The 140,712-nt window shown below is 41.7% G+C and overlaps 3 protein-coding genes and 3 long non-coding RNA genes across 7 annotated transcripts; 3 read left to right on the top strand and 3 right to left on the bottom strand.

The window, feature by feature from the left end:
• Nucleotides 1-18,001: 18,001 nt before the first annotated feature.
• Nucleotides 18,002-18,936, top strand: LOC144305455 (uncharacterized). Its single transcript, XR_013372467.1, has 2 exons — nucleotides 18,002-18,486; nucleotides 18,730-18,936. It is a non-coding gene; the product is annotated as an uncharacterized LOC144305455 (long non-coding RNA).
• Nucleotides 18,937-19,778: 842 nt separating this feature from the next.
• Nucleotides 19,779-55,958, top strand: LOC144305453 (uncharacterized). 2 transcript variants are annotated; one of them, XR_013372465.1, is made up of 4 exons: nucleotides 19,780-19,944; nucleotides 41,716-41,904; nucleotides 42,834-44,408; nucleotides 51,176-55,958. It is a non-coding gene; the product is annotated as an uncharacterized LOC144305453 (long non-coding RNA). The 2 variants fall into 2 exon arrangements; XR_013372464.1 differs by lacking the exon at nucleotides 51,176-55,958 and having other exon boundaries at nucleotides 19,779-19,944; nucleotides 42,834-50,100.
• On the bottom strand, nucleotides 20,657-40,134 carry DYNLT2B (dynein light chain Tctex-type 2B). The gene is made up of 5 exons (XM_077884292.1): nucleotides 39,975-40,134; nucleotides 36,623-36,756; nucleotides 31,756-31,825; nucleotides 23,639-23,702; nucleotides 20,657-20,804 (listed from the first exon to the last, which is right to left on the bottom strand). The coding sequence occupies exons 1-5, from the start codon at nucleotides 40,091-40,093 to the stop codon at nucleotides 20,757-20,759; spliced, it is 435 nt and encodes a 144-aa protein (XP_077740418.1). The 5' UTR covers nucleotides 40,094-40,134; the 3' UTR covers nucleotides 20,657-20,756.
• Nucleotides 43,017-51,995, bottom strand: TM4SF19 (transmembrane 4 L six family member 19). Its single transcript, XM_077884291.1, has 5 exons — nucleotides 51,810-51,995; nucleotides 47,606-47,807; nucleotides 46,962-47,039; nucleotides 44,247-44,416; nucleotides 43,017-43,949 (listed from the first exon to the last, which is right to left on the bottom strand). Exons 2-5 carry the CDS (start codon nucleotides 47,804-47,806, stop codon nucleotides 43,769-43,771), a joined length of 630 nt encoding a protein of 209 aa, XP_077740417.1. The 5' UTR covers nucleotide 47,807; nucleotides 51,810-51,995; the 3' UTR covers nucleotides 43,017-43,768.
• A 2,095-nt stretch (nucleotides 55,959-58,053) lies between the features above and the next one.
• UBXN7 (UBX domain protein 7) lies at nucleotides 58,054-118,157 on the bottom strand. Its single transcript, XM_077884144.1, has 11 exons — nucleotides 117,999-118,157; nucleotides 99,955-100,102; nucleotides 96,388-96,455; nucleotides 85,473-85,538; nucleotides 82,957-83,069; nucleotides 78,185-78,331; nucleotides 76,224-76,314; nucleotides 75,433-75,560; nucleotides 66,193-66,586; nucleotides 65,991-66,070; nucleotides 58,054-64,612 (listed from the first exon to the last, which is right to left on the bottom strand). The coding sequence occupies exons 1-11, from the start codon at nucleotides 118,069-118,071 to the stop codon at nucleotides 64,451-64,453; spliced, it is 1,470 nt and encodes a 489-aa protein (XP_077740270.1). The 5' UTR covers nucleotides 118,072-118,157; the 3' UTR covers nucleotides 58,054-64,450.
• Nucleotides 117,019-119,078, top strand: LOC144305357 (uncharacterized). The gene is made up of 2 exons (XR_013372390.1): nucleotides 117,019-117,312; nucleotides 118,394-119,078. It is a non-coding gene; the product is annotated as an uncharacterized LOC144305357 (long non-coding RNA).
• The last annotated feature ends 21,634 nt before the right edge of the window (nucleotides 119,079-140,712 follow it).

Here is a 140,712-nt window from a genome sequence, read left to right as displayed (position 1 = left end):
TAACCTGTATACTAACTGCTAATTTCATAACCTGACTAAATGTAAAAGACTGGAATAACGTGACTGAGAAAATTAGTTATACAGATTTTTACCACTACCCCTTATAACATCCCTGGTGTATCTGGAGATATGACAAGTACAAGGAAATGTGAAAGGTATGTTTTTGGTGCAGATGGAAAAAGAGCTTTTTTTCAAAGAGACAGGCCATCACCAATTCCTGGCTTAACAAAGCTGGATTTTTCAACTCTAAATGCTCTGTAGATTTCAGAGACCACACCATTAGGATTAGATCTATGAAAACTGTGAAGTATACTGAATATTTTAAATATCCGTCTTCTTCCTTTTCTACTACCCATTTCCCCTTCCTCTTTCAGAGTCAGCACCTTAATCTTGTTCAGAGCCTCCAACTATCAAAACCTCACCCAAGCTGCTTCCCTCAGTGAAAAGTGACTTATTACTGTCTTACTTCGCAGAGCTTCTAGCCTTACTTTCTTTCCTCTAGTTAAAATGGCGGGAATCCCTGGGTGGCTCAGCGGTTTAGCGCCTGCCTTTGGCCCAGGGCGCGATCCTAGAATCCCGGGATCGAGTCCCACATCGGGCTCCCGGCATGGAGCCTGCTTCTCCCACCTCCTGTGTCTCTGCCTCTCTCTCTCTGTCTATGGTAAATAAATAAATCTTAAAAAAAAAAAAATGGCAATGTGACAAGATCTACAAGAAACCTGACCTAATTCTTAGAGACTGAAGGTGACATCCATGAGTCATAGCTAAGTATTAGGCTGATATGAAACATATCAAAGTCTAAAGAGATAGATGAACACCACCCAGAAACTTCCTTTTGTCACAAATGCAAATTAAAATGGAATAAAGGTACTAAACATCACCAAGTTTTCCAGGGACGATGAGAGCTTTTCTTCATTACTGTTATTCAATTTTCTTTCAAAATATCCAAAAGTTGTATTACTACTCCTATCTCACTGGTCAGGGAAGCCTACTAAAAACACCTAATCAGTCCAACTAGTTATCATTTCTGACTTGCATACAATAGGACTTTGCTTAAGTATCTATTAACTTTTCAGGGTAAGCAGACAAAATCCATTATGAGAAATGCAATCAGCAATCCTTTATCAGGCAGTTGAAGGTTAGGTAGTCAGTCACCAGTGAGAACTTAACGATGTATAAGGTACTACATTTGAAGTAAAAAATTTTGAAAGAAGACTTCAATTCAGCTGAGGAAACCACATGCTTATGATACGAAAATGCTCCTTAGGATTCTAAAACCACTGGGGGAAAGTTTGTTAAAAACAGGATTACATAGTTTCAAAGTATCTCCAAGTATTCTGAAGTAATCAGGATAGATTACTTATTAATTACCTTTGAAGTGAAAAGAGTTACCTTTGAAATGAAAAAAATCTCTTAGCTAAGTGTTTAAGGTTTTTTTTTTTTTAAGATTTATTTATTTATTTATGATAGACAGAGAGAGAGAGAGAGAGAGAGGCAGAGACACAGGAGGAGGGAGAATCAGGCTCCATGCCGGGAGCCTGACATGGGACTCGATCCCGGGACTCCAGGATTGCGCCCTGGGCCAAAGGCAGGCGCCAAACCGCTGAGCCACCCAGGGATCCCCAAGTGTTCAAGGTTAATTAACATCACCAATAATGTCTCCTGATATGAGGCACTGAAGACACATTACCAACTAAAAAGACACAACCTGTATGGATTTATGAGGAACAAACAAACAAATCTCAATTAAAGGACATTCTATAAAATAGTAACCTGTTCTTCTTCAAAAAATGTCAATCATGAAAAACAATGAAAGGCTGGGGGACTGTTCCAAAGAAAAGACAACTTCATTTCTAGATTGGGGAAAAAATTGTTATAAAGGATAGTTATTAAGATAATCAGTAAAGGGATCCCTGGGTGGCGCAGCGGTTTGGCGCCTGCCTTTGGCCCAGGGCGCGATCCTGGAGACCTGGGATCGAATCCCACGTGGGGCTCCCGGTGCATGGAGCCTGCTTCTCACTCTGCCTGTGTCTCTGCCTCTCTCTCTCTCTCTCTGTGACTATCATAAATAAATAAAGAAAAAAATATTAAAAAAAAAGATAATCAGTAAAATTTGAATATGGACGGTGTATCAAATCATAACACATATCAATGTTGAAACACATTCGATAATTATACTGTGTTATATAAAAGACTGTACTTATTTTTAGGAGATAAAAGCTGAAGCACCTGGGGCTATAATATAGGGTCATGATTTCTGCAGTTTATCCTCAGCAGAAGCAGAAGAAACAGAAGCAGGAGAAGAAGAGGAAATGGAAATAGAGGAAGCAGCAGTAGGAGCAGAAGAAGCAAAAGCAAAAGAAGAAACATAAGAAGCAGAAGCAGCAGAAACAGCAGAAGCAGGAGAAGCAGCAGAAGCAGAAGTAGAAGCAGCAGAAGCAAAGGCAGAAGAAGCAGAAACAGAAGCAGCAGAAGCAGCAAAAGCAGAAGAGGCAGAAGCAGCAGAAGGAGAAGAGGAAGCAGAAGAAGAAAAGAGGAAGCAAAAATAGAAGAAGCAGAAGCAGAAGCAGCAGCAGAAGAAACAGAAGCAGCGGAAGAAGCAGAAGAAGAAAGGAGGAGGGGAGTGGGGAAAGAGGGAGAGAAGAAGAAAATTGTCTAAATTATGTAACATAAAAAAAAGGCAAAGTAGGGGCGCCTGAGTGGCTCTCACTTAAGCATCTGACTCTCAGTTTGGGCTCAGGTCATGATCTCACAGGTCTTGGGATGAAGCCCCATGGACAGGGCTCCACACTCAGCACGGGGTCTGCTTGAAGATCTCTCCCTCTGGCTCTACCCCAACTGACACGCTCTCTCTCAAATAAATACATAAATCTTTTTTTTTTTTTTAATTTAAGAAATGAAAACCAAAAAAAAAAAGGGCAGCCCCAGTGGCACAGCAGTTTGGCACCGCCTGCAGCCCGGGGTGTGATCCTGGAGATCTGGGATCGAATCCCATGTCGGGCTCCCTGCATGGAGCCTGCTTCTCCCTCTGCCTGTGTCTCTGCCTCTCTCTCTCTCTCTGTGTGTGTCTCTATGAATAAATAAATAAAATATTTTTAAAAAATAAAAAAGTAAAGCAAATATGGCAAAATGTTACCAATGTATAAACTAGATGGACATAAAGGAGTTAATTTTAATATTATTATAACTTTTCTATAGACTTTATATTTTTCAAATGAAAAGTTTTAATTTTAAAATATCCTATAACAATTTTCCACACAGATAGGCTCTCATATGAGACTGTCTTTCAGGTTCTCTAGAAACTGATTCCTTCTTTTTCTAAACTCTTTGAATTAGTATGAATGATACAAATATTCCAAGAAGTGTATGTTCTAGTAAACATCTTGCAAGGAAGTAAGCTCATAACAACAACAGTCATAATAATGGCTATCTTTTTTGAATTTTTTCTACGTGCCAAGCACTATGCTAGGCACTTTATATACATTATTCTTATTTAACCCATATAAACTGAGATGCAGGTATTATTAGTCCTAATTTATAAATGAGAAAACTAAGGAACAGTGAAGTTAAGTAACCTATTCAAAAGATCACATCCTGGGACAGCCAGGATTTAAATCCAAATTTGTCTAATTCCAAATTCCTTACCACTATATTCTTCTGTCTCCCAGAAATTCGAGATTTTTATTTTTTTATTTTTATTTTTTAAAGATTTTATTCATTTATTCATGAGAGACACAGAGAGAGAGAGGCAGAAACACAGGCAGAGGGAGAAGCAGGCTCCACGCAGGGAGCCTGACATAGGACTTGATCCAGGGACTTCAGGATCCCACCCTGGGCTGAAGGCGGCACCAAACCGCCGAGCCATCCAGGCTGCCTGAAATTCAAGATTTTTAAAAAGAAGCTGTTTCATCATCAATTCTGCTGCTTCCTTCTGTCAAGAACATTCTATGGCATAAGTCCCTTAAAGTTCTTTCAGACTTAAGTCAGTCCTAACTGTACAGTAAAATAAAAGGTCACAGTTACTTAAAGGTAAGCAAGGTCTCAGGACCAATCGAACAGAACTGAGGTGGCCATTGCTCTGATTCAAAGGCAGCCCAATTTGTCAGCTATTCAGATATGCAAATCTTTCCTACTGGATAGTTTTGCTAGGATTTTCTTATAAACTTTCAACTTAGTCAATAAAGATTTAATATCTGTTTCTCCCTCTTCTGACATTACAAATATGCCACAAATAGGTGGCATTTTATTTTTTTACTTTTTCTAAAAAAGATTTTATTTATTCTTGAGAGACACAGAGAGGTAGAGACACAGGCAGGTTCCCTGCGAGGAGGACCCTGATGCAGAACTCGATCCCAGGACCCCAATATCATGACCTGAACCAAAGGTAGATGCTCAACCATTGAGCCACCCAGGCTCAATAAAATGCTCCAATAGGTGGCATTTTAAAGGCACTGTACTTTCCATTCATGATACAAAACAGTTTTAAGGATGCCATAATAAGTCCAGGGGATAAATGTCATTGTATTTTCAACAATTATTTTCCATAACTTCAAATTAAAATTCCTTAATGTTTAATAGAAAACTATTCAACACATCCAAAGACACATTTATAGGAACTTGTTCAGAATTCTTCACTCTGGGATGCCTGGGTGGCTCAGTGGTTGGGCAGCTGCCTTCCACTTAGATCGTGATCCTGGACTGGGATCACTCAATCCTGTGGGATCCAGGATTGAGTCCCACATCGGGTTCCTGCGAAGAGCCTGCTTCTCCCTCTGCCTATGTCTCTGCCTCTCTCTCTCTCTCTGTCTCTCATGAATAAAAAATTTAAAAAAAAAAGAAGTCTTTGTGTATGTATGTGGGGGGTGTGTGTGGGAAGGTACATGTGCTACATTTTTACAGCTATATTGAAGTATAATTGATATACAATAAACTATTTAAAGTGTATAATTTAATGAGTTTTATCATATCTATATATCTGTAAATCATCAGAATTAAGATAATCAACATAACTATCACTCTCAGGTTTCCTCATGCCACATCAGAGTCCATCCCTCCCTAAACTTCAACTTTGATTTACTTTTTTGTTTTTTGTACTGTGGCAAAATATACATAAAATTTGCTTTGCTTTCTAACTGCTTACCACTTCTTGAAGTACTGAACCATCTTGTTGTATGATTCAACTTAACTAGACAAACATGTGGATATTATAGTACTAGAAAGAAGCAAAGGCTTTCCTTCTAAGAGTTAAAATATTGCCAGTGTGGTTTTAAGATATTTGAAAGCCAAATTGTTATCTGGGGTAACTGGACCTTGTGACACTGGATCTATTCCACTAGATTAAAAAGCATACAAAAAACATAAAATATCACAATGAGAATTCAAGGCAAGAGAAAGGATTTCTATGATTAGTTAATTAAAGCTAAAGTAAAATCTACTGGGGATCCCTGGGTGGCTCAGCGGTTTGGTGCCTGCCTTTGGCCCATGGCGTGATCCTAGGGTCCTGGGATCGAGTCCCACATTGGGCTTCCTGGATGGAGCCTGCTTCTCCCTCTGCCTGTGTCTCTGCCTCTGTGTGTGTGTGTCTCATGAATAAATAAATAAAATCTTTTAAAAAAATAAAGTAAAATCCACAAACCATGAATCAAGTGGTTACTGTTATGTTACAAAGCCCTTTGGTAAATAATAGTAATACTAATATATTTTACCTGTATTTCAATTGAGTATATATAACAAAATCTCTCCATCTGCCTTATATAAGCACCTTAAATCAGATGTCCAAGGCAGTGTTTCTCAATATTTTTTACACATGCTCCATTTTAAGAAATACAGGAATTGTAACCTCACTCCATCAGCATAGTTTAATGATTAAGAGTTCAGGGCCTAAAATCAGAATATATAAATATGAATCCCATCTCTACTACTTACTAGCCATGAGAACTTGGACAAGTTCCTTTATCTCCAGGGATCCCTGTGTGGCTCAGCGGTTTGGCGTCTGCCTTTGGCACAGGGCGCGATCCTGGAGTCCCAGGATCGAGTCCCACGTCAGGCTCCCGGCATGGAGCCTGCTTCTCCCTCCTCCTGTGTCACTGCCCCTTCTCTCTCTCTCTCTCTTTCTATGTCTATCATGAATAGATGAATAAATCTTTAAAAAAAAAAAAAAAAAAGTTCCTTTATCTCCAGAGTTGCATCACCTAACAAATAAGGTTCAAATGGAGTAATGTAAGCCTTAGTTCAGTGCCTAGCACACAATAAGTACTCGTAAGTATTAGCTACTATATTATTTAGTAATAGTAGTTGTAATCAACTGCCTTAAAATTTGCCTTTTGTGTATCCCGTATATCCAAAAAGATTGTCGTTTTTCCTAATATTACTATTATGAAAAGTACACTTTTAATGTAAAAATATGGTAAAATATAAAGTATGCTATATCTCCCCAACCCTTACCCCATTTAAGAATCACTGTTGTCACAAGAACTCTTTGAGTCTGATCGTAAGCAATGATGAGGAAAGAAACATTATCACTACTACTACTAACAGTGAGCATTTACATAATACCTGTATGCCTAAATACCTTAAAAATATTAAAACTTTCTTAATGTTCGCAACCTTTTGACATAGGTCTATCGTTTTTATCACTATTTTACAGATGAGAAAACAGGCACAGATGATAAGGTCACACAGCTAGTAAGGAGAGAATCTGGGAATCAAATTCAGTCAGCCTGGCTATACACTACACACCCCTAACCACTATAGTATATAATATGATATATACCATACTATTATATACCATACTATTACAAGAAGGCACATGGTAACTATCTCTAAATATCTGAATGCTTGTCATGCTGGATAAAGCAACATCCAGACAACAAAAAATGGATCACTGGTTGGAAGAGGCAGAGTTATAAATCTTAACTAAATATAATAAAAACCTTTTTAGGAAAAAGAGTTATCTGAAACAAGAGTGGGTTACATCAGGAGGCATTTCATTTTGGCACACCAGGACATTGAAGCAGAGGTCGTGTAGAAACACATTTATTCATTTTGTCATTATCCTATTAAAATCCATCTTGGTTGATCTTTTTGCTTATTCCAATCTGTTAACATAATTTCAAATCTTGACTGCCACCTATAGTATCAGCTTTTTATCACAATTTTATGCAGTCTATAAACTTGGAAAGGTTTTTATGTCTCCATCCAAGTCACTACTGAAAATATTGATCAGGATAGATATATGTCACCATACACCAATGTGATCTACCACCAGATCCCTCCCCCTCCATTAAATCCATTCTTTTTTTTTTTTAATATTTATTTATTTTATAGAGAGAGCAGGAGAGACAGAGGCAGATGCAGAGATGCAGAGAAAAACTCAAGCAGATTCCACGCTGAGCGCGGAGCCCAACATAGGACTCAATCTCACAACCCTGAAAACACAACCTAAGCCAAAACCCAAGAGTTGGATGCCCAACTGACTGCACCACCCGGCTGCCCCCAAGATCCACTCTTATAGTATGATGTAAAACACAGTAGAGTTTATCTTTAGAAAACAGAATAGAGGGACGCCTGGGTGGCTCAGCGGTTGAGCGTCTGCCTTTGGCCCAGGGCATCAATCCAGGATTGAGTCCCATGTCAGGCTCCCTGGATGAAGCCTGCTTCTCTCTCTGCCTATGTCTCTGCCTCTCTCTCTATGTCTCTCACGAATAAATAAATAAGATCTAAAAAAAAAGAAAAAAAAAACAGAATGGAGAATATATTTAGATTTCTTAATGATTAGGATATTCAATCAGATATAAATCTATTTTATTGCATTATCACCCTATCCACAGTTCTCTATCAAAATACCAAAGATTATAATGATCATGATTATAGCTAACACTTAGCTATAATTTCTGACCTATATACGTCAGGAAATATTAACCTTTGCATATATTAAATAATTTAATCCTTACAAAAATATTATAAGGTAATACTATTATCCCCATTTGGAAGATGAGGAAATTGAGGCACAGCTAAATTAAATGACTGAGGTCACACACCAAGGACAGGGAAAAAAGGATTTGAACCTAGGCATTCTGACTCTAGGGTCTTTGCACTTAATACCACCACAATGTTGTCTAGTATATAAAATGATCATACATGAATTTAATGAAAAACATATATTACAGGCAGCCCGGGTGGCTCAGCAGTTTAGTGCCACCTTCAGCCCAGGGCCTGATCCTGGAGACCCGGGGTTGAGTCCCACGTCGGGCTCCCTGCACGGAGCCTGCTTCTCCCTCTGCCTGTGTCTCTGCTTCTCTCTCTCTGTGTGTCTCTCATGAATAAATAAATTAAAAAAAAATCTTAAAAAAAAACCCATATATTACACTGTCAGGAATTTAATTTCATCTTTCATAAACAATGGGCTCCTTTCTCACAGGGCCTATCAATGGCAAACTACTCAAGAACTCTAGGGACTTGGTTTGGTTTGGGCCAGAGTAGAAGAGTAGAGAAGACACTGAACTAGGAATCATATCAAATGAATTTAATTCTAGCTCCTTCCAGTATCTTAACTTTAGGTTAAGGTAAGTCCCTTGATTCTTAGAGTTTCTCCATGTAATTAAGGAGGGCTCTAATATAATATACTTAATTTCTAAGTCATGCTAAGGATCAAATGAGAAATTAGACTATAAATCCCTTGATGTAGTGGATATGTTGTTGGTCTTCCCACTGTTCATTCCTCCTGCTTTGAAAAGAGCCCATTTTCATTTGGAGACTCACTTTCACTTGGTCTACATTAAGCTTCAACCTCAAACCCTAGCATCAGATCACATGTACCAAACTTAAACCAATCAGCATATTACCTTCCCCCAACCACAGATATGAGGAGGGAAGGAGAAGGGACGGTAATAGGTGACCTAAGCCAGTCCAATCAGAGTACATTTCAGAACTCACCAGATGGAAACGCTTGGATAAAGACTATCACTTCTTTGTGGATCTGAACCTAGAGCCATGGCTTTGGGAAGCATCCTGTGACAATCTAGTGGCAATCCTATCACCAGGAGAGCCTTTTTGAAAGCGTCAACATAGAGAAAGCAAGCTGATGAGGAGGAGAATTCAGATCCTGAACTAATTGTGCCAACCAATACATCCTCCTTTTTGCTTAAATTAGTTAAACTGGGGATGTCTGGGTGGCTCAGCAGTTGAGCATCTGCCCCCGGCTCAGGTCGTGATCCCGGGGTCCTGGGATCAAGTCCCTGCATGGGTTCCTCCTTCTCTGTGTGTGTCTCTCATGAATAAATAAATAAAATCTTTTTAAAAAAGTTAAACTGGGTTTCTTATCACTTGAAACCATAAAAATCATAACTGGTGCATTTAATACCTAGCAATGAGCACATAGTAGGCACACTCAATTACTATTTGAATAATACTAAGTATAGAAAACCTCCTTGAAATTTTGAAAAGCACTTTATCCATTACTATTTTGTTTTGATGGAAAGGAGTCAAGTTCTTGTCTGTTTATAAGTGTCAAAGATGGCACAACAAAGCTCCCATCCTGTTGAAAGTGTTCTTCCTTATCTGCTTACATACAGTACTTCTATTTTCTAAAGATGACTTTTTTGTCTAACACTGTATTTTTCATTATATTTTAAACCGAACATTACACATTAAACTCAGGTCTTAAGATTCCATGGATTTTTTTAAAAAAGATTTATTTATTCATGAGAGATACACACACACACAGAGAGAGAGAAAGAGAGAGAGAGAGAGAGGCAGAGACACAGGCAGAGGGAGAAGCAGGCTCCACGCAGGGAGCCCGATGTGGGACTCGATCCCGGGACCCCGGGGTCACGCCCTGGGCCGAAGGCAGACGCTTAACCGCTGAGCCACCCAGGTGCCCCAAGATTCTATGGATTTGGAACAAATACACCTAACACTTTTGGGGTTTTATGTAAAACACTTCTGTATCTCATCTATTTACTTAGGAAACAGTACAACACCAAGATCACACACATTCCTTAACAGTAACCAAAAGAATTTTAAAATTATAAAGAGAGTAACTCTCATCTTCCTTCTAGAACTACTAATATTTTTAAAAATTTTGACTCTATAGGTCTCTCAAAAATACTATTTTTCACTGGCTCTCTCAGACCATCCTCATGCTCCCTCACATCTACTAACTTAGACACCATGAAAGCATATAGAATAATTTAATTATTTGTGCCTTTCTGGAAAAAAATTACCAGTTCCCCAAAAGTTACAAAAGATGCCTGCCAGGACACATCAGGTTTGCTAGTGAGAAAAGTAGTGGGAGGATGAAGGCATAGTGAGGATAGTAAATACATATTGGCTTTTAGTTCATTATACTGCAACTTAGTATACCTAAAACCACATCACTTTTACAACATTTACAATTGCCCAGTTCCTCCAACAATAAGAAACAATACTTCCCAAACTGTGTTTATGATAACTGCACCTTTGTAATCAACCAATACATTATGTAAAAATGCAGTGATTTCCTTGGAAAAAGAAGGTGGCTTTAAACATCTACATTCAAGAGAGAAAAAATAAAAATGGCACCTCCTCAGAGCCAATATAGTGTAAGATCAAAATGGGGATGGGAAGCCGGGAATTACCTATGGCTTCCAACCATCGCATGCACGTTAAGCTAGGATGAGTCAGAATGAAAGTAGTTGGAGATAGGATACAGAGCCTCCCTCCCTCTTAAGCTCATTACCGTGTGCCAAAGCTCCCTGCTTCCTTAGTGGTTTATCCTACAAAAAAGTTTCTTTGTCAAAGAAACTATAACAAAAGAGAGACAAAGGGAGCTGACAGCATTTGTAAGGCCTGATCTTCCTAACATTGCTACCTCTTCAGTCCCTAGTCACCTTATCTTTAGTCAAAATCCCCATTGATGCACAGATTCTAAATAAAGACATAATTGCCACCACCACCAGACCACCACCATGCCTATTAAGTGAATTTGTGTTTCCAAATTGCTTTCAAGATACAGAATGTAGTATCTGTGCCTGCAGTTTTTACTCGGATTCACAAAATCTGGCTCCATTTCTGCTGACTCACCTCCCAATACACACTGCTTGCCTTGTTCTTCAATGTTCCAATAAATGCTTGGTTGCATGCCTCAATTTTGCTAAGAAATACAGAGAAGTGGAAATGTGTGTGAGGTGGGAAGGGTGGCAGTGAGGAGATACTGAGGATAAACCTAGTGAATAAGCACTTTTCCAATATAAGTGTCCTAAAGGAAATAAAATTTGGGTACTGGTATGCCTATCCCTGTATTTTATTTTATATTTTTAAAGATTTTCTTTACTTGAGAGAGTAAGCCAGAGAAAAGAACATGAGTGGAAGGGAGGGGCAGAGACAGAAGCAGACTCCCTACCAGGCAGGGAGCCTGATGATGGGGCTCATTCCAGACCCTGGGATCATGACCTGAGCGAAGGCAGACACTTCACCGGCTGAGCCACCCAGGTGCCCCATATGCTTGTGTTTTAAAGATGAAAGGCTCCTACAAGTGTAGTTTTAAGGATTCCCATCCAACCTCTCTTATTCTACTTCCTTATTGCTAGTAGATCTAGTAAGCACCTAGTATGAAAGAGAAGGTAGATTCTGCTTCCTAACCTATGCAACAACCTAAGTAATAGCAAGTTGCAAGCACATATAATCTTCGAGTTCCAAAAACTGAACTCAAATTTGACAGAGTACTACAGGGAACTATCCACAAAAGGAGGAGACATGAATTTTTCCTTTGCATTCTATTCCTTCTTCTTCCATCTCTGGGACATTATCTTCCTCAGTGAAACCATATGCCCAGTAATTTTCTATTGGCAAACCAATGTCCAGTTTCAAAGCTGAGTGAGCAAGCATACTTTATATTTTGGATCCTTACCTGTTTCCATCATTATGAAGCTTAAAAAAGTGGTGCTCTTAAGAGGCAAGCTCTGTGGACTCCTAGGTCAAAGTGCATCTAACACTCATGGCATTAATAATGTCATCTGCTGTGCGCTTAGGCCATTTGGAAGATGAGTGCAATCATGTTACCCCTGTGTAAAGGCCTCTGAAGTTGGAGGGAGGATATGTCTAACCCACAGCAGGGAGAGGGGCTGGACTGACAAGCCATGAAGACCTCACAGGCCAAAACTGGCCCACTGCCTGCTTTTGTAACTAAAGTTTTATTGGAACATGACCATGTTCATTCACTGATGTATTACTGTCTATGGCTGCTTTTGTGCTATAACTGCAGAGGTGAGTACTTAGCAATAGACACTGTATGACTGATAAAGCCTAATACTTACTATCTGGCCCTTTACTGAAAAAAGTTTGCCAACTCTTATACTAAATGAAGAAGGAACCAGTTTTATTAATAATTTGGTAGCAAATCCTACTTAGATTATGCAAACAATTATAAAGTAGAAATCAGTGTTAGGAATATGATTATTTCAAGAAACTGAAATTGGACTGTAACTTTCTGATATAGGACTACTACAGTTTTATGTCACTGAACTGTATATTATCACACTGTATAGAATAAGTCATAGTAAGTATGCCTGATTTGGGAAATTCTAAATGGAAAGGTAAAAGTCACAATATAACCCACACTGACAGATTAGTTTTAAACCAGAGCTCAATATTACGGCTCAATATTGGAGGCTACTAAATTGCCACATCTAAGATCTTAGCTTTGAACTTGATCTCTTCCCTCTAATTTCTTCAGAGAAACCTTTATTCAACAAACACTGAGTGGGCACTTACACTGTGCCAGACCCTGAGCTCACCCTGGAACAAAATAAAGTTTGTTTGTTTGTTTGTTTGTTTGTTTATTTATTTATTTATTTATTTTTTATTTATGATAGTCACAGAGAGAGAGAGAGAGAGAGGCAGAGACAGAGGCAGAGGGAGAAGCAGGCTCCATGCACCGGGAGCCCAACGTGGGATTCGATCCCGGATCTCCAGGATCACGCCCTGGGCCAAAGGCAGGCGCCAAACCGCTGCGCCACCCAGGGATCCCCAAAATAAAGTTTATATTTGGGCCTGGCCACACAACAGAACATTTCAGGAAAGAGATTATCCTAAAAACCACAAGGGACACTTGGTTGAATAATTTTGCTCTCCCACTACAAAATTCAGTAAGTAAACCCTGTGTTTAGATTCTGTTCTTCCGGGGATCCCTGGGTGGCTCAGCAGTTTAGAGCCTGCCTTCGGCCCAGGGCGTGGTCCTGGAGTCCCGGGATCAAGTCCCACATCAGGCTCCCTGTGTGGAGCCTGCTTCTCCCTCTACCTGTGTCTCTGCCCCCCCCCCCCCCTCTCTCTCTCTCTCTGCGTCTCTCATGAATAAATAAAGAAAAATTTAAAAAAAAATTTTAAAAGATTCTGCTCTTCCTAGAGCGGGTTATGGAATTTATACAGCTCTAAGGCAGATTCAGAGAGTCTGGGATTTTATTTTTTTTTTTATTTTTTTTTTTATTTTTTGAGTCTGGGATTTTAACAAAAATATTTATATCTTCATTTTTACTAACCTCTGGCAAATTCACTATTTCCTTCAATTATGAAGATAAGCCACAACAGTAATAGATTTTGTCACTAATAGAAATCTTAGGTATTTTCAGATGATGTTACACTTACTAGAAATATCTTGAAATAGTGTTTAAATATATGATCATTTTTAAATTATATGATCATAAGATCCATTGACAGTAAATATTATTTACTCTGCTAATAAAAATCATATTTGGTATTATATTATATTGATTGATTGAAGGTTCCATGCTGAGCAAAGAGCACAACATGGGGCTTGAATTCACAACTCTCAAATGACTGAGCCACCTAGGTGTCCCTTATATCACACATTTTAAAAACATTTTGATAACTATATTTCAAAATAGTTTCCTTTAGCTTGGTGTAATAATATTATTCCAAAAGGGAATCCACAAGGTTTTACCATACTGCCAAAGGGGCCCGTGGCACAAAAAAAAATTAAGATTTCTAGTCTAGGGCCAAAAAATAAACAAAGATAATCACATCTAAGATAATTCTCTTTAGATTAAAAAAAAACTATCTAAAAAACAAAAAACTACCTGTTTTCTGTTAAGTGCACACACCCATTTTGTTCTCTAGCATAGAGCAAAGACCATATGTCACTTTTTTTTTTTTTTTACCAGCCTTCACTTCAAACTGGTTTCCAAATAGTTGTGAATGTGATATAACAGCCTGGCCGATCCAGGGGTTCCCCTGGCTCATTAGCAGTCATTCTAGTACAAATACAGAAAGTATCAAATTAATATAACTTTTAACAAGAGAGTTATCAAAAGAAAAAGATAAAACAGAAACCAAAAAAAGCCAACTATATATCTACCTACTAATCTGTTTTGCAAACAGTAAAATACAAACAATTCAATTATTTATATTAATGAGGTAATGTAGGTAAACAACATAGTACCAAATATTTGTTAGAGACTCACAAACAGTCATTTCTTTTTTTCCCTTCTGGAATGGAGTTCATGGCACATGCTGTAATATAGAGTATATTAAAAAAATGTATATTCCCTGAATTTACTGAAAGAATTGTAGAAGAGGGAATTCTCTATTAGTAGAAAAGCCAGGGGATCCCTGGGTGGCGCAGTGGTTTGGCGCCTGCCTTTGGCCCAGGACACAATCCTGGAGACCCGGGATCGAGTCCCATGTTGGCCTCCCAGTGCATGGAGCCTGCTTCTCCCTCTGCCTGTGTCTCTGCCTCTCTCTCTCTGTGCGTGACTATCATAAATTAAAAAAATATTAAAAAAAAAAAAAAAAAAGAAAAGCCGGGCAGCTCTGGTGGTGCAGCGGTTTAGCGCCGCCTGCAGCCCAGGGCTTGATCCTGGAGACCCTGGATCGAGTCCCACGTCAGGCTCTCTGTATGATGCCTGCTTCTCCCTCTGCCTGTGTCTCTGCCTCTCTCTCTCTCTCTCTCTCTGTCTCTATGAATAAATAAATAAAATCTTAAAAAAATAAAATAAAATAAAAAAAAGAAAAGCCAAAAGATCTGACTTCAGATCAGTTATGCAAATATATGAAAAGCATAAGAAAATTACATTATCAGATATTTTGTCATTATCCAACATTAATAACAATAGCAAATTACTATGTTTGCTTTTTCTATAAATATTTTAGAAATTAATTCTTATCAGCATTTATAACATGGAAAAGTTATTCAGCTCCCTAGGAGAATCAGGTCTAACCTAGATTTAGACAGCTCCACAGGGGAATCATGAATGGGGTCTGGTGGTTTACAAACTCCACGAGACTGAGTACAAAATTTGGTGAGCACGCCTATGTTTCAGATTATAAAAGACTTTAAGCGGAAGAACAGTTACCTCTGCCATAGTTAGAAAAGCTAAAACAAGAGAAAGCAAACAATTCTTCCCATAGTCACAGAGTGAGTCAGTGTTAACATCAGATAAAGTAACCTGGGATTTCTAAATCTAAGGCTCTGATTAGATTATTCTCCCTAAGGGATCACATATCCAAAGAGAAAGTCCCCAAGAAAAATAAAACCTCACCTACTTACAGGAAGAGAAATCATAGGTTCAGTAAAGAATTAAAGATCATTCTTTATCAATCAGGCCCTTATAACTGGTTTTTGAAGGGAATTTGCAAAGCAGGGAAGGTCAAAAAGAATCCTTTAACAAACAAAAGGACCCCAAAGGCAGTGCTGCAATCCCCAAGCCTAAATGTCTTCTCTTACAAGTCAGTTACTTTGAAGCATTTACAACTGACCCTTGAACAACACAAAGATTAGGGGTTCTGTCCCTCAACACACACACTGGTTGAAAATCTGCATATAACATTTTTTAAAAGTCTTTTTTTTTTTTTTTTTTATCTGACAGACTGAGAGAGAGCACAAGCATGGGGAGTGGCAGGCAGAGGGAGAGACAGAAGTGAGTTCTCCACAGAGCAGAGAGCCCAATGTGGGGCTTGATCTCAGGATCCTGAGACCATGACCTGAGCCAAAAGCAGAAGCTTAACCAGCTCAGCCACTCAGGCACCCCTGCATATGACTTTTGACTCCTTCAAAACAAGTCTACTATTGACCAATAACATACATAGTTGATTAACTTATTTGGATGTTATACATATTATTGTATTCTTACAAAAAGTTAACTAGAGAAAAGGTCATGGTCCTGGGATCCTAGGATGGAGCCCCAGGTCAGGGAGTCTGCTTCTCCCTCTCTTTCTCTCCTTGCTTAAGTAAATAAACAAAATCTTTAAAAGAAAATAAAATCATAAGGGGGTACTTGAGTGGCTCCATTGATTAAGCATCTGACTCTGGATTTTAGATCAAATCATTACCTCAGGGTTGTAAGATGAAGCCCCAAGTCAGCTCCAAGCTAGGCATGGAGTCTGCTAAAGATTCTCTCTTCTCCATCTCCCTCTGCTCCTTCACTCCACCTTTCTATCTATCTATCTATCTATCTATCTAGGAAGGAAGGAAGGAAGGAAGGAAGGAAGGAAGGAAGGAAGGAGAAAGAAAGAAAAAGAAAGAAAAAGAAAGAAAAAGAAAGAAAGAAAAGAAAAGAAAAAGAAAGAAAAAAGAAAGAAAAGAAAAGAAAAGAAAAGAAAAGAAAAGAAAAGAAAAGAAAAGAAAAGAAAAGAAAGAAAGAAAGAAAGAAAGAAAGAAAGAAAGGGAGGGAGGGAGGAGGGAGGGAGGAAGGAGGGAGGGGGAGAGGAAGGAAGGAAGGAAGGAAGGCAGGCAGGCAGGCAGGCAGGCAGGCAGGCAGGCGCCTGGGTGGCTCAGTGGTTGAGCGTCTGCCTTTGGCTCAGGGTGTGATCCCAGAGTCTCTGGATCCAGTCCCATGTTGGGCTCCCTGCAAGGAGCCTGCTTCTCCCTCTGCCACTGTGTCTCTGCCTCTCTTTCTGTGTCTCTCATGAATAAATAAAATCAAGAAAGGAAAGGAAAGGAAAGGAAAGGAAAGGAAAAAGGAAAGGGGAAAGGAGAGGAGAGGAGAGAAGAGAAGAGGAGAGGAGAGGAAAGGAAAAGTAGGCAGGGAAGAAAAAACACATTTACAGTATTGTATTTATAAAAAAAAAAAAAATCCACATATATGTGGACTCACTCCTGCAACTCAAACCTGTGTTGCTCAAGGGTCAACTGTATTCCATTACAGAAATTCTTGAGTAATCCCTTTCAGTTACTAATGTTTTAGAAAAAGGTATAACTAGCCATTTTTTAGCTAAACAGAGTCTCCCCTGTCAATCACAACTCATTAGCTTACCATTCAAGAATCTTTCTGAATTCCCTTCCTCTATCACAAAGTGTATGTGTGTGTAGGAGCTGGGGGAGGGGGGGACTATTGGGTCAACAAATTCGTACAGTGCCAGATCAATCAAAATTCCCTCAAGCTTCTTCTATTTTTTTTTAATTCTTATTTATTTATGATAGTCACACAGAGAGAGAGAGAGAGAGGCAGAGACACAGGCAGAGGGAGAAGCAGGCTCCATGCACCGGGAGCCCGACCTGGGATTTGATCCCGGGTTTCCAGGATCGTGCCCTGGGCCAAAGGCAGGCGCTAAACCGCTGCGCCACCCAGGGATCCCTCAAGCTTTTTCTATTAAATATCGCTTTAAAAAAACACCGGGTGGTACAATCGGTAGCACCTTCTACAAAGGTTTGTAGAGAGGAGGGAATGACACTCACTTTAGTTCATTTCATCTGCTCTGCTGACCACGCTCCTCAATGGGGATCAGGAGGGGATAAAGCCACCTGGTGAAACATCGCCAGCGCTACCCGCGGTGTTGGTGTTATTCCCTGTTGGTCAGCCTTGGCCTCTGGTCGGTGAGTCTTCGAGCTGGGGAGTTAGAGACCTCAAAGCCTCTCCCACGTGGCATTCCTGTCAGCACTGCTGGCCTTCCCAGCATCTCCCTTTTCTCCCCGGGATGGTCGCCATCGGCCTTACCACGGATTATTGCGCCAATCTCATTTTCAATTGGGATTTTTTTTTTTTTAAGATTTTATTTATTCATGAGAGACACACACACACACAGAGAGGCAGAGACACAGGCAGAGGGAGAAGCAGGCTCCATGCTGGGAGCCCGACGTGGGACTCGATCCCTCCCGGGTCTCCAGGGTCACGCCCTGGGCCGAAGGCGGCGCTACAGCGCTGAGCCACCGGGCTGGGCTGCCCAACCGGGATCTCAGTTAGCAGCAATCCTGCGCCCCTGCGGGACCACCGACTACCAAGGTGAAGGATCCTGGCGGCCCCATCTCCCCAAGCCCGCTTTGCTCTGGGCAGAAAGCGCCCTGTCGCTCTCTGGGGCTCCCTTCCCAGGCCCTGCCCTCGCTCCGCAAAGCTGCCCCTTTCTCCGTGTCTGTTCCTGGCAGTCTTTCCGCCCGCAGCCCCGCATCCTCACCGCCTCTACAGATAGCGCTGTCCCCACCTCAGCGCGGGAGGTCTGGTCCCGCCGGCTGGCACCTGGGGTTCGGGTCCTCGGTCACCTCTGGGACGCCTTCTCCGGGTAAGCCCCCCTGGTGGAACCCGCCCCCAGCCACGCAGCCAGTCTCCCAACTTTTTTTTTTTTTCTTTTTAAAAAATATTTCACTCATTTGAGAGAGAGAGAGAGAGAGAGAGAAGCAGGCTCCATGCAGGGAGCCCGACGCGGGCCTCGATCCCGGGACCCCGGGGTCACGCCCCGGGCCCAAGGCAGGCGCCCCCCCGCCGAGCCCCCCGGGGATCCCGCAGTCTCCGCGCTTCTCAACAGTCCCCCCAGCAGAGTTCGCGGCTGTCGCGCCGAGAGAAACCCCGCGTGCCCTGGGCTGCACCTGGGACCCACCTCACAGCGCCTCACGCCCGCAGACCTGAAGCGAGCTGCATCAAACACGGTTCCTACGTGGACACACGGAGGTTCCCTGCTGTGCTCCATTTACAAAAAAAATAAATAAATAAAAATAAAAAATAAAATAAAAAAGCAGCCCACCGCCTGAGGTGCTACCCCGAGCAGGCCGGAGCCCGCAGGGCAGGAGCCGTGAATCCGGCCGCAGGTTCCCAGGGGCGGCGCGGAAGCCGGGGCTCGGGCGCGAGTGCGCCTCCCCGCCCCGGGACTGCGGCCGCGAAGCCCGGCCCGGCCCCGGCGCCAGCTCCCCGCCCGCCCGCGGACCCCGCAGTACCACGTCCGCCCCTCAGGCCCGCTCGAGGCTCCAACGCCCCCTCGCCGCCGCCCGCCGGGCCCTCGCGGCGCGTCCGCTCCGGCTCCCGCTCCCGTCACCGCCCGCCGAGCCGCGGCTGCGCCCGTGGCCGCCTCACTTCCCCGCGCCGAGTCCCTCGCGGCCCCTGGCCCGCGCCCCGGGGTCAGAGTCCGTCGCTCGGTCCTCGCGGGCGGCTCCTCCTCGGTCACAGCCGCTCGCTGTCACGACCCCGGGGTCACAGCAGCCCCGCGCGCCCCCTCACAGCCCCCTCGCGGGCGGCGCCCCCAGCCCCGCGCCCCGCGCCCCGCGTCCTCCCGGGGAGAGGCGCAGGGACACGCACGCCACGGCCCCTCACCTGCGGCGCACGCTCCCCCGGCGCCAGTCCCGGCCGCTCTCCCCGCGGCGCCGCGGCGCGGACCAGGGGCGTTGAGGAGGTTGCGGGGAGACGCCCGGGAAAGGCAGCTGGCGGAAGAGCACGCCGGAAGTCCCGCCCCCCGCCCGCCCCCTTGTCAATCCGCCCACGACGCTTCCCCGAAAACCGCGACCCCTGACACAGCAGTTCCGCCGCCACGGAGGCCCGGGGACGGCGTGGCCGAGCGGAAACCACCCGGCGCGGGGCGGGCGGGGCGGGGCGGGGCTGCGGCAGCCTCCGCGTGAGGAGATCCGGCCGCGAACCGCCGCGCCCGCTCGCCGACGGCCGGGCAGACGCCTCAGGCCCGCGGCCCCCGCGACCCCCGCGACCGGGGCCCACCCAGCGGCTCCCCGAGGAGGGCGGGCGGTACAGGACGCCGGTAGGGAGCGCGCGGGAGCCGACGGGGGCGGGAGCCGACGGGGGGGCGGGGCGGGGCGGCGCAGCGCCGGAGGCGCCCCCTGGACTCCGCGCGACCCGCGCCGGGCCCGGGCCAGGGCGTCTTAGGGCGTCCGCTCCCTCTGCCTCGGCTCCGGAGCCCCGGGAGGCATCGGGCCGGAGCCGGGACCCTTCCCCTCGACCCGTGAGCGCTGTGAGGCGCCGCGGCAGGAGCCGGGCAGACACGGGCAGGGGGCGGGGGCGGGGCGGCGGCGGCCGTGAGGGCCGTGAGGGCCGTGAGGGCCGTGCGAAAGAGCCTTGATGCGCAGAGTCATCTCGGTGTTGAGTTAGAAGAGTGAAAACTTGTAATCAGTCCCTCAGTACGGAAATGGCAAAGAAAACTAACGGCATGACCCAGTGGAATGAGTGCAGCGACTCAACAATGCTTATGAAAACCGTGACGGAAATAAAATGACATAAATACTGGCACACGGTGTCAGGAGGAGTGAAAAATCAGGGTACAGAATTGTGTGGATGCTTTTTTTGAACTCTGAAAATAAAAAAATAAACCGCTGGTAGACAACACACCCAAATATTTACAATTGGTTATGCCTGAACAATTGAAATACAGATTTTTTTTCCCCACTTTCCAAATACCATAAGAACATATTATAACAAAACACTAAAATAGAAGACCTAAAACTGAATAGACTCAGTTGCCAAAATGCCAAATTACCTTTATTTTGTTGAGATCTTAACAACATAAAAAAGTTCATATTTCTTCATGGTCATATCTTTATCCAACTTTTCGAAGATTCAATAGTAGAAACAGCCGAATGCCGCTACAACACAGAATAAACTGTCCTAAAATGCAAACAAAACAGAAAACACACACAAATCCTGAATGTTAGTACTAATGAAGTGCTACGGACAGCAAAGGCAATCGAAATGAACATCATCTCAGATCCTTGCCAATTTTCAATCATGAAGGTTTTTAACTTCTTCAATACGCAGAGGGTTCCCAGAGTCTAGCTATAATGTTGCTTGCTTGCTCAAGGGGTAGGATGGGTGAAAAATTAGATTTTCTGAAGATAGAAGTAAAATGCAAAGTAATGAATTTTTTGTAATTCATACTCATAGGTATTCCCATTTTTCCTGATTTATCACAGAAATAACAATTACAAAATGCTTTGAGTTTCCTGGAGTAAATGTGTAACTATAACATCACAGCTAAAAATAACAGCATGTTGGGGTGCCTGGGTGGCTCAGTGGGTTAAGCATGGACTCTTGATTTCAGCTCAGGTCATGATCTCAGGGTCATGACATCGAGCCCAAACCCACAATGGGCTCTACGCACCACATGGAGTCTGCTCAGGATTCTCTCCCCCTGCCCTTCCCCCTGTGTGTTCTCATTCTTTCTCCCTCTCTCAAATAAATCTTAAAAAAACATAACAGCACTTTGTCATAAATTCTTGGTAAGGGCAAATGGTTTCTGGGTGTTTATTCTTAATTGATAAAATTCATTTAGCCATCTTTTAACTCAGATTCACAAAATGTTTTCCAGATCCCAGTTAAACTTTTTACAACAGTTTTTAGGTAATTATTATAGGAGTTCCACCTGCCTCAGAGACCAGCAAATCTCACCTCCAGCCTGGTGTATTGGGAAAAAAAATCTGAACTCAAGTATCTGATTACCAGCCAAAATAAAATTCTTTGGCTAGCCCAGGTCCCTGCCTCCTTGGGTGGGATAACTGTGAGCTGTGTTCTACAACAGTGCTGTCTGTGGAGAGAAACTTGTTTTTATTTTTAATTTCCTGGCCCTTATGGACTGATATTTTTGTAAGATACAATAAAAATTGCTAAGTAGGAAAATGAAATGAAAAAAGTAACATGCAAAGTATAGCCTCAACATTTTACTATTAGATTTAATCAATATAAAATTGTCAAATTCCTGTAAGAGTTTCTAACCTCTTACATTCTATTTATGTACTTTTCTCATGAAGGATCTGTAAACAAACAGCCTAAGGACTGGCACTGGTCTGTGGATCCCACTTTGGCCACCGTTCTACAGCACTGCCCAGAATTCTCCTTATTTTTTTTTTTTTTAAGATTTTATTTATTCATGAGAGACACAGAGAGAGAGAGGCAGAGATACAGGTAGAGGGAGAAGCAGGCTCCATGTAGGGAGCCTGACATGGGACTCGATCCCAGGTCTGCAGGATCATGCCCTGGGCTGAAGGCAGGCGCTAAACCGCTGAGCCATCCGGGCTACCCTCCTTATCTGTCTTATTCATCACTTTATCCCTAGCACCTCCAGGGGAGGATGGCACCTAATAGGAGCTCAAAATATTCGCTGAATGGGGACACCTGGGTGGCTCAGTGGTTGAGCATCTGCCTTTGGCTCAGGTCAAGATCCTGGCGTTCTGGGATAGAGTCCCACATCAGGCTCCCAGCAAGGAGCCTGCCTCTGCCTCTTCCTCTTCCTCTGCCCCCACCCCTCTCAAATAAATAAAATATTTTTTTAAAAAAAGAATATTTGCTGAATGAATTGTATAAGGACTCAATAACTCCAAAAAGCAGGAAAAACCACCTTAGCTTGACCCTTCCCTTAGAGATCTGATAAATGGAGATCTCTGAGTGCAGCGATTCAACAATGCTTATGTTGATAGTACTTTTTAGTATTCATACTTTTTAGTATGTGGATAGTACTTTCTACTATTCAGTCCTTGATCCCTAGGGGAGCTGAGTATAAAATGAAACTTTGGTAGGACCATAGAGTTTTAGAGCTAAAAGGTATCTTGAGATCATTGGCATAAGCAGCTTCCAAACCTGGCAGTAAGCACAATCATGTGGAGAACTTTTTTAAAAATTCAGATTCATTGATTCAACACTTATTTGATCAGAATCTACTTGAGTAGAGTCTTGGCATCTGTATTTTAAGCAAGTTTCCCCAATTATTTTTAGATAGCCACAGCCATTCTTTGGGAAAATCCAGTACAGCTTCCTAATGTTACTGATAGAATCAGAAAAGTCCAATGATTTACCTAAAGTCATTCAATTAGAAAGTTACAGAGCTGGAAATGGAACCCCTTTCCTAATCACTCAACCAAGTTTCTGTTCTATTCTACTATACTTCAATTCTGACTCTATTAATTCACAACCTAGGAGCATTTGGATAGAGAAAGGGATCATTTCTGGAGGCAAGTATAACAGCATATGATTAAAATAAATAAAACATTCAGTCAATAACATACCTATGTTTAAGTGAAACCTCTTTTTAAAAATTTCTCTTTATTTTTGCTTAGTTTTGAGAAACAGCTTTAAGATAAAATAATTTTATTACTTAATGAAAATCACCTTTGCTCGTGAATCCCTGCCACCCCATTATCTTTATAGTTAGCCAAGTGCCACATGTCTGTTAGCACTAAATAAACTATATGATATTCTCAAAATCAAACCTGTGAAGAGTTATATCATCTGTACACCTACAAGTCTCCTTGCCTATCAGCAGCGCATACTTCTGCTTTATTTTTTTTCTTCTGCTTTAGTAACACAGTAAAGAAACAGCAAAATCATTTCATCTAGAAGGAGTCTAAGACAAACATCTAAAACTAAAGTGTCCTCATATCTTATTAATTTGACTTGAAATGTCCACATGTCCTTGGAAAGGAAAAAAAAAGGCTTTCAAATAGACTTACATTCATGAAAATATCATGAGTGTAGTTGTCAGTGTCAGCATCCCAGAAACAGCGAGCAGCCATGCTGAAAAGTACAAGAATGAAAAACTGTAAGTAATATAACAGGGATCTGAACTGTACCACCTATTTGCCATGAGCAAAAGTTTTCCTTGATACATTCTTATATATCAATGCTGCCAACTTTTCACAGGGTGGCACACAGAAAATCCTGTTCCTACAGCAGAATATACTGAGTAAACTAGAAGGGATTGGAATCATAGATGTCACTGGCAGTGACAGCCCAGGGGCTGTGGCAATCTCAGACTCTGACCAGCTGCCTGACAGCTTCAGGGGTCAATACTCTGAAATCCTGGATGGGAAGCTGTTACAGATTACTTCAGCCAAAATATTTTTGTATAACTTTTAGAGGAAGTAATACCTAAGACTTACAACTCAAATGGGCTCCATCCTGCATAATATGAAAAAACAGGTCTGGAAAGTACCCAATAGATTATTTATATCAACCTGATAATTTTGTAGAGTTCCAGAAAAGAAAGGGACAAACCCTGAACTAGAACTCAATCTTCTAACTAGTTCTAAACCCAGTATTAGGGATCCCTGGGTGGCGCAGCAGTTTAGCGCCTGCCTTTGGCCCGGGGCGTGATCCTGGAGACCCGGGATTGAATCCCACGTCGGGCTCCCAGTGCATGGAGCCTGCTTCTCCCTCTGCCTGTGTCTCTGCCTCTCTCTCTCTCTCTCTCTCTCTCTGTGTAACTATCATAAATAAATAAAAATTTAAAAAAATAAAAATAAAATAAACCCAGTATTATCTCTACAGATTTCCTATGTACTTCTGAATTCTCAAATTAGCCATTCTCTCCCCAAATCTTGAATAAGAATGTTATGCAAAAACAAAAGCTAATTAAAAAATGGAGGGATCCCTGGGTGGCGCAGCGGTTTGGCGCCTGCCTTTGGCCCAGGGCACGATCCTGGAGACCCGGGATCGAATCCCACATCGGGCTCCCGGTGCATGGAGCCTGCTTCTCCCTCTGCCTGTGTCTCTGCCTCTCTCTCTCTCACTGTGTGCCTATCATAAATAAATAAAAAAAATTTAAAAAAAAAAAAAAATGGAAACAATTGATGGGGCACCTGGCTGGCTCAGTCAGTGGAATATGCAACTCTTGATCTCCCAGGTTGTGGGTTCCAGCTCCATGTTAGGTACAGAGATAACTTAAAAACAATTTTTTTAATAAATAAATAATGGAAACAACTTAAATGCACAGTAGTAACTGGTAGAGGAAATTATGATATTTGAGTCACACTCAAAGCCTGGACTCTACAGAAAAAAAAATGCTATAATTCAAGTATATATATATATATTTGTGTCAAAAGGACTCAGAAGAAACATGATGGAACGGTTTGTAGCAGGCCAATGTTCCCACCAAGATTAATTAGCAAGGCTGGATAAAATGAATCAGAATGCAGCTAAAGCAAGTAAGACTAGGGGAGCCAAAATTCCAGAGAGAGGTGAACTGCAAGGAGGTTAAGCTCCTTTCCTGCATCAGAATTCTCCCTGGGGCATTTGCCAAGTCCAGGCACAGGATTAGAAGCTAAGAACCCAGGCTTGGCTCAGCTAGACAATCAACTACTCGGGAAAAAGAAACCAGCGGGACTGTTGGCAGACTTGCAGGGTTAGGGAGATAAATTGGAGACTTGAGGGACCAAGATCACTGGAAAGCCATTCACATGGTTGGTTTTCCTCTCAAGACATGTGCTGAATTCTGAAACTGATAGCCAAGTGTGGCAGGCAAAATAATGGCCCTCACACTAAATATATCTATGTCCTGCCCCCCAAAACCCGTGAATGTTACCTTATATAGCAAAAAAGAGAGACAGTTTTACAGATATATGATTAACGATCCTGAGATGGGAAGAGTATCCTGGATTATTCAGGTGGGTTCATTGTAATCACAAGGGTCCATATTATAAAAGAAAGAAGGAGGTGAGAGAGTCAGAGAAACATTTAAAGATGCTATGCTGCTGGCTTTGAAGATGGAGGAAGGGTTTATAAGCTAAAGAATGCTATTTCTAGAAGCTGGAAGAGTCAAAGGAATGGATTTTCCCACAGAACCTCCAGAAGGAATGCAGTCAATCCAATACCTTGATTTTTGCTGAACGAAACCCATTTTGGATTTATGATCTCCAGAAATGTAAAATAATATGTTTATGCTAGAGGGTTTGTGATAATTTTATTTACTTATTTGTTTATTGTCATCTCTACACTCAACATGGGCTCAAACTCATAATCTTGAGATAAAGAGTCGTATTCTCTTCCGACTGAACCAGCTAGGTGTCAGTGATAATTTTTTACAGCAGCAATAGGAAACCAAAACACTGAATGAAAAAAAAACTTTGAAGTAAAGAGTAGTTTTATAATGAGGAGACAAGTATAAAAGTTGGTACCTTAAAAAAAAAAAAAGAAAAAAGTTGGTACCTGATGGGAGTGGGGGTCTCAATGGGCGTGACAGGTTCTTAGTTGAAAGATCTGGAGGGCTACATTCAAGAAAGAAAGGTGAACTGAAGGTAGAGGGAACCTCGAATCAAAATTGCCACCTAGGGATCCCTGGGTGGCGCAGCGGTTTGGCGCCTGCCTTTGGCCTAGGGCGCGATCCTGGAGACCCGGGATCGAATCCCACATCGGGCTCCCGGTGCATGGAGCCTGCTTCTCCCTCTGCCTATGTCTCTGCCTCTCTCTCTTTCTCTCTCTGTGACTATCATAAATAAATAAAAATTTAAAAAAAAAAAAAAAAAATTGCCACCTAACCTCAACTCTGCTTAGTACCTGACTGGATTAAGGTAAGCAGTCCATAGTCTACCTGAATAGAAAAGGAAAGACGAAACTTTTTCTGGAAGAAAATCACATTATCTGAAGGTTCTACCATTTTTTGACATAAGGTCCAAGATTTAAACCAGGCATGCTGACAGAGCCACATAAAGAATTACCAAGGAAAAAAAAATCAATGGAAAGAATCACACATGATCAAGATACTAAAGTGAAAAAAAAAAAAAAAAAAGATACTAGAGTAAGCAGACAATGACTTTAAAATAACTGCTCTGACCAAAATGTATAAACGGAGGAGAGACGGAGGATGAAAAACATAAATAATTTCACTGGCCTCACTGATTGCTACCGGTGGGTCCAGGAGGTGATGCAGCATGTGCGGTGCTACAGGCCAGTGGTCAGAACCATGACCATAGTATTCGTGAAATGCACAAAAGTGCAGACCAAAGAAGAGGAATGTGAGGACACTGGATTCATTGAACTCTAGTTGTCTCCCAGGAACATGGTTTGAAGTACCCAACATTCACTGTCAATTAAATGCCAGGTGGAGCTAAGAGTGGACCCAGCCATCTATGAACCAAAGACTTTTAAATCTTTGGCTGCTTTGGCCAAAAGGAGGTGACAGGATTTGCTGCTGCCTTGGGCGATGAGAAGGAGCCTGAAAATGTATTTTCCAGAGTGGTCTGGTATCACTGAGGGGAATTCATTCCAACACTGCCTGCCCTTTGCAGTTTAGTGTCTTAGGAAAAGTTCTTTTCCTCTGATAATCACAATAACTAAAATAGGGGTTAAAAACTATTTGTCAACAGTGTGTAAGTTTGATCAGCAATCGTCTTTGTTTTTTTAAAGATTTTTATTTATTTACTCGACGGGGGGGGGGGCCACAGGGGGAGTGGTAGGCAGAGGGAAAAGCAAGCCCCCCACATCCCCAATGTGAGGCCTGATCCCAGGACCCTAGGATCATGACCTGAGCCAAAGGCAGACACAAAACTGACTGAGCCACCCAGGCACCCCTGATCAGCAATTGTCTTTATTTATACTTTAGTAACAGGCATGAGAGAAAGGCCCCTTCTTCCCTCATTGGGGCAAATTCAGAAATCTCTTACATAAATTCTTCAAATAAACCTCATATAGGAGTGCCTGGGTGGCTCAGTTGATTAAGCACCTGATTCTTGAGTTCAGCTCAGGTCATGATCTCAGGGTCCTCAGACAGAGCCCCACGTCAGGCTCTGCACTCAGTGGGGAGTCTGCTTGAGATTCTCTCTTCCCATTCCCTCTCCCTCTGCTCCCTCCCCTTGCTCATGCTCTCTCTCTCTCTCTCTCTCTCAAAGAAATCTCTTTAAAACATAAAAATAAATAAAGCTGTGTGGTATTCAATAACAATAATAATAATAAAATTATTATTAAATAATTAAATTATTATTATTATTATTTTACTAGAGAATGGAATCTATAAAAAAGAATTAATGGAGATTCTCAACCTGAAAAATATAATAACTGATATTAAGAATTCAGTCAGTGGGCTGGATAACAGAAGACACAACAGAAAAGAGAATTAGTCAACTGAAAAATCAATAGAAACATATCCAAAAGGAAGCACAGAGAAAAAAAACATAAAAACTTAGAGTATAAGAGACATGTGGAATACAGTAAAAAGGGCATCTCAATCCAAATATAGGTGATTGGAGTCCAAAAAGGACAAAAAGAGCAAATAGACCAGAAGCAATATTTAAAAAATTAACGGCCACATCTAGTGTCCAGATGTTAGTTTCTAATGTCATTTTCCAATAAAATGAACCAGAGCTCCTTGGAGAAATGGCTGATTATAAGGTTGGGGCAGGGAATGAATAAGATTGAGAAGCATCTTATAGTGCCAAAAAGTAAGGAAGTACTCAAAAACCCCACAATAGGAGCACCTGAGTGGCTCAGTTGGTTAAGTGTCTGACTCTTGATTTTGGCTTGGGTCATAATGTTGGGGTCATGATATCAAGCCCCACAACACACTCTGCACTCAGTGTAGAGTCTACCTAACGATTCTTCCTCTCTCTCCCTCCCTTTATTTACCTGACCTCCCCCCTCCTTGCTCTCTCTCTCTAAATTAAACTAAATCTTAGAAAAAAAAAAAAAAAAAAAAAACCACCCACAATACTAGGGTATACCAAAGGGACACAAGAGGCCACCAAAAGAGCTGCCCATGGCCAAAGTTAGAACATGAAGCAATAAAATAAATACAGTAGTACTAGATTACAATCTAAAACATAAAAATCCTGAAAATAAATAAATGAGATGAAATCAGCAAACGTCAGAATGTAGGAAACTCTACATGACAAATAACCCAACTTCTTCAACAATTAAATGGCAAGGTTAAAAAGAGAGAAAGAGAAAGAAAATAATTGATTAAAATAAATGTAAGAGATGTATCAACTAAATGCAGTGTGTGGCCTTTACATGGATTCTGATCTGAACAAACTGTAAAAAAAAAAAAAAACATACATATACATAGTTGATCCTTGAACAACTTGGGTTTGAACTGCACAGGTCCACTTATATTGCAGATGTTTTTTCAATAAATACAGCACAGTACTGTAAATGTATTTTCTCTTCCTTATGATTTTCTTTTCCTTATGATTTTTTAAATAACAATACCATTTTCTTTTCATAAGCTTACTTTATTATAAGAATACAGTATATAATACCTATATAAGATAGGTATTAATCCACTATTTATGTTATCAGTAAGGCTTCCGGTCAACAGTAGGCTATTAATGTTAAGTTTTGGGGGGGTCAAAGCTATATGCATATATAAAGTTATTTTTGACTGTGCAGCACCTCTAAATCCCATATTGTGCACAAGAGTCAACTGTATATGAGACAACTGGGAATATCTGAACACTAACTGAATATTGTATAATATTAGGGATCAACAATATTTTAGATGTGATGGTATTTTGTTGTGTTAAAAAGGGTTCCTATAACTTAGAGATATCGTATACTGTTGTATTTACAAATGAAATGGTATGGTGACTGGAATTTGCTTCAAAATAATCTGGTGGGACAAGGAGAGTAGGTATAAATAAAACAGCATCCATATTTGCTGATAAACTTTGAAACTAAGTAATAGTAAAAGGGAGTTCCTTAGCCCTTGTACTTTTGCATGTTTGAAATTTTAGATAAAAGTTTTAAAAAAGGAGCAGGGTGGCCTTGAATACTATACTTTAGAGTTTGGCTGTATCATGTTTAGCAAAGTGAAACATAACCAGTTTAAGGAGTTTATATTTGACAGGGCTTAAAATAAACTCTAAAGAGTTTACAGAAAGAAAATGAGAGATTGGTCTTGTATATAAAATGAATTGTAGAGGAGACAGACCAGAGTCTGGCAATGCTGATAAGGGGCTGCTACATAACCTTGGCATCCAGATCATAGTGCATGCAGTGGGAGAGTGTAACGGCTAACTATGACAAAAGAGGAAGTCAAGGTTGTAAGCCAAAGTTAACAATATTTCTAAGACCATGAAAGACAGAGAAATGGCAGGCTAACTGATGGTGCAACTGATTTGAACATGTCGAATCTGAAGTGATGTCTCTGAGGTGAAAATCTCCTGAAGACTTTTGACCAAATGGTAGGGGGAACAATGGTGAAGAGTCTGTGCCAGAAGCCAGAAGGCTAGGCTCTATTAGTTTACCTAACACCAGTCAGATAAATAATTTGGGGAAAATCATACTGACCCTCCTAAGCATCATCTATAGATTAAGAGGAGTATAAAAAAATAAAAATAAATAAAAAAAATAAAGAGGAGTAGACACTAGAACATATTCACAGTCCCTTCCAAATTAATATTCTATAGTAAAAATTCTCAGTAATAATATCCACAAGGTATTTTTAAAACTCATTCAACAAATATTTTAATACTTTCTTATAAAATACTATACAAAGTACTGTTTGCAAAGGGAAACAGGAGATTTTTTTAAAGATTATTTTTTTGTTTAAGATTTTATTTATTTATTTGAGGGAGAGAGCAAAGTGAGAGACAGCACACAAGTGGGGAGGCGGGGCAGAAGGAGAAGGAGAAGCAGGCTCCCTGCTCAGACATGGGGCTCAATCCCAGGGCCCTGGGATCATGACCTGAGCCAAAGTTAGATGCTTAACCAGCTGAGCCACCCAAGGGCCCTGGGAAACAGGAGATTAACACTTGGGCATAGAAAAAGGCAGGAAATACAGATTTTGAACTCACCAATACACAAACGACAGTTTGAGGTCATGAGAATGAATGAGCTCATTGAAAAAGCACTGAGCAGAGCAAAAGAACAAGAACTGAGCCTTGAAGAAAGCTCACAGCTGGCAATGTAGTGGAGAAAGAGGAACCAGGGAAGGAAGGAGAATAATCAGTTAGAAAAACAGAAGAGAAACAAGTTAGATAAGTGAAATCAGAGCCAAAAAACCCTAGAATAAATAGAAAGAAATAGAAGCCCAGGTCAAGAACAGAGCTAAGGACTACTATAGATGCTAATAAGGAGGTCTTAAACAGGGCAGCCCGGGTGGCTCAGCGGTTTAGCACCGCCTACAGCTCAGGGCATGATCCTGGAGACCTGGGACCGAGTCCCACATCGGGCTCTCTGCATGGAGCCTGCTTCTCCCTGTGCCTCTCTCTCTCTCTCCTCTCTGTGTATTCTCATGAATAAATAAATAAAAATCTTAAAAAAAAAAAAAAGGATATACTTTAAAAAAAAAAAGGAGGTCTTAAACAATTTTAAAAAAATTCATTTGGAATGACAGGCACAAAAGCCAGGCAAGAAGGAATTTAAGAAGAAGTATATATATACACTGCCATACTCTACTTAGGAGCATAATATACATAAACCCTAAAAGACGTACTGGCCCACAGATAGCACAAAAAGTGAATCACCTCACGGAGCTCACCCACACTGTCAACCACACTGTTCAGTACCAGGATCTTTTTGGTTCACAGCCGCATTTTGTTATGCTGTCCTTCCCTCTCACTCTTACAAATACACAATCTTACTAACTTGTCAGGAGAAAGAATATCTAATAAGAAACATTTAAGGGGTAGCCCCGGTGGCACAGCGGTTTAGCGCTGCCTGCAGCCCAGGGCATGATCCTGGAGACCCTGGATCGAGTCCCACGTCAGGCTCTCTGTATGATGCCTGCTTCTCCCTCTGCCTGTGTCTCTGCCTCTCTCTCTCTCTGTCTCTATGAATAAATAAATAAAATCTTTAAAAAAAAAAAAAAAAAGAAACATTTAAGAATAAAAACAAGAAGGAAAAACCAAGTACTCACAATACTCCTTCACCTCTTTGTTCTCCAATCACTACTTGTACCACCATTTTATATCGGTCAAATCCCATTTCTAGAAAGAAAAATAAGAAAGGTATCTATAAGTAAAAGTGGTAAAAGTTATTTAATGAAGGTAAATTTGCCTAGAAACGGACATAGGCATTCAGTCCACAAGCACTGACTGAGTAGGATGATAAGCTTGGGAGTCAGAAGGACTTGAGGACAAATTTTATTTGGTAAGTAAGTCAGTTATCTTACCAAGTACGTAACCTTAGACAAGTTGTTTACCTTCTTTGGCTTAACTCTTCCTCATCTGTTAAATAGGAAAATTATTACCTACCTCCTGGGGGATGTTGTGAGGTGAGATGAGATAAGATCTAGTACATTGACCTTAAAAATAAAACTTCAGTTATTTTACCAGCAAAAATAATGGATTTAGTCAGGAAGGGCAAAGAATTGTTATTCAGGAAATGAAAGTTACAGCAAAACCATAGGCAAGTCTACAAAACAAAGAAGCAGCTAATTCTTTCATAGTGGAAAGGAGGAGGTTGGGAGGTTTTGTTTGTTATAGACAAAAAGTCACCCAGGAGTTGAAAGTGTCGTGGCTTTTCATTGCTGGAACTGTGACAGTCTCTCATTGGCAGGGCTATTGCTGGGGCAAGTAGAAAATCTCTCTTCCTCCTGCTGGGACCGTAAAAAGTACAAGCTTCTTCCTGTTGGGCTGATAAGGAGTGGTACAGTAGTAGAGCTCCCCCTTTTGGCTTCCCAGCTCCATTTTAGTGAGGTTGCCCTTCATTGATTTTCATAAGTAATATGTAAAACATCTAGAACAGTACTGATACGTACTAGTTTCTCAATAGATCTCAGCTTCCTTCCTTTCTCTCCTACTCTAAGTCAGGTGCTGGTAGGTTCTCAAAACACAAAGATAAACAAGACACTCTTCTTGCTTTGAAGAACATATGGTATTTGGGAAGGCAAACATGAGGAATAAAATGAAAAAGCATATTAATAATTCTAAGAGTAGGGACGCCTGGGTGGCTCAGCAGTTGAGCGTCTGCCTTTGGCTCAGGGCATGATCCTGGAGTCCCGGGATCGAGTCCCACATCGGGCCTGCAAGAAGCCTGCTTGTCCCTCTGCCTATGTCTCTGTCTCTCTCTCTGTGTCTCTCATGAATAAATAGGTAAAATCTTTAAAAAATAGGGATTCCTGGGTGGCTCAGCAGTTTAGCACCTGCCTTTGGCCCAGGGTGTGATCCTGGAGTCCCGGGATCGAGTCCCACATCAGGCTCCCTGCATGGAGCCTGTTTCTCCCTCTGCCTGTGCCTCTGCCTCTCTGTGTGTGTCTTTCATGAATAAATAAATAAAATCTTAAAAAAAATAATGATAATAATAATAATAATAATTCCAAGAGTAGCATGTATAAGATACATAGGAACACAGAGCTGGCATCTCCTTCCCTTGTCTGGACAGTGGAGAAGGGACGACCAGAAGAGACTTCTTGGAAAATGTGATAAATGAGCTGAGCCTTGAAAGACAAATGGGAATTTATCAGGCAGACAAAGTCTTCATTCTACAGAGAGGAAATAGCATGTACAAAGGCATAGAGTATGGAGTATTTAGAAAACTGTAGGGATCCCTGGGTGGCGCAGGGGTTTGGCGCCTGCCTTTGGCCCAGGGCGCGATCCTGGAGACCCGGGATCAAATCCCACATCGGGCTCCCTGCATGGAGCCCGCTTCTCCCTCTGCCTGTGTCTCTGCCTCCCTCTCTCTCTCTCTCTCTCTCTCTCTGTGACTATCATGAATAAATAAATAAATAAATCTTTAAAAAAAAAAAAAAAAGAAAAGAAAACTGTAAGCTGTTCAGTAAAGGAGAAAAGAAAACAACATGAGATTCTGGAGTATACTGGTATAGCCCAATACAACTCCGCTGCTTCCCCAGAAACCATACTGCTAAAGAGGCAAAATCCCAAAAATTTTCACTAACCTCAAATTTGGAGAAAAGAAAACTGAGTATCTTTATCTTCCTCCTTTTCTAACCAAGGAATAATAGAAACATTTGGAGAAAAGAAAAAGTAAAGGAAATGGACAAAGTTGAAACACAGCCAACTCTTTTTGATCAAAGTAAAGGCTCCAGGATTATATAGTAAATTAGGCAAACGATCTCAAGACTACAGGCCCCCTCCCAGGTGAGACACGAACCCTAATTCAGGACCCTTAACAAAATCTCAGGAGACAGAGCCCAAAACACTGTACACAGCTCCATGGAGCTTCCTCCTTTCTCTACTCATTTCTCTTCTTCTTTTTCTGATATCCATGTAGCTAGAATATTAAATACCCAACCCTTAAGTCATAGTAGAGGGAAAAAATAAAACAATCTCAGATATGGTGGGAGAATACAAAAGAAATCCACCCATACCATGTCAGAGCAATTATGAAAACAGCAAATTAAAAGATCTGAAAACCACACCACATCAGAGTAAAATGGAAAGAAGCTGACTGGCAATATGCAATAATGCAGCAAGAAAAACAAAAGGATAACAAGAAACAAACATACTGTTTAAAAGACAAAGACAAAAAACAAAAACAAACCAAAAAACCTCTCAACTTAGGATATAATATAAACCAAGAAACAAAGAGAAACTCCTCACAATTGATTCACTGTATAGAACAAAACAGCTCATAAATTCAACAAAATAAGAATTCAATCAGATTATAAACAACAACAACAAAAAAAAGATTATAAACAACAGAAAGATGAAAAGAAAGATCACAGCCCTAAGAAACAAACTACTCACACAATATCAGAGCAGACCTAATAAATTGAAAATGGCAAGAGACAGAACAGTCACAAATGAAAATTGAGTTACTGGCTTAAGACAATTATAAGTAAATATCAAAAGAAAGGGAAGAAACTATGGTACAGAAAAGCTCATAGATATGGAAGATAAAGATGATTCAACATATCAGTATTTGTCGTTCTGAAGAAGAGAATCTAATGAATGGAACAGGAAATGTTTTCAGAGATACAAGAAAACTTCCCTGATATGGAAAAAAAAACAACCACCACAGATTGAAAGATATGAAATGCTCACTATCAAGTGACATTCTAAAAAAGCTATTGAGCATCAAGGTTAAGGATGGGATTCTTTAGGCAGAGGACATCAGGTGGCCTTAGATTTCTCTACAGTAACTTTCAATGCCAGACAATATAACAAAGTCTAGGGATCCCTGGGTGGCGCAGCGGTTTGGCGCCTGCCTTTGGCCCAGGGCGCGATCCTGGAGACCCGGGATCGAATCCCGCATCGGGCTCCCGGTGCATGGAGCCTGCTTCTCCCTCTGCCTGTGTCTCTGCCTCTCTCTCTGTGACTATCATAAATAAATAAAATAAAAAAATTAAAAAAAAAAAAAACAAAGTCTACAAGACTCTGAAGAAAATAAGTTGTTACCTCAAAATATTATATTCATCCAAAATATATTTTGGCTTAAAAGCAAAAGGCAAACATTCTAAAACATGAAAAATCCCAGAAAATGTAGCATTTCTGAGCCCTTCCTCAAAAAACTTACAACAAAATCTCATCAGGTAATATCTGAACTAAAATAAATAACTCAGCAGGGGCACCTGGGTGGTTCAGTGGATTAAGAGTCTACCTTTGGCTCAGTCATGATCCCAGGGTCCTCAGATTGAGTCCCAAGTCAGGCTCCTTGCTTAGTGGGGAGTCTACTTCTCCCTCTCCTTTTGCCCTCACTCATGCTCTCTCTCTCTTTCTCTCTCTCTCTCAAATTAAAAACAGGAAAAATAAAGGGGTGCCTGGGTGGCTCAGTCAGTTAAGCAGCTGACTTCTGCTCAGGTCATGATCTCAGGGTCCTAGGATCAAGCCTCATGTCGGGCTCTTTGCTCAGCAGGAAGTCTGCTTCTCCTTCTTCATCTGCTCCTCCTCCCACTCATTCTCTCTCTCTCAAATAAATAAAAACTCCTTTTTAAAAAAAGTGAAAATAAAAATGCTAATATAGAAACCGGTTAATTCCAGGTGATAGAAATACATAGAATTGCTGTTTTCTTTGTACTCTTGTATATTTTTAATTTGTAAAACTTAAATTAAGAAAAATGTATGCCAAAATATTAATAATAACTACCTTTGGGTAATGGAATTTTATATAATTAAAAAAAACTTAAATCTGTACTTTTTCTAGATTGTCTAGGTTAGTACAATGAAAATGTATTACTGCTACAAAGACATTTTCTTCCCTCCAAAAAAAAGTTCTATTTTAAAAAGGTAGATAGAAAGGACTTTTCAGATGGTATAATATTACTAACAAAAGAGGGGCACTTGGGAGATAGTCAGTTAAGCATCTGACTCTTGGTTTCAGTTCAGGTCATGATTTCAAGGTCATGAGATCAAGCCCCACCTCCAACTCCACACTCAGCACTGAGTCCCCTTGAAGATTCTCTCCCTCTTCCTCTACCCCTCCCCCCATATGTGTGAGCTCTCTTTCTTAAATAAATAATCTTTAAAAAGAGAGAGACAGAGATAAAGAGAACAGAGAAAAAGCATGAGGTATTTTGTAGATGTAGAGGGCTTGCTTATCAAGCCATGACAAGTTAAGTATGGCGACTATTAAGGACTCAGCTGAAGAGAAGGGCTGAGGTCACACAGTGAGGGTATGAATGACAGGCTAAGGAATTGATATTTTGCTGAGAAAAACAACCAAGAATGAGGGGAGAAAGGAGCCCTTGTAATTTCTGGGTTTCCCATACTGGAATTTCTCAGATGGTGCTTGCATACAATGTTTTATTTCACACCATCTCTGCAAAAACCTACATGAGTAAAAGTTACCAAATAATTGAGAAGACCAGACATGGAAGAAATTACCTTTTAATTTGTCTTTAATGATTTCTGATAACCGTTTTGTGAGCTGAGGCATTTCTTCTGGAGAGTATTCAGCATTTGCCAGCTCCTCCTTAAGCACGGCATGGATACAGTCTTTAACCACAGAGGGTCTGAACCTAAATGAAACAGTTTGAAACATCTAGTTGGTAACTTCAAAACTCCAGTTTACCTTCACAGCGGAACTGCCCCCAGCTTTTTGTCACTAGAACAATCTAATCTTTCTTTTTCGTACTTATTAAAGTGACATACACAAATTAAGAACACTGTCATAGTCATGATTTATACCTCTGGCCTGGACCTTTCCCCTGAACTTCAGACCACAAATCCCAACACCTATTCCATCTGGGTGTCTAACAGACAACTCAAAGTCCATACATCCAACACTGAGCTTCTAACCCTCCCCTCTCTCCAAAACTCTATCAGTCAATGGTAACTCCATTCTTTCAGTTGTCCAGGCCAAAAAACTTGAAGTCAGTCTTGCCTTTCTCTCTCACAAACTACATCCTGGTTCATGAACAAGTTTTATCAGTTCTACCTTCAGAATACTCTAAAATTCAATCATTCTCACCACCCCACTGCCACCAGCTTCATCCAAGCTACCATCACCTCCTGTCTGGATTACAATGGCTCCTAACAAGTCCCTCTGTCTCTGCCTTTGCCCCCATATCCTGTTGTCACCACAGCAACTAGACTGGTCCTGTTAAAGTACATGTTGGATCATGGCCCTCCTCTATTCAAAATACCCCAAATGCTTCCCACCTCACTCAGAGTAAAAGCAACATCCTAACTGTGACTTGCACAGTCCCATATGACCTACCGCACCAAACTCTCTGACCTTGTTTTCTACTACTTTCCTGCCAGTTCTCCCCACTCCAGCCACTGGCCTTCCCTATGTTCTCTGACCACAGCAGGCATGCCAAGCTCAGCGCTTCTGCACTTGCTTTTAACCTCCGCCTGAAGCACCAGCCTGTTCTACATGCACACCTACCTCCCTCACCTCTTTCAAGTCTTTATGCAAGTCCCTTTCCCTAGCCTCTTTCTCTAAAACTTCAAATTGCCCTCCTACCACATCACTTTATATCTCACTTCCTGGTACTTATTACTATCTCATACACTATATAGTTCACTTCTGTAATTATTGTTTGTTGTCCTTCTACCTAGCTAGAACATAAGCTCCCGAGGGCAGGGATTTCTATCTGTTCTGTTCACTGTTATCACCTCATTTCTTACAACAGCACCGAGCACGCAGTAGGCGATAAATACGTTTGGAAGGAATGGATTATTGAATAAATGAAGACAGAGAAAAAAAAATCTCCCTTAATTTCCCCACCTTCACAACACCATCCACAATTTAGTTTTATTTATCATATATTACAACACTAGGTTCATTTTCTGGGCCATATACTGTATCAGTTGTTGTGTCTATTATGTGCCCAGCGACTAGAATGTTTTAGATTTTGAGGTATATGTAATTTGGTAATCCTAGTGGTCCCTTATTACTTTTTAACAGTATTTTCTTTGCTTTCTTTCCTAGTTATTGTCACAGATGAACTTTTGACTCATAGACAAATTTCCAGGATTTGATCTGTTCAGAAAGGGGTCTTCCTATTACAAATATATTGTATCTGGCTCTTCCCCTTAATCCTTTCTCATCTTCAGCGAAATGTCAAAAGTTTTCTTCAAACAATTCACAAATAATTTCATAGGATTATTCCTACGAATCTTGTTCTGCTTTACGGCAGAATTGCAGGCATTCTATGCATTTAGAAACCTTTACCAAGATAACTGAATATATCTTTTTTTATGTCCATTCCACCCAAAAGAAAACTACTGCATGAAACTTTTTATTGCACTATAACCAAAGTTCCTGGCTTCCAGTATTTTCCAAGCACTTGATTCAGCAATCTGGTTTCAAAGCAAGAGAGGGGCTTTATTTTTCTATTTAATTTTTTTTATCTTGTGAAAATGAAGTTAGTGATAGACCCTACAGCCCTAGCAGACGGCCCTGCGCAATAGACCGCGTACTTGAATCCTGGGAAGCTACTGCCGTGGTGCGCCAAGAGCATCCAGACGACCCCTGGCTAAGACTTCGCACACACACAAGTCCCATACCCCGTAGGTGTAGGCGTATTCTCGCACACGTATGCACACACTAACCCTGGGAAATGGCTGAATGGCAGTCGACGCCAGGCACTTCTTTACGGTTCTATTCCTTGCATCTCCTTTCCTCTGCCCGTGTCCCTGGGTGTCCCAGACCACGCATTCCCCACTGCGCCAGCCTGAGCGCTCCTGGCGCCCTAGCACTGCAACTGCAGCAGGTCGGTCCTCAGCTGCACGGAGCGGCTGGAGGCTCAAGGACCGGGCCCCACTCCCCGCCCCCCCACTCCCCGGCCCCCCACCCCCACCGCCAAGCCGCATCCTCTCCAGCCGCATCCTCTCCAGCCCCGGCCCGATCCCCTTCCCCGCTCCCTCCCACCCTGCCTCCCCGCTCCACTTCGACCCAGTACCTTTCTCCCAACCCTAACCCCGCCCCCTAGCCCCGCCTCTCCCCCCCTGCCCCGCCTCTCCCTCCAGCCCCACCTCTCCCCCCTCCCATCCTGTCCTCCAGCCCCCTCCTCTCCCTCCCCCAGCCCCTCCTCTCTCTGCCCCCAGCTCCTCCCCTCCCTCCCCCAGCCCCTCTTCTCTCCCCCAGCTCCTCCCCTCCCTCCCCCCAGCTCCTCCCCTCCCTCCTCCCAGCCCCGCCTCTCCCTCCCTCTCAGCTCCTCCTCTCCCTCACCCCCAGCCCCTCCTCTCTCCCCCAGCCCCTCCTCTCTCCCCCCAGCCCTGCCTCTCTCTCCCCCCCCAGCGCCTCCCCTCCTCTCCCCCAGCTCCTCCCCTCCTCCCCAGCCCCACCTCTCTCCCCCCAGCCCCGCCTCCCTCCCCCCAGCTCCTCCTCTCTCTCCCCAGCCCCTCTTCTCTCCCCCCAGCTCCTCCCCTCCCTCCCCCCAGCCCTGCCTCTCCCTCCCCCCAGCCCCTCCCCTCCCTCCCCCCAGCCCTGCCTCTCCCTCCCCCCAGCCCCTCCCGTCCCTCCCCCCAGCCCTGCCTCTCCCTCCCCCCAGCCCCTCCCCTCCCTCCCGCAGCCCCTCCCCTCCCCCCCAGCCCTGCCTCTCCCTCCCCCGGCAGCTCCTCCCCTCCCTCCCTCTCCCAGCTCCTCCCCTCCCTCCCCCCCAGCTCCTTCCCTCCGGGCCCTCGCGCCTGTTCCCGACGCCCCGGCTTCAGGCGAGCTCTGCCCGCACGACCCGGGACCTGCTGGGAGCAGGACGCCTTCCCCGCGGCCCGTCCGTCCGTTACCCGCCTTTGCTGGAAAACAGGCCGCAGACTGTAGGTGTTCTCGGGCTCTCCCGAGTTCTTCTCAGCCCCCGGCAGCGCGGCGGCGGCGCCCACCGAGAAGGACGCCCCGGCCGAGGCAGCCATCGCCGCGCTCCGGCTCCGCGGCGGGAGCGGGGGCCGTCGCCAGGGCAACCGGGGCGGCCGCGCGCCTGCGCACTCCCGCCGCCGCCCTCCCCGCGCCTGCGCACCGGCTGCCGGGCGGGCCCGGGGCGGCCCGGGGCGGCCCGGGGGGGGGGGCGGGGTCCGGACCCATCTCCGCGCTGCGACCCCCGCGCGAGGGCAGCCTTGCTTTCGTTCTGCACGACTTAGGAACGGGTTTTATATTTTTAAGTGATCGGAGAAAAAAATCAAAGGAATATTTCGTGACACGCGAAAACTGCACATGAAGTCGCCCCTCGTGCATCCAGTGCAAGATTCAGAAAGAAGCAGACTCGAGGTGTATCCCCCAGTCGCTGGGTCCTGTTTTAAAAGATTGCAGCACCCTAGCCTCTACACGCCTCAAAAACTAGGAAAAGAAACTCCCCCCACTATGCATTGGGCTTCCTCTGGGTTGGTTAACAAATTGCAAAACTTCCTCCTATCGGGATGCTAAGGGAGTAGTTTCTGTAAAAGCCCAGGAGAGACCAACTAATTTTACTATTCAGGGTTTTGGCTTACAATCCGTTTTCTTAAAAAAATAAAAAATCCGTTTTCTTGATAGTAGAGCCTAGATTGGTCTCCCTGACTCCAGGAAAGTCCCCTGAATTTCACCTTCCCAGTCCACACGGCACCCTGTCCCCAGAATGGCTTTCCTTTGTCGCTACTCTGCTTGAAAATCCTTCAGTGGTTCCTTATGACCGTCTCCCCAGCATCCACTCCAAATAAGACCTCTCATGATCTGGCCAGGTTGCTGAGCCCTCCCCTGGCACTGAGCAGCAGAGCAGCAGCCTGGGGTGGGTGCCAGGGCCTTGGGCTAGGTGTGCAGCCAGCATCAGCTCAACGCTGCCTGAACTCTGCCCGCTTTCACTGCCCCTTGGCTCAGCAGCACCAGCCGCATCTTTTGCTGCAGTTGTGCAGCCACTGACTAGCCTGGCACAGAAACCCAGTGTCCCCTGGGGGCAGATAGTGTCTGCTCCTTGCTGTTGCACCTGCCTTAACAAATCAGACTCCTATTTTTTTTTTTAAGATTTTATTTATTAATGACAGGGAGAGAGAAAGGCAGGGACACAGGCAGAGGGAGAAGCAGGCTCCATGCAGGGAGCCTGACGTGGGACCCAATCCTAGGTCTCCAGGATCACACCCTGGGCTGAAGGCAGCGCTAAACCACTGAGCCACCCAGGCCGCCCCGCAAATCATACTCCTAATATGCAGACTCTCTCCTCGTTTCTGATTTCTTCAGTTATATTTTTCTCATCCTATCTACTATCTACTATGGTCCAACTACAAACACAGATTAGATGCATAATTTAATTCAATAAATATTTTATTATTCCATCTGTGCTAGGGCCTATAGATCCAAAAGTGAGTAAAACCCAGATCTTGCCCTAAAGAGTGAACAGATTTTGCTGGGGAGGAATGGGCTGAGTGAAGCACCAATTGCTATAACAGAAAGCTGAAGGACAACCTGTTCCCAAGATGGGCTTACTTTTCTTGAGAGTGATCATAAACAAGGCAACGTCCTCCTTTCTTTTCTTTTTTTTTTAATATTTTATTTATTTATTCTTAAGAAACACAGAGAGGCAGAGACACAGGCAGACGGAGACAGAGGCTCCCTGCCGAGAACCCGGTGTAGGACTCCATCCAGGGACCCCAGGATTACACCCTGAGCCAAAGGCAGACACTCAACCACTGAGCCATCCAAGTGTCCCAGCCACGTCCTCTTTATCCCCTGATGATGCTCAAGAGGCACATACAAGGTAAGGGACAGACAACTGTTTTCTTAACAAAATGTTAACCCTGTCCTGACAAACAGATTAACATAAACCCCTTGGCCCAAAACCTGATTGGAGGCCAAGCCAAGAGCTAGTCGTGGCTTTCAACTGAGGAGAAACAGCCAGGGTGAAAGCCCATTCTGAATGTGAGGTGGTCCTGGGACGTGGGAGAAGGAAGGGGACACAGGTATCCTCTGGAGTCCCACAGGGGCAGCCAACAGCCAGGTGGGGGGACTGGAGCCCTCCGTGGGGGGGCCCCAGCTCCTTCCTTGCCCCTTCCCCTTGCATCCCTGCTTTCCCCTCCTCTTCCCCGCCCTCCCTCCCCTGGTAATGGAGGGATTCCTGTGTTCTGGAGGCATCTGGAGCTTCTCCGCGACCTGGGGCAGGGCGGGGACAGCGCTGGGGCCCAGGGGGCTGTGGAGGGGAGACCGCGGCACCTGGGCACCCCCCCCTCACTTCCTGCCTTTGCCCGCTCTGTGGCTCCAGAGCCCTGGGCGCGCCAGCCCCTTCCCTTGCCAAAACCCATCTCCCCGTGTCTCCCCGTGTCTTCCCCGGCCGCTGCCCCAGCCGCTCCCCTCCAGCCCTCTGCTGACCCCAGGCACCACCCGGCACCATGGCCTGACCACCGCCCTGAGGTAGGAGATGCACCACGTGAGAAACAGCTGGCACCACAGCTCTCCACGCCCACCCCCCACCCCCCACCCCGTGTCTCCCCTCTACTGAGGAATCTCTTCCACCCCTCTTTGCTGGGCTATTTCAAGAATCAGTTCAGACACAAGGGACCCTTCCTTCATCTCTCAAAGACCCCCTCCTTGGAGGTTCGCTGTTCCTCGGAACTCTGCATCCTGCTGACCTCTAACATGGCCCTTACCATATGACATTTAAATTCTCTGTGGGTGTGTTTGTTCCCCTAGATCTGACCATGAGCTTTTCAAGGACAAGGCAGGGCCCAAGGCCAAGGACCATGTCTCGATCATCTTTGGATCCACAGTGGATACTCAGTGTTCAGCACTTACTGATTTGCCCAGAAGAGTAAAGAAAAGAGCACTGGTGGATTACTCAGCTCCGGCTGCCCTAACAAAATACTACAGGCCGAGTGACTCAAACAACAGATCTTTATTTTCTGGATGCTGGAAGTCCCAACATGAAGGTACCAACAAAGCTAGTTTCTACTGCGGCTCCCACCCTTGGCTTGCAGGTGGCCACCTTCTGGCTGCTTCCTCATGTGGCCTTGTCTTCTGTGCTTGTGTGGAGAGAGAGTATCTCATCCTCTTCCCACAAGGATGCCTGTCCTGCTGGATTAGGGCCCTACCTTTATGACCTCGTTTAACCTTAATTAGGTTCTTAAAGGTTCTCTCTACAAATAGAGTCACATTGAGGGGTAGGGCCTCAACCTATGAGTTTTAAGGACACAAAACTCCATCCATAACAACTGGTTGAACTTGAATTTAGAAGATAAGAGCTCAGGTACTGACTTTCTCTGAACCCAGTTGAGTGCTTTTAGGCAGCAAATCCATTATGCTCTCCAAACCTCAACTTCTGTGACATGTGGCCAGTTTTATGGAGTCGTTGAGAGGCTGAAATGAGACCGTGGCTGGAGGACATTTTGTGAACTATAAATTCCTGCACCTGGTAATGATTTAATTATTCCTTCTACAACTATATCATCTTGCAGTTTACAATGTGACTTAAAACGTATGTATCCTTCAACAGATGTACAAGGAATTACTGTTACTGTTATTATTACTACAGGAATACCTAAAAGGAAAGTTTGTTTATAATCCATACTGCAGAAAGGATTCAAGGCAGCTTCTGAGTAAAACTCTCACACAGGAGAGGGCATTACCTATCACTTCTCACAGAGGCTGTAGAAAAGGCCCAGGAAGCTGTTGATCAAATGAATGACCACCAGGAGAATCTGGAGGAGGCTGATGCATAGAAGGGTGGAGAAGAAGGACACGTGCCAAATGACTGCTTTAGAAGGCTCCAGGCAGACAGAGTTCCAGAGTGAATGATCATACAAATAATTCCTATCCCAAAAAATAAGGAGACCGGGGTTTGAGGAATAAGTAAGAAAAGCCAAGTAAACAACCTCAATAAAAACCTGGGGCCTAAAAAAAAAAAACCTGGGGCCTTCCCCAGCCAGGGTCATAGGCCTAGACTCTTCAGGGTAGCTATTGTGGCTGCATCTGCAAAATTCTGAGCATCAGAGAAGGGGGTGCTAGAACGCGTGACCAAGAGGAGTTTGTAGTCCATCTGTGTGTCTTTCTGTCTGTCTTTCTGTATCTCTCTGAAAAGACTGAAAATCCAGGTCTCCATCCACTTACCTGTTATGCAAGTCTTGGAATGGGTAACCGTATTTCCAAGCTTGCGTTTGATTGAAGGGTGAGCCATCAAACATGCAAAATGGACCATCTTTCAGGGCTACACCGGAAGTGATAAAGCAAATCAAGGCTCCAAGAGAAGCCAGGCCACTGGACAGCAGAGCAGTGAGTATCTGTAGAGGGAGAGAAGCCATAAGGTGAGACAGGGTCATGACCAGGTGATGGAGTGATCTGGACAAGTCGAACTTCCCTGGCACTCAGGCTCTTCCCCATCATATCACATGGGGATAATGCTGCCCCTGGCACATCCTTTAAAGAATAACCAAGGCAGGGTGGCTGATGAGCGGTCAGTGGATAGAGCCGGGAGGGGTGGGAGAGAAAGCCCTGAGAAGGGGAAGCAGTGGAACCTGGACCTCGGTCTCCCTGGCCCAGTAGGCTCTCCAGGTTGGCATAAAAAACTTTTATATTCAGGGGCCGCCTGGGAGGCTCAGTCAGTTACCGACTCTTGATTTCAGCTCAGGTCACAATCTCGGGGTCTTGAGATAGAGCCCTGCATCAGGCTCTGGGCTAAGCATGGCATCTGCTTAATATTCTCCCTCTTGTTCTCCCTCTACCTACCCCCTCCCCACTCATGCATGTGCACTCTCTCTCTCTCTCTCTCAAATAAATAAATCTTAGGAAAAAACCTTTTACATAGCCTCTGGGTAGAAGGGTTGGATGGTCATCGCCTTCCCATTTCTGACTCTTAGAAGGGAAAGCTGTATTCTCAAAAGTTCCAAGCTCCTACCCCTAGTTCCTCTCTTTCTCAAATCAAGCATGAAAGGAAACAAGGGAGGTAGGAGGGAAGGGGTTAGAAAAGAAGGGAAGGAGGGAGACAGACAGAAATTACAGTCAGCTCTGAAGTGACTCCAGTTGTGTCATTGTACTTCTAGTCTGTGCACCACTCACTTCCCTCCCAAAACAAAACGAGTGCATTTCCTTGGCAGGATTCTAGCTTGCTTTTAAATTGGCTTCTTTCTGAGAATACTAGGTCATTTTATCCCTTCCAAAGACTACATATTTTAAGAATTTAAATAAAACATATATATATATACACACATATATATGTTTATTTAAAGCTATATGTGTGTGTGTGTATATATATATATGTGTGTGTGTGTGTGTATATATAGCTTTTATACAGAATCGTGGAGTCTTCTTCCCACGATGTCAGGCTGGTTTGGAGGTTGGGAGGAGCCAGGGAAATGCTCAAAATGTGATCCTGGCCCTGACAGCATCACATCACCTGAAAACCTGTTAGAAATGCACACTTTCTGGTTCACACCAACCTCTGAATCAGAAAAATCTAGGGGTGGAGCACCAGGGGGGTTCAGTAGGTTAAGCGTCCGATTCTCGATTTCAGCTCAGGTCATGATCTCAGGGTTGTGAGTTCAAGCCCTACATGAGGCTCAGTGCTGGGCCTGGAGCCTGCTTCAGATTCTTTCTCTTCCTCTAGCTCTCTGCTCCAGCCCCCTCCCTCTAAAAAAAATAGTCAACTCTCATCTCTCCTACCTTCTCCTTTCCTCAGAGAATATATCCTAAGAGAGAGAGAGAGAGAGACTGTCTGGGGTGGGGCCCAGCAATCCGTTTTAACAAACCCTGCAGGGATTCTGATACACAAGTGTGAGAACCACTCACTCGCCCAGGGAAAACCTGACCAGACTGAGAACAGATAGTGAATGAAATGTGTGGGTGTTTATATTTAATTCTTCAACATGTAATTCTGAATCAGTGGGGTTTCCAATATGTGGGCTGCAGATATCAAAGTAGGCTACAGCCTACTGTAGCCTGTAAGGAGTTACTGTAAGGAGTCCACAAATTCGTGTGTCTGAGACTGAATAAGCAATATATATGTACTGAGATTTTTCAGATATGTATAAATGCCACTGTAATTTACTCTGGGCCTCAGTTTCATTTTCGGTAAAATGGAGGAGTTAGACTAGAATAAAGTCATTAGATGATTTCTGGAAAACCTTTCAACTCTAAGAAAAAATAGCCAGGAAGTTTTCTTTTTTTTCTTTTTATTAAGTAGGCTCCAGGGCAGCCCGGGTGGCTCAGTGGTTTAGCACCGCCTTCAGCCCAGGGCCTGATCCTGGAGACCTGGGATCAAGTCCCACGTCGGGCTCCCTGCATGGAGCCTGCTTCTCCCTCTGCCTGTGTCTCTGCCCCCCCCCCTCTCTCTCTCTCTCTCTCTTTCTCTCTCTGTGTGTGTGTGTGTATCTCTCATAAATAAATAAATAAAACCTTTAAAAAAAAAAAAAGTAGGCTTCACACCCAGTGTGGGACTTGAACTCACAACCCAGAGATTGAGTGCATTTCCAGCCAGGCACCCCAGGAAATTTTCTATCAATGGCACATGACTGCAGTGCACTTAACTCATGTCCATATTATTCAATAGGCTAAAAATAATGGTAACAATTCCTCACATGTTTATAGACATTTCTGGCTCATTAAGCACTTATTCCCTTAATTTGATCCTGTTCACTCCCATTTTATAGATGAGGACTTGACGCTCAGAAGGATTAAGGAACTTGCCCAGCAGCTTAGAGTTATTAAGGGGGTACAGTCAGGACCTGACTTCAAGCCCCAAGATTGAAATTGCCTCTTTACCACTCTACTTGTAGAGTAATAGAATGGGGGTATATTCTGGGTATTAGGAGAGTAGAATCTGCTGCTTACACTTCGGCAGGGCCAACTCTTACTGAAGCAGCCATATCTCCAGCCCATCAAGGAGATGAGGGTAGCTGCAGTGAGTACCTGGGAGAGGAGAGAAGAATGATAAGAAGACATTGGGTAACTGACATTTCTAGCTGCACCTGTGGCTGTTGAAATAGATTGGTTGGGCACCTCACATGGATTTGATTATCCTGTATCTTCCCCAGAGGGTTTGGCTTTGACTATCAGGACCAAATTGGATGACTAGCCTGATCTGACTCTGGATTGCAACATTTACACCCAGCCTTTTAGTCCCAAGCCAAAGTTCACCAACAAGACTTGACAAGTCTTCCTAGGGTCTCCCATTCCTTGGAATTGCCATAGACCCAAGACTAGTTTGCTAGATCATGCATCCTTTTCTTTCTTTTCTTTTCTTTTTTTTTTTTTTTTTTTTGTTAAGATTTTATTTTTAAGTAATCTCTTACCCAATGGGGGGCTCAAACTTATAACCCTGAGATCAAGAGTCACATGCTCTACCAATTGAGCCAGGCAGGCACCCCAAGATCAAGCATTCTTGCAAGGAACCCAAACACTACCTCCCTGACATCTCCCTGCTCCACCTGAGGGGTGTTTGGGGAGTTCACACCCAGGGAACTCCAAACACTTACCATGAGGCCTCCTCCCCAGAGCCCAGAGCCCAGCATGGCATGCTTGCCAATGAGGCCCCTCAACAGGTAGGTCACATCCCAGTTAGGAAAGAGAAGCACCATGTTGGTTCCAGCAGCACACAGGGCAGTAGTCCCAAGGCTCAGCCCCAGGATGCAAGAGCAGGTCCGTGAGCATGCCATCACATCAGGAGACGACAGCATCCTGGAACCAATGGATGGAGGGTCATGGTAGCTCTGCTGCTGGGAGCATCAGGAAAGGGAACACCCATAGCAAGGGTGGGATGGGGGAAACAGACTACAGATACTGTCACCTCCTGGGGTTAGATCCAGAAGAGCCAAAGAACTTTCTTAAAATCTCTGCTTTTAAGAAAAAAAAAATCTCTGCTTTTTATAAATAGTCCCCAAAGGATAGGATTTAAATTCTCCATTTTCTGCCAACCCCCACTCATCCCATCATATTTTGCTTATACCTTTATACAGCCAGTGATTATCTGTATTTGGGGCAGGAAAAAATGTTTAAAGGTGTTTAACTGTCTTTAAAAGATGTCATTTTAAAGATGTCCACTGCCAGCACTTCCATTCAATAGTACAAGAAGTGCTATCTAGTACAATAAAATAAAAAGAAGCAAAAGAAATATAGATAAGAAAGAAAGAAAGAAGGTAACATGATTATCTATGTAGAGAATCCAAAGGAATCTATCAAAAAGTTACTAGAACTAGTGAGTATAGCAAGTAACACAATAAAAATAAATATACAAAGATTCTCTTATATTTCTATATACAAGTAATAATAAATTATAAAAACTTTTAAAAACAATATTTAAATAGCATAAGAATAGGGATGTCTGGGTGGCTCAGTAGTTGAGCATCTGTCTTTGGCTCAGGTTGTCATCCCGAGTTCCTGGGATCAAGTCCTGCATCAGATTCTCTGCATGGAGCCTGCTTCTCTCTCTGCCTATGTCCCTGCCTCTCTCTCTGTGTCTCTCATGCATAAATAAATAAAATCTTTAAAAAAATAAGTAACATAAGAATAGAAAATATTTATGGATAAATTTAACAAAATATGTGCAAGACTTGTACATTAAAAATAACAAAATATCGCTGAGAAAAATTAAAGACCTAAATAAATGGAGACATATATACCACATTCACAGATCAAAAGACTATCATTAACATGTCAATTCTCTCTAAATTGATGTGTGGATTCAATACAGTCTCAGTCAAAATCCTAGCAGCATTTTGTTGTAGATAACAAATTGAATCTAAATTGATGTGGAAATGCAAAGGTCCTAGATTAGCCAAAATACTTTTGAAAAAGAGCAGAGTTGGAAGACTTACACCATGTGATTTTAAGACATTTATAAAGTTACAAAAAGTAAAGTACTGGTATATAAAGACATACAGACCACTAGAACAGACTAGAGAATTCAGAAATAGACATACACACATGAGCAAATGATTTTTGAAAAAGATACTGTTTCAGTGGGAAAAGGACAGTCTCCAACAGCACTAGAACAAACTATATGCAAAACAAAAAATATATACCATGATTATTACCCACAGACCCTGAGTAATGATTATTACTCAGACCCACAACCCTGAGATCAAGAGTCACATGCTCCACATACTGAGCCATCCAGGTGCCCTGGGATCTTAAGTTAGGAAAAGATTTATTAGATAAAAGACAAAAAGTACAATCCTTAAAAGTGATAAATTTACTTCAAAATTGGGATCCCTGGGTGGCGCAGCGGTTTGGCGCCTGCCTTTGGCCCAGGGCGTGATCCTGGAGACCCGGGATCGAATCCCATGTCGGGCTCCCGGTGCATGGAGCCTGCTTCTCCCTCTGCCTATGTCTCTGCCTCTCTCTCTCTCTCTCTCTGTGACTATCATAAATAAAAAAAAAAAAAAAAAAAAAGATTTAAAAATTTACTTCAAAATTAATTTGCTCTTCACAAAACACTTTGGGGGCACCTGTGTGGCTCAGTTGGTTAAGCATCCAACTCTTGATTTTAGCTCAGGTCATGATCTCAGAGTCGTGGAGTCAAGTCCCACATACAGCTCCAAGCTGGGCATGGAGCCTGCTTAAGATTCTCTCTCTTAAAAAAAAAAAAGAAAGAAAGAAAGAAAGAAAAAGAAAAGAAAATGAAGGAAACCCACAGACCAAGACAATACAATGTGTATTTTGCAAATATGTAGGTGAATGTGAATACATGCACATCTGATAACAGACTTGTAACTATACTATATGAAGAACTCTTAAAACTATACAATAAGACAAGCAACTTGATTTTAAAAATGGGAAAAAGAGGGCAGCCCAGGTGGCTCAGCGGTTTAGCGCGCCTTCACCCCGGGGCGTAATCCTAGAGACCCAGGATCGGATCGAGTCCCACGTCGGGCTCCCTGCATGGAGCCTGCTTCTCCCTCTGCCTGTGTCTCTGTCTCTCTCTCTCTCTCTGTGTCTCAAATGAATAAATAAAGTCTCTTAAAAAATAAAAGGGAAAACTTGATTAACTTAGCATTATCTGTTTATCTTAGGGTGAAGAGCTGGTGCCAGGCACAGCCGAGAGCAAGGTGGCTGGGGGTCTGTTCCGCACCCCCCATCCCCATCTTTCCCTCCCCTAGTCCCAGAGTCCGCGCTTGCCTCCTGGGACTCCTCCCAGCAGAGAGCTTCGGCTGCAGTTGCTAACGTTTCCGTGTGAAGAGTCGCCTTCGCTCTGTGCCCTCCCCGCAGTGTTTGCTCCCTAAGCCCCGTCTCTCATGAGAACTCGCCCCCCAAAGGCAAGGCCTCCAGGACAGGGGCCTGCGTTGGGGGGTGCGGGAAGGATATGAAGCAACAGTGACCCTTAGCCCAGGGACGGAGGAGGCTGGAGGGAAGGGTAGGGACCAGGGACGAGGAGGGAAGCTGGTCTCCCCCTAGCCGCCCCCTCCCAGATGGCGCACTCCTGGAGGCCCCTTTTCCTGAAATCCTGGCTGCTGGGTCCTCGTCCTCCAGCCCCCAGGGTGATGAACGGGCCCTGCTGTCAGGAGCCCGGCGCCTGGAGGAAGCCAGCCCTCGCCACAGTGTGCCCGGCAACCTCTGGGGTGTAAGCACACGGCTGGGCCCCCTCCCACTGTCCCATGAGGGCAAAGCTCCCGTATGTCCCTGTGCTGGAGCAATGGACGGTGTTGGCAAGTCAGTGAGTCTAAGCCACACGCCCTCCCGGATGACTGATACTGTGTCAGGGGCCCGGGTAAGGACCGGAGCGCGGCTGGACGGCAGCGGGGCCTGGAGACGGCGGCGCCAGGAGCGCCTCACCCCACCTGCGGGGAAGGCCCGTGGGCAGGGACATCAGAGCAGCCCCCCCCCGCCACGGTCTCTCCTATGGAAAATTCTATGAGGGGAGAATTTTGTAGGGGAGGCTTGAGAGCATAAACGTGTGAGGGCCAAGCAGGGAGCTGGGCGGGCCTGGGGGAGGGAATCCCAGACTCCCGCCGAGCGTTGCCCTGGGAAGGCTTGGCCGCTGCGCCAACTGAGCCAACTGAGTCACGTCAGTCTGAACTTCACTTCCCCTCCCTGACCTTGTCCCACAGGAAATCACTCAGGACGCAGGACGCAGGACCATCCTCAGAAACACTCCCACGAACGTGAGCCTGGAGACGAGCAAACAGTGCGGCTAATTTGATCTCCAAGAGAAAGTGGGATCATGAGGCGAAGCCTTAAAACCGGGCCCTGTTCCCCCCCGAGGTCCGGGCCGCAGAAGTGACCGGCGAGGCCGCGGGGACACGCTGCAGATTGCGGGCCGACTCCTTGCGGCCGCGTAGCCCGCTTGGCTCGCATCCCTCCGTCTGCCACCCGGGAACCAGGGAAGTGTGGGCACGGCCTCCCGCAGGCCCGGGGCCAGGCGGGCTCAGGTAACACGCCCCGGCCCTTTCCTGAGGGGCTACGCCTAAGGGCCCACAAGCCCTGGGCCAGTGCGGAGCAGAGGTGTCCAGGGAAGGTGACGGAGGCCACAGCGTCACCTCATGTCGCCCCGCAGAGGCGAGGCCCGCCTCCTGGAAGGCTGAGGGCCAAGCCGAGACTTCCCCCACAGCGAGGCATCCCACAGACGCAGCCGAGGAGGGACAGGCGTCTGGCGGGGGCAGAAGGCCCAGGTTGACAGGCTGGGCCAAGTGAGGTGGCGCGAGCCGCCTGGTTGGCGCCGCGTCGGGCCTCACCTCCGCTTACCTGCGACCCAGGGCAGGAGCGCGACGGGACAGAGAGCGGCTGAGGAGCGCTGGCCTTCCGGGGAGGCCCGGACCCGGCGGCCCTGGTGGGAGCCCGAGGGCCGGGCAGCCCTTATGTGAGCGGCTGTGCGGCCCCCGGCAGGAGCTGGCCTCCCTCGGAGAGCCCTCCCCGGATGACCCACGTCTTCATGTGACCCTGGAAGGAACCAGGAGGCAAGGCCTCGTGAGCCGACGTCTCGGTGAGTCAGACGAGCACCCACGAGAAGTACCTCACCCTCCCTTCTTCCCCAGAGCAGCGACCCTTTCCCCAGCTGGCGGCCCTCAGCTGCCCCACCGCTGCCCAGCTGGGGCTCTGCGGAAAACCAGCTTCGCCAAGCACAGCAGCCATCTTGTCCCTGTCGCCTCCCTGCATGTGCGCCACTTCCCCGCTGGCCGCCGTCACCTTGTGCCAGTCACGCCGCAGCGCTGAGCGCGGAGTGCTGCTGGGTTTGGGAGGCCTCTGAGCCCCTTGACAAGCCTTCATTCAAGATCCAGCTCAACGTCCACAGGAGGTCTTCCCTGGTTTCTTCACTCCGAGTTAGGCACTTCATTGTTGCTAATATTAATATCAATATTATATTTAATATCGCTAATATTTTATTGATATTTATTCATGAGAGACAGAATGAGAGAGAGACACAGAGAGAGAGAGAGGCAGAGACACAGGCAGAGGGAGAAGCAGGCTCCATGCAGGGAGCCCGACGCGGGACTCGATCCCGGGACCCCGGGGTCACGCCCTGGGTGGAAGGCAGCCGCTCAACCACGGAGCCCCGCAGGCGCCCTGAGAAGGGATGGTTACAACTGGCTATTACATCCTTGTGGACTACAGACGGCTGCTGTCTCTGTGTGCAGATGTGTATGTGCGTGAAGCAAAAGCTGGTAAACAACTATTGAAAAGCTCATTAAGTAGAATCCAGTTTTCATTTTCACTGCAAAAGAGAATCATCTAGAGCCTACGTGAATTCCTGGGTCTTTGCAGAGAACCGAATTTGGATAAGAGATACTAGGTTGAGCACTCACAAAGCTTTGTAATAAGAAGAGACACTCATTCACCTTATAAAATACATTTACAAACTCTTTCATTAGATCCTTACAGCAGACTTTCCAGCAAGTGACATAAACGTTCGGTCAGCCTTGAGACGCAGACAGGGATGGTGGTGCAGAGGACCTTGCCCTGCTCGGAGTACCAGGGAAGGAGGCCGCGGAAACTCATCCTCCAGGACGTGCCGCACGGCCCCACCCAGTGATGCCGGGGGTGTTTTCTTCTCCCCAACCCACATCCCAACTATCTTAAAGTCTTCTTTTGGAGGCAGTACCGGGGTGCTTTGGCACCGGAGGGGCCTGGGTCCCCGTGCCTGCTACGGGTACCTATCAGCTATGTGCACTTGGGTAGTTCGCGGAGCCCCAGAAATAACCTGGGCCTGTTTTTCATATAAAATGATGCCTACCTTGTAAGTTTATTTTGAAAATTAGGATGTGAGAGGCCTAGAATAGGTTAGTCCTCTCCTGCTCTTCTTGGATCTCAGCTTAGCAGAAGGATTTTACACGGGACCCCCGTGAGAGCATCTCGTACTTAGACGATTAGAATGCTCTGATGGCTGAGATCTCGGAGGGTACCTCCGTTCCCAACGCAGTGGCGTGTCTGACGGCAGACCCTCGCTCACGGGTACCAGGAAAGTGGTGTTCGTGGAACAAGGGGAATTAAGCAGTAGAATTAGGCTTTAACCCCTTGAAGAACCAAACTTCTTTGGGGCTGTGCTAGCAGCTGTAGGCCTTTCTTCCTTAGGGTAAACGTGAGACAGTTAATTCAACGGTTCGCCTTACAAACAAGACACTTCTTTAAGAAACTATATACTTGCGATAAAGAGTTTTACTAGGCCAGGCCAGTTGTAGGTCAAGTTCTTCACTCTCCTTGCAGTAAACCTCTACGGTAACAGAGGCCTGATGAGTGCCACGAAAGAACTAAAGCATTACCTTTTTATAGATGTGCTAATAATCATAGAATTTGGCTCCCCTGGGGGCGCCGGGGTGGCTCAGTTGGTTAGGTGTGGGACTCTTATGAATCTCAGCTCAGGTCTTGATCTCAGGGTCCTGAGTTCAAGTCCCGTGTTGGGCTCCACGCTGGGGGTGGAGCCTATTTAAAAAAAAAAAACAGACCAAAAAAAAAAAAACGTGGCTCCACTGGAGACACAGCTACTAGTTATCACTTTGGTGGTGATATCTCTAGGGAGAGGCAAATAGGCGTCTAGGAAGGGCACAAATTAAGAACGGAGCCTGGGTGGGAAAGCAATTTGCCTGGTGCCATAAACCGAGACTGAAAGGTTTAGGAGAAGAGGATAGACAGATGTTCCATTCTGAGGGATACTGTTGGGTCTGGCGGTGGGATTCGATCCAGGAATAGAGGAAGTTGAAGGGAAGGGGAAAAGATGAGCATCAGGCCAGTGTTCCCCAAATAAGAGTGACGGGCGATCAGCTTCCTGTGGGTGGGCCCCCACCTCAGCTGACAGCTGACAAAACAAGAGAGCACATTCCCTTAATTGGAGGGAGGAAAAAAGGGAAGGTCAGAGGCGTTCCAAGCATTGCCATTTATACTCGTCCGCTGAAGGGGAAGTATTGGTTTTCTTTTTTATTAGTATAAAAATATCACAGGCTTCAAGCCACTCCCACCAGGCTTCTGTCTCCAACAGCACACGGAGATTGTCCTTGGTCTTCAATGACTTTTTGCATCTAACAGACACTTCACTATCCTTTTTACTAGGCTCCAAGACAGAATTAGCCATAGCGGGCCACTAGGTCCTTTTTGAAATTTTTGCTCTTGGCTCCCTTGACACCCTGCTCTGGTGTTTCTCCTCCCTCACGGACTGTCCCTCCTCAACTGGACCTCTTTCTGTTGGTGATCTCCAGACCTAGGTCCTGGATCCCCTTCTTTGACTTTCTCCTTGGATGAGCACATCCAGGATGATTTCTTCCCCACCAAACCTGCCTGTTCACAGCTTCCTGCCTCAGTAACCACACCGCTCCCTGCCCCCTGCTGGAAAAGAGTCGTTCTTGATTTTTGCGTCCCTTCATCCCTCGCGTTTCACGCAGCAGTACGTCTTTCATAACGCAGCTCTGATCTATACACGGCTTCCCGGGTGCGCGGCCTCCTCCGGTGCAGGTGACCTCTGTTTTACGGTTTGATCGTTGCAACATCTCTACTCTGGCTCTCCAGTCCACTGTCCACATGACGGCTTCTCATTGCAGCTGGACCGCGACCGGAGCTCCTTAGCAGGGCCTCATCAGGCCTCGTGTGATCTGGCTCTTACTCTGTGCCACTCCCTTTGCTCACTACACACCAGACCTACTTGCCTTCCCTAAACATCTCCAAGACATCAAACACTTTCCTCCTCCCCAGCTCTTTGCAGTTGTTCGGCTTGGCAGCGTTCCTCCTCATCTTAGCACGGCCACTTTTTTTTGCATCCTTCAGGTCTCAGCCTAAATGTTAACTTCCCAACATCTTATTTAAAGCAGAATTCTCAGGGCGCCTGGATGGCGCCGTCGCTTAAGTGTCCAATGCTTGGTTTCAGCTCAGGTCGTGATCTCAGGATCATGGGATCAAGCTCCATGTCAGACTCTTTCTCTGTCCCTCTGCTCCTCCACCTGCCACCCTCTCTCTCTCTCTCTCAACCAAATAAATCTTTAAAAAATAATAAAGAATTCTCTATCTGCTCAATTTTTTTCACTGTATTTGAATCACATCTATTTTCTCAACGGTTGTCTGTATGAACTGAAAATAAGTTCCTTGAGGACAGGGCTATGTAGGCTTTGCTCATCACCATGTTTGTATTAGTTGGCACATTAGTGAGGCTACTTATTCTGTGGCTTGAGGAATGGGAAAGATACTTCAGCCCAATGTAGTATTTATGCCCAAACCTTGGTCCATCGATGCGGCCAGGGAGACACAGTCTTGGAAGAAGATGGCAAGTCCCATCAGGATATGTTGCTGAAGCATAGGGATGAGGACACTTCCACAAGAGGAAAAGAACAGCCCAAACTGGTTCCTGGGGTTACTGTGGGCTAGGCAGTGGTCTCAATTTCTATAACACAATAAAATCCTATCTCCTGGTTTTTCTCCCATTAATTTAGTAATTCCTTTTTTCCTTCACTTGTTTTGAATCCTTAGTCATTATTCCTGGTCTGAAAGATTACATGCTGGAATTGTCCGAATGTGAGTTACAGAATCCTACTTTCCTAAAAAGCTTACCCAACGATTTCCTGACAATATGCCCAACATTCATGGAGCATTACCATCAATGTTCAACATACTACTAGTAGCAGAGAAGCGAGCAAACGTCATCCTTGATGATGCGACTATGAATTAACTTATGTCAATAAATGCTTGTGTCCTAAACATTAGGAGGGTAAGCTTTTGAAGCCTGAATTATATTAATTAAAATAATATTAAGGGAGTCTTATCTCACAAAAACAATTCCAAAAAAACTAATACTGAAAAGTTTTTGATTTTATTTCCAAGATCAAATATTACAACAGGACATTTACATGTATTTATAAAAAAATGCAGCAGTTGAATTTATAGATCAGAGGTTTCCTTGAGTTTGGTCCCTCTCTCAGCACAGTGAGCTGATGTCTTCAAAAGATTTATCCCACTCCCCTCCCTCCCCCACCCCGAGTGCCCCTCCCCACCCCCCCTTCAAGTTGCAGTACCAATATAAAGCAACTGGGTACAACACAGCAAATATATTCACAATTTGGTACAGCCAAAACCAGAGGATCACCAACTGAAAAACCCTCCTTTTAGAAATTATTTACCTGTAGAGTATGTGTATCTATAGATATACCACACCCAGTTATCTAAGATCTCCCTGGTTTTAGAGCAAGTGGAAGTTCCATTGAGTCTTAGCCAGCAGTACAGCTCTGCTTTATCTAATGGCATGTTTTTCTCTTCCTCCAAGTATACATTTTCCACTGCCTCCGGTCCTCACATTTAAGGCTTTCCCTAGCACCTTAATTTTCACCAACTAGATGTACAGGAGGGTCTCTAGTGTGTTGTGAACAAAAAAAATTTAGTGGATGATCCTTGCTCACTGGTCCCAAACCCTTCTTCCCACTTTGCAGAAGAGCTGCAGAAACAAATATCTCCTAGCACCATGGGATTAAAAGCCCAGAAAACTGAGAACTGTATGTGCATTTTAGGGAGCACTTGCCAGAAACACTACAGTAGGAGCGCTGTCTCTGTCCATTATCTTCTTGGATTCAGTAACAAAGTTACACTACAAATTAAATTTAGAGCCTGTCCTGCATTAAAAATGCAAATCTCACTAAGACTGCCACTTAGTCCAGAATAAGGATTCCCAGGGAATCTCTAAATACTGTTAGGAACTGCTTGAGAAACACTTTAAAGCAAATACCCCAAGCTGACGTCACTCGAGTCCCCACCCCACCCCCTTCCCTATTCCCCAAACAAATTTCATTCCTTGATTAACCTCTCTGAGTAAGATGGAAAGTGAAGTTTGGAAAATGACATGAAAAACGTTTAAAAAACACAACTAGTGAGGACATGCCGGAATTGGGACATCCCAGATGATTCAAAACGCATTATTTAAACTGAACTCATACAAAGCATGCACAGAGCCTACAAACACTCCTGAGAGTATCCATGGAACAATCAGAATCTACTCAAACAAGGACTTTAATTAAAGGGTTAAAAAAAGAGAGAAACACCAGATGCTTAGAAGTTGTTAACAATCAAAAGGAAAACTGTTCTAAAAAAGATTTTTAAAGGAGTGAAAAAACTGTATCTAACAGATTCATGCCAAAGCTTGGATGAAAGCCCCTCAGAAGTCTAAGTATCATGTTAGCATCAACTGGATCAACTGGTACTCATTTCTCTATATCTAAGACTAGAGGATTATATCATAGCTTTACTGTCTGTTTCCCACCAAGAGTTTTAAATAGCCTTTCCAAAACTGAAGGGACAAACATAAGAAAGTAACAAGGCCCAAGTCCCCAAATGGGTAAGATAAACAGCCCCTGGTACAAGCCTGCTACACTCAGTAACTAAAAAGTGGGGGTTACATACTACTTTCATTCTAATTAATTAGCAAGTAAAAGGGGACTTTCTGGTGGCAATGGTAACTTCACTGAGGTTTAGCTGAGAGGGAAATAAATCATCAAAAAGTTAAGAACATATGATTAGGGAAAAAAACTTATTTATATTTCGAATCACACCATTTAATTAATTGATATTTTTCCATTATTAAGAACACAGAAATCTGAGAAAAACATACTATCAAACCATTTTGTTGAAAACATTAAGATACTCAACTGAGCATCAGCATTCCAATGTCATTAATTTGAAATAACATGTACTCTTCTAGAGCCAGCAAGCTTGACAAAAGAAGAAAAGAAAAAAAAAAACAGAAGGGCAGGGAATAGCTCCAGATCAAGACTCTCTCCCTTCTTAATTAAGATGCTCATACTGAGTCTATGAAAGAAGCAAATAAAAAAGATTTTAAGAAAAGGAGAATAATTCCAGGTCAGAATGTATCCAATGATTTGAAATGCTCCCATTTTATTTACACCTTATAAATCAATGATTCATGGTAGCCCAGTTAGATAAATAACTCGTTTTGATACATATAAAATTTCCTTATGTTCAGTCCAGTGTAGCTGGACTATTCTTCCTATTTGAAAACTTAAGTGACCCTGTAAGGGATATAAAATCTCAGGGCATTTTGATTTCTGTACAGGAAATAAGCAACAACAAAAGTTTGTTGCCACAGAATTAAGTACAACAAAGCAACTTCCCATATTTAGAGATTAATGTGGGATTGTTCTTGGGCAAAAAACTATTACTGATATTTGTATCTCTAATCCTACAAGTAAATCTGGCCATCTCTTGAAAATACTTTTCAGAAATGCTAACTCATTTTATTGAAGTAGTTCATATTGGATTGCTCAACTCTAGTAGGAGATCGTATGGCAAAGAATGGCATGAACCAAAAATTATCGTGTTTGTGACAATGACTGAGATTCTAAGCAGTACAACAGCATTCCGTAGGCCAAAGAAGGGGAAGGTGTCTCCTGGTGTTAGCCATTCTGTATTTGGAACAAGAGAATTTTTAGGTAGACAGAGAAAATGAGCTATAAAAACATTTGCTTCAAATTGTTCCCTTATGCATTAAATTATGAAAATAATTTAAAATGTTACATACTCAAACATAGAAATGGAATTTTAAAAACACAGCTAATTTCATTAAAAATCATACCTAGTTTTCAGTGAAAGAATGTCTAAAAAGACGAGAATAGAAAATGGCAAAGTAAAAGAGAAAGTAAGATGAAAAGATTTTCTCATTAACGGTCTCATCATCACATCCAATAATTTAATTACAAGTTCACTTCATGGGAAAACAATCAAGGTCATCATAATCTCTATAAAAAAAAATATTCCTGATTCTAAGCCATCCAGCAGTGTTGACACATAGGTGAGTCAAAGACCAAAATCACTGTCACCGAAATACTAAATTTCTATAGAACAGGAGAAATCAAGATAGTGCCTTGGTATTCGGTTGGTTATTCTCTGCACAGAAGAACATTTTTGCCACTAAACCGTGTACAATGCAATACTAAGTTTCAAGGCAAGTTGATATGCTACGCAAGGCAAATCAATGAAGTTGAATATTCATAGGACACAGCTGTCTTTAAGTAGGCTTTTCATCAAGGCTTGTAATATTGGAAAACTGCCACATTCATCAGCAGGGTTGGTTCTCCCGACTCTCATTTAGTTTTACACAAGTCATCACTTATTCATCAACCTGCATCCTATGATTTACTATTGAGTAGCTAAGTGAAAGAGAGCCAAAGAAAGACAATATGAATGGCATAATGGAGATACATTCTGTGAGATAGGAAGTATTTTTAAAAGTCAACCTCACCAAATCTTGAAAAAGTTGTTTCTGCCAAAACCAAGTATAAATTCTGCAACTTATACAAATCAACAATTGCTCAGCAAGTACAGTGCTTTGTTAAGCACACAGGTAAAATAAAATTTAACTCTGTTGTCAGTGAAATATTTAGCTCATTAATTACATTTTAGTCATACTTAATACCGATTAGAAACACAGCATGAAGTTTTTTAAATTAATGAATTGTGTTTAAAAGATCATTACTAGGGCAGTCCGGGTGGCTCAGCGATTTAGCGCCGCCTTCAGCCCAGGGTGTGATCCTGGAGTCCTGGGATCGAATCCCACATCAGGCTCTCTGCATGGAGCCTGCTTCTCCCTCTGGCTGTGTCTCTGCCTCTCTCTCTCTCTCTCTCTCTCTGTCCCTGATGAATAAATAAATAAAACCTTAAAACAAAAAAAAAAAAAAGAAAGAAAGATAGATAGATTACTAGATTTAGAACTATGATACTCTTCTTTTTTGGAGATTTCAGTCATCACAGTGAGGTTACATAAAGTTATTGGGCAAATGAAACCTGGACACAGAAAAAAAGCAGAGGAATTGATTAACAAGTAAACTTTTAATTAGCCCAGGGATAATAAAGAGAAGAGAAACTAGAAGCATAAAATTTTAGAGTGGAAAGGACTTCAAAGATACTCTAATCGGTGGTTTACAATCTGTGGGTTCCTAGAGTTTTTGCAAAGGGTCTGCAATTCCATATGCACATTTACATTTTCTTTATCTATGGACTTAGTTATTAATACTTAACCCCACAATTCCCCACTCCTGCCAGATTTTAATAGTCCTTTTACTTGAGAAGACAGAGAACTATTGATCTAGTCCAATTCTCTATTAGTAGCAGGACTGTCACCCAAGTGCACTTATGCCCACATATAGTGCTTCTTTATACATACATTCAATTTGTAGGGGGGTAGAGAAATTAAATCATTCCTTCACTTTCAGTTGCCAGTGGCTCCCTCAGGTATTTCCATAAGTGTCCAACTGAGATCCTCGCTAGCTAAAATCTTTAATTGTAGGATCAATAATCCTTTTCTGTTTGGGTGTTGGGTGTACCTTACTGATAAAAGTCATGTCCTAAGTCTAGTAGTTACAAAAGGTGGAACTAGGACTCAATAAATACTTATTGACTTCTAAAGTCAAGGAAGTAGAATGTTACAGATTTAAAAACATACACATAGAGAGTTCAATAATCTGGTATGGATGGGACAAAGAAAATTATATCTTTTCTCCAAAAAGGTTAAAAAAAAGATAAAATTATTTTTTTTATCCTCTCCATTTATTCTTGGCAAATAATGCCACATATTTTCCTTTCACGTTTTCATCAGTGCATCATTTTTTTTTTAAAAAAGCAATAATCAGTCCCTCAAAACAGTGGTGTAAATAAGAATTTATAGGCATAGTGCAAATCCCACAAGCTTTAAGGAAACAAAACCAAATGTTAATTTACAGATTCAAACAACAGGAAGATAGCCTTTTACGTAAACTGATTCCTCTGTTGTAGGGGACAACAGCAAGAGAGTGAAGAATGGACTCTGGATGTCAATTTTCATTTTGCCAATTACTAGCTGTGACATCCTGAGAAAGTTCTCCAAACTTCAATTTCATCCTATCTATAAAATGGTGAGAATATGTACTTTGCAGAGTTCTTAGGAAGATTAAGGGAAAAAACACACAGAAAATACCTAACACATGCTAGTTACTCAAAATTAGTTCCCCATTCTTCCCACGTTTGGCTGTCCTCTTCTCTGATTGCTTTCTAAATCAAATTCAAAAGATGTTTCCTGTCTTTTTCCCCACTAGTTTTCATTCCATCTCCCTGTATTTGTCACTCTTAAAGTCTATCTCATTCTTTTCCTCTCCACGTTTTCTTTCAAGCTGTTTCCAATACCTACAAAGAATGACTATTTTTAACTAATCTTACTAGTCTCATTTTATCTATTCAATAAAATCTCTCCTCCACAGAGCAAAGGAATTTACAGAGGAAATAAGACAAACTGGAGGAAGCTTACTACTTAGTGAATTTGTTAATGAGCGAAGCAATAGTCCTTACTCTTCCCATAGAATCTATAACCCTTCCCCCATAGGCCTCTGCATCAAGCCCAGGATAATTACATTTCTGCCTCAAAATAAAATAAAATCCCTTACATCTTGTACTCTAAACACCAGTTGTATCTAAGTTGGATCAATATCTCATGATCTGTGTCTCTGATATGCTTACTTAAATCATTTTATATATACTCGGGCATCTCACTGTAATCCAAGTTGAAAAAGTCACTTTGGTTTCTCATAAATGGATATGCCACGGCTGACCTCATCAAAAAAGTAGAACTACATCCTATCATTAATGAACATGCCTCAGGTTCTTGGGATATGTTTTATAAAGAGAACTTAGTAGGTAAAAGAATGAAAGAGTCCCACAGGGAAAATTCTTGACTTCACATTTCTGACAGATTTGGGCTTTAGCTGTGACTCTGCTGAGAGTGGAGATGGGTGCCATCATAGCACCAAAGCTGGGCATACCCTCAGTTCTTACCCTGTGCCTTCCTGAATTTTAAGATTTCTGACCTTGTCTACTACCAACAGTTTTTAAACCTCTACTGCATCTTTGCTAGTATATAGCTTTATTCCTCAGATAGCAAATGTATTATCCAAGTTCAGAGATACAACTGAGGAATTAACATGAAAACCATGTTTCCTCAATAAATCAGAAGCTGCTAGTTAGCCTCGAGAGCCTATGAAAAAACACCAAAATGGTATCACTCAGTCACCAATCTAAAGAGAGAACTTTGACTCAAGGTATAAATGAAATTGTAATTATATAAATATATTTATAAATATTTATACAATTATATACTTATACATAAGCACTTACACAGACTTAGAAAAAAATGTAAGAACATTAATTCAAAAGGACTCACTGAAGAATAAACAGAATTTTCCATGATTTCCTTGAGGAGATACACAACTCATTCTTTAGGAAGGGTCCCTCTAAATCCAACCATTAGAAACCATATTCTCTAATTGTGTACTAGCAACACGTAAGCATCTTTTTTTTTAATCCCCCCGTTGCCAAGAAAGCAATCTTAAAGTACATGGGAACCTAAGGTCTCTGAGCAATCACAATTTATGTTCCTCAAGCAGAAGAATCAATTGATCCAAATTCCCAATTGACAAAATAGGCCCATTCTATATAACAAGGTTAAAGTCCTGATTTTGCCACCAGAATAGTTACTACCCCTTCAGAGGACTCTATTTAAAGCTCAAAATAAGAATTGAGCATACAGTGAAGGTGGTAAGTCAAACAGTATTACATAGATTCACGATGGTCTCTTCTAAATAATACTGAAAAAAAGCTTTCACCAACTATATTTTGAATGTGGCTTTTGTTGACAGAAAAACCCCACAACATCTGAAGATTGCCAATAATCTTCTCCACCTCCCTTACTAAATGTCTTATAAATTGAATTTAAAGGTCTTCCCCTTATAAACTGAATTTAAAGGTCTTCCCCTTACAGAGGCTTTCAGTTTTGACACCTTTTGCAAGAAAACAGTAGAGGAATTAATAAACTCATTCAGTCACCAGAGCCTTTTAGAAACTATTCCAACCAGGGGTAAAAAAATGAATCATTCTAACCGTAGGAACATGGTTAGCAACTCTCAGCCGCGTATTCTTTTTCCCCCCAGGACATACATAAGTATGCCTTAAAGCACATAGGACAATCAATAACCACAGTGGTTACAACTACAAGCCGTTGTACTGCATGATTATTGAACAGCTGCCTTCCCATAGATCACGTGCAGACCCATACAATGGAAGGGCCAAAGGAACTAATATGCTGTACTGGCAAAAACAGCAAGCACCTTCCTATCTTACTCACCATAATAGCCTCACCAAATGTCCATTTCAGGACTAGCAGGATCAATACAGTTTATAAAGTAATAATGAAGAAAGCTGTTTCAGGCTAGGATATTGAAAGCCACCCATGCTACTCACCCTACTACATTTAACACTCGTTCTGCCAATAACACACACCATGGAAATAATTCTAGCTGGGAACATGGGAATCCATTGAAAAAATTTTAAATATGATGAGCAATAATTATAAGGGATGCTTTTTCCATGAAAACAAAAGCCTGGATATTTTGTCACATGATATTTCTTACATGAACAACAAACAAAACGTGTTATATAGAGTTTCATTTCCCTACCAAAAATGGGGCTTACAAAAATGGAAGGTTGTTCTTATTCTGAATGTAGCCATTCCTTTACCCAAGGAGTCTGAGGAGTAACATTATCATTTGATCCCAAAAAAGTGCCGTGCAAGAGACCACTTATTGGAACACACATTTCCTGCTGCCAGTACTAGGAGGTCTAATCCTTATACTTCCATTTGGTCACCAGATTAGGTAAGAAAGAAAGAATAGTAGGAAAAAGAAGAAAATAGAAGAGGAGTGAAAAGGTGGAGGGAGGGGGTAAACAGACTGAATATAGAAGAAAGCAAGAAATAAAAGAGAAGGCAGGTGACTTGCTTGCCCAACTTTGGCTCTATGGTCCTATGAGCCAAAATGCATACTTAGTGACATGGTATCTCACAGGAAAAGGGGAAAAAGGGGTAAGCTGAGAGAGGTCAGGCCATGATGTTAATTTCTTTCCTGTACAAAGACAGTCTCTTGAGGACAAAGGCCTGCCTCCTGTAATGTAATGTCATAGTCCAGATGAGAGAGTTTCCTTCGAGGGAAGTTGGTGAGAAGTTCAAAACGTTCATTTGGATATCCTTTAGACTGGACGTGCTTCACCAAAGCCTATGAAAAATAAGAGAAAGACAAAGCTGTTAGATGGAAATAAAAAGAAGGAATATTTAAAGAATTAAATATCTTATATTCATTTTTATATCAGATAAGATATGAACTTCAAATTACTCTTCACATAACCAAAGCTTACCCTCGTGAAAGGGCCAATATAACTCTTTGGATATATGTTCTTCAGTCCACCTACAGACATCTCTGCCACCTGTACACTGAATTCCTTCTTGCCTTTTCAGAAACCATCCCACTACAATACCCCTTTGACACACATCTTCAACATCTCACTCTCTATAGATGCTTCCCATCAAACTTAAACATGCTCAGCTGCTCCTTCAATCATTTTTTTCCCCTCTGATTATTGCCCATTCTCTCTCTCTAGCTTCAAAACCAAACTTCTCAAAAAAGTGATCTAAACTTGCTGTATTGGGATCCCCGGGTGGCTCAGCGGTTTAGCGTCTGCCTTCAGCCCAGGGCCTGATCCTGGAGACCTGGGATCGAGTCCCACGTCAGGCTCCCTGCATGGAGCCTGCTTCTCCCTCTGCCTGTGTCTCTGCCTCTCTGTGTGTCTCTCATGAATAAATAAATAAGATCTTTTAAAAAATAAACAAACAAACAAACCTGCTGTATCTACTATCTCTCTCCCATTCCCTTCCAAATACTAGACCAGGGAGACAGTTCTGGGTATCAGCACCAGCGACCAGAACCTTCTTGTACTTCAGTCATACAGTCTTGAAGAATCATATTAATTATCTCCAGCCACAGCAAGTGGCCTGACCCAAGGGGGATTCACTCATAGGCTAAGCTAAGCTAATTAGACCCATTCTCTTTTCTAGGAATTAGAAACAGAGGGAAGGCCCATCAGCTGTGGACTTTAGACGTAAAGGCTGATGCCCTCAGCATCACTTCGATAAACCATGTGTAAGTTTAGAGGTAAACAAAAACCACCAATATGTAGAGAGAAGAATGATGTGAAGCAGAAAATTGGAAAAGGGAAACAAAACAGATCCCATGAGAAAAATACACAGGAAAACAATCTTGGTTCTTAACCAGTTTGCAGTTTCAGCTACTAGGATACCCAGGAGCCCCACTATAATCTTCAAACAATCCTGCTCCCCTTTCCCAAGTAATAATTTCAGTTGGGTTTCCATCCCATGCAGCCATAGGATAGAAAATCCTTGACTGGACAAACCCTGTGTGACTTGCATAAGATAATCTGAGAAGGAAATAAAGTTACCCGAATGAAGATTCACCACAATCTTCTAGTTAGAGGCCAAACTGAATACCTACCATCTACATCAAAGAATCATAAAGCCAATTATGCCAATTAAGTAAGTTTCTATGCTTCGAGTAAACACTGTCAATTAAATATACTTACCAGCAGTTTAGCTTGCTCTGGAAGAGTGATCTGTTCCCTTTTCCCATCTGGATACCGCAACATCAGTTGTGCTTTTGGTCCTAAAGGAAAGGTTTAAAAAAAAAAAAAAAAGATAGTAAGAGCTTAAGACAGAAGACTAAACAAATCAACCCCTTCAGCAACATTCAAGTTTTAAATAAAGCAGGTCTAGAATGTAACTCACCATTTACATCTATGCCCTCCACTATTCCATCTGATTTTTCAGGTGACATCTCTAATATTTCTGAATCCACAGGTGGCAATCCTTGGTGGTTTGTGGCTGTTCCAGGCTCAGTTCTGGCTGGGGGCTCAGTCAGTGGCCTTCTATTCTCCTCTTTTCTATGCCCCAGATCTTTGTGGGGAGATTTTCTGGACTTGGCAAGATTTTCTATCTCCTCTTCTTCATCAGAGCCACAAACGGATATGAACTCCTCACTGCCAGAAAAAAGTTCAGATTCAGATTCTTCATCTGAGCGGCTATCCTGTTTTGTCTGTGTTGAATCAAAGTGTGTCTCTTGCAAGGAGGCTCTGATGGCAGCTTCTAGCTGGCTGTCTTCACTTGCATCTATAAGGCTCTCCTGCGAGATGCAGTCATAAAACATGGGTAAAAAGAAAAAGAAAACAGTTAAACCAAAAAAACAGATAAAGTCAAATAGGAAATAAGAAACAGAACCAGGTTGCCAATATTCTTTTCTGCTGAGTATATCTCTTTCCTAAATTTTAAGCTATTTGAGTGCTACAACTTTGTCTTACACAGCCAAGATGGAATGTATATTTTAAAAACAAAAATAAAAACCACCTGGTTTTTAATTATATATTAATAATTATACCACCTGGCATAATGGTGTTGCAAACACAGGTTTTCTTTGTCAAAATGAATAGAATCAAGAAAATAGTTTATTCTCAGCCCAGAAAAATATAAGCAGGCTTTAAATATACAGCGAAAACATTAGTTTTTAAAATGACTCCACATGGGAAAGGATGTCTACCTTGCTTATCACTATGTTCTTCACATAGCAACGCTCCGACAGAGAAGGATATCAATAAATTCAGTAATCATCATTTTGCAAAAAAATCTAACATTCAAATCAAAACAAAACAGCATATAGAATATGAAAAAATGACAGCTATGTTTTCCCAAGCTTAATTACAATGAAGGGTTTCATTGTGATCATGAGAAATGCAAATTTCAACAGTTGTCCCCTATGTAAAGTTCTGTCACAAATATCACTAAACTGACTGAATCACAAAATATCGGTTATTTCAGTGGAACTTATTTAGACCCTAACTCAAATTATTTAAAAAAATTTTTTTGTAAGGAAACCAAAAGTTGAACACTAGACATCTCATGATATTAAAGAATTGCTGTTAATTTCTTAAAGGGTGTGTTACTGGTATTATGATTGTGTTTTAAAAAAGTAAGAGTCTTTATCTTTTAAATATACATGCCAAAGTATTAATGAATGAAAAGATGAATTCTGAGATTCATTTCAAAATAATGTGACTACAATGGGGTATAAATGAAACAAGACTGGTCATGTACAATGATTACTGCAATTGGCTAACGGATACATAGATGCTCAATTAATTCCTTCCACTTTTGTTTTCTGGGTTTTTTAAAAAAGATTTTATTTATTTGAGAGAGAGAATTAGTAAGAAAGAAAGCGAGCAGGGGATATGGAGGGACAAAGGGAGAGAGAGAAGTCAACTCCCAGCTGAGCAAGAAGCCTGATGGGGGCTTGATCCGAGGACTCTGAGATCACGACCTGAGCCAAAGGCAGACACTTAACCGACTAAGCTACCCAGGTGTCCCAGGTTCCTTCTACTTTTGAACATGCTGAAAATTTTCCACAATAAAAAGGTAAAAAATGTATGTGTTGCTAACAAAAAACTAAAAGAACCTCATTTTGGCTTTTACTATCTGCTAATCATATAGTAAAAAAATTAAAGGAAAAATGTTAAATAAATTTAAGACTAATCTACTAACAAAAAAGGGCAAGTAAAATGCCCACATGACCTTCAATGGCTTTTAGGTGGATTGTAGGTTTACAATGACAATGCACAGCATGTAGCTTGATTTTATTATTTTTTTTTAAGATTTATTTATTTATTTATTCATGAGAAACACAGGGAGAGAGGGGCAGAGACACAGGCAGAGGGAGAAGCAGGCTCCATGCTGGGAGCCTGACATGGGACTCGATCCCGGGTCTCCAGGATCACACCCTGGGCTTCAGGTGGCGCTAAATCACTAAGCCACCGGGGCTGCCCATGTAGCTTGATTTTAAAGACTGTCTCCATGGTGACACTACTAACTTCCTATCCAATATCCATTCTCTTCTGATTTTTTATAGAATCCTAATGATGTCTATAAAAGAAAATATGTCCAGCCAAAAAATTCCATTTATTAGTTTCTCTTGTAGCTAGAAAAAAAAAATTGTGTTATGGAGTTAAAGAAGCACTTACAGAGAAATTATAGAACTCACAGATATAACAGAAAAGTCTGAAATTAATGACTAAGATTCCATCTTAAAAAAGCACCCACACAGAAAAAGAAAATTAAGTCAAACCCAAACTACACAGAAGGAAAAAGAGAAAAGACAGAAATCAATGACCTAGAAAACAGAAGAGAAATCATTAAAACGTAAAGCTAGTTGTTTAAAATCAATAAAACTGATAAGCCTCTAGCCAGACTGTCAGGAAAAAAAGAATCTACAAATTATCAATAACAGGATTAATAGTATTATTAAGGATTAATAATGACTGCTACAAATACTATAGTCATTAAAGAAATAACAAGGAAATAATAATGAACAACTTGTAAATATAGTCAACCCCTAAGGTAAAATGGATAAATCCCTACAAAGACAAAACCTACTAAAGCTCATTAAAGCATAAGTGGGAGTGCCTGGGTGGTAGAGTCAGTTGAGTATCCAACTCTTGGTTTCAGCTCGGGTGGTGATCTCAGGGTCATGGGATATATCCCTCGTGGCTCTGCACTCAGCACAGTCTGCTTGAGACTCTCTCTTCCTCTCCCTCTGCCCCTCCCACTCGCACACTCTAGTGCTTTATCTCAAATAAATAAATCTTTAAAAAAAAACAGAGAAGAAATGGATAATTTAATCTTAAATGGCTCAGAACTGCTTTGTGCCATAATTGCATTTTTCTCTAATTTTGAGATTGCTTTAAAATTTTAAATAATACTTTAATCTGCTAAAGACCTTCAATGTCACAAGAATGTCAAACCTAGTGACCATTTCTGAAGAAAATAAAATATTGAAATATGTATTATCACTGTCATAAAAATTTATTTCCATGAAATAAAGATGTAAATTTTTATAGCAAATTATTATATCCTATTAACTTTATGTAGTAATCAAACTTTCTATTACTAAAAAAAGAAATACATAATTCCTAATCTATTAATTAAATTGAATCTATAGTTTAAAAACTTCCCGCAAAAAAAGCTCTAGGTCCAGATGGCTTCACTGGTAAATGTCATGTAACATTAAGGAAGAAAAAGTATCAATTTTACACAAACTCTTCCTGAAAACAGAAGCAAAGGAAATACTTCCCAATTCATTATGAAGCCAGCATTACCCTAATACCAAAACCAGACAAACACATTACAAGGAAGACAAAAGACAAAGAAACTACAAACCAATATCCCTCATGAATATAGGCCCAAGAATCCTTGACAGAATTTTGGCAAATGAAATCCAACAATATATAAAAGAGCAATCCATCAGGAACCAAGTAGCCTGGGTTTTTAAGCCTAACTTTTTTAGCCTAGGAATGCAAGGTTGGTTTAAGATTAAAACGCCAATCAATAGGGGCACCTGGGTGACTCAGTTGGTTAAAGCATTCACCTTCCGCTCAGGTCATGATCCTGGGGTCCTGGAATCAAGCCCCATGTCAGGCTCCCTGCTTGGCAGGGAGTCTGCTTCTCCCTTTCCCAATGCCCCTGCTCATGCTCTCTCTCTCTCAGATAGATAGTTAGATAGATAGATGCCAACCAATAGAATTCGATAAAAAAAAAAAAAACCAATGTTCATCTAAACAGACGTAAAAAACTTTTGACAAAATTCCCTCATGATAAAAACTCAGCAAACTAGGAATAGAAGGAAACTTCCCTCGACCTGATAAACTGTATCTATAAGAAAAATAAAGCTAACATCAAAGTTAATGGTGAATGAGTGAAGACTTTCACCCCAACACCAGAAGCAAATTAAGGAGGTCTAATCTGGGATCCCCGGGTGGCGCAGCGGTTTGGCGCCTGCCTTTGGCCCAGGGCGCGATCCTGAAGACCCAGGATCGAATCCCACATCAGGCTCCCAGTGCATGGAGCCTACTTCTCCCTCTGCCTATGTCTCTGCCTCTCTCTCACTGTGTGTTTATCATAAATAAATAAAATTTAAAAAATTAAAAAAAAAAAAAAGGAGGTCTAATCTCACTACTTCTATGTAACTTTGTACTGGAGGTCTTACCTGAGAAAAAGGCATAGAGATTGGAAACCTCAGGGTTGTGAGTTTAAGCCCCACATTAGATGTATAGTTTACTAAAAGAACTAACTAAATAAGCAAGCAAGCTCATGTGGATCTCTCTGTCATAGATCCCTCCCATGTTAAAAAAAATTTAAGATTTTATTTATTTATTCATGAGATACACAGAGAGAGGAAGAGACATAGGCAGAGGGAGACGCACGCTCCTCACAGAGAGCCCAATGTGGGACTCTGTCCCAGATCATGTCCCGAGCTGAAGGCAGGATGCTCAACTGTTGAGCCACCACCTTCCGCTCAGGTCCTGGATCCTGGGATCCAGGATCGAGTCCCCCATCGGGTTCCCCGCTTGGAGCCTGCTTCTCCCTCTGCCTGTGTCTCTGCTGCTGTGTCTCCCCTGAATAAATAAATAAATCTTTTCTTTTAGAAAAAGATTGTATTTACTTATGAGAGAGAGAGAGAGAGAGAGAGGCAGAGACACAGGCAGAGGGAGAGGCAGGCTCTATGCCGGGAGCCCGACGTGGGACTCGATCCCCGGACTCCAGGATCGCGCCCTGGGCCAAAGGCAGGCGCTAAACCGCTGAGCCACCCAGGGATCCCCTATATAAATCTTTTTAAAAAATTTTTTAATTAAAAAAACAAAGCAAAACTCATATGTGGAAACATAAAAGGCCTGAAATAACCAAATAACTATAAAGTTGAATTTACACCATGCAATTTCAAGACTTATAAAGCTACAGCAATCAAGACAAAAATATTTGTGTAAAGAAAGATGTATCAATTGAAAAGAGCCCAGGGATGCATGGGTGGCTCAGCAGTTGGGCATCTGCCTTCAGCCCAGGACGTTATCCTGGAGTCCCGGGATCAAATCCCACATCGAGTTCCCTGCATGGAGCCTGCTTCTCCCCTCTGCCTCTCTCTGTGTCTCTCATGAATAAATAATTTATGGGCAGCCCGGGTGGCTCAGTGGTTTAGCGCCGCCTTCAGCCCACAGCCTGATCCTGGGGTCCCAGGATCGAGTCCCACATCAGGCTCCCTGCGTGGAGCCTGCTTCTCCCTTAGCCTGTGTCTCTGCCGCTCTCTCTCTCTCTCTCTCTCTCTGTGTCTCTCATGAATAATAAATAAAATCTTAAAAAAAAAAAAAAAAGAAGAAGAAGAAGAGTCCATAAATGCACATATACATCTCCATTTGTTAACAAAGGTATAAAGGGCAATTCAATGGGAAAAGGATGTGTTTTTAACAGAAAGTGCTGGGGAGGGCACCTGGCTCAGTAGGTTAAGGCGACAGCCTTCAGCTCAGGTCATGAACCCAGGATCAAGCCCCATTGCATCATGCTCCCTGCTCAGCAGGGGGACCCATTTTTCTCTTTGTCTGCTGCTCCTCCTGCTTGTGCTCTCTGTCAAGTAAGTAAAATCTTTCAAAAAAATAAAAAGAAACCTATAAAAAAACAACAAATGGTGCTAGGATAAATGTACAGCCATATGTAGATAAACAAAAAACTCAAACTCAATCCTATTCTGACACCATATACAAAAATTAATTTAAAATGGATGGTTGACTTAAGAACTAAAATGCAAAAAATATGGGATAAAATCTTGGGTTAGGCTAAGATTTCTTAGATAAGAGAGAAAAAGCACAAAGTATAAAAGTTTATGATTTGGGGGAATCCCTGGGTGGCTCAGCGGTTTAGTGCTGCCTTCAGCCCAGGGCGTGATCTGGAGACCTGGGATCGAGTCTCATGTTGGGCTCCCTGCATGGAGCCTGCTTTGCCCTTTGCCTGTGTCTCTGCTTTTGTCTCTCTCTCTCTCATGAATAAATAAAGTCTTAAAAAAAAACAGTTTGATTTGGATTTTATGAAAATTTTAAAATTTGCTCTTCAGAAGACAATTAAGAAATGAGCAAGTAAGCAACAGACTGAGAGAAAGTATCTTCAAACCACATACCCAACAAAGGCTTACCATCTAAGAAATTCTTACAACCTAATAAGAGAAAATAAAAAAATGAGCCAGAGATCAGAGTAAACACTACCAAAAGAGGGATAGCATAAGAGCATGTGAAAAGATGCTCATATCAACTTGTAAATTTTAAAATAAAGCTATAATTATTTTAAAAGATCTTATTTTATTTTGGACAAAGAGAGAACATGTGCTTGAGCATGGCGGGGGGGTGGGGGGTAGGCGGAGAAAAGAGGGAAGGAAAAGAAGAGGGAAAGAATCCCAGGCTGACTCTGTGCTGAGCAAGGAACCCAGTGCGGGGCTCAATCTTAATCCTGAGAGCATGACCTGAGCTGAAACCAAGGGTCGAACGCTTAACTAACTGAGCCACCCAGGCACCCCCTATAACATTTTTTTTTTATTTATTTTTTAAATAAAATGAACCCTATAACTTTTTTTTATAACTTTTTTTAAATAAAATAAACTTGGGCAGCCCAAGTGGCTCAGCGATTTAGCGCCGCCTTCATCCCAGGGCATGATCCTGCAGACCCAGGATCAAGTCCCACGTCAGGTTCCCTGCATGGAGTCTGCTTCTCCCTCTGCCTGTGTCTCTACCTCTCTCTCTCTCTCTCGAATGGATGGATGGATGGATGGATGGATGGATGAACAAATAAATAAAATTGAGGCTGACTTATTACATACACAAAAGCAAAGAGGTGCCTATATGACATGCAATGGCTTGGACTGACCATTGATAACATTGTGTACCATATAAGGTTGATTTTAAAGAATGACACTATGATGGACACTACTAGTTTCCTATCACACAATCTTCTTTGCCTTAACGTCAATTGCATTTGGGCAAGAAATGTGTCCAGCTAAAATAAGCAGAACTCTTATCTGTGGCTGTTTACTTTTATATAGAGGCACTATCTCCTTCCTCCTTGTCCATGCTTGGATATAATGCCTGGGAGCACAGCATCTATATTGTAAACATGAGAACAAAAGCCAATATTAAGGATAGAGGAGGGGGTGGGGGTAAGAGGAGGAACCCGGTTCCTTGATGACGTCCACAGGAGTCACGTCTTAGATTGCCTGCCTCAACTTCTTGTTGAGAGAAGTAGGTATCTTCCTTGTTTAAGTCATTATTGTTGGGGTTTCTCTTGCAAACAGTTCACGAACATTTGTAACACAGAATTTAGTATCAGAAATGGAGTCTGATGGGATCCCTGGGTGGCGCAGCCGTTTGGCGCCTGCCTTTGGCCCAGGGCGCGATCCTGGAGACCCGGGATCGAATCCCATATCAGGCTCCCGGTGCATGGAGCCTGCTTCTCCCTCTGCCTGTGTCTCTGCCTCTCTCTCTCTGTGTGACTATCATAAGTAAATAAATAAAAGAAAAAAAAAAAAAAAAAAAAGAAATGGAGTCTGAGTTAGGTACTAGTTACCCAAATCACCCCTATGTATTTGTCCAATGTTATGGTCCCACTCTTTCCCCACTAAAAGCCTTACTTTTCTGAGAGACCCAATCAAGTTGTAAACTCAATTTATGTTATTGTAATTCAGAAACTCACAAGCTCAGGCTCTGGTTTTTGACAATATCAGCCTCATGACTACCAAGGGTAAGAAATGCTTAGGGCAATTACAAAAATTCTCTGAAGGAACACCTGGGTGGCTCAGTGGTTGAGCAACTGCCTTCGGCTCAGGGTGTGATCCCGGAGTCCTGGAATCGAGTCCCACATCGGGCTCCCTGCGCGGAGCCTGCTTCTCCCTCTGCCTATGTTTCTGCCTCTCTCTGTGTGTCTTTCATGAATGAATAAATAAAATCTTTTTAAAAAAAAATTCTCTGAGTTTTTTTATGCCTTAAAAAGGTTTCTGGGTGGCCCAGGTGGCTCAATGGTTTAGCGCTGCCTTCAACCCAGGGCCTGATCCTGGAGACCCAGGATAGAGTCCCACGTCGGGCTCTGTGCACGGAGCCTGCTTCTCTCTCTGCCTGTGTCTCTGCCCCGACCCGTCTCTCATTAATAAATTTTAAAAAAAATTTTTTTAAGGGTTCTACATAAGTAAAACTTCTCAAAAATAAATAAATAAATAAATAAATAAATAAGCAAGCACTTCTCTGAGTAACGAAAAAAGCAAACAAAAAACAAAAACCTCCCAAAATACTGTGTTTATTCATAAAGATGAAACAATGTTTTAATTCCGCACTACTTTGTCTACCTAAATAAAACTTCTCTAAAGGGGAATAAGAATTCTATACCACTCCTTGGCAAGCACCCAAAGCATATTGTGCCTGGGGGGTACTTTATTCTAAGTGATAACTTAAGGAACTGTTTCACAACTGCATGATATGACTGCTTAAGTCATATCCTCTAAAACTTTTATTGTCACTGCCATCAAATCCAAATAGCACCTACAACCAATGTGTGATTCCTGTATCTTTGAAGCTCTCTTACTTACCACTGATCTTGATTCTAAGTATCAAACAGGTCTGCCTCATAATAGCATATTATAGAAATATCTCTAGATGGGCCAGAGAGCCAAGCCCCAGAGCTATATAGCCAGTAATAATGCCCAGCTATACCATCATCAGAGTGGTCTACGGAAAAGAGCGTTTCCACTGCTGCTTGGACTCGGATACCAAAAGTCCTAGCAGTGCTGCCCCTGAAGACGTAGCTTACTCTGTCACCTGGCTTGCCATAGCAGTCCCTCCTGTCTACTGCTACATACATTGTTTACTTCTAAATCCAAGTCTCAGGTCACTTGGCTGTACCCTAACTGCAAGGAAGACTGGGAATATGAATCTTGTAATTTCACTGAGAAGACTGAACCCTTATGTAGCAAATTATCAAAATACAAGGAGGGTGTCTAAGATGTTGTGCAGCTGCAAACTCTGTCCAAAACTTATATTAGTATCTTTGCTCAAAACATTTTACACAAGACATTTATTATACAGTTAGACTTAACTGCCCATCACCATTCTCAGGCATACTTACTGAACGGGCACATTTTTTGGGGGGACTGCTAGAAAGTCCATCCAGTTGCCCATGTTCACCCAGAAATCCTGTCACTTGATCCAAGAAAGAAGATACATCTAACTGGTGCCACTCTACTAGCTTCTGACCTAAAAATTAAAAACCAGGATATATAATAAAATCAATACTCTTTCTGAACATTCTCATTAAGTATTTCTTTTTGGCATATGCATAATTAAAATTTACTAGGAACATACATTCCATCCTTCACCAGCATAAGTTATATAAAGCTTCCATAAACTAGGGGATACATTAATAATAACCAACATAAGAGACTCCTAGGTATCATGACAGGGCTACTTTATCTGCTACTTTATCTGCTGATATCACTTTTTGCCATTTAAGAAGAGATTCAGATAAAGCAGTATCTAAATAAAATAATAATAATAAAACTAGCTCTACCCTCTGCTTCCCTGGTGGGATTATATCGTATAATTGAACAATATTAACATTTTAATAATAGGAAACCCAAGGGAATCCTTTATAAAAGGACAAGAAAGGTAAACAGCTATTCTTTGAAAGGACAGAACTGTACAAAAATATAAAATACTACCATCTCCTAATGTTACTAGAAACAGACCGAAATACATACTTCACAGATTTTTAAACATTTCTCAAGGGCACAAACAAAACGCTTTAACTAAATTATTACAAATTTTTCTGAAACTGGATCCAAGAGAAATATTACAGATTATTGAGATAACTGAAAGATAAATAAGAGGTTAAAGACTATAAAGGGACATAAATCTTACCTGTCCGTGGATCCAAGATGGAGACATAGGGGAAATCCCCCAACTTATAAAACTGTATGTATCTCTGACCTTCCTCACTGTCGTGATAAACCTGTTAAATCATTGATATTACAAAAAAGGTTAGCTTCTTAAAAAAGTGTCAACTATCTCCTTGTTATATACGAATAGCAACTAATTATCCAAATATACCTTTGGTATATGTTAGAATCTCACTCCTGCATTAAACAGAATATGAAAATTATCTGGTGTGAATTCTCTCAACTTCTTGCCCTGAATCCCTTGGGAAACTTACAGAAACATAGAAATCTGTTCTTCCTCCCTTCCCAGTACAAAAGAGGTATTACCCTTCCTGTTTAAGTTGTCTGTCCATCTATGTCATTCCTGACTCTCAACCATATACATCTTAATAAATCACAATATATTAAGATCATATGCTTGAGTACCTAGCACAGTGCTAGACAAAGAGATAGCCAACCAACAGGTGCTGAATAAAAGGTTACCATTCAGAAAAATCATATTGAATTTAGTGGCCTACAACACATGAGAAGGCAAATGAATATACTAATAGCATATCTTGCATTGGGAAAAGAATTAAGGTCATTCATAAGTTTCTGTTTTCAGTTAATTTTTCATAAATAAAAAATTAGAGTAAGGTTATCTGACTTTAGCTTGATAACTTATACAAAAGAAAGTACAGGGATCCCTGGGTGGCGCAGCGGTTTAGCACCTGCCTTTGGCCCAGGACGCGATCCTGGAAACCCGGGATCAAATCCCACGTCAGGCTCCCGGTGCATGAAGCCTGCTTCTCCCTCTGCCTATGTCTCTGCCTCTCTCTCTCTCTCTCTCTCTATGTGACTATCATAAATAAATAAAAAAAATTTTTTAAAAAGTACAATCAGCAAGACCCTAAGGACATATGGATGGGGGAGTATCAAACTCAAGCTAAAATCCAAGCCTTAGTCAAAGTCAAATGCTTTTCCATTACTTCAAGAACTTCTATATCTGAACTGTCAATTACAGTAATCACTAGAACATGTGGTATTGAAGTACCTGAAATGTTGCCAGTCTGATACTGCTAAGTATAAAATACACACCAGATCTTTAAGGTTTAACACCAACAAACAAACCCTCAATATTTTTTTTTAAGATTTTATTTATTTATTCATAGAGACACAGAGAGAGAGAGAGAGAGAGGCAGAGACACAGGCAGAGGGAGAAGCAGGCTCCATGCAGGGAGCCCAATGTGGGACTTGATCCTGGGTCTCTAGGATCACATCTCAGGCTGCAGGCGGCGCTAAACCACTGTGCCACGGGGGCTGCCCAAACCCCTCAATATTTTAGTATTAGTTTTTTTTTTTTTTTAATTTTTTTTATTTATTTATTTATGATAGGCACACAGTGAGAGAGAGAGGCAGAGACACAGGCAGAGGGAGAAGCAGGCTCCATGCACCGGGAGCCCGATGTGGGATTCGATCCCTGGTCTCCAGGATCGCGCCCTGGGCCAAAGGCAGGCGCCAAACCGCTGCGCCACCCAGGGATCCCTAGTATTAGTTTTATATGAGAGAGCAATTTTAGAAATATATTAAAATTAATTCCACTTATTCCTTTTGACCTTTTTAAATGTGGCTACTAAAAAACTTTACTTATATGGCTCATGTTATATCTCTTCTAAATAGTACAGTTGTACATTCCATCAAAATATATAAACTTTTCTGAGATAGGAGTATTACATGGTTTATATGGCTTGGTTCTTTTTCGCCTCCTTCCCTTAGGAGTTCACTGCTGCCCTTATTTTCATTTGTCCTTATTATTTCAGCCATTATGGGCAGTTTTACTTTTTCATATGTCACAATTTAACTGTTATTAGTTTTCCCCCATTTTATAACCTAATGCTTCCTCCCCAACATCCCATATTATAAAAGTAAAATACCATAAAAATCTTGATTAATGCTCCTCCTCACCTGCCAGAAAATGAAATGTTCCCGGATAATATTCTTCACAGCTTCATTGCTCCACACATCACGGTTGAGGCACTGGCATGCAAAGTCTTGTACATTTTGAATGTTTATCATTAGCCACTTATTTTGCATCTGGCCACACTCTTTGGCCTGTAAGAGTAAATTTATATATAATTTGTCAGAAATACTTTCTACTAGTAATTGATATGTTTCACAATTCAGAAGCTATCTTCATATTAATAGTAAGTTTTTTTCTGAAGTACATCTAGAATTTTCAGTATCTATACATTATTTACATTAATTTGCATATTTCTATATCATTGTACCACCTATTTTCAGCATTTTTCAAATTTAAATTAACTGTTTTTTTCATTTATACACCATTACTTGCTTAATGGCTAGATTTGTGCTGTACATTTAAATATCTTTCCCTAAAAATGATTCCAGGGCAGCCCGGGTGGCCAAGTGGTTTAGCGCCGCCTTCAGCTCGGGGTATGGTCCTGGAGACCCGGGATCCAGTCCCATGTCGGGCTCCCTGCATGGAACCTGCTTCTCCCTCTGCCTGTGTCTCTGCCTCTCTCTCTCTCTCTGTCTCTTATGAATAAATAAAATCTTAAAAAAATTTTTTAAAAAATGATTCCACAAACAAGGTCAACAAATCATATAATTATATTGTAATCTCTTCCAATCCCTACTCATAAATATCCCTCCTTTTAAACAGATGAAAGCAGTAGGTGTGTTACTTTGTTTTCTTTTTCAAAAATCCCATACACGTCTATAAATACTTCAAAATGTGTTTTGTATACATAGTTCCAAATACTATTTTCTTCTCAATTATAAGGCATCTATTTTACAGAATCACCCAAATACTTCAGTAAGAGCCACCAAGGATGCCTTCTCTTTTTTTTTTTTTTTTTTTAAGATTTTATTTATTTATTCATGAGAGACAGAGAGAGAGAGAGAGAGAGAAGCAGAGACACAGGCAGAGGGAGAAGCAGGCTCCATGCATGGAGTCTGACATGGGACTCGATCCCAGGTCTTCAGGATCAGGCCCTGGGCTGAAGGCGGCACTAAACCGCTGAGCCACCTGGGCTGCCCAGGATGCTTCTCCTTAAGGTTGTTATTCCTAAGGGTGAATTTCAAAACATGAGATCACAGGATCACAGAATATTTCAGAATGATCTCCAAGACTCCCCTGTGTATGGTACAAATAAATCATGTGTGTGTACTTTTTGCTTCACAGTTCCTCATTACCATAAAGACCTAGAAATGTTGTCAAATAGGAAAAGAATGGCAGGAAAGCAAATGAGCAAATGCTACCTCAAACCTCTGCATAGGAACTAAAATGAAGCTTTCATTAATTCAGATTCATTCATTCAACAAGTACTTACTGAGAACCTACCATGTTTCAGGCAGTTAGATGGTGTGCTATAGCAATTATCAGAACACAAAACCCCTGCCACCTTCATGAAGCTTACACTGCAGGGCAAAACCTTATACCAGCAAAAATACCCGAAGATCTATTAAGAAATTACTGCTAGAAGGAAGGAGCCAAAGCAGATATAAAATTCATGCAAAGCAACAGTGTCTGGACGAATTGTAAGAGCCTTAACAAAATCTCACTAAATAATACAAATTATATGAAGTCAAGGACTAGAGGTGAATATGACCATGGGACAATGATGAATCTTCCCTCTTGGAATCTATTAGGCTGTTCTGAGTCAATATTCAAAAGCCATGGGGCACCTGGGTGGCTCAGCAGTTGAGTGTCTGCCTTTGGCTCAGGTCGTGATCCCGGGGTCCTGGAATCGAGTCCCACTCCCTGCAAGGAACCTACTTCTCCCTCTGCCTATGTCTCTGCCTCTCTCTCTCTCTCTGTGTCTCTCATGAATAAATAAATACAATCTTTAAAAAAAAGAAAAAAGCCATTATAGGGAGACCCAAGGGCAAGTGTGGCTATACCAAATAGAGAGGTTGTGATGGGATTTATCATGACAAGGGGGAAACAGTAAAGACTAACCTCTCAGTCCCAGACAGATTAGGAAAGTAACAATACTTCAATAATAAATATATATGCATAAAGCTAAGAAAAAAATATCAAAATACTTTCTTATGGAAATGTTAATTATTTTTACCCACATTTATAATAAGTACTTTTGAAATTAATAAAGAACTCTTATTAATTAGGAATAGGTACATGTGTAACTGACAACTTTAGTAAATATGGATTTATTAAAGTAAGGAACATCAAGGAAATTGTTCTGATTCTTTCTGTATAATATACTCCAGATTATACCATTCATTCAATCATTTAACAAAGATTTAACAAGGGCCAACTATGTGCCAGAAACCCTTCCAGGCACTGTGGAACAGTAAATAAAACAAAGTCCCTGTGTTCACAGAACTTAAGGGCTAGGGAGAAAAATAAGAAAACCTAAAGGATGCCTGTGGATGGCTCAGTTGGTTGAGTATCCTACTCTGAATCTCAGTTCAGGTCTTGATCTCAGGGTTTTGAGTTCAAGACCGTGTTGGGCTCCATGCTGGGTATGGAGCCTACTAGGAAAAAAAAGAAAACCTAAGAAATGTTCCATTGCCCAGGTCAGATCATTCATTCTAAGTACTTTGCTCACTCAGCTCCAGCTACATTGGTTTTCTTGGCTGTATCTGAACTAGGCCTAGGTCTTTCCAGCATCAGTACCTTTACACTTAACCGTTTTGTCTACTCTTTCCCTGGACCTTTCCATGAGTCACACTCCCTCACTCAAGTTTCTATCAAATCCCATCCTTTCATAATCTTCCCTATCTAAAATAGTTCTGTCCCCTCACAACTACAAACATATGTGAAACTTATAAAATCAATTTTGCTTTCAATTTACGAGTAAGCACACTTGTACTTAATGGCCTGCTTCTTCCTTTGCCTGTGTCTCTGCCTCTCTCTCTCTCGGTGTCTCTCATGAATAAATAAACAAAAATCTTAAAAAAAAAAGCAAAAAGTGATATAACTTAACAAAATGAATAAAAGTTCAGATGACAGTATCAAAAAAGACTCACATTTTCCCTCAATGAACAAGCAGCAGAGTAACTGCTTTTATGAACCCAAAGTGATAGAAGTTAAATCAGGCTCACAGCTATTTCATTAAGCCCTACAGCAACTCAGTAGCTACTAAAAAATGGAAAACATGGCACAACAAACTCAGATCCTTTTTGTCTTTCATGTTGCTGCTATTCTCTCTGAATGGCTGAATTATCACCAGAAGAGTAGAAAGGATAGGCAGCTGCCATATTTAGATCACCAGGCAAAGAAAAAGAAAACACCTTTGGCCTGACTAATGAACATCAAAGACTCTCTCAACTCTAGTCTTATTTATATGACAAAAATGAAATACTGGCTTGGTCAAATCAACATCATGTGGATTTTGATTTTGATTTACATTCAGTCAAACACTTTCAGGTTTTACAATTCAGAAAATTAAAACTGAAGAAGAGGTTTACAGTTACATTTTTAATCCTCAGTAGTTCATTTAGGCTACTCTAAGAGTCTGTCAAAGTACAAAATCTTTTTTTTTTAAATTTTTATTTATTTATAATAATCACAGAGAGAGAGAGAGAGAGAGAGAGGCAGAGACACAGGCAGAGGGAGAAGCAGGCTCCATGCACCGGGAGCCCGACGTGGGACTCGATCCCGGGTCTCCAGGATCGCGCCCTGGGCCAAAGACAGGCGCTAAACTGCTGCGCCACCCAGGGATCCCAAAGTACAAAATCTTTTAAAAAACAATAATCACTCATTTCCAAATATGCAGCTACAAACATCATTTTTATGATTAGTGTTTAGCCTACTTTATCCTAACACATAAGATTTACTTGAAATTTAAGTGATTTCCATCCGTAAAAATACTATTCTGACTCAAAAGAGCGTTAACATGTTATTCAACACAAAAAAGCAACTGTGGTTTGAACACTTCAACAGAAGAATATTTAAGATTGTAACCAAACCTATTCATTTAACAAATACCTTGTTTCTATAAAATACTAGAAACCAGGTACCAAGGATTACCAAAATAAAAAGAAACATGTTATCCCTGCCTTCATTAAGCTTATAATTTAGCAGACAATCAAATAAATGTGCCCTGGCAAGTTTTCCTTTGGCTTTAGCCAAATTAAAACCAAGAACTGAGCGATGCCTGGTGGCTCAGTGGGTTGAGCATCTGCCTTTGGCTCAGGGTGTGATCCTGGGGATCGAGTCCCACATCGGGCTCCCTTCTCCCTCTGCCAGTATCTCCACCTCTCTGTCTCTCATGAATAAATAAAATCTTTTGAAAATAAATAAATAAATAAAAATAAAAACAAGAACTGAGGGATAATACCTTCTACAACTATTTAGATATTCTTTTAAAATACAATAAGATCCCCATAGAAATATGGGCAAAAGATACCTACAATTCACAAATGGCCAATAAACACAGGCCTACTATTCTCAATAGTCATCAAAGAAACATAAACTACTAAAAAAAATTAAGTTTTTTTTTTTTTTCAGAAACTACCAAAATGACAAAGATTCTAAGCAATACCACACAAGGGTAATAAAAGGATTTTATGAAACAATCTCTTATACTGCTGGTAGAAATATAAATCAATGCAACCTTTTAAGTACTTCATACTGGTGTCATACTTAAGATGCCAATTCTCTGTAAGTTGGAAATTTTTTTTTCTTAGATAAAAATGGTATTGAAAATGAAAAAATTTATAGCTAAGGCTTACAATTTCCAACAACTTACTGTTTCAAAGCTGCCTTTATGCATCAAATCAATGGGTGGCCGGAATAGATCTGCAAGGGTAGTTAGTTTCTTATCTATTGCTCCTCCATTCCTTAATTCCTGTTCTTGCCGAACTGCAACACAGGAGGATAGGAAAGTTTCAGTTAGCCAGAAAATAAAAGCCACGAATCTCAAAATAAAAAGAACATGCATCAACTCTAAGAATTACTTAACAATGTGCCTACTAACCTCATGCAAATGCAAATATCTAATGCTGACTCTGAAAAAGATACAAAGCAAGATGGGGAGGGTCTCTTGAGACCTAGTGGTGCTCTCAAGCCAAACATAAAGGCAAAACCTGAAAGTTACAGTAGCATCATCTAATCACAGTATCTCCCTTTCATATTCCAAGCCAATTTAAACACAGGTGAAAATTTTCATCTCCATTTATCCAGTTTGAAAGTGATTCTAAATCTATCTGTTTTGTGTAGGTACATTCCCAATCTTTAAAAATTCTGGCAGTGAGGGAGAATGACCGACCACATGTTGTCACCTTTTCCTGGAAGGGCACAGGTCCCTGGATGACCTGTATCAGCTTGGTTTCCCCTTTAACTCATTCCAAAGTTACAAAACCTATCTGTGCTGCAATGAGCTCACTATAAATCAACTACAAAATCAAGCAGAGTCCAACAATTTTTCAGATATTCTCTAGGCAACTTTTCTTCTAAGATTCCATTGCTAAATCACTACTAAATCCTCTAAAGGTACAAGGCCAAGAATCTCACTCATCCTAACTTATTTCACAGAAAGATATAAACCTATTGCAAACAACTGTAGCCATAATGTTAAGAGTGGCTGCTTTGGGTAGTGTGGCTTTTTCCTCTTCTGTTTATCAATCCCCTACAATAACCATTTTCATTGTGGTCATTCCTTTAACTGACATATATCAAGATTTCTTTTTGCTGCCGATTATACATTTATTGTTTTAAATTCAAGTGCAGCTGACATACAATACTCTTTTGGTTTCAGGTGTACAATATAGTGATTCAACAATTATACACATTATAAAATGCTCACCACTGTTAAATGTAGCTACCCTCTGTTCCCTCTGTCATTGTATGAGTTATTACAGTATTAACTGACTATATTCCCAATGTTGTAGTTTTCATCACCATAACTTATTTTATAACTGGAAGTTTGTACCTCTTAATCCCCTTCATCTATTTCACTTATCCTCCCACTCCCCTTTGGCAATCACCAACTTATTCTCTATACTTAGGGGTCTCCTTTTCACTTGTTTTGTTTTTTAGATTCCACATACATGTGCAATCATGTACTATTTGTCATTCTTTGTCTCACTTATTTCACTTAGCATAATATCCTCAACGTCCATAACGTTGCTGCTAATGGCAAGGTTTTCATTCTTTCTTATGACTAATATTCCATTATGTACATAATACGACATCTTCTCTACCCATTCATCTATTGATGGACACAGGTTGCCTCCATAACTTGGCTACTAAAAATAATGCTGCAATAAACAAAGAGGTGCGTATTTCTCATTTTCTTAGGATAAATACCCAGAACTATAATTACTGGGTCATATGGTATTGTTAGTTTTAATTTGGGGGGAGGACATGCATATTGTTTTCCATAATGGCTGCATCAATTTGCAATCCCATCAACAGTGCACAAGGATTCTCTATTCTCCACATCTTTGCCAACACTTCTTATTTCTTGTCTATTTCATACTGGCTATTCTGACTTATGTGAGGTGAGATATCAGGATCTTGAGGGAAACCATCTTTTTCTTTTATTAAAGTCAGCTTTTAAGTGCTCATTCAAAAGCTAATTAACTTTGTAAATTACCAGATTTCTTGTATTTCTCTACCACTCTTCTTATCCTATCATCAGTTAGGTTAGCACTTTGGAACAATTCGGCTCAAAGGGAAGTTAGTAGCAATCACAGACTGAATTCATAATTTCCTTTTAAAATAAGGTAACTCATCTAAGTAATTAGGTCTGATATTAAACATCTTTTTAAGAAAAATTATGTAGCTGAGTGAAATAAGTCAATCGGAGAAGGACAAACATTATATGGTCTCATTCATTTGGGGAATATAAATAATAGCGAAAGGGAATAGAGGGGAAGGGAGAAGAAATGGGTAGGAAATATCAGAAAGGGAGACAGAACATGGAAGACTCCTAACTCTGGGAAATGAACTAGGGGTGGTGGAAGGGGAGGAGGGCGGGGGGTGGGGATGACTGGGTGGCGGGGGCACTAAGGGCGGCACTTGACGGGATGAGCACTGGGTGTTATTCTATATGTTGGCAAATTGAACACCAATAAAAAATAAATTTATTATTAAAAAAAGAAACAAAAATTATGTAAAACAAACCAGGATCTTGACCTATAGGGAAGTATATGGGTGCTTTTCCATCTTGCGGTTTTCTATATGGGAGAAAGAGAGGGAAGGAAAGAAGGGAGGAGAAGGAGGGGGGGAGAGAGAGAGAATAAAATGGTCCAAGATACCTACTAGTTTCAGTTTGAAAATCACGGAAACCATCAAATATCGAACGCGCAGGCCGTCGTCTTTTAGGAGCTTTAAGGGAAAAAAACAGAAATCATATAAAAATTTAAACCTTAATTTTGCAGTAATTCTAAAAACTTCTTTATCTGTAAGCATTTCTTGTTTTAAAACACTCATAGATTTATAAAGGTGTCCTCCTTCAAAAAATAAAATATTTAAAAATCTTCAAGTCATTCATATATAATTAACTCAACATTCTTCAGCCCAACCATACTGTTTTCCAAATAAGAAAATCAAGGACCAGTTAAGAGACTTACCCAAACTTGTGTAAAAGACAGGAAGAAAGAAGGTTTGAGGATGATTCCCCATGGTGAGGAAGCTACATATATGCTACAAATTTCTAATTCAGGTTAGCCTAAGGGATCTCACTATCCTTTGGTTTAACACTTGAGAGTGAAAAACAACCTACCTTCTAAACCATAATATTTAAGAACAGCTTCTTAGTGAATGGATACACATGTAGAATTATAAACACCAAATATATTTTTAATTTTGGAAGAAAATCTTTTTCCACAGCTATACAATGGTTTAGTGAGAGAAAAATGAACAGAACCACAGTCTTTTGATACCCAATATAGTGTATCTATTACTCAATCCTTAAGTATTTTATAAAGTCTAGAAAGCATTAATAAAAATGTTATCTTCCTATATGTATATACATGTTCATATGATTTGTCAGACCATTTATTTACACTACAATAAACTAGATCATTTACATACACTATAATAAAAAAGGACATTTAACCATTCTTTCAAATAGATAACAGTTATAAAAATTGGCTTATGGCAGGACACCTGGGTGGCTCAGTGGTTTAGCATCTGCCTTTGGCTCAGGGCGTGATCCTGGAATCCCAGGATTGAGTCCCATGTTGGGTTCCCTGCATGGAGCCTGCTTCTCCCTCTGCCTGTGTCTCTGCCACTCCCCCCCCATGAATAAATAAATACAATCTTTAAAATAAATACATAAATAATAAAAAAGGGAAAAAGAAACTTTCATGTTTTAGTTCTGTATTGAATTTTATTTATATTGAATTTATTTAAACTGAAATTTTTAAAATTTAAATATTGCATTATTTTCTCCTCACTTCCTCTCTCCCTTCTTTCCTTTATAAAGCACCAGCAAGGAATGCATTATTTTCAATCTCGTAACTATTTTTAATTAAGAGTTCCTATTTCAAATGTGTATGTTTCTAGCAGGAATAATATGGGCTCTCAAATAATACCTTCTTAAAACTCACTAGCAGATACTTTTTAACCATGACAATTAAGAAAGTAAGGATATCTGAGGATAAGGCATAGAATGGCTGCCTCAACAGAGCATGTGATTATTGGGGAAGTAGTACATCAAAGTTTTATTCTCCTTTGAAAATGACAAGGCAGGCCACTCAATACTCTATTATTTCACACATACCCACCCACTTTTCTTCCCACTTTAGCCCTTCTATACCAGGGAATCTCCAATTTCCTCTTTTGCTACCCTTAGACTCAACCCCTTTTATTTCCTGGGCTCATAACCTGCTCCCATTTGTTTCCTCTTCATTTATGCTCAGTCTAACCAAGAACCTCTCCTCAGGCCACTCACAACACCTCTAGCCCTAGGACCATTATTATAGGCATACCTCAGAGATAATGTAGGTTTGGTTCCAGACAACCACAATAAAACAAGTATCACGTTAAGAGGTGTCAAATGAATTTTTTATTTTCCCAGTGCATATAAAAGTTATATTTACACTAAAGCTGACCATTGAGTAATACAGATTCGAACTTCATGGGTCTATTTATATGTGGATTTTTTTAATACAGTACAGTACTTTAAATGTGTTTTCTCTCCCTTATGATTTTAAACATTTTTCTCCAACTTACTTTATTGTTTGGAATACAGTATATAATACACATAACATACAAAATATCTGTTAATTGACTATTTATGTTATTGGTAAGGCTTCTGGTCAAATGCAGACTATTAGTTAAATTTGGGGTGGGGGTAAAAAGTTATATGCAGATTTCAACTGTTTGGAGGTCAGCTCTCCAAACCTGAAAGTTGTTCAAGGGACAATTGTATACTGTAGTCCATTATGTGTACAATAGCATTATGTCTAAAAAAAAGATACACATTAATTTAAAATATTTTATTGCTAAAAAATGCTAACCATCATTGGAGCTTTCAACAAGTTGTAATCTTTTGCTGGTGGAGGGCCTTGCTTGAAGGCTGCTGACTGATCATGGTAGAGATTGCTTCTAGTTGGGAATAGCTGTGGCAACTTCTTAAGATAATGAAGTTTGCTGTATTAATTGACTCTTCTTTCCACAAAAGATTTCCCTGTAGCATATGATGTTGTTTGATAGTATTTTACCCACAGTAGAATTTCTTTCAAAACTGGAGTCAGTGGACGCCTGGGTGGCTCAGTGGTTGAGTATCTGCCTTGGGCTTAGGTCATGGTCCTGGGGTCCTGAGATCGAGTCCCATATCAGGTTCCTCACAGGGAGCCTGCTTCTCCCTCTACCTATGTCTCTGCCTCTCTCTCTCATGAATAAATAAATACACAAATTCTTAAAAAAAAAAAAAAGAAAGAAAGAAAGAAAGAAAAACTGGAGTCAAGGGGCACCTAGGTGGCTCAATAGTTGAGTGTCTGCCTTTGGCTCAGGTCATGGTCCTGGGATCAAGTCCTGCATCAGGCTCCCCTGGGAGCCTGCTTCTCCCTCTGCTTATGTGTCTGCCTCTTTCTCTGTGTCTCAAATGAATAAATAAATTTTAAAAATCTAAACAAACAAACAAACAAACAAACACTGGAATCAACTAAGCAGCACCAGGGCTAGCTCAGTTGGTGGGCCATGAGACTCAATCTTGGGGTTGTGAGTTTGAACCCCACACTGGGTGTAGAAATTAAATAAATACATAAATAATTTTTTTTAAAGAATTGGAGTCAATCCTCTCAAGCCTTACTGTTGCTTTATCACTAATTTATGTAATATTCCTTTTTAAAAAATATTTTATTTATTTATTTATTCATGAGAGAGAGAGACAGAGGCAGAGACACAGGCAGAGGGAGAAGCAGGCCCCATGCAGGGAGCCCAATGTGGGACTCGATCCTGGGTCTCCAGGATCACGCCCTGGGCGGAAGGCAGGTGCTAAACCGCTGAGCCACCCAGGGATCCCCTAATTTATGTAATATTCTAAATCTGTTGTTGTCATTTCAACAATCTTCACAGCATCTTCACCAGGAGTAGATTAGTTCTCAAGAGACCATTTTCTTTGCTCATCTGTAAGAAGCAACTCTTCATCCATTTAAATTTTATCAAGAGACTGCAGCAATCCGATTGTATCTTTAGGCTCCACTTCTAATTTTAGTTCTGTTATTTCTACCCAGATCTACACTTATTAGTTCCTCCACTGAAGTCTTAAACCCTCAAAGTCATCCATGAGGGTTGGAATCAACCTCTTTCAAACTCCTGTTAATGTTGTTATTTCGAACCCCTCATGAATTGTGAAGGTTCTTAATGGCATCCAGAATGGTGAATCCTTTCTATGAGATTTGCAATTTATGCTGCTCAGGTCCATCAAAGGAATCACTATCTATGGCAGCTATCACCTTACAATATGTATTTCTTTAATAGTAAGACTTGAAAATAAAAATTTCCCTTTAATCCATGCACTGCAGAATGGATGTTGTGTTAGCATGCATGAAAACATTATTCCTATTTGACAATACCATCAGAATTCTTTTTATTATTATTATTATTATTATTATTATTCATAGAGATGCAGAGAGAGAGAGAGAGGCAGAGACACGGGCAGAGGGAGAATCAGGCTCCATACAGGGAGCTCGATGTGGGACTTGATCCAGGGTCTCCAGGGTCACGCCCTGGGCTGTAGGCGGTGCTAAACCGCTGTGCCACCGGGGCTGCCCTACCATCAGAATTCTTAGATGACCAGGTGTGTTGTCACTAAGCAGTCATATTTTGAAAAGAATCCTTTTTTCCAAACAGGAGGTCTCAACAGTGGGCTTAAAATATTCAGTAAACCATGTTGTAAACAGATGTGTTGTCATCCAGACTTTGTTTTTTCATTTATAGGGTTCAAGCATAGCAGATTTAGCATAATGCTTAAAGGTTCTAGGATTTTCAGAATGATAAATGACCATCAGCTTCAACTTTAAGTCACCAGCTGCATTAGTCCCTAACAAGAGAGCCAGCCTGTCCTTTGAAGATCTGAAGCACTGACTCCTCCTCTCTAGCTATGGAAGTCCTAGACAGCATCTTCTTCCAATAGAATGTTTTGTCTACATAGAAAAATCTGTTGGTTAGTATTGCTACCTTCATGAATTATCTTAGCTAGATCTTCTGGATAACTTGCTACAGTTTCAACATCAGGAATTGCTACTTCACTCTGCACTTTTATGTTATGGAAATAGCTTCTTTCTTTAAATCTCATGAATAAACTCTGCTAGCTCAAATTTTTCTTCTACAGCTTCCCCACCTCTCTGAGCCTTCAAAGAATTGAAGAGAGTCAGTCTTGCTCTGATTAGACTTTGGCTTAAGGATATGTTGTGGCTGGTTTGATCTTTGATCCTGACACTAAAACTTTCTCCTGATCAGCAAGCAATAGGTTGTTTCACTTTCTCATCATTCATGTGTTCAACGGAGCAGCACTTCTCATTTCTTTCAAAAATTTTTCCTTTGCATTCACAACCTGGCTAACTGACACAAGAGGCCTAGCCTTTGGCCTATCTCAGCTTTCAATATGCCTTCCTCACTAAGTTTAATCACTTCTAGCTTTTTTATTTTTTAAGAATTTTATTTATTTATTCATGAGAGACACGGGGGGGAGGGGCAGAGACACAGGCAGAGGGAGAAGCAGGCTCCACACAGGGAGCCCGACATGGGACTCGATCTTGGGTCTCCAGGATCACGCCCTGGGCTGAAGGCAGGCGCTAACCCACTGAGCCACCCAGGCTGCCCCTCATTTCTAGCTTCTGATTTGAAGTGAGAGATATGTAACTCTTCCTTTCACTTGGACACTTAAGAGGATACTGCAGGATTATTAACTGGTCTAATTTCAATATTGCTGTGTTTCAGGGAATACAGAGGTCCAAGAAGGAGAGACAGGGAGTGGCTGGCTGGTCAATCAGTCCTATCAATTACGTCCACCATCTTATAAGTGTGGTTTGTGGCACCCCAAAACAATTACAATACTACAATCAAAGACCACTGATTATAGATCACTATAACAAATATAATAATAATGAAAACATCTGAAATATTGCAAGAATTACCAATATGTAATATAGGGACATAAAGTGAACAAATGTTGGTAAAATGGCACTAACAGACTTGTTCAACATAGGGTAGCCATAAACCATTCATTTGTAAAAAGCGCAGTATTTGTGAAGCACAATAAAACAAGGCATGCCTGCACTTCCACCTGCCACTTCAATAGGTGTTTCCTGACTCTTGCAAGCCATCTGCTATATAGCAAACATCAGTCCTTTGTATTCTCATTCTATTGACATAACAGGAATGCTGGTAACGGAGGGCAAAGAGGCTAAGCTACAAAGAGCTAATAAAAGATTCAAAAGGAGATTCATAGGGGAGCCCCGGTGCCCTGGCGGTTTAGCGCCACCTTCAGCCTGGGGTGTGATCCTGGAGACCCAGGATCGAGTCCCACCTCAGACTCCCTGCATGGAGCCTGCTTCTCCCTCTGCCTGTGTCTCTGCTTCTCCCTTTCTCTCTGTGTCTGTCATTAATAAATACATAAAATCTTCAAAAGAAAAAAAAAAGGAGATTCATAGAATAGGGGAGGTGGGGCAGGTGGAAATAAAATTTAGTCAGAAAAATGGCACTTCATCACATTTTCACAACTCCCTGTAAATAACTGGCTTAAGGGATGCCTGAGTGGCTCAGTGGTTGAACATCTGCCTTTGGTTCAAGCTGTGATCCCAGGGTCCTGGGATCAAGTCCCACACTGGGCTTTCTGCACGGAGCCTGCTTCTCTCTCTGCCTCTCTCTCTGTGTCTCTCATGAATAAATAAATAAAATCTTTAAAAAAAAAAAGCCTTTTCTATTAAAAAAAATAACTGGCTTAAGAGAAGACATCTAGATTTTCAGATCTGCTTCTGCATTCAATCTATTGTTTTTCCTATAACTCAAGTAAATAAAATTAAAAGTCAACCTAACACAGATCCATAGTAGTAAAGGGGAGGAGTATTTTTTTAAGATTTTATTTATTCATGAGAGACACAGTAAGAGAGGCAGAGATATAGACAGAGGGAGAAAGCAGGCTCCCTACAAGGAGCCTGATGCAGCACTAAATCCCAGGAACCCAGGATCACAACCTGAGCCAAAGGCAGACACTCAAAGACTGAGCCACCCAGGCATCCTAAGGGGAGGAGTATTTTAATAGTGTTTTTAAGGGGGCAGTCCCAGTGGCTCAGCAGTTTAGCGCCACCTTCAGCCCGGGATGTGACCCTGGAGACCAGGGATCGAGTCCCACATCAGGCTCCCTGCATGGAGCCTGCTTCTCCCTCTGCCTGTGTCTCTGCCTCTCTCTCTCTCTGTGTGTGTGTGTGCGTCTCATGAATAAATAAATAAAATCTTAAAAAAGAAAAAATATAGTGGTTTTTTTTGTTTTGTTTTGTTTTTGTTTTTTTTAAAGATTTATTTATTTATTCATGATAGATATAGAGAGAGAAAGAGAGAGACAGAGACACAGGAGGAGGGAGAAGCAGGCTCCATGCTGGGACCCCGACGTGGGACTCGATCCCGGGACTCCAGGATCGTGCCCTGGGCCAAAGGCAGGCACGAAACCGCTTAGCCACCCAGGGATCCCATGTTTTGTTTTAAATATAGTGTTTTTAAGGGACTAGTTGGGTGCCTCCCTTTGGCCCAGGACATGATCCTAGAATCCCGAAATCGATTCTCACATCACGCTCCCTGCACAGAGGCTGCTTCTGTGCTCCCTCTGCCTGTGTCTCTGCCTCTCTCTGTGTCTCCCATGAATGAATAAATAAAATCTTAAAAAAAAAAAAATAGTGTTAAGAACACAGTGAATAGGGCAGCCCGGGGGGCTCAGCGGATTGGCACTGCCTTTGGCCCAGGGTGTGATCCTGGAGACCCGGGATCGGGTCCCACATTGGGCTTCCTGCATGGAGCCTGCTTCTCCCTCTGCCTGTGTGTCTGCCTCTTTCTCTCTGTGTGTCTCTCATGAATGAATAAATGAAATCTTAAAAAAAAAAAAAAAAAAGAAAAGAAAAAGAAAAAAAAATAGAATATATAACAACATGGAGAAATTAAAAAAAAAAAAAAACATAGTGAATAACAGTGAATAGGGGGATCCCTGGGTGGCTCAGCGGTTTAGCGCCTGCCTTTGGCCCAGGGTGCAATCCTGGAGTCCCTGCAGGGAGCCTGCTTCTCCCTCCTCCTGTGTCTCTGCCTCTCTCTCTCTCTCTCTCTATGTCTATCATGAATAAATAAATAAATCTTTAGGGAAAAAAAAAAAAAGATCTTCTAAAAAAAAAAAAAAAAGAACACAGTGAATATTCTTCTTTGATACTGCACCAAAACTCAACCAGTAGTAGCAAAGGTTAATTGTAGCATGAAATCTAAAATCTTATCAATGCACTTTTCATTATCTGCTCCATTAAAATCCACTGGTCTATGTGGTAGGCAGTCTCTAGGATGGCCTCCAATTATCCTAATCTCCCAATATTCATTACCTGTATGTGAGTATCTTGAATTCGGGCAAGTTCAAATAGAATGTGGCAGAGGTGATATAATGGGTTGTCACTTCTAAGAAAGATGGTGGCTTCTAAAATGAGCTTCCTTCTCTTGTTCTCATTTGCTCTGTGGTAAGGAACCAATAGCCACGTGAGTGAGCTTAGGAGATGCTCCTCTATTCAAGCTCTAAGATGATTATAGACCTGGCTGACACCTTGACTATACCTTGTGAGAGACCCTAACTAAAGATACCCAGCTAAGCCACACCTGGATTCCTGAACTATAGAAACCATGAAATAATAAATATTTGTTCTTTCAGGAAGCTAAATTTTGGAGTAATTTGTTACACAGCAATAGATAACTAATATACATCTGTGATTCATCTTACTGTCTGATCTTTTACCTATGTGCAATTTTGTAATATGGTGTACTGGTCACCTGAAAATATTTGTTCAGGGGTGCCTGAGGGTATCAGTCAGTTATGGATCCAATTCTTGATTTTAGCTCAGTTCACAATCTCAGGGTTGTAAGATCAACCCTGCACTGGGCTCACTGCTGGATGTGGAGCCTGCTGAAGATTCTCTTTCTCCCTCTTTTTCTGTCCCTTCCCTAACCCCCCTCCCTCTCTCTAAAAAAAAGAGAAAAAATGTTTGTTCACTGAGATATACAAACATTTCAAACACCGACCATTTCATTACATAATAATAATAATAATAATAATAATAATAATAATAATAATAAATCAACACCTGTTAATGCCACCACTAATCTCATCAGAAAGCCTTTAAGGATTAGGAAGTTACCAAGTTCCTAATTGTGGGAAATAAACTTTCTAAAATTCTAATTTTTGCCAGAATAACTGGTAACAATGCCAGTTGTCTGTCTCAAAGTGGTAATAGGATTTTGTTCATCTCCAAGAAAATGTCTGCCAAATGCCTAAATAACCATAGTTTTTCCAGAATCTTCCAAGTAAAAATAAAGTTCCACAAGAAAAGCAGCTGGTTTAATTAGCTCACAACTCAAACAACTATACAAGTGCTTTTCCTTAAAGTAACCACACTATACTTCAGTATGCAGAAGTGCTTTATGTATACATTCTATTTCATAGAAAAGAATAGTTTAGAAATATGAACCCAGGAATCCAGATTTAATGAAATCAATTTTTTATTGCTTCATCAAGAACATTATTAAGTAAAATAGGCTTTTTTTTTTTTTTTTTTAATTCTGTGAAGAATTTACAGTTTGGTGCCACTGCCCTGACTTAATTAAGATGCAGCAGTCTGATCTATCATTGTTTTTGAACCATCAGTTCAAATCTCAACAATGTAAAAAAGGCAAATAACTTCTTCTGAAAATTTTTATGAAAATAGTTTTCATATTACAGACCCAAGATCACACTTTGAGAATCACACTTTAAAATCAATACTGTCCTAAGAAGAAAATAGTTCTCCAAAGACCTTTATCAGGATATAGTAAGATCTAACAATGAGGGTGCCTGGGTGGTCCAACTGGTTAAGCCTTTGGCTCAGGTTATGATTCCAGGGTCCTGTGATCAAGTCCCGCATTAGGGTCACTGCTCAGTGGGGAGTCTGATTCTCCCTCTACCCCTTCCCCTGCTCATAATCTCTCAAATAAATAAATGTTTTTTAAAAAAAGAAAAAAAGATGTAATAATGAAAGTTAGGACTGACTTCCTAACTGTATATAGTCATTCTCATTCCCCTCTTCAATGTCTATTAAACCAGAGGTAAAAGGAAAGGGATTTCAAATTAGAACAGTTTTGCCTCTTTACAACAGTAAGAGAGCATAGAATTTATTTCCTGTCATTTACCCCACTCTGAAATCCTGCCTTATTCCTTCAATAAAGAAAAGATAAAGCTTCCAAAGGCATCACCCCTCAATTCCAAAATCCATCCATAACATTTGTATGAAAAAACAAATGATGAACAATGCTTTACTAGTTCTGATAATAAGCACAATGACTGCCTGAATCAAAGTCCAGAAAGCCTATATTATACTTCAATATTCAGTTCTTAGAGTTTTCTTCACCCCACTTTTATTTCTGAATCTAGACAGTATATTCTGTTATTTCTTACTACAGTAAACTCCAAAGTTGTCCAGTCAAATATTGATCTTAAAAAAAAAAAAAAAAAAACAACCTCTCAGGACACCTGGGTGGCTCAGCGGTTGAGCATCTGCCTTTGGCCCAGGACATGATCCTGGAGTCCCAGGATCAAGTTGCACATCCCTGCATGGAGCCTCCTGCTTCTCCCTCTGCCTGTGTCTCTCTTTCTCTCTCTGTGTCTCTCATGAATAAATAAATAAAATCTCTGGGGGGAAAAAAAGCTCTCAATTATAGTGCTTTTTCAAATTAAAACACATCATTTACATTGTTTTCTTCATCCATTTCTTATAATTTATTTCTTCTCCTTTATTCAAATTTACCTACAAAACTTATTACTCTGCATTACTGGCCTCCATATGTACAATATAATACATTTCTATGACTGCCCACCCAGATTATAACTTTATTTTCTATTTTTTAATATATCTATTAATGCCTAAAATATTTAGCCTGCAAAAGGTAAATTAAAGTGCTTATTAAACTAAAACTAAATTTTCTTTAAATCTAATTATATGTTCCATTTTCTACCATCTTTCTATGCATCTAGATTGATATCACAATTTTTTGCATGGAGTAGGTATTATTTTCTCCCTTGCTCAAAATAGGGATAGAACGTTTAGAAATTTAGAAAGAGTAAAGACATATCAAGACAGTAAGAATATGGCAGTCAAGTAAGTGCTCCCCAAAATAAAAAGTAATCTGTCTTTTATTTAATGATAGCTTTGTTTCCATTGCAAGGCAGCAGTTCTTTTTGCTAACTTTCTTCTTTTGGCCTTTTACAACAAATACCAATATTTTAATCTGGTTCTCTCCTTGGAAAGAAGCAACTCTGCAATTTTCCCAATGAGAGTACAGAATTACAGGATAAGACCTGACTGTACAACATTTGAAGTAAGAATCTCTGAGGAAGCCTTCATATCTTTTGATAGCTTCATTAAAACCCTAAAGAAAAAAAAAAAAAAAAAAAAAAAACCCTAAAGATAACAACAGAGTCCAATAAAACCAAGGAAAAAGATGAACTTACCACCAAACAAAGGTTCTGGTTCCACCAGTATTTCCTGTTTTTGAGGAATTGGGGCACGAACTTCTTCTCTATCAAAAGAAGTAGGAAAATATCAAAAGGAAAACTTTTTTGCTTCATGTTCTCTCTACAACTATTGTGAAAACATCCAAATTAACAAGTAATATTAATACTAAACTTAGTGACTTTTAGGAATCACGGTATTAAATGACTGTTAAATGGTTTCTATAAAGAAGTCAACTAAAATAAAAGTACCTGGCATAGATAGCTCATATAATTTATAAAGAAATAGAACAAACAGAAAAAGAAAAAATATTTCCCATTTCCTCTCAAGTTCCCTACCCTAGGTTCTTTTCAGGAAAGAAAAAAAAAAAAAGGGATGTGACAAAAAAAAAAAAAAAAAAAAAAAAAACCTCAGACAAAAAAAATTAATGGAAGAATACAGGCATAATAAAAGCAGTATTACATTACATAATAGATCATTAAATCACCCAGATATTAAAATACCTTAAATAAACAAGCAGCAAATTTTATGCTAGTTATGAAGATAGTTAATATAGGTATTACCTTGGATTATTTATTAAATAGACTCCAATATACACACAAAACAGAAAAGGTAATAACTCATCTCCTAAAAGCCTATAAACTCTTCATAGTTTACCTCCAGAGGATTTATTAAAAACCCACCTCCAAAAAAAAAAAAAAAAACCACCTCCTCCTGTAGAAAATACTCATTTAGAAATACTGTAAAAATGGTGTATGTTCCTTTAAATACCAATTTAATTATTTTATAGTTTTAACTCAAATATTAATCTCTGCTGATTAATGTTTATAGCAAGGAAGAGTTATGTTCCAAACTTATTACTGTCCTGCTTACAATGTTAATTTAAGTTAGGCCTACTGTTTTGCATTCAGGTGTTTTCTAATAATATTAACTGAGTTTAAGGCCCTATTTTTTATATCTAATAGCTGGAACTCCAAAATATACTTAATGAAATAAGGTATGAATATTCATTTGTCAACAAAACATACTATAATCAAAGAACAATTAGATGGACAAAGAAATCCACAATAAAGCCAAAAGATGGAGGATAAAGGGTAATTCAAAATTATGCTAAGTACATCAGTCACAGCTCCCAGACAAAATTTCTGTAATCTGAAGGATAGACAATGCATCTATAAGAGGAAGCTCTATTAATATTCTTTCATCAAAGAGATAGTCTATTTTCTTACGAAAACTAAGAATTGGGCAGCCCTGGTGGTGCAGCGGTTTAGCGCCGCCTGCAGCCCAGGGTGTGATCCTGGAGACCCAGGATAGAGTCCCACGTTGAGCTCCCAGCATGGGGCCTGCTTCTCTATCTGCCTGTGTCTCCGCCCCCAACCCCCTCTCTCTCTGTCGCTCATGAATAAATAAATAAAATCTTTAAGAAAAAAAAAAACTAAGAATTTAGGGGCCCCTGGATGGCTCAGTCAGCTAAGCCTTGGCCTTTGGCTCAGGTCATGATCTCAGGGTCCAGGGATTGAGCCTCACATCTGGCTCCCTAGTCAGTGGGGGGAGTCTGCTTCTCTCTCTGCCCCACTCTCCCCTTTGTGTACCTCTTTCTCTCTTGTACTCAAATAACTAAATCTTAAAAAAAAGAAAGAAAACTAAGAACTTAGAAGATAGCTTTAACCTAAATAAATCCATTAAAAAAATCAATCAATCGGCTCCCTGCATGGAGCCTGCTTCTCCCTCTGCCTGTGTCTCTGCATCTCTCTCTGTGTCTCTCATGAATAAAAAAATAAAATTAAAAAAAAATCAATCAATCAATCCATTATTGCTATATCTGATTTTATACTTAGAGTCTGTGTGTGTGTGTGTGTGTGTGTGTGTGTGTATAACTCAGAAAACAAATCAATTAGGGGGTTGGATTAAGTAGTAGTCCCTATACAGAAAAACTTGATTGAGTGTATCTGTTCCAAGATTGTTAGCTACCTAACAAAATGAAAGAATGGATCAGAAAAAAGTGAATGGCAAAGAATGAAAAATTATAGTTTAGGAATTAGGAGTCATTATCAAAAGTCAAATTATAATGTAATTCAGTAGGAAAAGACATTCATTTAGAAAACTTTTTAATTAATTTTTTTTAAGTAGGCTCCACACTTAATATAGGGCTTGAACTCACAACCCTAAGATCAAGCATTGACTGCATCCTCTACTGACTGAGCCAGCTAGGCGCCCTATATCAAAACTATTTTTTTTAAGTTGGATTTTTTTAAGATTTTATTTATTTATTAATAAGCGACACAGAGAAGCAGAGACATAGGCAGAGAGAGAGGCAGTTCCCAACGTGGGACTCAATCCTGGGTCTCCAGGATCACACCCTAGGCTGAAGGCAGGCACTCAACCACTGAGCCACCCAGAAGTCCCTCAAAATTATTTTTAAACACAATTAAGAAAACATGTTTTAAACAGTGAGAACAGTTATGCTCCCCCAAATCAGCTGTGAATATCTGTTATTCAAGTTTCTATAAACTAAATCATGTTTTCATATTGATTTCCATGAAAAATTTGAGCTATGTTGGGGGGGAATGGGACACCAACATCTGAAATATACAGGCAACACTGACAAGAAAAAACTTTATGAAGTATTAATAATAATCTCTAAAGTTCATTCTTCATTTGGAAACAATTAGTACTCTAAAATCTGGAACTAGATCAACAAAAGAGGCAACTATGTCTTGAAGGTTCTTTGGCTTTTTAAATCTATCTCTAATTTTAATACCTATGTCTTTTAGTCTATTCCCTAAAATTCCTCTTGTTTAGTATCTCATGTTATAAACCCTGAGAGTTATAAAGGGCTGTAAGCATTAAAGTCTTATTTAAAGATCTCTTTAATTTTGTTTCAAAAATCAATGGTTTTCCTTCCAGTAGCATTTATCTCTAATATTTTCCAAAGACTTGGAATTTTGTCCCTAAGGTATTGATTTCAAATTCTCATTGGTATCCAATGTAAAGGGCAAAAACACCCAAATCTGTTCACCATTTATTATCATTCTCTACAGAGTACAGTTCCATATACTAAAGATGTTTCTAATGATTAACTACATGTATGTAACTATCATTAAGGTATAAAGGACTAGAATTATTTTTCAAAAATTTTTGTGGCAACTGAAAACTCTCCTGGGACAACGTAAGAAAATCCAGAATTAAGAAAGGGAAAGGAAAGGGAAAGGAAAGGGAAAGGAAAGGAAATCCAGAATTGAGAAATCTGAACTTTATTGGGCTTTGTTGCTACTTCTGCTATGTAACTTCTATCTAGTTTGGGAAAATGGCTATGCCTCTGCTTCCTTATTTATAAAATGTAGATATAAGGCCATCCCATAGGGTTCTTCTGAACATTAAATAATAGACATGACAGTGCTCTACAGAACTTACAGTATATAAGCATTAAAATGTCCATGTGACACTTTCTCAGATGGTTTCAACTCCTAATTTTTTCAAAATCAGAGAATTAACCTAACTGATAAAAATGCAACTGCTCAATATAAGCAAGGGGTACCTCCTAACAATAAATAATAAACTCATACTCTGTGTGTGGTCTGACTGTGGAAACACTTGCTGAACTGGTACTGGGCTCTTCAGCAATTCCTCCACCATCCAAAAACATAGTAACTGCCATCTCCAGATTATTGTTGCAGGCTTCAAGCATATGTTTCCCTACGCTTTCGCTTGCACCTGAAATAGCAAAAAAGACAGGGAAAAAGTTAAAAAAAAAAAAAAAGACATCTTATATTCAGTTCATATTAAAAAATAGAATTCCCAAGCAAATGAATAATATCTTTTTTCCTTTTAGGATGAATGGCTTCTTTTTAAAAACCTGTTTGCATACTTTTACAATGTTAGCTGATTAATAAATATACAAAGCTAGAAAAGAAACTGACAACATTAAAATAGTGCTCGTCCTTCATAATAAAACCAAACTAAATAAAGCATGTCTTTAAATGGACCAACCATATATCTGTTAATAAACTGAAAAAAAAAAAGATTAAAGATTACATTCTAGAAAGTTAGAAATATTTTGTTAGAAAGAATGCATTTCAGTTAGCATTTGTTTCCATTAAAAAGAAAGCATTTTTTAATAATAAAGGGAGAAAAGTGAGATAGGACATTTTTGTCAAAAACATAACCAAGTCAAAATCTGGTAGGAAATGTCAGTCTTCAGGGGTGCCTTCAGGGGTGGCTCAGCTGGTTAAGCATCTGCCTTCAGCTCAGGTCATGATACCAAGTCCTGGGATGGAGCCCCACATCATGCTCACTGCTCAGCAGGGAGTCAGTCCCTCTCCCTCTGCCACTCCCCCCACTTGTGCATGTTCTAATAAATAAATAAAACCTTAAGAAAACATATCAGTCTTCAGGACACTTGGGTGGCTCAGTCAGTTAAGTGTCCAAACTCTTGATTTCAGCTCAGGTCATGATCTCAGGGTCATGGGATTGAGCCCTACACTGGGCTCAGTGCTGGGTGTGGAGCCTGTTTAAGATTATCTCTCTCCCTCTCCCCCCACCTAACCCCACTCTCTTGAGTTCTCCTTCTCTCTCTCAAAAAAAAAGGGGGGGGTGGGGAGATGTCAATCTTCATCATTTAAAACTGACGCTACATATATTTATTCATTTGTAAAGCCAGTATTGTCTGTTAGATGCAATGTAGATTGGTAAAGCCCTTTACAAAACCAATTTTACGACATGTATCAAAAAGTACTCCTTTCGGGCGGCCCCAGTGGTGTAGCGGTTTAGCACCGCCTGCAGCCCAGGGTGTGATCCTGGAGACCCGAGATCAAGTCCCACATTAGGCTCCTTGCATGGAGCCTGCTTCTCCCTCTGCCTGTGTCTCTGCCTCTCCCTCTCCCTCTCTCTCTCTCTCGAATAAATAAGTAAAATCTTAAAAAAAAAAAAAAAAAAAAAAGTACTCCTTTTTTTTGACCCAGTAATTTGCGCTTATGGTCAAATGGTCAAAAAAACTTTTTTTTTTTTTTTTTTGAGAGTGAGTGAGTGTAGTCTGTGTGTGTGTGCAGCAGCAGGGTAAGGGGCAGAGGGCGAGAATATTCAAGCAGACTTCATGCTGAACACAGAGCCCAATATGAGGCTCAATCTCATGGGATCATGACCTGAGCCAAAACCAAGAGTTGGACACTTAATCAACTGAGCCAAAAATCAATTTATTCTTTCATTTATTACATATCAAACACTATGTGCATAAATATGTCCATAGACATGTCCAGTATAGTTTCAATTAATATTGAGAAACTGGAAACATAGGGGATCCCTGGGTGGCGCAGTGATTTAGCGCCTGCCTTTGGCCCAGGGCACGATCCTGGAGACCCGGGATCAAATCCCACTTCAGGCTCCCGGTACATGGAGCCTGCTTCTCCCTCTGCCTGTGTCTCTGCCTCTCTCTCTCTCTGTGACTATCATAAATGAATTAATTAAAAAAAAAAAGAAAAAGAAACTGGAAACATAAATTCCAATAGTACTAGAATCTAAATTATAGAATCTATATGATGGAACATTTTGTGACCATTAAAACGTATCTCAGGTTTTTCCATCTGGGATGACTTTCCTTCTACAAGAATCACGTAGTCTTATAACTTCCTTCTAAAGAGTCTGTGTCTGTGTGTTTATGTTTATGTGTTTGGTCTGAAAATGTCTTTATTTTGCTGTCATTCCTGAAAGACAGCTTTGCTATTTTCAGGCTGACAGCTATTTTCCCTCAGTAAAGACAGCATTCCAATGTCCACTGGCTTCTGGTGTTGCTACTGGGAAATCAGTTGCCAGACCAGAAAAAAATCCTTTTTATAGCAATCTGTTGTTTCTTTCTAGTTGCTTTTAAGATTTTCTCTCTTTGGTCTTCTGCAGTTTCACTCTAATTTGTTTTGGCTGATTTTACTTATTCTTGAGATTCACCGCACTTTCACTATGTAAGGATTGTTATCTTTTATCAAGTTCTAAGGCTTTAAATGAAGCCTACAATACTTCTTACCTGCATTACTACAACAAGCTCCTAAATGATCACCATTCTATCTTCCACCTTACTGCTGCGGTTATGCTCCAAAATACAAGTCTGATTCTCATTCTCCCTCCTTCCCTCTGTCTCTCACACAGTCTTTACTGGCTCTCTCACACCACAGTGTACAGTATAAATTCCCAAATCCTTATGATCAGGAAAGTCCTTTGTGATCAAGCCTCAGCCCATCTCTCTGGTTTTCCCTCTCCTCTTCCTCATCCTAACACAACTCAGTACAGTAATACTGAATTACATGCTTGGGATGCCCTTATCCTCATCTCCCCTCCATCTAGTTTGTGCATGCTCAAGAACCACCCTAAGTGTTACTTTGTCAATTTATGTGCTAAGCACTCTCTATACTATCTCCCCATTCCCAACCTTATGATACTCTTATTATATACATGAATATGCTACCAAGCAGTAAATGCTAGTTTACTTTCTGGCTTCTAGGAAAGAGCAGAAGCTTCTTGAACACAGGGATTGCCTTTTATCTTGGTATCCCCAACACTTAGCATTGTGTTTGCCTGCACACAATCAATGTCTAAAAAACTTAGAATGGTTTCAGTTAGATGGAAACTGTAGGAATTGTTGGTTGATCTTATGTTTCCAATTGAAGGAGACAGAGAAGGGTTTAAAGTTTCTTAAATTTGAGTAATATATGAAGCCTTTTTAAAGGAAAAAGACTCCCTGGGTCTATGTAACTAAAATGACCATATATATACCCATTCTGACCCATCTTTTTCGCTCTATATCCATTGCTATAGTCTTTGCTCAAGCCTTTACCTCTTATGTGAACTAACTGCATCTCTCTGCTCTTGCTCATGCTCCTTTTGATAGACCTTATACACTGCTAAATAATGTAAATTTGATGGTCTCCTCTGTATCCATAGTTCTGCATTGCTGACTAGAAGGGTTTGTTGTTGTTGTTTTATTTTAAGATTTATTTATTCATGAGAAACACATAGAGAGAGGCAGAGACACAGGCAGAGGGAGAAGCAGGCTCCATGCAGGGAGCCCGACATGGGACTCAATCCCTGTCACCCGGGATCCTGCCCTGAGCCGAAGGCAGACGCTCAACTGCTGAGCCACCCAGGTGTCCCTGCTGACTAAAAGTTTTCATCTCTCTTAAGCTGCCAATAAGATTTGGCTCCTATATACTGCTCCCAAATGATACCCCTCTGCTCTCATCTCACCACTATACCATTCTCTCTACCCACACAGGCCTAGGTAATCTAGGCAGATCCCTTGGTGTTATTTTAAAATGCCATGCCTTTGCAAAATATGGATAGTTATATAAAATCAGTCCCCTCATTTTTCTTAACATACCAAATACCCACTTTTCTGTTAAGTTTTGGACCTTCCTCCTTTCTTCCTCACTCTGAAGGAGATATAGGAATAAATGTATACTTTTCTATTTAGTCTCATTCTCTATCCTTGTCCTGCTAGCTTTTCCACCCTGAAAACTTTAAAAACTCCTTGAACTTGCCCAGTTTTCACTTTTCTCATATCAGTTTTCTCTCCCTAAGTTCTCAATCAAGCTGAACTCAAGTACGAGTAGGTACAAATTTACATTCTCACCATTAGGAAACACACTTCTAAAAAATGAAATTTTGGACCACCTGAGTGGCTCAGTTGGTTGGGCATCCGACTCTGATTTTAGCTCAGGTCATGCTCTCAGGGTCGTGAGATTGAGCCCCAGACTGCATTGGGCTCCACACTCAGCTGGAAGCCTGCTTGAGATTCTCTCTGCCTCTGCCTCCCTCACTTGGCTCTCTCTCTAAAATAAATAAATCTTAAAAAAAAAAAGAGAGAGAAAGAGAGAGAGAGAAAGAAATTTCACAACACAAACAAATGCAAATTTTTGAGGGGAAGGAGAAGTTCAACTATCCCAATAGCCAACCTTAGGTAATCCTGAGGCAAAACCAGCATAAATTTGATGAACAATTTTGAGACTCATGTGTTTCCATACTATTTGGCATAAAACCTGAAGCTTTGGTTTAGTACCTTCCTAGTATTTTTGCATTATACATCTTAAATGCTAGTCTAAAAGTTCAGTGTCTATTGTGCTCCATTTAACTTACATACACAGCAATTTCTAAAAGTTAAAAGGTTCCCACAGGTAGACCACTCTGGTTACCTGTTTTAGCCAAGATGCATGAACTGTTATATTTACCTCATAATGAACCCTAAAACCAGCTTCACAAGGTCTACTAATCTTTTCCTTTCAGAGAATTAAATCGCTGAGTTTGTATCATTTTTGGCTCTCATCTTTCTAGGTGCTCACACTGCACTAAATCACCATAAAAAGCACAAAAAACATCCTGGTGGGGGAGTGAAACTTCCTCTGCCATAACAGCGACCAATGCTGGCTGCTTTCACTCCTTCTGAAATGTATTCATAAGGAAATTCAACTTAAAATGACCGCTGCATACAAATAGTTGTTGTCATCCTCTCTACTACCCTCCAACTATCAGAACTCTAAAACCACTGACATGGGAACCCTATAAATAATTTGTGGGCTCTGAACTAAAATAAAAGATGTTATGGAGCAGCCTGGGTGGCTGAGCGGTTTAGCACCACACCTTCAGCCCAGGGTGTGATCCTGGAGACCCAGGATCGAGTCCATGTCGGGCTCCCTGCGTGGAGCCTCCTTCTCCCTATGCCTGTGTCTCTGCCTCTCTCTCTCTCCCTCTGTCTCCCATGAATAAATAAATAAAATCTTAAAAAAAAAAAAAGATTTTATGAAAATTGGGAACTTATAAAACCAATCCTCAGGCAAGCTTGCCTGTCAACAATATGGTTGCCTATCCTTTTTTTTTTTTTTTTATGGTTGCCTATCCTAAAAGTCTTTCCTAACTGACTAAATTTTTTTTCACTTTATTATACTGTCTAAAATGCAACCACTGAAGAGATTAATCTGGGTAAACAAACATACTTATTTTTATTTTATTTTTAGAAGTGGAGAACAAAGGGAAAGGGGAAGAGAGTCTTAAACAGATTTCACATTGAGTACAGAGCCTGATGCAGGGATCTACCTCACAATCCTGAGATCATGACCTAAGCCAAAATCAAAAGTCGGATGTCTAAGTGACTGAGCTACCCAGGTGCCCCATTCTTTATTAGCTTCTTCATTAGATGTTGAGCTACTCCCTAAAACCCTATTAAATTGAGGATAAGAGATTAAGGGAGCTGGGTCTGGAAAAAAGAGATAGAGGTAGCTTTAGCACCCAAGTGTCTTTTGGAGGACAGCTAAGAAAGGCCTACAAGAAGTGCTGCATTGGGGTGGGAGGTACCTCAGAGCATGAAAAAGATATGGGGTACCTGAGGATAGCGACAAGTAACTGGAATGAAGGTATCAAAATTTTTCCTTTGGCCAGTCCTATACACCATAAGGAAGAGAAAACATTCTTCATGTTCCCACCAGTTCTCAGGCTAGGGAATATAGTATGGATATTACGAGCCTGGATACCACTCAGACTAGTCAAACTTCTAGTTCTTTCACTCACTAGTTATGTGACTTTGATCTAGTTACTAATTTCTCTAGCTCTCAGTTTCCTCAGTTATAAAATGGGGATATTACCAACTTCATGAAGTGCTTGTACAGACTAAGAAAATTCACATTAAAGAAATTGGCACAGCTCTTTATTGGCAAATAGGCAGGCAGAGTAAGACATCTCACAGTTTTCTTTTCCTCACTCGTGATGCTATGAACATTTGCTTCATTCATGTTAAACACTTTTTTTTTTAAGCAGGAGTATAACAAGAAATATCACTCTAGAAAAAAGTGAATGCTATAAAGTATAAAACAATACTAAAAGATGGGCTTCAAAGAAATCTGTAACTAAGCAGCATTCCAGTATGACTGAGAAGTACCAGGAGGTGATGTAGAGGCAGTAGAAAACTTAATAAAAGTATAAGTAAAGACTCCAAAATTTCCTAGGTCAACAAGTTTATTGAACTATACATTAAAAGAGAATTTATTAAAAGAGATTCTACAGGGAATGACTTTAAGATACAAAAATAAAACTATAATAAAGGAAGTAATAACTGTGATACTTTGAAGGCAGATGGTATCAACACTCAAGGCCCAGAACTGCCATCCTATTTATAATCCTCACTTAACCATTTAACATTAGAATCTAAGCTGTAGGCAGCATATCCCAGAGACAGCCCTATCATATCTCAGTTGACAATGTGACAGGATAACTTGCATTACTGGTGCTTGTCAGGACAGTGACCTCTAAGAGTATTAAAAAAAAAAAAAAAAAAAAAAAGGAGGGGCCTACGTATGAACCTACGAATATTTCTTTTAAAGGAAGCACATGCTAAATCCTGGCAAGACTGAAGAAGGTAGTATTAGAGAGGGGCCCAAGAAACAAAGTACTCCATTCACTTTCTTAAATAAAGCCAACTTATCTGAGTCATCCTGCTTGTATAATCATTCTTAATGTATTGCATGTATCACTTAGTGCATCATTTTAGAAACAGAAGACAATGGAGAGATAATTAAAGGTTCCAGTGGTTCTTAATGTCGGGAAGTAGTAGAGGCATTTAGCAATGTGAGAGACCATTTTTGGTGTTCCATATCCGGGGGCTGCGGGAGCACCGTTGGCGTTTAGTGGAGAGAAGCCAGGGATGCTGTAGTATGTTGAAAAAGACCTCCCTTCCCTCAAAGATTGCTCACACCTTCATTTCAGACTTATGACCTCCAGAACTATGAGAGAATAAATGTGTGTTAAGCCATGCAGTTTGTGGTAATCTGCTGCAGCAGCCATAGGAAATAAACACAAGTGCTAAATCTTCTGAAATGGACAGAACAGTCCTACACAACAAAAACTGTCCCAGCCAAAATGCTAGTAACACTCTCACTGAACAAACAGAAATATGAAGAAGTGAAGGTTAACTGAGAAGAAAGAGGAAAGCATGGAGATCTAAATGATATAGGAGAAAGGAAAAGTGATCAACAAATTTAATCAAGTTGCAAGTTTTACCTATATATTCAGAGTAATAACTATTTTTGAAGGGTCAGCTATGACCTCAACTTCTACCTTACTATATTCAGCATAAAAAACATCTTTTTTTAAAATCTATCTTTTTTTAAAGGGTGGACTAATAACACAGGTTTGCATATTTAAACTATCTGTACACTTGTTTATTTTTTTATTTTATTTTTTATTTTTTTTATTTATGATAGTCACAGAGAGAGAGAGAGAGGCAGAGACATAGGCAGAGGGAGAAGCAGGCTCCATGCACCGGGAGCCCGACGTGGGATTTGATCCCGGGTCTCCAGGATCGCGCCCTGGGCCAAAGGCAGGCGCCAAACCGCTGCGCCACCCAGGATCCCTGTACACTTGTTTAAATAGGCTTATTTTGGGACGCCTGGGTGGCTCAGCAGTTGAGCCTTTGGCTCAGGGCATGATCCTGGAGTCCCAGGATCGAGTCCCACATTGGGCTCCCTGCCTGGAGCCTGCTTCTCCTTCTGCCTGTGTCTCTGCCTCTCTCTCTCTCTCTCTCTGTCTCTCATGAATAAATAAAATCTTTAAAATAATAAATAAATAAATAGGCTTATTTTGGGACACCTGGGTAGCTCAGTGGTTGAGCATCTGCCTTTGGCTCAGGGTGTGATCTCGGGTCCTGGGATCAAGTCCTGCATCAGGTTCCTTGTGGGGAGCCTGCTTCTCCCTCTCCTTGTGTCTCTGCCTCTCTTTCTGTGTCTCTCATGAATAAATCAATAAAATCTTAAAAAAAAATAAAAGTAGGGGATCCCTGGGTGGCGCAGCGGTTTAGCGCCTGCCTTTGGCCCAGGGCGCGATCCTGGAGACCCCGGATCGAATCCCACGTCGGGCTCCCGGTGCATGGAGCCTGCTTCTCCCTCTGCCTATGTCTCTGCCTCTCTCTCTCTCTGTGTGACTATCATAAATAAAATTAAAAAAATAAAAAATAAAAGTAAATAGGCTTATTTTGAGGTCTCAATATTACAGCCAGCAATAGGATAGCTTAATTTAATGCAGTGTCTTAGTGTTTTCAGGACACTCTTACAAAAATACCTTTGACTGGGTGGCTTAAACAACAAATCTCTCACAGCTCTGGAGGTTGGGAAATCCAAGATCAAGGCTCCAGCAGATTTAGTGTGTGGTACAGGACCGCTATCTGGTTCAAAGACAGCTATACTGGGATACCTAGCTGGCTCAGTCAGTAGAACACGTGAGCCTTGATCTTGGGGTTGTGAGTTTGAGCCCTACACTGAGTGTAAAGATTACTTAAAAAAAAATACAACTTTTTAAAAGTATATTTAAAAAAAAAAAGAAGAACAAAGACAGTTGTCTTACTGTATCCTCACAGAAGGGACAAGGGAGTTTCCTGGGGTCTCTTTTTTAAGGACACTAGTCCCACTCATGAGAGCTCCATCCTCAAGAACTGATGATCTCCCAAAGGCCCCCACTTCCTGCTATCACCATATCAGGGGCTTAAGATCTCAACATATAGGGAGTGGAGGGGGGGGCACAAAAATTCAATCTATAATCTGTGGCCGGAGCTCCACTTTACTATTTCTCACTATATGCATCCTTTTTATTTACCTGTTATCTTTTTCCCTTCCGTTTTAAGCTTGCTAATGGCACCAAAGTATGATTACCCAGCCTGTGATATACAATTTACCAGTGGCCATTTCTTTGCTGCTGCCTCTTAGTTCACACTCTCTCCCTAATGACTTAATATAGGAAATAGCCCAAAACCTATAATGCAGTCCACATCTCCACCACAGTTGGAAGAAAGAATCAAGAGATTTTCCAAACTATAGTAGCCCCTTATGCCTATTTTCTGCATCACTTTCAGTGCCAAAAAAATTAGTCTCTCCACTAATATCAAAGAACTAGAGAAGTCAGAGAAATAGAAAAGATAAATAGAAAAGAAAGAATCCCACTATAGAGCCCTTATTATCTCAGAAGGATAGAGACAGAAATGATAAAGACCCAAAGAGATTGCTTTTTACTTCTACCTTTCCCAAATGCTAACAAAATAAGCTAGGCGTCCACCTAGGAAACAGGAAGGAGTGATAGTTGTAACAAGTAAGGTAAAAGTTAACCTCATCAGTCTCCCATCCTGAAGTTAGTTTTAAGCATTCAGGAATAGAAAATATTAAATAAAAAATAAATAAATAAAACGAAACAAAGAAACCTTTATATCCAGAAAACTACATTTAGTAAATATAAGAGGAATGAAATGAGTTAGGGGACAGATTAACAAAGCTAATTTTTGTTGGATCAACAAAAGGTAAACTATAGTGAGAGTAATATGGTAAAAAAATGCATAGGCCTAGGAGTAAAGACAACAGAATTCTAGGCCCTGTTGTGCCATTACCTAAAACCAGTATTATCCAAAGTATGGTCCTCAGACCAGCCATCTCATCTCTAGTTCATGACAAGATTAAAACAGAAATTCCAGTGTAAGCATTTAGAAACTTCTGTAACAATTTGATAGAGTTATTTTATTTTTGTGGAATCTAATAATTAAAAAAGTTCAGGCTTGAAAGATTTACAGATGGCAAATTACCATATGAAAACGCTCAATATCATTAGTCACTAGGTAAATGCAAATTAAAACTACTATACCATTACACATCTGTTAAAATGACTACCAAAACTTAAAAATACCAAATGGACAAATAACAGTAATAATTAATAAAAAAATAAAAATATCAAAAGGACAACTGACCTTTCATACATTGCTGATGGGAATGCAAAATGGTAATCATGACCTTGGAAAACAGCTTGGCAATTTCTTAAAGTAATACACCTATCATATTATCCATTATCCCACTATCCCAGTCTAGGAATTTATCCAAGGGAAATGAAAACTTATATTCATACACTTGTACACTAATGTTTTGCACAACTTTACTTATAATCTCCCAAACCGGAAACAGCACAATTATACACTCAGTGAATGGATAAATTGTAGTATACCCATTCAAAGATATACTATTCACCAATACTACTCATACTCATACCACAATGACATGAATGAATCTCAAATACAGTATGCTAAGTGAAAGAAGCCAGACTCAAAAGGCTACATACTGTGATTCCATTTATATGACATTCTGGAAAAGAAAAACAATAGACAAAAAGATTAGGCTATAGGTGGAGGGAGGGATTGATTACAAAGGGGCAGGAAGAATTTTCTGAGGATGATAGAACTGTTTTTGCAACTTCACTGAGGTTACAAAATTGTACACATTCATCAAAACTCAAAAATACATACTAAAAAGGGCAAATTTTACTGCATCCAAATTATACTTTAAAAAGAATTTGGGCTTATATTTTATTTTTACTTCATTTTTCCAGCAACTAATTTTTATTGTATTTTATAAAAGTACTAGTCCACAAAGACTAGATTTAAAAAGAAAGAAAGAAAGAAAGAAAGAAAGAAAGAAAGAAAGAAAGAAAGAAAGAAAGAAAGAAAGAGGAAGAGAGAGGAAGGAAGGAAGGAAGGAAGGAAGGAAGGAAGGAAGGAAGGAAGGAAGGAAGGAAGGAAGGAGTCCTTTTCCTCCAAGAAAGTTTGAGGAGCACTGACCTAGACATATAACAGTTTACTTCTCATTTGAATAACTCAGAAATGGGTCAAGTTTTTTTTTTTTTTTTTTCAAGATGGTTTTTAAGATATCTTCCAGCCCAGGGGGCTCCTGGGTGGCTCGGGCAGTTAAGCATTGGGCCAACTTCTTGATTTTGGCTCTGGTCATGATCTCAGGGTTGTGAGAACCAACCAGCATCTAGCGCTGTTGGCATGGAGCCTGCTTAAGATTCTTTCTCACCCTCTCTCACGGTCTCTCCCTCCCTCTTAAAAAAAAAAAACTATGAATATTCAATGATTTCTGGTTTCTTCAAGTGCCTACAGAGTATCTGACTTATCACCATACTCCTGATATTGGAAGTACCATTACATTCCCCTGGTTTTCCTCCTAAATCTGGTTTCTCTGGAATCTTCTCTGTACTTCCTTTGCAGTGTGTCAGATGTTAAGAGTTCCTTCAGCTTTGTGTCCTGGAGCCTATTGCTTCCTCACAGTACACTCTCCCCTGCAAGGTGCCATTCACATTTACAGCTTCAACCACCATCGCCACAACTCAGGTGTTACTCCTATTTCTAGACCCAAATATTCATTTGCTTATTGAACAGTTCTGAAGTCTCACAGGCAGTAATTGATCTGAAACTGAACTGAATCATCTTCTCCTCAAACCTCTTCTACTATACCGTAATCTTCACAAATAGCACCATTACATATACACCTAAATGCCCAAAACAGAAACCTAAGGTTCATTCTGACTCCTCTGACTTCTTCCCATATCTTTCTTCCCTTAACTTCCACTTCTCTGCCACAAACTTACTTCAGTAAGGACACCAGTGTCTTTCTTGGATTAAAACAAGTTTTCTACTGGTCTCGATGCCTCTCTTCTCCACTATAACCAAATAGTTCTTCCTAAAAAAATCTAAATCAGGTTTTGTCACTCCCAATTAAATTTTTCATGGACTCCCCACTACAGAGTACAGCCAACATTTCTTAACATGGGTTTTATAAAGCCCTTCGTAATCTGGCACCCACCCACTTATCTCTTCAGCTCAATTTACTGCATCTCCAACTAGCTATGCCCTATTTATTTGGAATTATCATCAACTCCCTAAACCTACTGTCTCTCCTTTCTTGTCTCGGTATGTGTATATATCTGTCCCTCTCTCCTCCAGGCCTTTACACATGTTCCTCCTGTCAGAAATATCTCTCCTCTAAGTTTTATCTAAGGGGATCCCTGGGTGGTGCAGCGGTTTGGCGCCTGCCTTTGGCCCAGAGCGCGATCCTGGAGACCCGGGATCGAATCCCATGTCGGGCTCCCGGTGCATGGAGCCTGCTTCTCCCTCTGCCTATGTCTCTGCCTCTCTCTCTCTCTCTCTCTCTCTCTCTGTGACTATCATAAGTAAATAAAAATTAAAAAAAAAAAAAGAAATTATTTCTTCTAGGAAACTTTTCTTTACCTCCATCTTTTATGCTCCCATAACAGCTACCTACCATTCTCCCACTGTATTATAATAACCTATTTATGTGTCTGTATTCCCATTAAACTTTATGCTTTTTGAGCACAGAAACCTTGTCTTGCTCACAGTAATATCCTCAGGATCTGAACCATGCCTGGCACATAGTAGTCTATCAATACTGAATTTATTAGTAAGATTCCATTCACAACTCTAAACTTATTACCTCTCTGTAATAAAAATTCTGCTCAAACATCATCACCTTCTGAAATAGTTCTTAAAATTCCAAGAGTTTTCTCTTGATATCTAGAACACTTACCACCATCTTTCCTGACAGAGAACTTTAACACATTTTAATACTAACCCAAGAGAAATGTATTGTAGAAAAGAATATGAATGGAAATTGGCCACAAAGCCAATTACTACCCACACCACAGTTTCTAACATCAACTAACGCACATTCATTTGATAATTTTAGAGAGAGATTAAACTAAGGTCTCTTCTGTAACTGAGACTGTATAACTTCATTAAGTACATGAATGTCTACTATGCACAAAGCTTTATGGAAATCTATACCAACAAACTCTAGTATTTCTGGGCCTCCACTTTCTATTCCCTCACATTTTGTCCTTATCTTCTATTGCCTGTTTATTTTTACCAATTCTATAGCATCTATAGATCCCTCATCTCATGAAATTATTCTAATACATCTGTGCATTCTGTCTATGTGTAGATGGATGTCAGCCTAGGTTGGTGTTAATGGGATACTGCCATGGGTCAAAACATTTTTAAAAACTGTTCTTTTGGGGGCTGTCAGGCTGGTTCTGTTGGAGAAGCATGCAACTCTTGATCTTGGGGTCATGAGTTCAAGCCCTGTATTGGGTGTAGAGATTACTTGGAATTACATTCAGATCCAGCAGCACATTCTTTCCTCATGTTTTCAGAACTGATACGACTTTTGAAAACAGTCAACAATCATTCAAACCCAAGTATGATGAATATCAGGGAGATCAAACTGAGTAATACTGTAAAATGTAGTGAACTATGAAGTAACAGGACTGGTTTTCTATGCAACTTCAAATGACTCTTAACAACATCAATGGTAAAGGTATATAGTCTATCAATGTGAGTATTTCAAAGACTGTCATTTCCCTTGGCGAATTGCTTATCAGAGTTTGATCACAGAAAAAATATTTATGATGTAATATTAATTGAATAATCTTAGAATTCTAAATTATGTATACTATGGCCCATAATGTAAGAATTTTTAAAAGTATGCAAACAAAAATTGAAATACATAAAATAAGTAATATTCCTGTTGTGAGGGATTAGTTTTTGCTTTTTTCAAAATCATTTCATGTTGCTATGATTTGTGTGTGTGTGTGTGTGATTTTTTTTTAAGGGTTTTCTTTTTTAACTCAAGAGTCAGTGTGCTTGGCTAGCCCAGTCAGTACGGCATATGACCCTTTTTTTAAAGATTTTATTTATTCATGAGAGACACAGAGAGGCAAAGGCATAGGCAGAGGGAGAAGCAGACTCCCCAAGGGGAGCCCGAGGCAGAACTCAATTCCAGGTCCCCAGGATCACGACCTGAGCCAAAGGCAGACGCTCAACTAATGGGCCACCCAGGTGCCTCAAGCATGTGACTGTTAATCTCAGGGTTGCAGGGCACCTGGGTGGCTCAGTGTCTGAGCCTCTGCCTTTGGTTCAGGTCATGATCCCAGAGTCCTGGGATCAAGTCCCTCATTGGGCTCCCCTGCAGAGAATCTGCTTCTCCCTGTCTCTCTGTGTGTGTCTCATGAATAAATAAAATCTTAAAAAAAAAAAAAAAAAAAAAAAAACCCTCAAGGTTCCAAGTTCAAGCCTCACATTGGGAGTGGAGACTACTTAAAAAATAAATAAATAAAAATAAGGACGCCTGGGTGGCTCAGTCGGTTAAGTGTCTGCCTTCCGCTCTGGTCATGATCTTGGGGTCCTGGGATGGAGCCCAACATATGAGAGTCTGCTTATCCCTCTCCCTTTGCCCTTCCTCCTCATGCAGGCACCTGCACATATGTACACTCACACTCGGGCACATGCCGTCTCCCTCTCAAATAAATAAAAAATCTTTAAATAAATATAAAATAAAAATCAGAGTCATTATAGCTGAAGGTAATATAATAGTTAGTTGTACTCAACTAAAAAGAAATCAGTCATTACTTCATACTCATATATAGAGAGATTTGTTCTACTTAGTGAAATAAGACTTAAAATTCAGTTTTCTATTTCTAAGCGTTACAGGGAAAGTCTGGCTCACATAAAAACTACAATTAAAATATATGTATACAGGGATCCCTGGGTGGCGCAGCGGTTCGGCGCCTGCCTTTGGCCCAGGGCATGATCCCGGAGACCTGGGATCGAATCCCACATCGGGCTCCCGGTGCATGGAGCCCGCTTCTCCCTCTGCCTGTGTCTCTGCCTCCCTCTTTCTCTCTGTAACTATCATAAATAAATAAAAATTTAAAAAAATAAAAAATAAAATAAAATATATGTATACAGACCCCAAATTATTTTTTTTGAATATGTGAAAAAGACGATAGGGGTTAATCATGTGTTTATAACAGTTAATTATTATCTCACAAAAAAAAAATCCCCAAAGTTATTATTTTTTTTAGTTTTTTTTATTTAAGTAATCTCTACACCCAATTGGGCTCGAACTCATGACTCCAAGATCAAGAGTTGCATACTCTTCTGACTGAGCCTGCCAGAAACTCATAATACATCAAGAAAAATTTAAGGTATTTTCCGTTTTGCAGATTCCAGATACCATTGTCTACTAAGAGTCTCCAACCTGATTCAGGAATAGCAAGGCCTGTGGCCAAGAAATAAGCCATGTAAGCTAATATACAGAAACAGAATTAAAGCAAATGAGTGAGCCATTTTATCTCACCACACTTTGGGTTTGTCCATATCTAACAAAAATGCTTACTTAGAAGAAATAATGTGAGGTTCTGAGTTCCTGAAGGGGTAGAAGTTAACATAAAAACGGCCTGAGTTGCTGAAGTGGTGGTAATTAATATAAAAAAAGCTGAAATTAAATAGGTGTCATCTTAAGCCAACTCTAGAGAAACTTAAAGAATAATAACTATCTCTGGGCAGCCCGGGTGGCTCAGTGGTTTAGCGCCGCCTGGAGCCCAGGGCGTGATCCTGAAGACCCGGGATCGAGTCCCACATCAGGCTCCCTGCATGGAGCCTGCTTCTCTCTCTGCCTCTCTCTCTCTCTCTGTGTCTCTCATGAATAAATAAATAAATAAAATCTTTCAAAATAATAATAACCACTTCTACATCTAACTCACTACAAATATTTTTCTGTAAAAAAGGTAATGCTGCAATATTAACTTGCATACACAAGAATTTTGTAATTTTCCCAGTAACACTGATCTGCTTAGACACTGGGAAATGCATTACATCTTTAACATACCAATCACAAAAGTTTTAAAATATCAAGAAAAGCTGATGATTCCATTCTTCATTCCAATTTTCTTTATTTATTTTTAAAGATTTTATTTATTTATTCCTGAGAGACACACACACACAGAGAGAGAGAGGCAGAGAAGCAGGCTCCAAGCAGGGAGCTCGACGCGGGACTCGATCCCAGGACCCCAGGGTCATGGCCTGGGCGGAAGGTGGAGCTAAACCGCTGAGCCACCCAGGGATCCCCCCGATTCCAATTCTGCCGCTACTCTAGAAGCAATACTAAGTCAAGTACTTTATTTTATAAAGGTTTTACGGGCAGCCCCAGTGGCGCAGCGGTTTAGCGCCGCCTGCAGCCTGGGGTATGATCCTGGAGATCCAGGATCGAGTCCCACATCGGGCTCCTTGCATGGAGCCTGCTTCTCCCTCTGCCTGTGTCTCTGTCTCTCTCTCTGTGTTTCTCATGAATAAATACATAAAATCTTAAAAAAAAAAAACACTTTCCTTTAAAAAAAAAAGATTTTATGTATTTATTCATGAGAGAGGCAGAGACACAGGCAGAGGGAGAAGCAGGTTCCATGCAGGGAGCCCGACGCGGGACTCGATCCCGGGACCCCGGGGTCACGACCTGGGTCGAAGGCGGGCGACCAACCGCTGAGCCACCTAGCGATCCCCCTTCATCCCAATTTTGTTGCGAATTTTACTTCACCAATTTTGACGCGAGGTTTCATGCCCACCAGCGAGATAATGCATCAAGCCTTTAGTCATTGCAAAGCAAAAGGCCAAACGAAGCTTTAAAGGATAAAACAGCAACCTGCATACGGCCTGTCTGGTTAGAACAATGTGAAATCTTACTCGACCAGACAGCTCTTACACATCGGGCTCTTAGCTCCATTACCAGCAGAATCCTTCCCTAGCACCTAACAAACCGCCGGGTGAGGCACGGGTCTGCTCGGGGAGGCCACGAACATTTCCAAGCCTCCTTCCAAAATGACAAAACTAGGACGGCGAGATCACACTCAGGCACATGGAGTACTCTTCCCCTTCAAATCACTCCACAGAGAACTTCATCATTTGCTCCGCCCTCTAATAACTCATGCAAAAAAAAGTTCAGCACCATCAGAGAGAAACAAGGCGTAGAGGAGAATTCGCAGAATGGCTCAGGGCCTTTTCCTCCCGGCGGCAAGAGGATCTGCGTGTGCCCTTCGCAGGGGTGGAGGGGGGCGGGGGGAGAGGGAGGGGGGTCCAGAGGGAGAAGAATCGCCGAACATCTGGGGGATGCTGACACCCCCGAAGCTGACTTTCTCTCCAAGAAGTTTCTGCCGCCATCCCTATTTTATCAGCAGGAGGCTCCGGCGCCATCGTCCCAGGCTTTATGATTTTTATTATGGGGAGGTGGGAAACGCCACCCACGGTTCGTGCAGGCCTTCTGTGTGAGGGTGGAGGGAGGGGGGCTCCCCCTCGTTCTTCTCGGAGAACCTCGGTGTGGAAGGCAGTCCTCGGCGGGCGCCCTCGGCGCAGCGGCCCATCCCCCCGGGCCGGCGAGGCACTGCCGAGCCCACCGGCCTCGCCGTTCGGGCGGGAGGGCCCGCGCACGCCAGGGCCACGGCGACGGCTCCGAGGGGCCCAAGGAGGGGAAGGGCCGGCGGGGGCTGGGGGAGGGCGACCCGGCCGGGGCGCGGGGGAGCGCGGCGCGAGGATGCGCGGCACCCCAGGCCCGCGCGGGGCCGGGGAGGTGATGCGGGAGGCGGAGGGCGGTGCCCCGGGGCGCCCCCCCCGCGCGCCCGCCCGCCCCCGGGTCCCCGCGCCGGCTCGGCCCAGCCCCCGGGTCCCGGCGCACCGGCGGGCGGCGGGGGCGCGCGGGGGCGTCTCGGTCACGCCGCGCGGACCCCGACACCGAGGTAGGCGGTGCGCGCGGCGGCGGGGGGGCCGCCTCCCGCCCGAACCCCGACACCCGCCGCCGCCGCCGCCTCAGGAGGGAGGACGCGAGCGGACGGCAGAGCCCGAGGGAGACACGCAGGGAGGCGCGGGGCAGCCCGGGGCACAACGGCCGCCCGCGGCGGGCCCCGCTCCCCGCCTTCCGGTAACCGCGTCTCTCACCGGTGATGGCGGTGAACTGCTGGATTAACCCCTTCAGCGCCGAGGACGCCGCGGAGCCCCCGTGGGCAGCCATCTTACCGCCGCCGCCGCCGCCGCCGAACAACAACACAGACACACACGGGCCGCCCTCCCCCACCTCGCCGCGCCGTCCGCGCAGGCGCACTGGCCGCCCCCAGGCTCCGCCCCCCGCCCCGCCCCCCCGGCGGCGCAGGCGCACGCGCGCTCCGGGCCGCTCCGGGAGCGCCTTGCGCGCTGGCTGGCGGCCCGCGGCCCCTTGGGGCGCAGCGCTCGCGGGCCGGCCTCGGAGGTGCGGCGTCTCGGCTCCGCGTGCCGGCCTCGCCGGTTGCACCAGCAGACCCGGCCGCCGGTGACCGTTTTCCCGTCTTTTTCTGCAGCTCCAAAGCGCTCTGCGACGTGTCCTGCAGCTCCTGTCAAAATGCAAATCGCGCATCGCCGCACGGGAGGGAGCTCCGCGGAGCCACCCTGAGCGCGACGACCCGTCCAAGGGAAGTCCAGGACCAGGCGCCGCGGGCCGACCCAGCACCGGCGCGGAGCCTGACGCGCAGCGGATTCGAATAAATGACGGTCCAGTCCGCCTCCCTTCCGTCAACGTGCCAACCCATGTCTCCACTCTAGGTCTCGGTTTCCTCGCCTATAAAATGAAGAGGTGTCATCTATGCAAAAAAAAAAATATATATATATATATATATATATATATAACATGGGTATATGTGCATAGAAAGAGCACCGAAAAGTTGTTCTTAAAAAGATGCTAGTGACCCCTAGAGAGGGGAGCAATAAAGGGGATGGCAAAAGGGGACTTTGAGGATTCTTTTATCCCTTTCTTTTAAAAGATTTTTTTTCTTTTTTTTAAGATTTTATTTATTTGGGCAGCCCGGGTGGCTCAGTGGTTTAGCGCCACCTTCGCCCCGGGGCGTGATCCTGGAGTCCTGGGATCGAGTCCCACATCGGGCTCCCTGCATGGAGCCTGCTTCTCCCTCTGCCTGTGTGTGTGTGTCTCTCTCTCATGAATAAATTAAAAAAAAAAAAAAAGATTTATTTACTCATGAGAGAGAGAGAGAGAGGCAGAGACACAGGCCGGGTCTCCAGGATCGAGCCCTGGGCCAAAGGCAGGTGCCAAACCGCTGCGCCACCCAGGGATCCCCCTCTCTTTTATTTTTAAATAAAGATAAATAAATAAATAAATAAATAAATAAATAAATAAATAAATAAATACATACATACATACATACATACATATAATATTATTAGTATATTACTTATATTTTATATTTTTAAAACAATGATGGAGGGGTGCCTGGGTGGCTCAAGTGGTTAAGCCTCTGCTTTCCTGGACTCAGGTCATGATCTCTGGGTCCTGAGATGGAGCCCCACCTGGCTCCGGACTCAGTGGGAAGTCTACCTCTTCCCCGCTCATGCTTTCTCTCTCTTTCTGTCTCAAATGAATAAATAAAAAATCTTAAATAAAATAAAACAATGATGGGGTGCACTCAAATCTGATGATCCCTCCCTCTATAAGAATAAAATTAAGGAGACTCAATTTAGGTTCTAACCTCCTACCCACGTATTTTTCATCTACATAGGAAAATGGTCCAGTAAAAGATGAGACAAGAAAACTGACCCATTCTAAGAGTGTGTTAATGTGTTATTGGGGTGAATTAAGAAATAACCAGGTCAAATCAGGTATAGAGTTAAAGCTTCAGGAAAATATGGTTGATATGATGAAGATATGATTGATAATATATCAGAAAACTGACTCCTGATGAAGAATATTGTCAGTTAAATGACAAAGATTGGTCCTAGGACCACCTCCAGGTTGCTGCAATTCTCTGGATGTTTAAGAAATCCTAAGGACCAGTAACGGATTTGGGAAGCTGTTTGACTCACATTGACACAGAAGTGCAAAAAAGGAGAGGAAAACAAGGGCAAGAAACAGTTTGACCTCTTTTTACTATTTTTTAAAGCTTTTTTTATTTTTGAGTAATCTCTGTACCCAATGTGGGACTAGAACTCACAACTCCGAGATCAAGAATGGCATACTCCATGGGGCACCTGGGTAGCTGAGTCTGTTAAGCATCTGACTCTTGACTATGGCTCATATCGTGATCTCAGGGTCATGAGACAGAACCACACATCACCGGGCTCCAAGACTCTGACTTCTCCCCTGCCTCTCCTCCCTGTGCTCTCTCTCCATTCCCCCCACCAACAAAATAAATAAATAGATAAATCTTTAAAAAAAAGCCTCACACTCCAATGACAGACCCAGCCAGGCATGTTATCCTCTCCCTTCCTAAAGGCCTTCCTTAATCCTAAAGGCTGTATCACTATGGGCAACCATGTAAAATCGAACTCCAGGTAAAATGGTATAATACCACTGACTACAAAAACTAGGTGCGGTTATTACTGCCGTTACTACGGAACCTGGAAATTTATTTCCAAGATCTTAGAATTCAGATATGATGATGTGATTTTTCAATTAATCTTGTCAAAAAGTGGTCAAGCTTGTGCTGTCCACAACTTTAGAAAAGATTTTGTGGAGATTAAAAAATAAAATGAGGCAGGAAATTAATAACACAACTTTGAAAAGCCTTTTTGAATTGTTAACGCATATGAAAGATCCTTAGATTCATAAGAAAATATGTTTAAATACATTCTTCAGGGCAGCCCCTGAAGGTGGTTTAGCGCCGCCTACAGCCTGGGGCGTGGTCCTGGAGACCCTGGATCAAGTCCCACATCAGACTCCCTGCATGGAGCCTGCTTCTCCCTCTGCCTGTGTCTCTGTCTCTCTCTCTCCCCCCTCTCCGTGTGTGTCTCTCATTAATAAATAAAATCTTTAAAAAAAGGGTGAATTTAAAAAAATACATTCTTCAAATCATGGGAAATATGTTTTAAAAAATGGACTATCCTCAGAAAAGAAACTGCAAAAATATTATATATTGAATAATGAAAAATTAAAATTTTAGAACACAAAGAGCAAATATCCTAAAGCTAAACATCAGTTACTATTTGAATTATTTCACCAAATTATACTAGGATTTTGTTTTTAATTTTAGGTCTGATTTTAAGACTCCTTGTATCAAGACAATTTGTAACATGTTACTGTAATTTAATGGAATGACAGAGTATATGAGCTAGAAGGTATAGTCAAGATAATCTGATTCAACACTTGCATTTTATCATGACTCTCCTGAGATACAGAGTTTAAAAGAGTTCCTCAAGGTTACAATATGGTAGGATAGAGCCTAGAATCCAAATCCCTTGCATCCTAGACAGATGTACTACACTTTGATTGTAAATGAGAATATTTCTTTTGTTTAAAAAACATGACTGGGATCCCTGGGTGGCGCAGCGGTTTGGCGCCTGCCTTTGGCCCAGGGCGCGATCCTGGAGACCCGGGATCGATTCCCACGTCGGGCTCCCGGTGCATGGAGCCTGCTTCTCCCTCTGCCTGTGTCTCTGCCTCTCTCTCTCTCTGTGACTATCATAAATAAATAAAAAAATTTAAAAAAAAAATTAAAAAAAAAAAAAAACATGACTATATTAGATAGCTCTTAAAAGTCCATCTGTTGGGGATGCCTGGGCGGCTCAGCAGTTGAGCGTCTGCCTTGGGCTCAGGGTGTGATCCCGGGTCCAGGGGTTGAGTCCTGTCAGGCTCCCTGCGAGGAGCCTGCTTCTCCCTATGTCTGTGTCTCTGCCTCTCTCTCTGTATCTCTCATGAATAAGATTTTTAAAAAAATCCATCTGTTGACACAAGACATACCTAAAACATAAGGATAAAGGTTGAAGGGAAAAGTAAAAAAGATATATAGAGGTAATATTAAGGAAATGAAACTGGAGTAGCTGTATTAATTTCAAATAAAATAGATTTTTTTTTACACTGGGCCAAGCCCATTTTTTAAAATAGATTGTAAAGCAAAATGTATCATTAGAGATAAAGAGGGTCACTATATAATTACAACAAGAACAACCAGAAAGATAAAATAATTCTAAACCTGTATGCATCCAATAACGTGGTCTCAAGGGTATTTAAAGAAAAATTAATGTTTACAGAAGAAATTTGATAAATATGCAATTACTTAACCCCTTTCTCTTTGGCAAAAGTAGTAAAGATACAGAAAATGCTTACCCTATTCAAGCATATGTGAAACAAAATAAAAATTGATTGCAAGCATGTCTCAACAAATGTCAGAGAATCATAATATAGAACATGTTCTCTAAATACATAGCAGAGAAATTATTTAAAAATAACAAAAAGGGGATCCCTGGGTGGCTCAGCGGTTTAGTGTCTGCCTTCAGCCCAGGGGTGATCCTGGAGTCCCGGGATCGAGTCCCGCATCAGGCTCCCCAGAGGGAGCCTGCTTCTCCCTCTGCCTGTGTCTCTGCCTCTCTCTCTGTGTGTCTCTCATGAATAAATAAATAAAATATTTTAAAAAAATAAGTAACTTAAAAAGAAACTCATATACCTGGAAAGGTAAAAATAAAAATAAAAAAATAAACTTCTAGGGGATCCCTGGGTGGCGCAGCGGTTTGGCGCCTGCCTTTGGCCCAGGGCACGATCCTGGAGACCCGGGATCGAATCCCACATCGGGCTCCCGGTGCATGGAGCCTGCTTCTCCCTCTGCCTGTGTCTCTGCGCCTCTCTCTCTCTCTGTGACTATCATAAATAAATAAAAATTAAAAAAAATAAATAAATAAAAAAATAAAAAATAAATAAACTTCTAAATAACTTCTGGATCAAAGACAAAATAAAAATGCTGGATAAAAAAATAATAATAAAAAATAAAAATAAAAATGCTGGATTATCCAGAGTACCAACAGATAACAGATGTCATTTAAATGATTTATAAAGGAGCAAATCTTAAAGGTGTAGGTGGGATAACGTGAGACTCAAGGAATAGTGGAGGATCTGGGACTTGCAACAGCAGAAACGTCACAACCTGTAGGTCCAAAGAGATGAGAGAGCTGTTACCAGAATCCCAAAGGACAGAGAATTGTATTTGTAGGACAGGCCACCTTTTACAAAGCGTGACCTGTCGAGGGATATAATCAGCCTAAGGCAATCTCAGAGAAGAGACCAAGGAAACAACTACTCTGTCTTTGCTCTCCTCCTCTTCCATCTCCTGCCAGGAATCCCCACGGGCAGAAACAACCGGAAGACAGAGGGCACAGCAGCCCCCCGGTGTCTATACGGGCAGCTTGTGGGCCCGAGAGCAGGGTAGAGGAGGGTGGAAGCGAGTAGGTCTGAAGGGGCAAGGGGGATAGGCACTCATGGAAAATAGAAAATATTTAAAACTGAAGGATCACGGAAATATATACATCAAAATTTGTGGGGTATAGTTTTCACAGTACCTAAAGTAAAAATATGTAAACTTAAATATTTATATTAGAGAAGATTAGAAAATGAGTAGCTCAACATTCAGTGAAGAAGAAAAGACGGGACACCTGGGTACCCCAGTCGGTTGGGCACCTGACTCTTCATTCTGGTTCGGGTCATGACCTCAGGGCTGTGGGACTGAGCCTTGTCTCTGGCTCCACAGTCAACACAGAGTCTGCTTGTCCTTCTCACTCTGCTCCTCTGCACCCCCATCCCGCCCACATTTTCTCTCAAGTAAAAATAAATAAATAAAATGTTTCAAAAAAATAAGTTAGGGATCCCTGGGTGGCGCAGCGGTTTGGCGCCTGCCTTTGGCCCAGGGCGCGATCCTAGAGACCCGGGATCGAATCCCACGTCGGGCTCCCTGCATGGAGCCTGCTTCTCCCTCTGCCTGTGTCTCTGCCTCTCTCTCTCTCTCTGTGACTATCATGAATAAATAAATAAAATCTTTAAAAAAAAATAAGTTAATAAAGGAACAACAGAGTAAGCCTAGGGAAATTTGAAGGGAAAAATGCAGGAGTCAATAAAGGAAAGAAAAAAAAAAAAAAACAGAGGATCTGCACACCAAAATTTAAATCCTTTGGCAAATTATATTAAGAAGAAAAGAAGGGATCCCTGGGTGGTGCAGCGGTTTGGCACCTGCCTTTGGCCCAGGGCGCGATCCTGGAGACCCGGGATCGAATCCCACATCAGGCTCCCGGTGCATGGAGCCTGCTTCTCCTTCTGCCTGCGTCTCTGCCTCTCTCTCTCTCTCTCCATGTGTCTCTATGAATAAATAAATAAAATCTTTTTTAAAAAAATGATGTTGAATCCAGCATACAAATAAACAGCCAAATCCAGATGATTTTACAGGTGGTTTCTATCAAAAAAATTAAGACACAGATAATCCTAACATGCAATTATTATGCATAAATGATATGCAAATTATTCCAGAGAGAGAAACAAAGAGGACAAATTGCTCCTTCTATAAGGCTAGTAACCTTAATATCAAAACCAAACAAAACAGTAAATTAAAGCTCAGCCTAGGGGATCCCGGGGTGGCTCTCAGTGATTTAGCACCTGTCTTCAGCCCAGGGCGTGATCCCGGGGTCCTGGGATTGAGTCCCACATCGGGCTCCCTGCATGGAGCCTGCTTCTCCCTCTGCCTGTGTCTCTGCCTCTATCTGTGTGTCTCTCATGAATAAATAAATAAAATCTTTAAAAATAAATAAAAGTTCAGCCTCATTTAAGGTTTCAAAATAATACAAAAATATTAAATAAAAATTTAGAAAGCCAGTTGCATACCCTCGTACATGCATGCACATATATATTTATTTTTTAATTGGATTTATCTCAGGAATGTAAGCATAATTTTACAATAAAAACATCTTTCGGGGATCCCTGGGTGGCGCAGCGGTTTGGCGCCTGCCTTTGGCTCAGGGCGCGATCCTGGAGACCCGGGATCGAATCCCACGTCAGGCTCCCGGTGCATGGAGCCTGCTTCTCCCTCTGCCTGTGTCTCTGCCTCTCTCTCTCTGTGTGTGACTATCATAAATAAATAAAAATTAAAAAAAAAAACATCTTTCAATGTAATTCATGGGTAGAGCAACTAAGAGAAGCCATTTGATCCGTTTGATCAGATATGGAAAAATCAATGGTATAAATCAATATCCCTTCATAAAACAATGACAAAAATACTTCTTAATAATCTAGGTAGAGAAAGAAACTTCTTCAACCTAATAAAATATATTTACCAAAAGCACAGATAAACAGCACTATACTTAATAAAACATTTAAAGTATGCACTCTGTCACTATTTCAGTGAACCCATATACTGGAAAGTCTAGCCTTGGGAGTAAGCAAGAAAAAATATGTAAAAGAATTTTATCTCTTTTAGTTCAGGTATATTTCTGGATATAAAACCATATACTTTATTTTTTAATAGGCTCTATACCCAATGTGGGGTTTGAATTCATGACCCTGAGATCAAGAGTCACATGCTCCACTGACTGAGCCAGCCAGGCGCTCCCCCCAGTATACATATTTTAAAACTCTATTCCTAAACATAAGCAGCAAATACCTTAAAGCTGTCATTTTAACTTTTTTTAGATTTTATTTATTTATTTGACCAAGGGAGCACACAAGGGCAAAGGGTGAGGGAGAAGCAGTCACCCTGCTGAGCAAGGAGCCCTATGGGGGACTCAACTCCAGGGCCCTGGGATCATGACCTGAGCCACCCAGGCGACCCTGAAGCTGTAATTAAACACACACACACACACACACACACACACACAATTCACAATAGCAACTAAGAATGTTCACATGAAGTATGTACCTAAGCATAGTTTTAACAAAAATGCACAAAGTAAAAATAAATAAATAAATAAATGAATGCACAAAGTTTTATGAAGAAAATGCTAAAACTTTATTGATGAGCATTAAATGAAGAAATCTATATTCATGTATGGGAAGACACAATATTATAAAGATGTCAATATTGTATATATTAATAAATTCAATATAATTCCAATCAAAATACCACAGTTTCTCAAGTATTTTAATAAGGCGATTTTAAAATTCAAGAACAAAGGACCAACAATATAGTCCAGACAGTTTTGGAGTAGAACAAGGGATAAGTTTTACCCTACTGCATACCAGGAATTATTATAAAGGAATAGTAACTGAATGTGTGAGGGATTGATGGGAGATAGATAAATAGACTGCAGACAGAGAGGGGGACTAGACATAGGCATCTGTGGACACTGAGGGAGCTGAACGCGGATCAGTGAAGGAAAGGATGAATTAACCCATCAACGACCACAAGACCAAATAAAATTGGTTCCACCTCCATATAAGACACAAAAATTAATTATATATTTATCAAAGATTTAAGTAGAAGAACAAAACTTTACGACCTTCAGAAGAGAATATAGGAGTATGGGAAAGACTTCAAGTGGAACAGCTTGGCACAACTTCAGATGATGCCATGGACTCTGCACTCCAGGGGGCGCCATTCACGTGGAACACAAGGTGGTTGGGAGGAAAGCCTTCAAGGGGGTCACAAAAGCCTGATCAAAGAAGGGAAATATTTCTTAAGGAAGATATAAAATCACATAAAGGGAAAAAATGATCAATTTGACAACGTTAAAATGACAAATGTCTGTAACGTAAGGGGTAAGATTGGATTTAAACCCAAACAAAAATGAGCTGACAAATTCTGGGAAGTGGTGTGTACAGGAACTATAAAAAGAAAATCCAACAAGTAAAAATATTTCGGTGATTTTTTTCAGCATCTTTCAGGTGGACCCAGTGTGACTGCCTTCAGAAAGGTATGTTATTGTGAGACAGGCATGAAGTCCTTTAGGGTTCTATGTACTGTATCAGGACACCCCCGCTCAGCTGGCCTAAATAAGAAAAGTTAGGGCAGGTGTGTACCCCAGAGCACAGGGCTCCAGCTCTGATTCTGTCTTGACTTCCCCTCACCTGTCTCAGCTCTGTCCTGTGCTGCCAGCAAGATAGCAGCAGTAGTTCCAAGGGTCACATTCAGATACAATAACATCCAGAGGAAGAACTCCTTACCTTATCTCTTATAACAGGTCTTTTTTTTTTTTTTTTTTTTTTAATTGAGAAACAGTTTCTAAAAGTCCCCTGGGGAGATTTCGCTTCAGAATTTATCAGTTTGAGTTGAGTCACAATTTTGTTCCTGGAGTCATCCCTGCCAAGGGATGCGAGATAAACATAACTGGTTTAGTAAAGCATATGGTGTTGTGGAGGAAGGTGGATTCCTCCTTAAAGTCTGGTGCTTCTAGGAAGAAAGAAGGAGGGGAATGGATGTTAATTAGGGAATCATCAGAGTCTGCTCCATTCATAAAGCTTCACTCAGAGCATGAGGAAATATTCCTCTACTTCCCCTTTGTTCTGATTCTACCTTTACCTAGAACCGAATGAGTGACAATTAACCTGTCTCCAGGCTTCTTGATACCAGGACAGTGGTATAACGGTATATTAATCACTGGAAACTTCTATCTCCTAATATGAGACTTAAAATTGGTATTTTGGTGTAGGGTTGGAGTTTTCTATTCCTATGGTTTTTATTATTTCCAGAATGTTCTACAAATGAAATCATACAGGATATACCCTCTCGAGTCTGGCTTCTTGCACTTAGCATCATGTGTTTTAAGAGCCATGCATGTTGCTGCTGTGTCAGTATTTCATTCCTTTTTTATTGCTGAGTAAAATTTCATAGGATGTACCACAATCTGTTTATCCTTTCATCAGTTGGAGGTCTTTGGGTTGTTTCCAGTTAGGGGCAATTTATGAATAAAGCTGTCACAAACTCGCGTATGTAAGTTGTTGTGTGAACATAAGTTTTCACTTCTCTTGGGAAAATACCTAAGTGTAGAATCGCTGGGTGGTATGGTGAATGTATGTTTGACTTTATAAGAATCTGATAAACTGTCCAGGAATTTTTAAATTTCAGTTTGAGGAAGAGGTCTTGAAACCATCACTTTAACCAAGTGATCATACTTCATATTACCTAAGTATGAAACAACTTGATATTTTGTATTCCTATTGTGATGTGTTAGGAGATACACAGAATCACCTATGACATATTCTTGGCAAAATTGTTAGCCTGAATCTAATCAAGCTTCTAGATCTAATTTTCAGACTACAAGAAATACACGAAAATCAAGAAAAAAGTTACAGGGGCTTCTGGCTGGCTCAGTTGGTAGAGCATCTGACTCTTGATCTCCGGGTTGTGAGTTCAAGCCCCATGTTGCGCACGGAGCCTACTTAAAAAAGAAGGTGGAGGAGGAGGAGGAGGAGGAGGAAGTTAGACGCCTGGGCGGCTCAGCGGTTGAGCATCAGCCTTTGGCTCAGGGTGTGATCCTGGGGTCCTGGGATCGAGTCCCACGTTGGGCTCCCTGCATGGAGCCTGCTTCTCCCTCTGCCTGTGTCTCTGCCTCTTTCTCTGTGTCTCTCATGAATAAATAAATAAAAGCTTAAAAAAAATTACAACTAAACGCAATGCCTTGATTGGATCCTCAATCTAAACAAACAAACCAAAAAAACAAAAACCCAAAAGACAGCTATAAAGTACTTTTTTGGGCAAACTGAAAATTTTAATATGAAATCAGTATGAGATGATATTAGGAAATTTTTAATTTTCTTAGATGTGACAACACTGTAATTATAAAAGAAGTGTTATTTCTCAGAAATGCATTCTAACATGTTTAGAGGTGAAATATGATGTCTGTAACTTATTTTTAAATTATTCAGCATTCTAAAAAATAGCTGTGATAAAATGTTAATTGTTGGATCTAAGTAATATATAGGTGTTCGTTTTACTGTTCTTTCAAATTTTCTGTATTTTTTAAAAGATTTTATTTATTTGAGAGAGAGAGAGAACACTAGAAGGGAGGGAAGGGCAGGGGTGAGGGAGAAGCAGGCTCCCCGCTGAGCAGAGAGCCCAACACAGGATTCGACCCTAGGACCCCGGGATCATGACCTGAGCCAAAGGCAGACACTTAACCAAGTGAGCCACTCAGCCATCCCTCAACTTTTCTGTATTTTGAAACCTGTATGAAATAGCTGAGAAAAAAAAATTTTGTTTTTTTTTTAATTTACTTTTTTTTAAGTAATCTCCACACCCAGAGTGGGGCTCAAACTCACTACCCCGAGATCAAGAGTCGCCTGTTCTGCCAACTGAGTCAGCCAGGCACCTCAAATAGCTGAGAAAATTTAATTACCGTATTTTTTCATTTCTGTAAGTTCTATTTATATTGAAAATCTGATTAGTCATTTCTTAAAAAACAATTTGTTTCTCGAAGCTGCTTTCAGGCTAGTATCTTACTTCTTTAAACATGATAATCCTAGCTATATCCTAGCTATTTTTTGATCCATGTCTGATAATTCCAGTATCTATTCATTCTATCTGTTGTTTACACTGCTTTGCACACACAGTACCTGGGTTTCCGTGTGTGTGTGCCTTGTTTTTTGTTTTGTTTTGTTTTACTGTGAGATACTTAGTTCTTGCAAAAATATTTGCGGGAATTCTTTGAGGTCTAAGCTGAAGGCACGTTTCTCTAAAGGAGATTTCCTTTGGTTCCTCCCACCCATTTAGGGGCACCACCATACTGGGAGCAATTTTAGTTAAATGTAATACCACCACACAAGTGATATGAATTAGGGCTGCAAGTGAGCATGTGAGAGCTGGTCTGGGGCTACATGTTCTCACAGACGGCCCCACCCCTCTCCACTACCCATCTCCAAGGCAAGTTCCATGCAGCCCTGTGGTGACAGGAGGTAGAAAGCATATTTATTTCTGGTTCTTTCTCTCTTATCAGAGGGGTCCTAATGTTATGGGGAGTGTTTAATATTATACCCCTTTAACGGGCTGAACTGTGTCCACCTCCCTGCCCATTTCATATGTTCATGTTCTGACTCTTAGTACCTGAGAATGTGACTGCCTTTGGGGATAGGGCCTTCTTTTTTTAGGGTGGGGGGATACGGCCTTTAAAGAGGTGATTAAATGAGACCCCCGTTAGAGTGGGTCATAATCCAATCTGACTGGTTTCCTATTGAAGAGGAAATGTAGACACCAAAGGAGACACTAGGAATCCCATGCACAGAGCAAAGACCATGTGAGGGCACAGGGACACGGCAGTGCCACCTGCAAGCCAAGGAGAGAGGCCTCAGAATTCAACCAAACCTGCCAACAACTTGACCTTTGATTTCCAGCCTCCAGGACTGTGAGACAATGAATTTCTATTGTTAAAGTCCTTCAGTTGGGGCGCCTACGTGGCTCAGTTGGTTAAGTTGCTGCCTTTGGCTCAGGTCATGACCCCAAGTCCTTGGACCAAGCCCCACCTCGTTGTAGGGCTTCCTGCTCAGTGGGGAGTATGCTTCTCCCTCTGCCTCTGTGCTCTCTCTAGCTATCTCTCTTTCTCTCTCAAATAAATAAATAAAATCTTAAAAAAAAAAGAAGTCTAGAAGAAAAGTGAATTTTCAGAGAAAATGACCAGAGTGATCGCAAGACATCCAAGGGTGAGATAGGATAACATTTTTAGTTAAATGACAGCTACCGTATAGTAAGTATAAATCTTAGCGCACAAACTTCTAGAACAAAAAAACATAATTTTATTTTTCCATAATTCCATTTAATTTTTACGATTTCCAGACCAGGGATCTTCCTGTAGTCCAGAAGGAGAGTAGCCTGGTAAATAATCATCAATCATCAATCTCCCAGATCTATAGACCACACTCCGAGGATTTTCTTAATTTTCTTTTCCTTTACCATCCTGAGGCCTAGGTTTTAAAATTCAGAACCCAAGTGACTCCTTTCTTTTTCCTGCTTCCTCTGTGTCTAGGCATTAACTAGGAACAGTTTCTGTCAATAGCAGAAGAGTTGGATACCAGGGGCTTGAGGAACAAGGAATTGTTTTTCTTACGCAACCGGATGTCCAGAGCAGGCAGGCTGGTCCTGGCTTGGTAGGCAGGGCTGATAACCCTTGGCCTTTTTCTCATATTTGCAAGATAGCTTTTGCAGCTCCAGACATCACATCTATGCTTGAGACAGGAGGAAAGAGGACAAAGCAAAAACTTGCCTGGAAACCTCGAGCAGACGCTGGTGTTTTTCTCATTGGCTGTGATGGTGTCGTAGGGGATAATCACAGAAAATGACGCTTCACCCCAAAGTCCCTGACCTTCACGATGATGGGACCTGGGTGTTTGTCCCAGATTTGATTCAACGACATACGAACTCCCTCTTACCCAGCAGCTCGGTGCGTGTTCATGACGCTACTTGTGGTGGTTTTAAAAAGTATCTAAAAACTCTTGGACATGCCTCCCTTCAAAAAATGGCAACTAATTACTCTCCTCTTTAGGGTGGGCCAGATTTAATGACTTGCTTCTAATGGAAAGAATGTGATAGAAGTGGCAGCATGAGACGTCCCAGCCGAAGTCGTGGAAGGTGCGGGCGCCTTTGGATCGCTCGCCTGGCGGAAACGAGCGGCCATGTCAGGAGAACACTCAAGCAGCTCTGTGGAGAGACCTTCTCGGCAGAGGACTGCAGTCTTTTGCCAACAGCCAGCGCCGACTGACCTGCCAGCCTCAGTCAAGCCTCTCTTTTTTTTAGTTTTTAAAAAAGCTTTTATTTATTTAAGAGAGAGAACCACAGGCAGCAACAGAGATAGAGAGAGCCCGAGCGGAGAGGGAGAAGAGACCCCCCGCTGAGCAGGGAGCCGGCCACGGATCTTGATCCCAGGACCCCAGGATCTCGGGGTCAGACCTGAGCCGAAGACAGAAGCCACCCAGGTGCCCCTCAGTCAAGCCTTCAGATGACTGCAGCCTCAACTGACGTCGTTGTGACTTACCTGAGAGCCCTGGGCAGAACCACCCAGAATTTCTGACCCACAGAAACTATGTGAGATAATCACTGTTTATTGTCATTTAAGTCACTAAGTCTTGAGCAATTTGCTACATAGGGATCCATTACATTGCCTCTGGGCTCCTCGGATTCTTAGCGAAGCCCGCATCCAGGCCATGTGCTTTGTGTCCCTCTGAATGATACCTCCTTGCTAGCCCCGGAGTGGACTTCCTCCTGGGGCTTCGGTTGCGTTCCTTCCACTCCCCAAGATATGGGCTTCCTCTGAGCTGGGTGAACCCTCTAATGGGCCTTGTAGGCCTAGAAGGAAGGGTGGAGCCATTGGTTCCTTTAAAGGCAACAGGAGCTGATGTTTTGGCCATGCCATCTGCCATCTTCCTTCTCACACGAAGCAGGAATGGGTACCAACCAAAGTGGCCATTGTGGAGACTCTCTGGTTGTTTTCTGGCTTCTGAGGCAATGTCTTCCCGAAGCCCTGACTTAGCTTCTACATGAGTAGCTAATTGGGAATTTAGAAATCTCCCATTTTAGCCACTAAGTAGTAGAGAGGCGGGGGGGGGGGGGGGGGGGGGGAGAGAGAGAGAGAGAGAGAGGTGTGCTTGCACCTCCCTAAACTCATAGTAGCAATCTTAAGATCCTAAATAATTCCTTATAACTCCACCCCTGGGTCTTGGGAGCTAGACAGTGCTGTGGAGACTAGGTTCATCCTCCAAAACTCACTTTGTGTGCCAGTTTAGAAAGGATTTTTTGGGCTTCTCTAGTCTGGCAACCGGGGTAGATGCCATTGAAATTCCTTTCTTTCCTAAAAAGAGGCTCAATATTTCAGAAATTCATCCTGAGATAAGGGTATTAGAGTGGCTGTATTAAATTCCTAGAGCTGCTGTAAAAAAAAAAATGCCACAAGCTGGATTGCTTTCAACAACAGAAATTTATTCTTTCACAGTTCTGGAGGCTTAGAAGTCCAAAATCAGGGTATCAGCAAGACCACACTTTCCTGAAGGTTCTGGGGAAGAATGTATTCCATGCCTTACTCTTAGCTTCTAGTGTTACCTCCACTCATTGACATTTCTTGGCCGATAGCTCTACAGCTCCGGTCCCCATTTCTGTCCTTACTCGGCATTCTTCCTTCACACGGAGTTGCCAAGCAGATCCAACAGCCTTTGTCTCAGGATGACCCGGTTCTAGCCCTGGTCTAGGGTTAGTATTCAGTCTTCAAGCAGATATAGGCTACTCTGAACTCTAAGACATCCTGGGTGAGCCCCACAAATAGCCAATACTGATCATGAACCACAGTAGTTGTACACCAGCATTGTTCCTCTATAATTCAATTTAATTTCTACTGAGAGCCCCTATCATTTGGAGGGGCAAAATTTCATTTCACTTAAGTTGTTAAGTTGGTTTCCTCATGCTTTACCTAAATTGTATCTAAGTTCTAAGGGGTCTTGCATTAGGTCCCCAGGGGGGATGCATGTCCCCTTGCTTGTCATCTCTGCACATCAGCATCTCTGAGACATTGGCACAGCCTGGCACAGTGGGGTTGGCCCTTGTTCCCATCTGTAGAATGTCTTTGGGTCCAAAGGTGTGTCACCTTGGAGCATGCAGGAAATGTTTTACTGCTCCCATCCACAAATGGAGCAATGGAAGCTCTAAGGTTGTCTCTTCTATTCCATGTTGTTTTGAAACATGTTTCTGAGACATATCAGGGTCTGGGGCACGGGGTCTCTCTCTAAGGACACATATTACCTATACTTGTAATACTCCTTCTCCCCCTCTACAAGCCTAGAGATTCTTTTTTTTTTTTTTTTAATTTTTATTTATTTATGATAGTCACACACAGAGAGAGAGAGAGGCAGAGACACAGGCAGAGGGAGAAGCAGGCTCCATGCCGGGAGCCCGACATGGGATTCGATCCCAGGTCTCCAGGATCACGCCCTGGGCCAAAGGCAGGCGCCAAACCGCTGCGCCACCCAGGGATCCCGAGATTCTTTATTTAGTCTGGGAACAGGGAATCCTGACTTACTCATGCAGGGGAGGAAAAAATTTTCCCCTCTACCCTCTTAGTTCTTGTACAGGGACCATGTAAATTATTATTTTTTAAAATATTTTATTTACTTATTTATGATAGACATAGAGAGAGAGAGAGAGGCAGAGACACAGGAGGAGGGAGAAGCAGGCTCCATGCAGGGAGCCCGATGTGGGACTCGATCCCCGGTCTACAGCATCAGGCCCTGGGCTGAAGGTGGCGCTAAACCACTGAGCTATCCGGGCTGCGCTGGGACTATGTAAATTAAATTGACAAAAAACAGATTAATAAGAGAATAGAGTTTATTTACACATGCAACACACATACATGCCAGATAATTTAGTGATAAGTAACTCATAGGAGGTGTTAGAATTTAGGGCTTATATACAGCCTTAACAGGTAAAGAGGAGTGGGGAGAGAGGCACTCACAGGAAGTTAAATGATTTTTTAGAAAGATAAAAAATGTTTGGGTTCTGGGGATCCCTGGGTGGCTCACCGGTTTGGCACTTCCCTTTGGCCCAGGGCGCGATCCTGGAGTCCCGGGATCGAGTCCCACGTCGGGCTCCCTGCATGGGACCTGCTTCTCCCTCCTCCTGTGTCTCTGCCTCTCTCTCTCTCTCTCTCTCTATGTCTATCATAAATAAGTAAATCTTAAAAAAAAAAAAAAAGTTTGGGTTCTCAGGCGAACAAACAAGGTAAAAAAGCTGTAATAATGCTTGTCTATACAGTTATGAGTGGTCTTTCTGCCTCTTTCAGGGCCATAAAATTTCCCTGGAGAAGGAATTTGGGGTGGGTTTTGTTCTTGTTTTCCCTTCCGGGAGTAAATCTTCCCTGAAGAGTGATTTATGGCAGCCTTATTTCTTAGATGTTGTTGCTTTTAGTCACATAAGAAAGTTCTGAGAAGGCTGTTTTTCTGCAACTGTTGAATCTCAAAAGTCTTCAGCCTAAAATACTCTTTATACTAAGTGGCATATTTTGCGGTGGCAAATTCTGATCCCCCTCACTCGGCATTAGGTATTCTTACAAATCTATTGTTCTCGTGTTGAGTTCTCTCTGAGGGCTAGATGTGAGACTTAAAAGCCTACAAGTAACTCTTTTTTCCTCTGTCTTTTCCTAAGTGAGCTTTTCCTGAAGGAATGAACGTCAAATAGCTTTGATGACTAAATGTAACCAAACAAAAAAATGCAAGGGCAGAGTCAAGTATTGGTTAATATTTCAAAAAACTGATCCTACCATGCATAGGCCATATCAGCACACCTTCTCAGCAATTCTGTGAGAAGGGGTTTATTATCCATTTTGCAGTTGAGGAAACCCACAGTTAGGACTTGACAATTAGAAGGTAAATTTGAATCCACATCTGTCTGATTCTAGAACTCTAGTCTTGCCGTGTCACCCTGTACTATGTACAGGCATTGGGAAGTGTAACCAGAAGGCTCCAAGCCTGGGGTTGGAAATGAGGTCACGTTAGCACTTACCCAGGTCACCCTTCACTTGTTCACAAGATCTCAGGCCCTTCAAAATGTCTCCCAAGAAGATTCGCGTAGATGCTCAAGAACAAGTTTACTGGGTATCGCTGCCAGCTGGTGTATCCTCCTCGGCAAGGAGGACTGCCACAAAACTGATGCTCGCGCTGCCTGCTGTGCCACGAATAATGAGGTCCTTTCTCTCTGACCCAGCAGTCTCGGGGCTTTCAGCATCTGGGAAACACTAATGGGCTCACTTCTCAGCTTGTAAGGAGGGGAAAATCAAATCGCAGAGCTGACACCCTGCGCAGGCTGGAGGCCAGGTACCAGGTGGCGGCCACATGGGGCCACTCGGAGCCCAGGCTAAACTGGTTGCTGCAACAGCGGCTGGAATAAGAGGCAGGTGAAGCCAGAGGAATCCAAAGACATACCGACATGTCCCTACCATGTTTCTCTCTCCCCAGATCTTGTGCAGCCACCCTCCTGGCTCAACTCTCCACTGAGAGTGGAGTGAAGACTGCAGCCCTCCAGCAAGACCTCCATTGACCTGTGGCCACTACACCCACCCATACGGACATGTCACTCCAGCGACAGAACAGCCAACTCTCCTCCTGCTCAAGATCTATCCCTCCTTTCATCTATGTGTGTATTCCTAATGTTCCTTCGCCACTGGACCCTCTCCACTGGCATGTGAACATGCCCCAGCCCATCATAGCTACACACTCATCACTCCCCACTTCCTTTCAAAACTAAACTTCCCCACATTGCTGTCCATACAACCACTTCCTTTCTCTCTCCTCCTAACTCATTCCAGAACCACTCCATTCAGAATTCTGCTCACATTGCATCCAATCCACTTTTACTGGGGTCACCTAAGACCTCAAAGTTGCTAATTCCTGAAGATGGTTATCAGTTTTGTTTTTGTTTTTTTAATGATAGTCACAGAGAGAGAGAGAGAGAGAGGCAGAGACACAGGCAGAGGGAGAAGCAGGCTCCATGCACCGGGAGCCAGATGTGGGACTCGATCTCGGGCCTCCAGGATCGCGCCCTGGGCCAAAGGCAGGCGCCAAACTGCTGCGCCACCCAGGGATCCCTGGTTATCAGTTTTTATCTCAACTAAATTTTCAGTAAAATTTAGTATTTGCTTGCTCCTTCTTAGAACAGTCTCACTCTCGGCTTCCAAGGCACCATACCTGCTGATTTCCCTCCTCTCTGTCCTGCCCTCCCCTTCTCTCCTCTGCGGTGTGTTCTTCTCCCGTAGCCATTCACTATGTCCTCAGGCCTACCCTAGGACCTTTGTAGGACAGGAAATCTTAACCATAGCCTCAGCTTTAAGCACCAGAAATAAATGTGAATTACACATTTCAGGTGTTATATAAATACATTAAATCCTTATATTTATTTCCTGTCCAGTTGTGTATAACAAGGCAGCACATTTTGGGGCTCCTCGATGGCTCAGTCTGTTGAGCATCTGACTCTTCATCTCCGTTCAGGTCTTGATTTCAGGGTTGTGAGTTCAAGCCCCACACTGGGCTCCACGCTGGGTGTGGAGCCTACTCAAAACAAACACACAAACCAAAACCAACACCAAAACAAACAAACAGAAGAAAAACAAAAAGCAAGCAGCATATTTTACTCAAAAGAAATGGGCTTTAGACTCGGATCTGGATATAAATCCTGACTTTTTCCCACTTACTGTCAGAATCCCCTTGGGAAGCATCAACTGCCCCGTCTCAGGTGCTTCCTCTATAGAAGGGGGCATACCATCCCCTTATTAGGCAATCTAGAACTCTATACAATCCCTTCCTTTTTTCCTTCTAAATTAGATTATCACTTATTCCCTTCCTGAAGAATAGAGTCAGAGTCCAGTCTCTAGAGTCAAGTGTCCTGGGTTCAAATCCTTCCTCTGCCTCATTCTTTCTCTCTGACCTTGAGCAAATTACTCAATTTCTTTAAGTTTCAGGTTCCTTCATCTGTAAAATAGGCATAATAATAGCATCTACCTCAGAGAATTGTTGAAAGGATTAGATGAGATGTTAAGTGCCTAGCACAGAACCTAGCCCATAGGTTAACTTAGAAATATTATCTCATACGTTTAGGCAGTCATATTTCAGTTTTGATTACTTGCAACTCTAGAATTGTCCCCAAACAAGACGTAATTTAGAGGTGATGAATGAAATTGAATAGTTCAAGTAAGTTGGCACACGTTTTACCAAGGTTAATAATAGAATAAGTTAGACTCCTGAGTGTGACTCACAAGAGTATCTTAATCCAAAACTCAGACATTTGATGCCTGTAATTGGAACTTTTTTTTTTAACATATAATGATAAGTTAACCTATTAATTTTATTTATTTAAGTAAGCTCTACGCCTAATGTGAGGCTCGAGCCCATGACCCCTAGATCCAGTCAAACGCTCTACTCACTGAGCCAGCAAGCCACCCCAATAAGCCAATATTTTAGAGTGAGGGTGGAGGAAGCTAATAGCTTCTGAATTTAACATGTTTACCTTTATACCCCAAAGTATGTGCTATTAGTAGTGCTGTCCTTAACTAATGTCCAAGCTATAATAAAGACCCAATACATCCAAAGATCACATGATTCCTTGATACTGCTCCTACATTCCTCCTCACCTAGAGCCCCCGTACCATAGGAGGCATAAATGGGAAAGGTGTTTTGAAAGGCAAAGACAGGGACACCTGGGTGGCTCAGCGGTTGACGGTCTCCTTTGGTTCAGGGCGCAATCCCAGGGTCTGGGATCGAGTCCCACATCGGGCTCCTGCTTCTCCCTCTGCCTGTGTCTCTGCCTCTCTCTCTGTGTGTCTCTCATGAATAAATAAATAAAATCTTAAAAAAAAAAAGACAATTCTGGAGAAAGTGACTTGAGGGGAGAATGGATGCTGGGATCATCCCAGATAAGGTCTCTCTTTAACAGCCTTTCTAGAAAAGCTCTGATTTTTTTTTTTTTTTCTTTAAATAGGCTCCATGCCCAGCATGGAGGCCAGCTCAGGGCTTGAACTCACATCCTGAGATCAATATCTGAGTTGAGAGCAAGAGTGGGACATTTAACTGACTGAGTCACCCAGGTGCCCCCCCCCTTTTTAAACTTGTCTTTTTTTTTAATTTTTATTTATTTATGATAGTCACAGAGAGAGAGAGAGGTAGAGACATAGGCAGAGGGAGAAGCAGGCTCCATGCACCGGGAGCCTGACGTGGGACTCGATCCCGGGTCTCCAGGATCGCGCCCTGGGCCAAAGGCAGGCACCAAACCGCTGCACCACCCAGGGATCCCTAAACTTGTCTTTAAATAACTGAAATTTTGTCATCGAAATGAATAAAAAAAAATATTTTGGACACACTAAGTAGTCACATAATAGTACATGTGAACAGAGGTGCCTGAGTGGCTCAGTCAGTTAAGCATCAACTCTTGGTATTGGCTCAGGTTGTGATGTCAGGGTCGTGAGATGGGCTCCTAACAGGGCGCATGTCAGCCTCAGTGGGGAGTCTGCTTGAGATTCTCTCCCTTTGGGCCTCTCACACTCACACTTATGCTTTCCCTCTCTAAAATAAATGAATAATTCTTTAACAAAAAAATAGTAGGGAGGCTTGGGTGGCTCAGTGGTTGCGTGTCTGCCTTCGGCCCAGGGCGTGATTCCGAGGTCCCGGGATCGAGTCCCACATCGGGCTCCCTGCCTGGAGCCTGCTTCTCCCTCTGCCTGTGTCTCTGCCTCTCTCTCTCTCTCTGTGTGTGTGTGTGTGTCTTTCATGAATAAGTAAAATCTTTAAAAAATAAAAAATAAAATAAAATAGTACCTGTGAATAGGTGTCCTCTCCTCCTCACTAATGGTTAAAAATAGCTAAAATGAGGGATGGTGGAGATAGTAAATAGATGATAGTCTCCAAATGTAAGTGAAACTGTCATTTACTATGATCTGCACACAGGATGGAGAAAAAGATGAGGTTCAACTCTCTTATTACATTAAAATTAGAAGCTTAAATAATTTTGTGGTAATAAAAAACTTTATTCAGAACAAATATGTGGAACTAGTATAATAAATTGAGGAAGCCATAAAGACTTTTTTTTTCTTCCCTGTTAACTATTTTCCTCTGTGGCTCAAAGATCTCTTGAGACACAGGGGAGCATGTAGGCAGGGGTGTCCTGTAATATGGGCGCCATGAGAAGGGTTATCAAGTGACCTATGGGAACCAACAGGCATGGGCTACAGATGTCATGGAATAATTTTTTTAAATTGAGATATTAAATAATTAATGACAAATTGAGATATAATTTACATGCAATAAAATGTATACATTTTGGGGCTCCTTGGTGGCTCAGGCCTGCTTCTCCCTCTCCCTTTACCTGTCACTCCCCCTGCTTGTGCTTTCTCTTATCTTTCTGTCAAATAAGTGAATAATGTTAGAATCTTAAAAAAAATAAAATGCATACATTTTAAGTGTACTGTTCAATGAATTTCCAAGATATGGAACATTTCCATCAATTCCAGTAGCTGGTGTGCTTCCTCGTCTAGCTAACAGTACCACCCCGGGGACTGGCAAGAGATAGATGGCTCAGTTAAAACTAGATAATTTGAGAAGAGGGATTATTTATAAAAGCGTGGGCATAGTGTGGGGAAAGCACAAGATGGTTCCCTGTAGCAATGCCAGCGAGCTGTTACCACTCCTAGACTGGAAGGGCGGAGAGGGAGAGGCCGTTCCCAGACCCAGGAAGGAGAGGCTGTGTGGGGAGCTATGACTCAGTGGAGAGGTGCGGCCGGTGGCCAGCTGGGGGCGGGGGGATCCTGCAGAGGGGTGGGGGAGAGAGGTCCTCCAATCATACTCCCCTGTCCCTCTTAGTCCTGCTAAATATAATCCAACTAGAAGTCAGAGGGTAGGCAAGGCCCCTTACAGGTTATCTTCTCAGGGCATTCCTAGGACAAGAGTGAAGAGTAAAATTTGGAGGGGAAATCAGAAAATGTGTTATACTAATAAGTGAGTTTAAGGAAAAAGTAAGAAGACCTCTTGTGGGAGGAAGGTTTTTTTGGGGGGATGGCGAGTGGGGAGGAAAGGCCATTGCAAACTCAGCAGTTTCTCAGGCCCCATGATTTATGTGTGTTAACTACAGGTGCAAGCAACATAACCGCAGTGTCTTCAAACAACGACACACACATTATTACATAGTCAAAGGCTGGGCACCGCTTCGCTACATTTTCTGCTTGGGGGGCTCACCAGCTGCAATCGGGGTGTTGGCCAGGGCTGGGTTCTCGTTCGGAGGTTCCACTGAGGGCAGGATCTACTTCCCTGCTTCCATGGTTGTCGGCAGCACACGGTCCCTGCAGCTGCCCTGGAATACCCAGAGCCTCGGTTTTGCCGCCTCTTGGTTCAGCGCTGTCCCCAGCTCCCAGAGGCCGCTCACACTGCCGGCTACGTGAGTTTCCCCAGTATGGTTTCACACACTTCGCCAGAACAACC

The sequence above is a fragment of the Canis aureus genome, chromosome 35 (genome assembly GCF_053574225.1).
Source record: "Canis aureus isolate CA01 chromosome 35, VMU_Caureus_v.1.0, whole genome shotgun sequence".
NCBI lineage: Eukaryota > Metazoa > Chordata > Mammalia > Carnivora > Canidae > Canis > Canis aureus.
The sequence above is the reverse complement of the archived record's forward strand: the minus strand, read 5'-3'. Positions and strand labels throughout refer to the sequence as shown.

Coding starts and splice junctions, on each gene's coding strand:
- UBXN7 (XM_077884144.1), bottom strand. CDS start 118,071: ATGGCTGCCCACGGGGGCTCCGCGGCGTCCTCGGCGCTGAAGGGGTTA. Junction 66,587..75,432: donor CCAAAAAATGTGCCCGTTCA/GTAAGTATGCCT, acceptor TGCATCTCGCAG/GAGAGCCTTATAGATGCAAG. Junction 64,613..65,990: donor CAGAGCAAGCTAAACTGCTG/GTAAGTATATTT, acceptor TATTTTTCATAG/GCTTTGGTGAAGCACGTCCA.
- DYNLT2B (XM_077884292.1), bottom strand. CDS start 40,093: ATGGCTGCCTCGGCCGGGGCGTCCTTCTCGGTGGGCGCCGCCGCCGCG. Junction 31,826..36,622: donor CATTAAAGACAAATTAAAAG/GTAATTTCTTCC, acceptor TTTTCTTTCTAG/AAATGGGATTTGACCGATAT. Junction 23,703..31,755: donor CAAAGAGGTGAAGGAGTATT/GTGAGTACTTGG, acceptor TGTACTTTTCAG/CATGGCTGCTCGCTGTTTCT.
- TM4SF19 (XM_077884291.1), bottom strand. CDS start 47,806: ATGCTGTCGTCTCCTGATGTGATGGCATGCTCACGGACCTGCTCTTGC. Junction 47,040..47,605: donor TCTGGGGAGGAGGCCTCATG/GTAAGTGTTTGG, acceptor CTCCTCTCCCAG/GTACTCACTGCAGCTACCCT. Junction 43,950..44,246: donor TTCCAAGACTTGCATAACAG/GTAAGTGGATGG, acceptor TTTTTGGGATAG/GAATTATTTGTATGATCATT.